Here is a 143,705-nt window from a genome sequence, read left to right on the forward strand (position 1 = left end):
AAGGGGGAATATGCATGTATATGCACATATAGGGGCCTGATGATGTTAACTGAATTATAGTGCACAGTTTTAAAGTCTAATTATTGAAAAATGATAGATCTAAAAGATCACTCCACACCACAATCACAGTAAACTAATTATAAAGCTAAACAATCAAGCCAAATTTACAGTAATTTATAATTAATGTAATTTATAAGTAATGATCAATATAATTAAGCTAGCAAAACCCACAGTCAATTCAAAACAACACTGATGAAGCCCTGACAATAAAGTGTCATTACCCCTGATTGCAGGAATTCCAGCTATCTCTGCGCCCGCGCTGTGAGAGCATCACGTCATTGCCAGCTTGGCCCAGCAGACAGCTTCCTCAGCAGAACATCAAATTAGAGTTCTCAGAACACTTTTAAAATAATCACTTTGTTTGTGGATCCTAAATTTTAGTAATCCACAATGACCCATTCCATAGCTTATTAGGTAACAGCCCCTTGTTATATATAAAAATTTATGGCATTGTGTAGAAATGTCATTTGCTCATAAGAATAGAAGCAAGGACTTGCATTTTGGGAGGGTTTGAGGCTCACTGAGGGAGTTCCCACAGTACTTTGGAGTCACTGCTCTGGAAATTTACTGTGATTTCCAGCAACTAACAGCTCCTCTTCTTCAGATCAAAATCTCCAAATCTCAAGGTGCAGATTCCAATTGGCCCAGCTTGAGCCAGGTGTCCACCCTGGACCAGTCATCCATGAGGTAGGAATGGGAGGAGAGGGAGCAGGACCTCTTAATGGAAAGACGATTTGTTTGTTAGGGCTGCCCTGTGTGTGTGGAGGGCCATTCCCACAGAAGAGGGGCTCCACAGATGACAGCATCCACTGATAACAACAACGACATGAAATACTGAGCTAGGGTCATAACACTTATACCATAGCCTGGACATCCAGAGGGAAGTGGAATCTTTGTCTCCAGCCTCTGAATAGCTGGAAGAAAAATCTAGATTCAGTTCAATCTAGGCAACAACGTAAACAATACCTCTGGGAACTATTCAATCACTGTGTGTAAAAACGCTCAGTCTCCCAGTTTCTAGAGTCTTCTGTCCACTCACCCTTACCCCGAGGCCTCCTTGGAATCATGTGGTGGCATCCTTGATCTCCAGGGCTCTATCTCCTGTCTCTAGGCCCGGTCTCTGCTTGTACCCCTAAAGCCAGCAGCGAGGGGGATTTGTGATTTGGTCCTTCTCAGCCTGGTCAGGGCCCTACCTCACCCCCTGGCCAACTCAGGCTTTCTTTAGCATTCCTGACTGGGTGGAGGTCCCTCTGAGTTTCCGTTGTGTCCCTCATGTGGCTCACCAACCTTGGTTGTCTTTTCATAGACCTCTCTAGACCCTCATTCTGCCTCACATGACTACTTGATCCTCATCGTCTATGCTTTGCCCAACACGTCTCTGTGTCCTTAGTGCTTTTCACTTTCTGGGTGTTTCAGGTCAGTCCCAGCAGTGGAGTGTGTGGTGGGGTGTGTATGTGGTGGGGTGTGAGGAGTGTGTGATGTGTGTGTGATGTCTGTATGTATGTGTTGCGTGGTATGTGTGTGTGTGATGAGAGAGGGGAAGCTTTCTCCTTTGTCTCTTCCTCACCTCCTCTCCCCATAATCCCTCAGGACTGAAAGGAAAGGCTTCCATCACTTTCTCTATGTAACATCCCTCATCTACTACAGAGAGAGCTTCACGGCTTCACTGGCACTTTAAGAGCTTGTTCTTAATACAATGAAGAGGAAGATAAAGAAATTTGGAAAGTGATAGCCTATGTTTATTGAATACTCATTACGTTCCAGATACTTTCCACCTGCTGCTAAGTGTTACGGTGCTTGATATCTAAAATCCAATTTGTTTTATGTGTATTAGCTTATTAAATTCTCATAATGATCTTCTGAGGAAGGTACAATAGTTACTCCCATTTTACAGATAAGGAGACTAAGCCATAGAGAAATTCAGTAGCTTTCTTAACGTCACACAACTGATAAATGGTAGAACCTGGATTTGAATCCAGACATTGGGCCTCTGAGTCTGTCATTTTAGCCAGTTGTCAATTCTCACTCTTTCAAGATAATAGCCTAGATCGAAAGATTAGTGTCTTGGTGAGAAATCTCATTTTAAATGTCTGTAGCAGAATATTAATTCTTTATTTCATTTTGTATTCTTCTGCAATGATTTAATCTCTCTCCAGGCAGATGGATGCTTGGGGCTAAGTAAAGGGAAGGTTATATCCTCTAAAAGGGAAAAGAGAATAATTTTAATAATTTTAATAATAATTTTTAAAATAATTGACTTCATCATCAAAAATAATTATGATAGAGAAGCATAGAAATAGGAATGTAATAGTGGCAAGTATGAATGATGCCCATCCAAACACTGTCTAGTGAAAGGAACTCTTGGCCAAGTAGACTTACTGCTAAGATCTTCTTGACAAGGCTGCTTCTGATGCCTTGAGAGGTCCTCAAGCTACTTAGCTGAGAGATATGTCCCAAAGTGATGAGATCTAGAACTGCTGGGGGTTCACTATTCACCAAGGGACTTTCTGGCCCTGCGGCCTCTCAAGTTTCTCGTCCACGGAGAGAAGAGGCCCTGACAAGGTTCACTCACATCTCTGGCCTGCTTTATAGTTACGTTTTGTATGGTAACTAAAGAGGTGGGTATCCTACCCTGGTGAGCTTGGGTAGCAAAATCTGGCCCTGGGAGAGAGCCCCTATTTGGTTCTGGAAAAATCAAATTTCTGAACCAAGAAGGCTGAGGATAAGACATGGAGGTTGATGAATTAACCAAGACCAGTGCCCTCTCCTGGGACTGACCTGGGTAGCCAGGCATTCCTTGGGGTCACCTTTTCTGTCTCTGTCTGAGTCTGAAGAGCCGAAGACAAAGGCTTACGTGTGAGATTTTCTTGGAGAGTGGAAACTAGAGAGCGTGAGCAAAAGTCAGAGGGCGCGCAGCAGGGACGGGGAGCGCTAATTCAAAGGCGTGTTGTCAAGTGGGCCACTTCCTGCTTGCCCGATTGTGAGGGACCTCCTGAGAAGCCCTACGACAGACATCTCAGAACTGTCTATCTGGAGGAAAGAAAGAGAAAGCATGTATCCATCAGTTCTCATCCGCTCTGGTTTTGTCCCTCCACCAACTGGCCAAAGGTTACCTCCCCAGCTCTTTCAGGGTCCCCTCCTTGTAGGCAGAGACATCCTACCTGAGGAGCAAGCACTGCTGTGATAACGGCTACCAGGCTTAACAGCAGGAAGGTGGTCTCTGCCTAGGGAGGCCTGATTACTGCATCAGGAGAGACAGGGAAGACCAGGAGTGTCTGCAGAGATGTATAGGCAGTGCCTTCAAACCACCACAACCAGCAGCGTGATCTCAGGTGGGTCATTTCAGCCCTCAGGGCTTTATTTCCCTTGTCTACGAGGTGGGGGGTAGGTGAAGGGAGATGGGGCAGTGAAATCAGTCATTGAGGCCCCTTTTGATTTTGACATTCCACATAGAACAAAACTTCCAAATGGGACCTGGGGGGAAAGGATGGGCCAGATACCAGACCAGCAGGAAGGAGCAGGCTTTGTGGGGAAGTTGTGTCTTGGGGGTCAGATGAAGGAAGTGTGGCTGAGGTAGAAGATGTGGAAAGGATACTGTGATATGGGGATAAACAAAGTACAGTTTGTGTAGAAGAGGAGGTGATTTGGGGACTGAGCAGAGATGAGGCTTTGAAGGTGTATGGTGTGACAGAAAGAGTGGACAGGGGTCTGGGGTCAGATTCCAGCTCTAACTCTGACCCTGAGCAAGTCAAGTGCCAGGTCCCAGTTCTTCTTCTGTAAAGCAAAGGTGGCATTTCAGGGCTCTCAGAGGCTTGTTTACTCACAGCAGATTGGGCCAAAGTGGAGGAGCCTCGCTAGGTGAAATTAGCATCTGGCAGCTGACCCAGTTATGGGGTGAGTGTGACCTTTTTATCTCCCCAAAATAGGGAGTGGGTATCTTTACCGATATGACCGGCAACATCTAGTTGTGAAACCCCTAATGAGATAGCAAGGTTTCTACAGATAGGAGAGACCCCGAGGGGAAGCTGGACTGAGTAACAGCTGGCACCAGAGAGGTGAGTCTGGGATGAGTGGGGCTCAATATCTGGCTGGGGCCATCATCTGGGTGCCATTCTGCTGGGAAGAGGACTTCTTTATGCAAGCAAGACAGGCTTTAGTCTGTCCTTCATGTGCCTCCTGTGACAGCTGTGGTAACCAATCACCAAAGATTCAGACTCCTTCCACAGTGCGGCAGTATTGTCAGGACGCAGCTGCCTAACGAGACACCACGAGCCTTAACCCATGTGTCTCCAACATCCTTGGGCCCATAGGATTAGCTCTGGCTGGAAGAACGGAAGTAGAAATGAAGAGTGTGATTTCCCAGCTGCAGAGACTGACTATCAGCCGTGCCTTCCCCCACTCCCGCCCCTTCCACCGCCGTCTTGGAGGCCGCCTGTCCAAGATGGCAGCATCGCCGCAGGGAAGGGGCCTAGATCCCCGAGTCACCGCTTGGAGGCCAGGTGCCCAGGAACGTTCTCATCGGACTTTGCATGAGCAGGAAATACACTTGTATTGTGTTAATCCAATTATATTTCAGGGTTGTTACCATGGCCATTAGCCTATCTTATCTAGTACAGCCATTCTAGAAACTTCCAATAAGCCCCAAAGCAGAAGCTCAGTTGTTTGAGTGTCTTCAACTTGAGGAACCTAAGGATGAGCCCACTGGGCAGTCTTGGATGGTATTTGTTTTAAAATATTTATGGGGTACTTACTATATGCCAGATCCTCTTTTCCGTCCGGGGAGTCAATGTCAGGATGACAAAGTCCACAGTCTTCTGAGGCTTACACATCAGCAGAGGGAGACAGATTACAAGCTGACACGCTTAAGTACATGACTTATAGGACCAAAGTGGTGGTGATCTTTTCCCGCAGTGCAAGTGTGGGCAGATCCCCTGATCTGTCCACTCCTAGGCTATAGACAATCCTTTGCTCAATTTCAGTTGTAAAAACAGCCTCAATTTAAAGATTTGATTGCCTGGTGCAAGATAATGATTAAATGCTCCAGTTTCACCCAAAGGTTGAATTAAAGCCTCGGAGTTTTGGCCTGTGGATGGCTTCCTGAGTCCAGAGGAAGGGATGTAGCCAGCTTCTCCTTGCTCTTATTTCATCTTCTTCCCCATCTCACCTACTCACCTCTTCGGGGCTAGCATTTTGCTTTTTTCAGGTGGGGACTGCATGTGTGAGGGGGAGAGGGTGTGTGTAGTAAGGGGGTGAGGCAGTTCTTACTGCCCTGGGAGAGTGTGTTCTTTGGGCCTGGCAGATACTTCAAGCTGACTCTTTCTTTGGAGATTCTAGTCACTGAAGTTCCTTTGGCCCAGGGAGATGCATCTTAATTGTGACACATTTCTTGGCTTTTCTTCCTTAGTCCCTAGAAACCTGGCCTTCTCTTCCAGCTTCTCATTGTTGGGATCACTGCTCTGGGGGTCCCCATCAGGCAGAACCCAAAATGACCCTTCTCTGATTTTCCTCACGTGATTCACATTGGTCCATAGGAAGTACTCTGGCATCTTGTATCCCAGCAGGCTCTGGAAGTGCAGACTGAACCCAGCACAGCACCCTCCAGTCTGTTTTCCCAGGCTAACCACTTTAGTTTTCTTAGGTGAGAATCAGGCATGAGTCCAATATCTCACCCTCCTCCTCCTCTCTTGCCAACCTGAGGAAACACACAGGAAGCTCTCTAAGTGGTCCTTCAGGCTCAAAGGAGGTGGAGCTCCCCATCTTAGCCCTCCCCCTTGGGTGGAAGGAGTTGGCTCTCTCAGGACAGCAACAATTCTGTCCAAAGAAATCCTCTATAAATCTCTCCTTCTTCATTTTCTTTTTTTTTTTTTCCAAAAAATATATTTATTTTTATAAATTTATTGGGGGGGAATAATTAGATTTGTTTATTTATTTATGTTTAGAGGAGGTACTGGGGATTGAACCCAAGATCTTGTACATGCCAAGCATGTGCTCTACTACTTGAGCTATTCCTACCCATTCACCTCCTTCTTCATTTTCTTACCTCTTTTGTATATACATAATCTGGCTGAGAGCGCCCACAATTATGGAAATGTGTTTGAACACTTCCTTTGTAGATTTTGTATATGGTTATATAGCTTTGAAATTTCATATCTATTGCCCTTGGTGTTTTGGTGGAAACTTTCTATTTTAATGTCCCGTTACACAGGTGAACAAACAAATTAACAAGATCGTTTCAGATAGGAATAAGCTGCATGGCATAATGAATATGGGGTGATGTGAAGAGCTCATTTAGAATGTGTGATCCAGGATAGCGTCCCTCTCTGAGGAGGTGGCCACCTGAACTGCGACCTGAAGGTCAAGGAGGCAGTTCTGCCAAGATCTGGGTGTGTGTGGTGAGGGAGGACACAGCATTTCAGGCAGTGGGAACAGCAAGCACAGAGTCCCAGGTGGGAGAGTTTGGTGTGTTCAAGGAAGGCCATTGGGGCAGCCAGTGATGAGAGAAGATTGGAGAGGCGGGCAGGGCCTGGACCATGCAGGGCCGTGGGCTTGGTGACGGTTTTAGATTTTATTCTAATGGCATGGGGAAATTGTTGGAGGGTTTTGAGCAGGAAATGACCTGATGTGGTTTATATTTGAAAGAGATCAATTAATGACACAGAGGGAAAGAAGAAGAGGGGATGATTATAGAATAAAAGAACCTTAAAGACAATGAAATACAATGTATAGACTGGCTTTGAATTCTTATTCAAACAAACAAATTGTGGAAAGAGAGCTATGAAATTTGAATACAGAATTGGCATCAGATGATGTTAAGTAATTCTTGTTTGTTTAAGTGAGTGTGCTAATGGCATGCTTCTTAGGTTAAAAGAAGTTCTGTGTTGGTTTGAGATGCACGAGGTGCAGGTGTTTATGGGTGATTTGCTTCGACATAGTCCACACACATGAAGACAGCAAAAATCTGGGCTTCATTCTACTGTGTTATCTACTTAGGTATCTTTTTTAAAAAATGCATATTAAAAGTCACAAAGAAAACATTTTGTCTGTTTTGTGGAGAACAAATTGCAGGGGGCAAGAGTGGAAGCGAAGAGACCAGTCAGGAGGCCTCTGCAGTAATCCAAAGAGAGGAGAGAGGCGATGGCGCCTTAGAGTAGGGTGGGAGGGGTGGGGGTAGACATGGAAATAAAGATAGAGCTTACTTTAGGGGCTGACCCAACAGAGCTTGCAGGCTGGGTGTGAGGGAAATGGTATCAACCCAGGGAAGACTAATAAGAATGACACTGGGGACAATGAGGGAGCCCGTTTTTCCACACCAGGGCTTGCATTCTCAAGCTAATCCCCACTAGATTGGGGATGGAGAAATGTGGAACTAAGTCTCTTGAAATTATTGATGTCACAGGTCAAGTTGATGTTCTTGGATATGCGGCTGGGCTGAGCCCAAGTTAGCAGTGCAACTGTGGGATGCTGGCAAAGGCAGGGGGAATGGAGGACCCGCTGGAAAGTTTGGAATAGTTGCAAATTCTGTAATTCTACAAGGTGGGCAATTGGAAGAAATCACTTCCCATTAGGAGCTGTAGTTCTAACCTTCAGGTAAAACCCTCGGTTTATCCTCTCCTGGAATAAATTGTTTTTTCCCCACACTAGGCCCTTCCATAGTACATTTCAGCAGTGAAAACCCAGAAGCACAGATCTTCAATTTCCTCTTGGTTAGATCAATTGTGCAAACATCCGCTTATCCACTAGAACCACTGTGTCAGCATTTAGGGAGCTTTAATTCAGCCGCGAGTACTGGTCCCAGCAAAGAAACTCCTGACTGCCTGTGATCTGCCCAGAGGCAAGCTATTTGTTGGTAGCTGTTTGTTTTCGGTGTCCCTCTTTTCTTTTTCCTTTCTGTACAACTGGTAAGACAAATGGAGATGTGCATCTGTCACTGTTTATCTATCAATGGCTTGGGTTTTCTGGATATAATCGTATTTAATGGAGCCAGGACCTCTTTTTCCCTGAGTTTTTTTCCTATGTGTAAAGCATTTTTGTTGTTGTTTTTGCTAAAGTGCTCTGATGTCCTAGCGCTAAAATACAAACACACACACACACACACACATACACACAGAATTCTCTTATTGATCATCAAGTGTGGAGGCTTCCATTATGGAAAACAGTATGGAGATGCCTCAAAAAACTAAAAAATAGACTTATCCTATGATCTAGGAATCCCACTCCTGGGCATATATTCGGAGGAAACTCTAATTCAGAAAGATACATGCACCCCAGTGTTCATAGCAGCACTATTTAAAATAACCAAGACATGGAAGCAACTTAAATGTCCATCAACAGATGAATGGATAAAGAAGATGTGGTGTATTTATACAGTGGAATACTACTTAGCCATAAGAAAGAATAAAATAATGTCATTTGCGGCAACATGGATGAACCTAGAGATTATCATATGATATCACTTATATGTGGAATCTAAAAAAAAAGATACAAATGAACTTATTTACAAACAGAAAAGAACTCACAGACATAGAAAACAAACTTATAGTTACCAGAGGGCTAGGCAGCAATGCCCAATGCAGTGTACAATCCCCAATAATATCAGAATATCTACACTGTATTATTGCCCTGCACAGAGAGCTATGTTTTCATTGCTGCTGTTCTGTTTCTTTAACTCCAGCAACCTTGGAATGTTAAAAATGACTATAATCGGGCTCCTCATTTATTGCTTTTTTAATCTGAGGATGTATTATTTGTTATTGTAACTTTCTAAAGAATCCTAAAGCAATTTTTTCCCAAGTAGTTTTTTGCCTCTTTATGATTGTCTGAACAAGGGTCTTCGAACTCCTAGCTCACAATTATTCATTCTCAAACACTGGGAACTAACCGTGTTAGTTAAGGCTAAGAAATGATAATAAAAATAATAATCATGGGAAGAGGGAAGTAAAGGGGAGAAAATAGACATGGAAGAGGAGGAGTGAACAAGATTGCACACTTACACTGCCAGGCATTGTAATGAGCATCTTAGGAACCGAGTGGCCAATCCTTTCCTCAAGCAAGTTAGAGACACTGGGAACTCTAACTGCGTTACCCACCCACATTCAGGACTGCTGCTTTCCCCTCAATGCCCCTATGAGTGCTTCATTTGATTGCACAAAATATTACTGACTATTTTCATCTACACAAATAGCTTTCATTTCTACCTAATCACCATGCAGCACAAAGATGATTATGTGTTGATTAACTTCGCTTTAAGATGAGTATCAACATTCAACTCTGCCCATTATTTTCAGGCTTCCTAGTTTATTGTTTGTACAGAATTGATTGTCTACTGAAACTTAAAAATAATTAGAGGAAACATCATGATGCTAGGCTGTGATATACATTACACACACACACACACACACACACACACACACACACAGGTCCTTCCCAAGCTGCAGAGAATAATTGGATATTTTGAAGAACTGATCTGAAGATATCTGGATATCCTTTTAGAAGTAAAAAGAATGTCATGGAGATATATAGTATGATCTAGTTACATTTTAAAGGTGTTAAAAAGAGAGGTGGGCCCTCACATCAGTCAGAATGGCCATCATTCAAAAGTCCACAAACAAGAAATGCTGGAGAGGGTGTGGAGAAAAGGTAACCCTCCTACACTGCTGGTGGGAATGTAGTTTGGTGCAGTCATTATGGAAAACAGTACGGAGATTCCTAAAAAAACTAAAAATAGACTTACCCTGTGATCCAGCAATCCCACTTCTGGACATATATCTGGAGGGAACTCTAATTTGAAAAGATACATGCACTCCAGTGTGCACAGCAGCACTATATACAATAGCCAAGACATGGAAGCAACCTAAGTGCCCACTGACAGGTGACTGGATAAAGAAGCTGTGGTATATTTATACAATGGAGTACTACTCAGCCGTTAATAAATAATAAAATAATGACATTTGCAGCAACATGGATGGACCTGGAGATCATCATTCTAAGTGAAGAAGACCAGAAAGAGAAAATAAAATATCATATGATATCACTTATAGGTGGAATCTAAAAAGACACAAATGAACTTATTTACAAAACAGAAACAGACTCACAGACATAGAAAACAAAATTGTGGTTACCAGTGGGGGAAAGGACGTGGGAAGGGATAAATTGGGAGTTTGAAATTTGTAGATACTAACTGCTATATATAAAATAGATAAAGAACAAGTTTCTACTGTATAGTGCAGGGAACTATATTTAATATCTTGTAGTAATCTGTGACAAAAAAGGATATGAAAAGGAATATATGTATGTATATGTATGACTGAAACATTATCCTGTATACCAGAAAGTGACACAACATTGTAAACTGACTAGACTTCAATAAATTTTTTTTTAAGCAAAAAAAAAGAAAAGAGTAGAGTCTTGGAATGGTGCTTAGAACATAGTTGGGACGGTGTCGTGTGAGATGGGCAGACCCCATCCTTCACAGGCAGCAGCTGCTTGGCCATCTTCCCTGGTCCTTGATTTCCTCCCTCTGCTTGGCCTACCCTGTAATGTTGTTCTCTAGAAAATCAGGTCACCCTGTACCTAACTTTCCCCGGTCAGTGATTTTTAGCCGCCTATTGAGCTTGTTGTGTTGGATCTAATCCTTGCTCAGCCCAGCCACATGTGCTGCCATTCAAAAACACTACAAATTATCACTTAAGGACCATAAGATCCACTCTAATGGTTGGAACACAAAGTTGCCCCCTCCCTCCGTGGCAGTTGTGAGTTCCTGCAATAGGTGTCTTGTTACCTTCTTAACAAATTCAGTATCTCCTGAGTTAGGGTCTCAAATCTCATTACTCATAATAGAGTTTTCTTTAGAACCTGCTCATTTATGTGCATTCTCTGCCACCAGAGTCTGGCACCTGCTCCCCAGCTGTCACCCAGTATGAACCATCCCTAACTACTTGCCATCAGGCAAGTCACTTAATATATTTGAATCATATTTCCTTTTTACGTAAGTAAAAGTAACATTCCTCCCTTCCTTCTTTCTTGGCTGGAGGGCTGGCTGGGATGATCCAATGAGACATGACTTGTGAATATCCTTTACAAAATATAAGACCCTGCACTAAAGCTAGCAATCGTAATAAGGTATAAGCCTCTGTAAGAAGCCTCTCTAGGCAGTGGGAGTTATAATAAACAGTAACAGGTAAGTGTGTCTTTTTCATTCAACAAACTTGTATTGAACATGTGCCAAGTACAATAATTAATATGACATAGTCCCTGTTGTTAAGAAATTTAAAGGGTTGTGTTGTTTACAGATTAGAAAAAAGGTGCTTACAATTCAGAGTGATAAGAACTTTAATGAAGCTAAGTACCTTGTGAGAGTGCACAGAAATCACTTCTAACCTAGACTATGACAGGTCAGAGAAGACCTCTTGGAAGAGGTGTTGGGCACATGCAAAGCTGAGCCCAAAAAGAGACTGGAAACTTGTGGCTTCAGTGGTTCAATATGGCTCTAAGAGTGAAGCTCAGCAGCATAAGGCTGGAGAGGTAGACAAAAGCTAGATTATGGAGAGTTTGAAACATTGGGGCACTACCGGAAGGTTTTAAGAGTGACGTGATCAGATTTGTCTAAAAGCCATATGGGGACTATTTTGGAAGGAGGAAAGACTGAATGAGGAAGATCTACAGGGATAAGCTAGTTACAAGATGAACATTATCTTAGATGGGCTGAAGAAAAGTAGAAGAATTCAAGAGACATTTGAGAGGTAAAATCAATAAAATCTGATGTTTTAAATCTCAGCAATGTTCTCCTAGGGCAATCTACCCAAGCAATAGAAATAAAAGCAAAAATTAACAAATGAGACCCAATTAAACTTATAAGCTTTTGCATAGCAAAGGAAACCATAAGCAAAACAAAATGGCAACCTACAGAATTGGAGAAAATATTTGTAAAAGATGAGACTGACAAGGGCTTAATCTCCAGGATATATAAACAGCTCATACAACTTAATAAGAAAAAAACAAACAACCCAATCCAAAAATGGGCAGAAGATCTAAACAAGCAATTCTCCAATGAAGACATACAAATGGCCAATAGGAATATGAAAACATGCTCAATATTGCTAATTATCAGGGAAATGCAAATCAAAACTATAATGAGGTATCACCTCACACCAGTTGAATGGCAATCATTCAAAAGTCCACGAACAATAAATGCTGGAAAGGGTGTGAAGAAAAGGGAACCCTCCTACACTGCTGGTGGGAATGCAGTTTGATATAGCCGTTATGGAATCCAGTATGGAAATTCCTCAAAAAACTTAAAATAGACTTACCATATGATCCAGCAATCCCACTCCTAGGCATATATCCAGGGTGAAATTTAATTCAAAAAGACACATGCACCCCAATGTTCATAGCAGCAAAATTTACAATAGCCAAGACATGGAAACAACATGAATGTCCATACAGATGACTGGATAAAGAAGCTGTGGTGTATTTATACAATGGAGTACTACTCAGCTGTAAAAAAAATAATAAAATAATGCCATTTGCAGCAACATGGATTGATCTAGAGATCATCATTCTAAGTGAAGTAAGCCAGAAAGAGAAAGAAAAATACCATATGATATCACTTATCTGTGGAATTAAAAAAAAAAGACCAACGACCTTATTTACAAAACAGAAACAGACTCACAGACATAGAAAACAAACTTATGGTTACCAGGGGGGAAGGGGGTGGAAAGAGGTAAATCAAAATCTGATTGGCGTAATTCATTTGTTTGAGCCAGCCACTGGGCCACATGAAAGTTGCTGAGATGCAGTGAATTGGTCCCTCATTGTCTGCTTGAAAGGTCTGAAAAGATGGGATAGACACAGATTAATGAAAAACCAGGTGACCATGTCACCAACCCTGAAAGAGACAGAGACTGAGAAGTTGCCTGGTTCACTTTCTAATTTTTACTTTCAGTTTCCTGGCTGTCCTTGTTCTTTCTCTCCCGCAGTCTCTCCCCTACCCTCTTTCTCTGTGTGTGTGTGTGTATACATATATATACATACACATATGTATAAGTGTTCAATATATTTAAAATTTTTTACTTTAATTCTTTTAAGTGTGCAACCAGAAAAGTTGTAGTCAGGATGGAAATTGGTACCAGGAGTAGGGTTTCAATTGTTAGAGCCTTAAGACATGAGACTAGCTATGGTATTATATTGGAAAGAGATATAATAAAAATGTTTTCATTACAGGAGAAGAAGTTTGCAGTCTGTGAGTTTGGGTGGAAAAGCAACTAATTAAGTTGTCACCTGCTATCCCTTGAGACCCAAACTGTAGGCACACCAAAGGTGAAGCTTTGGGAGGCTTGATGTCTGAATGTAAGGATAATGAAGCAGACTATTTATTGCTTATAACCTGAGACAAGGGCCGGCAACAAAGAGGCAGGTTTCTGTCCAGAATGCCTGTCTATGAGCACATAAGAAAAGCAGAATGAGGTGGGGAGGGTATAGCTCAGTGGCAGAGTGTGTGCTTAGCACGCACAAGGTCCTGGGTTCAATTCCTAGTATCTCCACTAAAGACAAACAAACAAAAACCTAATTACCAACCCCCGAAAAACAAACAAAAAAATTTAAAAAGAAAGAAAGAAAGAAAGGAAAGCAGGGTTATTATATAACTGGTGCAGGAAGCCCATTTTGCCTGTAGCTGGAGCTCTCTGATTACTTAGGGCCAAGTCCAGAAACTAATGGGCCCTGCCAAACTTTGGTCTGGTCCTAATTTTCTGTTTCATTGAGTTTCTGGTGCCAAAGTTAAAAGTTATGATTGACAAAGATGGATGTTCAGGCCATTGGGAAAGAATTCTTTGGGAGGAGAAGGGGTTGCCAGAGAAGATGACACCCTCACAAGCTCTTTGTAGGCATTTCTCACTCTGCTTTCCCCAAGAGGAACCCTCCCACCACCGAGAGGCAAGTCCCACAGCTAGGGCTGGAACATGGATAAGGAAAGATAGATCAGGAAAGGCATACCTCGTGTTTCCCAGCTACCTCCCTTCTGCACCATGTGCAATCAGCCATTAAGAGAAGGGCAGTCAGATTGAAGGAGCTAATCCTGGGTTCTAAACAACAGAAGATTTGTGACCTGGTCCTCAGGATTCATTTGGGTTCTTAAGCATGGGCAATCTCCCAAGGACACTGGCCCTATCATGCCAGCTAGGGGTCCCCTGTTCCTTCAGGATTTGATATATGCTTGGACCAGGAGCCACTGTATGATTCTTGTCCTAGAGATTTCTTGCTTGCCTCCATTTTTCTAAGGAAATGATTTTTCCCCTGCTGTCATCCTGTTTTGGGTGCACTGTTTGGTACTAGGGGAATGGCAGAGTTATATTTACCACTTAGGTCGTAGGTTGTAGAAAGTGGGTGGTCTAATCTGGACAATATCTCACAGAGACAGAAGAGGAGTAGACAGAAACTGAATATTGTGGATTCTGGGGCAAGCAAGTGACCTCTGAGATGGCCTTGTGATACTCACTGACTCTGAAAGAGGAGGTGAATGGGACATCATGTTGTTTCTGTTGGGGAGATGTATGATTTGTAGCCATAAATATGATCAACTTAGATAAGAGCATCTTTGGAAAGGTCTGAAGGGGGAAAAGGTTATGTGTACCAGGCAGGCAAGCAGAAGAATGAAGTGGACAGTCTTTCATTGTTGGTCCTGTCCAGTGATGCTGGAAGGGACAGCTCTATCGATCACATGACCCCTCTCCCTCCACAGTGCTGCAGCTCTTGGACCTGCGATGGACACCTAACCCCAGGCGGCCAATCCTAGGACTTCTGTTGTATGGATTGAGACATGGAATCCCTTGCCATTTAGAGTGGGCTCTGGAGTTGGGGGATAATGAGCAGGCAGGGGAAGGTGTGAGGTATGAGATGAGAACAGAGCAGACCCTAGAGAGGGACAGACAGATCTGCTGCTTCTTTTCTCAGTGGGTTTCTCCTGATTTCAATTCCAGATCCTCTCATATCTGGCAATGTTTTATTTTCTCTCCTTGGAGTTCATTGGATTTCTGCTTTCTTAAAAAAAAAAAAAATCCCAAAATATAGCAGAAATCCAGAGTTCAGGAGAGAGATCTGGGTGAAGATATGGTTTGGGGGCCCATCCACATTTCCATAGAACAAAGACCCTGAATGTAGATGGAATCACCTAAAGGAGGGATAGAAGGAAACAGAAAATGGTGCTATTTTGATCATTATAAATACTTTACATGTTTTGAAAGATACTAAGTGCTTATGTATATTTTAGTTCCCCTTCTAATCAACTCTGTGAGGGAGCTATTATTATTAACCTACTTTTACAAATAAGGATGGGTGATAATGAGGGTTGAATCACTTTGCCCAGGTCACACAGCCTCTAGCAATTACAGTGATGTGCCCTGTCTTTTGACTGATGCATTTTTAATCTCCCACTGGGGACAGATAGGGATTCACAGGGCCAAACTATTTGCTCTGGATTGCAATCTGGGGGAACAGTTCTCCTCTTGAGGTGGGTAGTGCTTTGTAACTCTAAGGACTGGCATTGCCTGGTATTTGCAGAGAAGTTGGCAAGAAAATAAATGGAGTGAGGGAGTTTGTCGCCGGAGCCCCTTGTTTCCCTTTGTAGGTTTCCAACTCCCTAGTTCCCATGCCCAGCCACTCCAGACCTTTGGGGGAGACCACTGATGCCCCATCAGAGCAGGGAGGGGCCATGCTCCAGTTATCCCTCCCAAGGTCAAGTCCCAGGCCCTTGGAACTGTTTAATGCCCCCAGATTTGACTGGTTGGGGTGGGTAGTGGGAGAGATGGTAAATGGTATTTTGTGGACAAAGGGTTAGTTTGGGAAATGCTGAGTTAAATAAACATGAAGAGATTTCTCGACCACGGTTCTCTCAGAGCATTAAATGTGTTAATGTGCATCTCCCCGAGGGGCATATTACGGGAAGAATTTCCCAAACCTACTTGACCACAGAGCATTTCCGAACGTGGAGGTGTTTAAAGCAGTGATGGGGAGCGGGAGAAAGATAATGTGGAGGTGGGGGGCCGGAAGCGGACAAGGATGCCTCAAATCCACCTCAGGTGTAAGCAACCACCTACCCCCCTGTGCGCCGCGCACTTGGCCTTGACTGGAAGTCTTTTGCCTGCTAAGTGTGTCTGTGTGTTGAGCAAGCGTACCGGGCAGGTAGGCAGAATTCCTTGCTCTCAGCTCAAAGGCAGGAACCAGATTGATAGGTAGCACTTAGCTCTTAAGGTCTTTCATCCTCTAATACTTGCTCAGGTCCCTCTGAGGACTCCCTGTTAGGTAAGGCATCACCTGCCTGGCACGGTTGAGGGGGTGTGTGTCTCTGGCTGGTTGGAGCAGGATGGAGCGGGGCGGTGAGGGAGCTCATTATCATTCTTAAAAGTCTAGGCAGGGAAACAAGTCAGGTTAAGAGGACACTTGGGCCCTTGCTGCTGGCCCTGACCCCTCGGGGTCTCTCTCTTGGGCCTGCCCTACCTACTGAGGACAGGTTGGAGGAGTTTGCAGAGAACTTCTCTCAAATTGACACTCTCTGTTTATTTTCGCACCCCTAATTACCCTTACAATTCGCCCTGGTTTATTTTTAGAGGTTTCTCATCCACCTCATTAACAATTCGTAAAAGCTCCTGTCTCATATTTCTACCATTTATACCCTTAATTAAACACCGTGGCCTTTGTTATCTCTGAATACCGGCCTTGTTAGGATTTAAATGGGATGACTCGCAGCTCTTGCCTTCCTGATTTTAAGCCTTCCTTAGCCTTCCTACAACCCTTTTGTGTGCCACAGGGTTGTCCAGAGCCCTGTCTCCCAGGGTTCTCTCTGTTCCCTTGTGGTTATTCTTTTTTCGTAATCAAGGGCTGCGCTTGTAAAAGAAGGTGTGAGATTCTGGCTGCTCTGTTTTGTGTTTTGGTTTTGTTTTTTTCGTTTTTTGTTTTTTGGCACCCTCCTTCCTCTACCCCAACCCGGAATTATGAGAAGAGGTTGGTTGGGATTTTTTCAAGCTTGACCCTCCAGTGTGTGAACAGAGGCGATGCTTAATTAAATGCACACCAGGACTCAGATCCCTGATCTTACACCTGCTGATCCTCCCATCTCATCAGGAAAGTGCTGCCTAATTACCTTTTCCTGCTGGCCCAGTTTGTATTCAAACCTTCTCGGTGGGACTGGCCAAAGTACTGAAAGCATCTATCATCAGAGGCATCGATCCCAGACACCACTTTGCAGAGGAAGGAAGGCTGGTGTCGGGCAGAAGCAGCCCTTTCAGTCTGGTGACATTCAGTGGCCTGGGTCCAGGTTTCTAGGGCAGAAAGGAAGATGCTTCCTGTGCAGTGTTTGGGGCCTGTGGAGAAACCTGCACTTTGGGCAGAGCAAAGAGCCAGTGGGCTGCCCTTCGTGGCTTGTCCAATTTGCCTTGTGGAGCTCAGAGCTTCCCTGGCAAGAGATAAATCTGTTGACTGTGCTATTGTCCCTGATGGCTCAAGGGTGCACGAGGGGGCCCAGCCCTCTAGCGACAGGATAGGGTTGGACTTACCTAGGTTTTATTCTCAGCTCCCCACCTTGGCCTTGGGCAAGTGGCTTGACTTCTTTACTTGTTTCCTCATCTGTATGAGATAATACTAATAGTAACTACCTCATTGGATTGATGTCAGAATTGACCGGGTAATGCATGTAAAGAACCTGGCATGAGACAGGCACGGCATAATCATTTAACAGATAATAGCTGCTTTTACTAGTATTACTGGAAGATAGTGGCCAGTGTGGTCCTAAGTGGCCACTCTAGACCACAGGGGCAGTAGAAACACTTAGAGAACCTTCCAAAGATGTATTCTTTCTGGTCTATTTCTATTGGATGTTGTAGGATAATTCTGGGTCATTGTGATGATGTTAATCTTAGTCTAGAGGAGAAGTCATCTCATTCATTCACGTTCCAACTTATCCAACAAGCAATTATTAAGCACCTACTATGCAAAGTGCAGTGGGGACATCAGCGCTCAAGCAGCCTCTGCTCTGACAGGGAAGATCGTAACTATGATGTACATCAGAATGAAATGTGTTCTAGGAAGGAGATATAAACGTTGGACTTAGAGGGACAAAGAAGGAGCTGTTAATCTTGATGTGGGAGGTGCAGAACTCAGGGAAGATGAAGGAGGGAAATGTGAGCAGCAAGATGAAGGACAAGAAAGGTTTCAAGGCAAAGGGGGAGTGTAAGAACAGTCCAGGATGAGGGAACAGTGTTGGCAAAGTCATGGAGAAGTGGAAATGCATAGGTTTTTGGGAAATGCAGCCTGTGTGGAGAGAGGCTAACATGGCGCTGGACTTGAATGCCCTCGAGGGAATCTGAAGGAATGGGGGAGGGTGGCCAGAGAAGTGACATTAGACCATTGTTTCAGAGAGATGGCTAACTGGGACTGTGAAGACAGGTTGGGTCCACAACGTTTCATCACCAGGAAATCCCTTTCATTAATTACCTCCATAGATCTCAGTTTGATTTCTGCCAGTTAACGTATTATATTTATTAATAATCCATGAGGCTTTATTGATATAAGTGAACAGTTTCTAGTAGTGCTTTTAAATATTGAGGATCTCTAGATAATCTGCGTGCCAGGTGGGGAATTAAGAGGGTAGAGAGGTCAAAAAGCAGAGATTAGCAGACCCCTTAGTAAATGCCCACAGTCAGCTGGGCCAGAAGTGATGGGGGCCTGAGCTAAGGTAGGAGTGTGGTTTCTGAAAGGTGGGGACAAGTGTGAGACTGTAGGTGCAATGGACAGGACTTGTGAGTGATTGGGGCCCAGGAGAGGGAGGAATAGAGAGACTGTGATTCAGAAGCCCTGGGGCCTGGGATGAGAATATCGATGGTGTGTTGACCATGGGACGGGACACAGGAGGACTGGAGGCTGGGAGGGAGGAGAGTCAGCAGCGAGAGAAATGCACTGAATTCAAGGTCCCTACAGTCATCTACGTGGGGGTCCCCAACAGGAGGTTGGGAGCTTGGGAGGCATCTCAAGACACTTTCTCATGGGCAAAAAAACAGGCTCAGTTGACCTCCCATCCTCAGACTCAATTCATAGGGCCAGTGGGTGGGAATGGCACCCTCCCAGACCTCCATCTGACTCTTACCTTCTGCTTCAATCAGTCCTTGATCACAGAGTCCACCTCCTAGAATTCTCTGGGATCTGTCCCTTGGAGCCTGGCCAGTGCTTATTGGCTGTAAGCAGGAAAAGATTGGGTTAGGAAGTGGGGTGGGGGGAGGGGCTCTGGGCAGCACTCCACCACCACCTCTTGCCCTGCCTGTGCCCAGCCTGCGGTCAGCCCGGCTTAGAGCAGATGCTCTCTGTCATGATCAACCTGTCTGCCTCTGCTTTTGCTCTGTGGCGACAGAACAAGGGTGTGGGGATGGGAAGCAGATGGCTTGCCCTGCTGTAGCTGGGACTGAACTGCAGTATCATTGATGGGGGGTGACCTTTGGGGTACAAGGCAGTTTCCAGACTGGGCTCCTTTGCTGCTAACACCCCCTCATGTTTAGGTCAACAGTGTGCTGCTTGTGGGGCTGCCAGACAGATACCTGGTGGGGGGTATAATCCCACCCCAAGACTGTCCACGAATGCAGCCCTCTGTGACGGCCTCACATGTGGAATTCAGGAATTCAGAGCACAGTCACCCTGTGAGCTGGCTCTGGGTCAGGGTCTTCTTGATTAGGAACAGCTGTTCCACTCCAGGTAAAGCCAATCTCTAATTCTGGGACCAAATGGTCCTCAATGCGCGGGCCTAGATTTCACTGGCATCAGAATCACCTGCTAGTTTGTTGAAATACAGATTCCTAGGCCCCACCCTCTGTCTAGTGCATCTGACTCTCTGTGGCAGTGACTGACAGTTTTAACATGGTGTCCAGGTGGCTCAAATGCACAGTAAAGTTTGACAGCCACTGCTGGAGACCATCCTCATTACCATTATGCTTGGTTTTCTAGAAACTGTTTCCTGAACCACACATTTGTGTTCTGAATCTGGGTACTTGACTCTGGTCTTGGCTCATGTGTGCACTCCCTTCTGGCTGTAGGTGCTTCCTTTCTCACAGACCCATCCCGATGGGGCACCTGGACACACAAGGCAGTGGGCAGGGGGCACAGAGCTAGACAAGAAAAAGGCTCCAAGCCTGGTCACTGATGGTGGGAGAGTTGGGAGTTGAGGATCAAACTAACGGGACAATGCTGAGGTTCACAGACAGCCGAGGGAGTTGGCTTGGAGAGAAGTCTGCTTGGGAAATAGTGGGTTTTGTCTGCAGCAGGATGTCTGAGGGCCTCGTCTGTGACAGATGGCAGTTTGGGCCTGGTACGTGGAGGGTCGTGGAAGCTGGGTTATGGATCAACATCAGCACAGGGGTGGTAGGTTATGTGGGGGATGGGGGTGATGAGTGAAATTGTCCAGGCATGGCATGGAGAGTTGGGGGGAAGACCCAGCACTGGGCCTGGGGGCCATCTCACTTCTAGGGGTGTGTATATAAGAGTTGGGGTGACTGCAAAATGGGATCGCATGAGGGAAACCAGAGTCAGGTAAGGACAGGACCTCAAGGAAGGACGGCTGATCATGCAGGAGGCGCTCCATCCGGGAGCCACAGAGATGGAGTGGGAACACTTACTTTAATAAGCCATTGGCTTTGCGTGCTGGTGAGGAGACAGTGGAGGCGAGCACTCATGTGCTTGGGCGCTGCTCTAAGTGGGGGTACACTTGGGCGGGGGAGCACCTGTGTGTTTGGCTTCCCTGAGCGGCTGGCATGGACTCTGCACAAGCAGGTGACGACTGGGCAGTGAAAAAGTAGCCTCTCCCCTGTCAGGTCACTGTGGGCTCCCTGTGCAGCTTGGCTTGGCCAAGGCTGAGTAGCTACTGTTTGTCCTGAGCTGGCTCCCCATGCCCGGCTCCCCAGGCAGCCTGGAACACCGTGGCCCTTCTCTGCTTCACTGGCCAGAAGATGCCCTCTGCTAAATGAGCTGGAGTTGCTGGAACTTTCCCGTCTGCCTAGGCCACTTAAACTTCCAGGTTGGTTGAACACCAGCCAGTTTTCCACTTGGGTTTGCGTGGCTCTGTCTCCTGGTACCTCGACACCCGGTGAGGTTGAAGAGACTGGCCGCTCAGCTGTGGCTGGAAGTGGGGGAGCTCATGCTGGGGGGTAGGGCTGGGGTTGGGGATGAAAACTGATCCGTGCTGCCTGGCTTCACGTTTTCTCCCCAAAGTGAAAATCCAGCTGGCTTGTTCCCCTGGTTTGTCTCGGAAGCAGTATCTGGTATTTATAGAGGACTGAACCAAGGGCCAATCAGCTCGGAATGGAAATTCCTGAGCCTGGAGTTCTCTGGTGCAACCGGCTCTTGGCTTTCTCTCTCCCCGGAGTTCAGCTAAGGTTTTCTCTTGAAAACTCTCGAGCTCTGAGAAGTTTGAAGAGGCACAAATGGGGGATGGACACGAAAACACACTGTCTTCCTCTTGGTGCGGATACCTTGTGTGTTTTTTGCACTTGCTGGCCAGAGGTGGTTGAAGGGCCAGGAGAATGGGTCAGTGGGTGCCCCCAAGAAGCAGCTGCAGTGCCCCCCTCTCTGGGGGAGTGGCATTGTCTCTTGTTCCTGCAGCCTCTAGGACCTCCGGCTTCTGAAATTATGTGCCCGTGCTAACCTACCGGGCATCAACCAGAGGTGGTGGCGGTTGTTAGCACAAGCCTTCCAGCTGCAAAGGAAAGGGATTGTGAGAAATGTGACATTTAAAAAGACAGCTGGAATGAGTGAGATATCGGCTGACACATTCACTAAATGTCACCACTTTTGTTTCTTTTCAATGTTCAGTGCTTGAGTTATTCCAAATTAATTACACAGCCACTTGATTTATTCTTTACCTTCCCTGCTCCCTCCCACCTCTTCAGACTTAAGAGTTGCGTGCTGGCTTATCCCCTTTGCTCTCAAGTTACCCAGTTGTGAAAGTGACAGGCCTTCTAGGAAAAAGTAGGTGGTCCAGGCAGCTAGGCTGCAATGTGCTCTCAGGGAGCAGTTCCGAGGCGAAGCCTGATTACCACCATCAAAGCAATGACACACCTGTCCTACAGGTGAGGGCAATGAGGCTCAGAAATGTTAGTGATGTGCCCAGGGTAGACTGGGGGAGCTTGAAGAGCTAGGACTTAACTCAGATCTTCTGGCTCTAGGCTCTTGCATTTTCCAAATGTATTGGGGTCAAAAAGATGAATCCATCCTCAAATGGCAAATCTGGAAGGAAACAGGCAGCTGCTGGGATGAAAAGACTGGAGAGTACAGTTCCACCCCTCCTCCTTCATTACCAGGGAGAGGGCCCCTGGGAGCATCAGGGCAGCTCCAGGTTCAAGACCAGGTGGTATAGGAAGAACTTCTCTGCATAGTAAATCACGCATATTTGGATCATCTGGGAAAGAAAGTTCCTGGTAATTGAAGGAAGACGGTGTCTGACACTTGTCTGGCCCTTTGATTTCACAATCCATTTTAACTACACTATGTCATTGTCAGTAATTTCTCCTGGGAGATGAAAGACCATGGTATAAAGGGCCATGGCCCTTTCAACCTTGATTAACAAATCCTCTGTCAACTCAGGGACTCACATTTCCAAAAACACTTGGAATTTCTAGCCATGGGTTTTCATTCCTTATTGCTCCAGCCTGAAGCATCCCCACAAACCTGACTCAGGCACAGACTGTGAGGTGAAGCCACAGAGAAAAGAATTGCTCCATGTCTCAGAATGCCCGAGGCACCTGCCCACATTGGTGCTCTGTGTCTTGCTGGATAATCCCTGATGTGTCATCCCAATCTGTGCAGGAAAAAGAGTCACCTGAGGGAAAAGAGTCACATATCTCCCCACTCCTCCCCCCAGCACTAATTTACTGCAAGTTAGTCGTCCTCAGCTGAGTTCCCTGCAGGAGGAGGCTCACCACTGTTTCTGAAAGGAAAGAGAAGCAGGGAGGCAGGAGGTTGAGCTTGCCTGTGTGAGTTCCTGAGTTCGCACAATTCCTCTGAACCCTCTGAATTCATCTGTCCTCTCCCACAGCAGCTCGTCATCAATTTCCCTTTCCATCCAGTCTAATGGCATAGGCTTTGTTTGGAGCTCTACACTGTAGAGTGATGAGCCCCTTACTGAGCTCAACACCACTTTCCAGTAGAGCTGCTAAGTTACAGCGAAACTTCACTCTTTCCTGCCTTGTCCAACATGGAACACATCTGTGGGCTGACTGGCTGGGGTTGGGTTGATGGGCAGGCTCTACACCTCTTTAGTTTTCCCTGGAGGAGTAACAGATGTAGGGGATTAAATTAATATGCATGACTGAGGGTTCACAGAGTGGCCATTGTGGGCCTCTCTCCAGGAAGGGATGAGGCTGAGGTCTCAGAAGGGACATTTAGGGGAGCACCATGAAGGGGTATGCATTGACGGCTGGGTTAGGCCATCCTTCTCTAGGATGCCTTAAATTTCTGGTATATCTCTAGCTTTGCCCTTACCACATCGTAGAATAATGTCTTCTCTTTATGTACCTGTTTCCTCTGAAATGTGAGCTCCTTGAAGAGCTATGTTTTGTTAGAAGGCAGTTTTGCATTGTGTTTAAGCATGTGAGCTCTGGGATTTGTTATCTGGGTTCAGTTGTGTCACCCTTGGACAAGTTTTTAACCTCTTAGGGCTAGAGGGAGAATTAAATGATGTAATGGATGTAAAGAACTTAGAACAGTGCCTGGCATATAGGAAATGCTTAGTGTTTATTAGTTATTATTGTTATCATTAATTTGCATGCCTCTAGTCCTAGCATGTTACCTGATATATACTAGGTACTCAACACATGTTTGTTGACTGAATACCTATGTGCATTCAGGAAAAGATGAGCCTGCATTTGTGAAAATAAGTCCAGCTGAAGTTCTTGAGTGTTCTGGAACTGAGTAGGGCAGGAAATAGATGTTGGGCTGTAGGGTTGAGTTTGGTCCACAGGTTGGGAGTTGGGCCAGAACATTTGCAGTGGTGGGAGATGACTTCTACAGAAAATGGCAAGAGTTGAGCTTAGTATAAAAGGTCTGGTTAGCTTGTTTGACCTCCCTGACTTGGTCTTGCATCAAGGATCACAATATGTATTTATTAGTAGGAACCCCAAAGGTGAGGATGCATTTGTGGGCAGAATGTCAGCAAATGGCACTTCAGGTGATTACAGTGTTCTTAAGAGTTGGATCCCTGTCAATACTACCCAAAGCAACCTACACATTCAATGCAATCCTTATCAAAGTCCCAATGGTTTTTTTTTTTCTGCAGAATAGATTCACCCTGAAATTCACATGGCATCTTAAGGGACCCTGAAAAGCCAAAACAATTTTGAAAAAGAACAAATTTGGAGAATTTACACATCCTGATTTCAAAACTTACAAAGCTATAGTAATCAAAATAGTGTGGTACTGGCATAAAGACAGACATATAGACCAATGAAACAGAACAGAGAGCCCAGAAATAAAACCTTACATATATGGTCAAATGATTTTCAACAAGGGTGCCAAGATCATTCAATGGGGAAAAGACAGTCTTTGCAACAAACAAGGTAGGAAAAACTGGATATCCATGTGATAAAAGAACGAATTTGGACCCTTACCTCACAGCCTATATGAAATTTAACTCAAAATGGATCAAAGACTTAAATTTAAGAGCTAAAACTATAAAACTACCAGAAGACGACACTGGGGGAAAACATCATAGCATTGGATTTGGCAATGATTTCTTGGATATGACACCAAAAACCCAGGTAACAAAATTAAAAATAGACATATTGGACTATGTCAAAATTGAAAACTTTTGTTCATCAAACGACATAATCAAGAGTAAAAATGAGAGCAGCCCACAGAATGAGAGACAACATCTACAAATCAAAAATCTGATAAGGGATTAATATCTAGGCTATATAAAGAACTCCTAAAACTTACCAACAACAAAATGAAGTAAAAAATAAGCAAAGACATTTTTCCAATGGGGATATACAGATGGCCAATAAGCACAAGAAAAGATACTCAACATCACTAATCATTAGGAAAATGCAGATCAAAACCACAATGAGATACCACTTCATGCCTACCATCAAAAACAGAAAATAGCAAATACTGGTGAGGATGTAGGGAAATTGGAACCTTTGTGCACTGCTTGTGGGAATATAAAATGCAGCTACTATGGAAAACAGCATTATGGTTCCTCAAAATATTAAGAATAGGATTACCATATGATCCAGAAATTCCACTTCTAGGTATATACCTCCCAAAATTGAAATCAGAGACACGAAGAGAAACTTGAACACCTATGTTCATGGCAGCATTATTCACAATAGCCAAAAGTGAAATGTCCATTGATGGGGGAATGGAAAACAAAATGTGGTACATGCATACAATGAACTATTACTCAGCCATAAAAAGGAAGGAAATTCTGATACGTATTATAACATGGATGAACCCTGAGGCTATTATACTACGTGAAATCATACAGACACAAAAGAACAAACATAATATGATTCTACTCTTACGAGGTTCCTAGAGTAGTTAAATTTATGTAAAGATAGCAGAATTATGGCGCTGGAGGCGGGAGAGAGGCAGGATGGGAAGGCTGCTGAATAATGGGTATAGAGTTTCAGTTTTGAAAGATGAAAAAAGTTCTGTGGATGGATAGTGGTGATAGTTGCACCAAAATGTGGAAATATTTAAAGCCACTGAGCTGTACATTTAAAGATAGCTAAAATGGGGGCGGGTATAGCTCAGTGGTAGAGCACATGCTTAGCGTGCATGAGGTACTGGGTACTGGGTTCAATCCCCAGTACCTCCATCAAAAAAAAAAAAGATAGCTAAAATGGTAAATTTTATGCTATGTATATTTTACCAAAATGGAAAAAAAAAAAAAAAAAAGGCAAGAGCATAGCTGAGGTGGAAAAAAATGAGGTGGGTCCCTGCAAATGTAGGTGAAAATAGACTTGTGAGTCAAGTTACATTTAAGCACCTTGGATTAACTTGTTATAAAGAATCATTTTATGTAGCCCTTGATTGATCTGTTTTTGTTCATCAGCATTTTCATCAATCAGCCTCGCTTGGGCACACCTCCATTATTATTCACATCACTTCCCATCAGCTTGACCTCTAAATGTTGATGGTTCCCGAAGAACATCTCTTTGAGACCCTCCTTGTCTACTGTTACTGGCGTGGCAACGCCAGCCTCCTGTCTTCACATCTCATTTTGGTGTGTAAGCTTTCTATCAGTTAATATCTCATGTCTCACCTCTCTGCCAAGCTGCGTGTTGGACTGCAGCTTTCTGCTCGACATCGCTCCAGCATCTCAAACTCAGTTTGGCCCAAACTGGACCCATCAGTATTTTCCTTGTTCTGCTGAGTTCCTGGTTTCCATGGAAGGCACCATCATTGTTTTGGTGCCTCAAGTGTGAAAACACAACAACTTTGAATCCCATTTCCCTCTCCTTTCTTCCAGATCTGCTCAGCTGTCAGCTCTGTTGTGTTTTCCATCTGTCATCACCACATCCTGTGCTGGTGTCCTTGTTTGCCTGTGTTTGCCTGTGCACTGCCTATGCTAGCTCAGACCTCGATCCACTCTTCAGTTTTTTAATATTTCTTAAATTTTTTTTTATCTTTTAAGTTGAACCTTAAATTACTTTTTTAAAGCTTTTGGTGGGGTAGGTAATTAAGTTTATTTATTAAATTAATTTTTTAAATGGAGGTACTGGGGATTGAACCCAGGACCTTCAGCATGCTAAGCACATGCTCTCCCACTAAGCTATACCCTCCCCTGCTGCCCTTGGTTCATTCTTAAGTAGACCGCTGCAACTGCCTCTTTGCCTCCAGTCTCTCCCTGTGGGCTTGCCACAGCCATGCCAGAAGTGCAGCTGTGAATCAGCCAGAGGAAAGCCAGGGAGACACCAGTCCTGTTCCCTGTACTAGAAAATCGAGCATCTGGGTAGAGTTCACTGGGAAGAGGAGCAGAGCAGGACACAGGACAAATCATGAAGTTCTGAGGGTCTTGTGGCTGAGAAATAGCCCAAGGAGGTGAGGCTGGGTCAGTGGATGAGGTGTGGCAGCTAAACTGAGTCTCACGTTCAAATAAGTCTTGTGGTTCCAAGTGATCAGCCCTTTTGGGAGCAGAAGCCAAACCTGCAATGGAGGGGGCAGGGGCAGCAGGTCTGTTTTCCAGGGGAGGCAGCTGGCAAGAACTAGGCAGGGCCCAGGGAAGGGGCAAGATGCACTCCTTGGGCAGAAAGCCAGCACTCTGCCTGGGCTGACCAGTGCAAGCAAGGGGGCTGTGTTGCTCAGGGGGCTCCTTGTCTCCCCGGGATGTAGGGTGCTTAGCAGCCCTGGGAATTCCTCGGCTCTGGGTCTTCACCTGTATGGAGCACTTAGCCTGGGACGTGCATACACCTCACAACTTCCACATCCTCCAATCCCACCCATCCTTCAAAAGTCTAGACCAGTTGCCCCTTCTTCCTTGAAGCTAACGCTCCACCTGCAGAGCAATGACATTCTTTCCTGGACTCCGGTAGCCTTTTATCTCACCTCCCTTTCTGCACTTACCATTTTCTACCTTAGACTATCATGACTTAAGCTGCCAGCTTTCTAGACTAACAAGCTTTTTGTGGGCAAGATTCAAGCCTGAGGCTAGCACAGTAGTATGGCCCCATGTATAGCCACGTGGCTCAATGCACAGTCCTTGATTTCACTCAACAATGAACACACTAGTTTCCCTTTGTTAGTTTCTCTGAATCAGCCCTTCGGGAGCTGTCACCCTTCATGGGTTTGTTAAGTTCACCGGGGTCTTCCCAAGTGCTGATGACCAAACATTCCTAGTTCTTCTTCCTCTGAACACTGAACCTCTTATGTTTTGGAGGCCACAGGAGTAGTTCTAGGCAATGGACTGTGAAGGAAAGTGACATATGTTCCTTCTGGCCAGAGCATTGACCGGGATGCGACCCTTCCCAGTGCTCCTTACCCTTGGGTGTGGCCATCAGCAACATCTGAGATGTTGGCTGCTCTCATATCCTGAGTTCCCCTGAATCAGTCAGAGGAGCGGAGCCCCCCTCTTGCTGACCCGCGATGAAGGTCTAGTGTGAGTGAGAAATAAGCCTTTGTTGTTTTCAGCCACTAACATCTGAAGGTTGTTACTGCTGCATAACCCAGCCCAGCTAGCCAGATGTATTCAGCCCGGTTGATCTGGTCTAGATGTGACTAGCACATCACCAGATCCTGGTGGCTGATGGGTGACCTGATGGGAAGGCAGAAGCCAGGGGAAGCTGCATCTTCGGGCAGCAAGTGCTTCTCTCAGCAGTTCAGCTTCCTTGGTGGCAGTGGCGGTGGCGGCTCACTGGGGAGTGCCAGTAATTTAGATGCAGATGTGCAAGAAGGGATGGTATCTCCCACTCTCCCCTCTAGGGGCTGCCTTCTAAATTAATTAAAAGCTGGGGGTGAGCAGAGAGGATATTCTATTAAGTTAGAATGTTCTCTTAAAATTTTTGAGCCTGCAATAGGATTTTCTCATCAAGTATGTTTTACGAGAGTTAGCAGGATTCTGCTCCTGGTAGGCAAAAGCATCTCACTTTCCACATATAAGTGTGTGACCCATTTCCCTAGAGAGCCTTTGGCATCTGGAGGGGCTGCTTGTTGAGCTGAACAGCTGAGGAAACAGCAGAGCCCCGTGTATCAAATGCTCTGTGAGCTACAAGCCTGACAAAACACAGGTAGATCCCAGCTCTCCAGGGCACACAGGTATTCCTTGGGCAGAACAAAAAACAAACAAGCCCTTCTGCTGTACTTCTGATTGAAAGGAAGTGGTTATCTATGTGAAAAAAAGATTTAAAAAAAGCTTTGTAGTGTCCTGTGTATGTGTATGCAGACTGCTAAACCTCAGGAACATTTACAATGACAAGAGAAATGGGCAAGAGACAGAGATTTAATTGAATAAAAACTCCAGGCTGTGACAGGGGCCGGAAGACACGAAGCAGTAATTAACAACATAATTTTTTAAATGATGATGCAATTAATTAACATCCTGAGTATGGGGAGGAGGGAGGAGGAGAGAGACATTCTTCAGCCTAGAAATGCTGCTAAATAAAGGAGAAGGGGACTTTGCATTTAAAAAAAAAATCTACGTGCAAAAGACCTTGGTTATCATGACTTCAGCAAAGCTCACATCACCAACCTGAGAAAGAGGTTTCTCATGGCAGAGGAAGCTGACAAATGAATCAACCTTGTATTTCATTTTATTCTGCAACTTGTAATCATTTTATTCTCATCTGTGCCAGGGAGAGATTGGGGTACATAATGAAGCTGGCAGAAATTCAGGTTCCATTCATGCTTTGGGTTGAGGACTAGTCTCCCCTGAGGGTACTGGGGATGGGGCCCCAGGAGCTGAGAGCCTGAAGACATTTACCAAGACTGCTGTAGCGGCAGTGGAAGCAGTGGGTCAGGGTGGTGTGGAGGCTGACCGTAATCTGCTCAGGAAATGACTTTCCAAAGCCACCGGGAGCCTCACCTGAGTGAGATGGCTGCTTGGACATAAGAGGAATGTCTAAGAGCAGTAACTTCCATGATTCTCGCTGATCACATTCCCTTCTCTAAAAGGTCAGAGTGATTGTCCTTATCTGTCTACAGGTTTGAAGATGACGGCTGGACATGCATTTTAAGCTCACTTTTGGAAGGACCCCCTCAATCTAATTTGTAGGCTCCTTATGACCCAGGAAACTCAGTTGTCCCCTTCATGGTTGTAGGACCCACAACAGCTACCCAATGATTGAGATGGCCACTGGGGTCATTCTAGTGTCAAGAAACAAAATGAAGTTCCTGGCCTGTTGGAAGTCTTGTCATGACCTTGGGTTTTTTCCTACTCTCAAGAGAACATCCAGCTGCAGGACCACTTGGCTGGGAAGGCTGATCAATCACAGGACATTTGGGGAGAAAACTTTATCTTTATACCAATGACACATTAGCTCCTAGCCTAAGGCTCAGTACAGGGGTCTGGGTTTATCTACATTTACTTTCTTTAAAGCAGAAAACCTCTTTTGTCACAATATCCTGTTACCTCCTGCCCAATCTGGTCATTTTTAGGACCAGTAGACACTACCCAAAGTTATATCAGCACAGAAACCTGATAACTTGGCTTAAAACGAGGGTTACTTTATTGAATTGCTGCTCTTGAAGAATAAAGAGTAAGTAAGGAAAGAGTAAGACACAAGGTGTGTGAACGGTTTTATGTTCTTGGGCCTCCATTGTTGAGAGAAGCAGTTCTTCAGCAGACTTGCCTCTTGCAAGTCACACACACGGCTCTGGAAACTGGCATTTCACAGCCACAAACTGAAGTGAGAACCCACCCCCACGCATCTACTCCTAGGGCTGTACAGACTGAGATGGGGCAAATCAACCTACTTACAAGGGGTTGGTGGGAAGGCCACTCTTAACAGAAACGTACGATTACAACACAGAATAGTTCAAACATTCTTTTTTCCTAATCTGAATTTGGCCTATGGTAGAGATCTAAAGGGAAAAGAACAAAAAACAAACAAACTTCTTCACTACCACTGAAACAAACACTTAAGTACTTAGTAATTTATAGAAATAAAGTTTAAGATGAACATTATCCCAGAGTCAAGGGGGCTGAAATAGACTTAAGCTGACTTGGTTTCAATCAGGAAGATACTCTTCCTAGAAAGATAGACTCCGCCCATCACTTGGGATTTCAAAACTCTCCATTCAGAAAAGAACATTTTATGCAGGTTTTTCTTTTTGATCTGTTCAGGCATTTTAAACAGCTTGCTTGATACTTCATGGAATTATAAAGCTATATATAATGCAGAAATCATTCTGGAACATATGTGCGTCCTCTTTTTTTTTTTTTTTTTCTTTCTCACAATGAAGGTTATTTTCAAGAACAAATATCCTGTTTTCAAACAAACGTGGTCATTAACCATGGTGTGTCAGAAAATATACGGCATGTTTCGTGTCAGTAGAATCATTCCTAAAGAAAGTAACTCAGTTTCCGTGAGGAATCGAGATATGGTCAATTCAGGGGGAAAGTCTGAGAGGAAGGGGAGCCCGGAGCCCTGCACGACCAGCTGAAGGTTAAGAGACACCTCGGAGCCTCATGGTTTCAACACGGGACCGGGAGTCAGCATCTCAGTTTATAGCACATCAGCAAAGAACTTCTGAGTCACAAGTAGCCTTTGTAAAAGCTCTTCACTAGACCTGCGCCTTCCCCACTGGCTCCTAGGAAAAGCAGCTGTAGCTCCGTCCCACTCCCTTCTGCTTGGGGGTAGAGGGGCTCGGTGGAGACACAAAATTTCAGAAACTCAAACCACCTCCCCCCAAAAGACTATTTTACATTGTATTTAATAGAACCCAGTGTCTGGGCTCTTCCCCTTTGTCTTTCTCTACTTTTTTTTTTTTTTCTTCTTCTTCTTGACAGCAGATCCATAAAAAGTGAAAAGACCACAAAAAACATCACCTTGGGAGACAGAAAAGACTAAGACAGCTCGGACCACAGGACAAGTGTCTTGGCCTTGACCTACACAGGGGCAGCTAAGTTTCTGGAGTGAGAGGCGTGCTGCCCCCGCCGCCGCACAACACTGTGTTTAGACGTTGAACAAGTGCAAAAAGAGCACTGCTGAGTCTGGTTTGTGTCGCCCGGCCGTGCAGCTCACGGTGTCGGAGGTGGTTTCGGAGACGGGCACGAGCTCTCGCTGTCGAAGCTGGCCGCCTGGCCCTGCCACTGCGGAGAGGAGAAAAAGCTGCTTATCCATTGCCAAGGGACCGGACATTTCAACTCTCCAGACTCATCCGGCCCATGCACTGAGTTCACCCTTTCCCGGCTTTTCATAAGCTTTCTTGAATTTTGCTGTTAGCCATGCAAAAACAAAAGGAAAACAGCTTCTGAGCTTCTGGTTTGGAAGACCTGATTTTTAAAAAAGACCTACTGCAGAGATAAGGGAAGCTTTCTTGCACGTGTGGAGTGCATGCGTGCGTGCGTGTTAATCAGGTGCTCTGGCTGGACCATTTCTGAGTGCTTCAGCCATTTTTCACACTGAAAATCAGAGGATGTTAACAGCAAAAGAGGCCGTCTGCAGAGTATGCCCTGACTGCCAAGAACCTGCGATCATGAATTATTAGCAATTTGTCTGGGAGCTGTTAGTACAGCTAAAACCCCGATATTGCTTCGGTGTTGGGCTCTCTTCTTCAGTCTCAGTGCTTCTTGAGGTCTTCACACCCAACTTGTGAAGGGGTGGGAGGTGCAAGGAGATGGAAACCCCCCTGCCATCCCCATGGGATGTCTCCACCCTTTTTCTCCTCACTCTCCTGTCTCACAGGCTGCTTCCCCCAGGCTGACTCTAACCCCTCAGTGAAGATGGTGATGTAATGAGGCGTAATGGGATGAGGAGAGGGCAGAGGATGGATGACCCTTCTTTAGGTTGAAAGGCATAGCTGGAGCAGTGTTTTCTGGGCAACGATCTGACCCTGTGAAAATTTCTGACCTGTCTAGGGGCTGTGTAACTTCAAAGCGAGTCAGTGTCCACTGCTCACTCTACCCTTTCTGTGAGCAGAGGAGACAGTATGCCCCTAGGTGCCTGCAGGACATGGCTCCGGGGAGAGAAGTTAAGTAGAGAGATAAGATGGCCTTTCTGACCCTGAAGTACAGGCCTTTCTATTTCTCGGCCTTTCTGACCCTGAAGTACAGGCCTTTCTATTTCTCGTGGGCTTTCAGGGTCTCCATGGGGGGTGATGGGGCTGAGGAGAAGCCTACTACGCATTTGGGCATATACAGGGTGGGGGGGGCACAGTCTCTCCCTCCTCCTCCCCCGCAACACAGCCTTTTCTAGACAGAGCCAAGCCATTTAAGGGTTAGACCATCCCATCCAGCCTATGGGAACCCACAACGCCGAGGAGAGACCCAGACCTACTGATTGCCTTCACCTTCCCGGATCTAAGGAAAGCCTCTATTACCCCTCCCCAGGCTCAGTTCTTCATGGTACATTAGTACCCCCTGAACAGGCCAACCCGCAGATCTTTACAGCCAAGCAAAGGCTGGACAATCAGGTAGTGATGACCACCATCACATGACCTAGGCCTGTGCAGTCTTAAAACGGAGACCCAGAGGCAGCCCTGGGCATCATCCAGGCTAGCTCTTGTTCTTGCAGATTGGAAAACAAAGATGCAGAGAAGTCAACGCACAGCTAGCTAGGAGCAGAGTTAGGATCTCAAACCAAGTCTCCTAACTCCATGCTCAGTGCTTCCTCCACTCTGTCCTGCTGCCACCTTCACACCTGGCCACACCAGGGGAAGGAGGAAGCACACAGTGGAGTCAGAAACCTAAGCTCTTTGGGTCCATACCAGGTACTTACTCCTAACTCCGGGTGGCAGTCTCTCTGCTTGCAGCATCCACGTGAATGAAATCACAACCGAGGGTTTCCCTGGTGAAATATTTTAGATAAATAAATGCCTGGTTGTTGAGCCCACTGTGACTTCTGACTCAAGTGTTGCTTAACCAGAAGGTGACATAAGGTGATTACTAATGCTTTCATTTAACAGATCTTTATTTTCGAAGTTCAACTTTTTCTCTTACAACCTTTAACGTCAGTGAAAGGTACATTGTAATGATTGGCTTCTCCCCTGGGTAAGCATGCCACTTAAACAGGCTTGACTGATAGGCCAATTCAGAGGAGAAAAAACGAAATGGCTACACAGAGCCCCCTCTTTTTTCTTTACATAATGGCTCAAAAAGAAGTCACATAGAGCATAATTGTTTATCCAGGACAAATGAGGAAGGCACGCTGGCTCCCCTGCTAGCCCCTGATTTTCCCTATGAAGATACACAAAGGGAGGAGATGGGGTTTGTGGACAGTGGGAAGGTGAATGACTCCTGCAGGCTTATCATGGAGGCTCTGAAATAGCAGAGAATTGGTCTCCAGCACACCAAGGAAGATGATTGTTCTGGGGTGGCTGTGTTCCATTGAGATCTTTTATTGTTCTGAAATGGGTCATTTTCCAACAGAGATCTAAAATCTATGGCAGATTTTCTGAATTTGGCCCTTCATAATAAAATGCCTTGGAGAAGATCGCTGGTCAACCTGGGCTGTGTGTGTGTGTGTGTGTGTGTGTGTGTGTGTGTGTGTTGACAGCCACGACATGCAGCACTGAGCAGGAGTGCTGAGAGGGAAGGGGCCACGGCTGCTACCGGGGAAGGATGCTCACTATGGCTTAATCAATTTTTATTCATGAAAAAAATCCCAGCAGGGAAAAATACCTTTTCAGTTAATTTGTTCTCTCAACCTGATTGTAAAACCCCAAACAAGCGAGCAAGTATGGTGTTTTCTGTTCTCATTAATAAAAAAGAAATGATTACAGCACTTGAAACTCCTCTAAAAAGGTACAATATAAATGCAGTGTGTTATAGATTCGATGCTGTTTCTCTTCCCGGGAGCAGGAGAAGAGATTTCCTTATGTCTCATACAAATAGGGGAAACAAATTCCCGGAGCAAAGCTCTTGCTCAACGTTCAGAACAGTACCAAAAAGAAGGCAGGATGTGAGCTCTAAGGACGACTGAGATGGTAAATATTCAAGTACGAGGCACCACATGAACACAAAGAGGGGTTACTTATTATTAGCCTGGTGGGTTTTTAGATGCATTTTTATAAAGGTGCTTAAACTGTGGTTGCTAAAAAGTGTAGGCACAAATTTTTACGAATTTGTACTGATGAAACGCTAAGTTGCCCAGATGAATGTCATTTTCAGCTTCTTCATACAGAGAAATGCCATCAGCTGAGCAGAAAATGGAAGGATACGGAGTGGGGGAGGGGCAGTCTCAGGAACTTGTGTGCAAGGTCGAGAAAAAAGTAAACCCAAAGGATATGAATCAATTTATTCTCTTTTCGTTTTCCATATGCTGTTACTTTCCCTTTTCTGTCTCATCAAATATTCATTTTCCAGGGCTTGATTCTACTTCATCTTCCTTTTGTAGTCTGGACTAGTGAGTTGGAGTTCTCAAAGAAACAGGCCTTGGAATCAATTATTTTGCTGAATTAGGTTGTATTTATCACGGAGAGCGATGCTGGGCCAAGTCTGGCCCCTCCGTGCTACTCTGCACCCCACCTCCAACTCCAGCCGCTGCCGATGGGTGACTCCAGTTTGCGTGGACAGGCTAGCCCGATCAGGGTGATGAGGTATTGCAGCTTCAAGATTAGAAAAGCGATGCAAGATGCGGGCTCACCTGCCACCCCTTGTCTGTCATTTAGGGTCAGTTTCCTAGAAGTGCAGAGATGGGAGGAGCCCACCCCCTCGTTTACCAACCAGGTGACTGAAGACCTGGTGGGGCGGTGAGTTGTCTGCGGCCCCGCAGCCCGTCACAGGCCTCTTAGCTCCCATTCCTTGCCCCTTTCTCATGCCATCCTGAACATTTAGTATACTTATCGTATTCTTAAGTATCTCCAAAGGTTTAAAAGGGGGGGAGGGGCCGTGCCCCTCCCTAGTTTGAATCTGCTGCGCAGTCGCTGAGGTGCTCGACGCTGCCTCTGCCCCCTAGCGGCCTCCTGTGTAGGTGGAGGCTGGCTGCGGTACCTCACCCACACCCTGCAGAGAGGGCCTTCCGGAAAAGAAGGGGCAGAGGCTCCCCTGGGGGAGGAGGGCCCAGGAGCTGAGGGACTGGCCTCGCTCATTAAAGATCCACAGCTGTGGTCAAATCAAGGCAACCACTAGACAGAAGCATGAGGCCTCAGACGAACAGCAGCTTTCTGTCTGGGCCTTACTCCTCCATGCTGGCCTCACTGGCCACAGGCAGGAACGTCACCCAGCACATGCCTACCTGGGGAGGCAGTTCTATAAGCCTGGACCCCCAGAGGCCTCTCTCCCACAGGATCCCCTGTGTCCACTGCCCTCAGCTGTCTCTCTTGAGACACCTGGCACTGCTGGAAACAGGTGGAAACAGGCTTGTCCACCCAGAGAAAGAAAAAGAGCCAGCAGGTCCTCTGGGTTTGCTGCCCACACCTTTTCCATGTCGCAGAACACGGGGAAGAGAAAGGGATTACTATTTTTAAGGTGACTCTGCTTTAAAGCTGAGGGGCCATGCAGTGTAAGGGTTAAAGCTTTATTTTTTTTTTTATTAGTACATTTTCCAAGTTAATACAATTCTCTGGACTTTCTGGCTTGAAGCCTATTAAAGTGAGTGAATGATCACTTGGCTTTCTAAGATGCAGACTGGGGTCTGAGATACTCAAAATGAGGTTAAAACTTGCCTGGCTACCCCTATGTCCCAACCCATTTGAGACAAAGCAGGCGGGTGGAGGGGGACCACCAAGGTGATAAATGGCTGGATGTTACACTGGCGGAGTTTGGTGGAGGCGGGGCAGTCTGTAAGTCTCACTGAAGGGAACATTTTCTTTGCAGCTGAGAGAGCAATAACTAGCTCAAGATTATACGGCAAGTGAGAAAGGGACAGTATTGGAGCCCAAGTCTCGGGACTCCCGGGCAGGGCTGCATCCAGTATGTCTCTGTCAGGATGCGGCCAGACGAACGTGTCACCTTGAAGCCACATTCTCTTCCCCAGCAATGGGGAGAACCAACATTCACCAGAGGAGGGTCCTGTCTCTGACCAGCTCTGTCCACGCAGTGAAAACTTCCGCAGGACAATCTGGCTAGAGCCTCAGGGAACATACTGCTTGGACAGGGGTAGAATTTCTTGCCAAGTTCTGATCTCATCCTCTTGGGGCTTTCTCCAAAAAGACTGACTTGGCCCAGGGGCTTTGTGAAAGCATTCTGGGCCTGGCACTGTGGCTGCTCGGAAGGCTTCCTCCAAGTTTTAATTTTCCATTTAGAACTCAGTGTTGGTTTCAATATACTCAGCATCAGAGGCTTTTGGTTGGGCAGCTTCCCACCGTCTTCCTCCATTTCTTTCCTGCCTGTTACACCCTGAGTGACAAGTGTGTGCCCCCAAACCCCTCCCAGCCCCCGGAAGGACCCCCGAAGGTGAGGTCTCGCAGCAGCCGACTGCCATTCTCCAGCCCACGCTGCCATGCTGCAAACATGCCAAGGGCCAAGCGCGACCTCACCCACCTCTTTGAAGGATTTCTTTACCTCCACCAAGGAGTGCCAGTGTGCGATGGGCTTCCGTGGGTACGCCAGCATCTCATTCCAGTGGTCCCTGCCCAGGCCCTCGGCGCTGATCCCCACACGACAGACTCCGATGATCTCGTTGTGGCCCACACTAAGGGAGAAACGAAGCACCTGGCACTGGTGACCAGACATACTCTCAGAAGGGGAGGTCCCAGAGGCTGGGCCTCAGCCCCACAGGTCTAACTCAGAAGGCTGAGCTCTGTACAGAGGTGCTGGACAGGGCCTTGGGGTGACAGTGGCAGTGAAACTTTGCCCAGCCTCTTTGGGTGGATATTGGACCCAGACAGATGAGCAACATGTTCTAAACTTGTTTGGAATCTCAGGAACTGTGGCAGACGGCCTGACTTTGGGGAGTGGGAGAGGGTAAATCTCTTCTTTTATTGGACTCAGTGAGCGCCTAAGACATCAGTGCTGTTTGGAAATAAATCAACCTGCTCTGAGTACGGTTTCTCCAAAACCAGCGGCTGTGATGTGATCTATTCACACAGCAAGAACATCAATCATCACTCACATTTGTTCACTGAGTGCCTACTATGCCTGAGAACTTGTGCTAAAGATGCTGGATTGAGGCTTTACTGCATGTTTTTTCCCCTCCTTCAGCTAAAGTGACAACTGGAGAGAGGGAGGAACAGTGGCTGGAGTAGTTGGAAAATGTGTTTGAGAGCCAACCTTGATGGGGTTTGGAAAGTGGAAGAGAAGAAGCATATCCAGGGAGGGGAAATCAAGTTGGACGGATCTGCTGAGGCCGGGTCTGGAAGTCCTTGAGCGTCCAGGAGATGAGCGTGGACAACAGGAGCCGTTGATTCTTGGGAAGGCCAGGTCCAGGAACAGAGTGGTCTTTTGGGAAAGTGTGCCTTTGGCATGTTTGCTGGGTTGGGGCAGGACTGATAAAGGCAGGGGTCAGCTAGGAGGCTGCACAGCCATCCCTACATGGGAGTGATAGCAGCAGTACAAATGGAGAGAATAGAGGGATTCTTAAGGACAGAGGCTAAGACTTGGGCCAGACAGAGGAATGGGAATAGTTGAGGGTGAATTCAGGGAAACTGATAGGGGTGGGGCAGCCCCTGATGGAAACGGGCCCGCTGGGAAGCAAGTTTGAGCTTCTGCTTTGGGGAAACCTGTGCTCCTCCTTGGGTAGAGCCAGATTCAAGGCCAGTGAGTGGCTGAGTCGTGAACCACAAGGTCCAAGGTCAAGGAGCCCTGTGCTGTATTGGAGTTGGGGTGAGGGGCAGGGAATTTTGGCCTCTGGTACCTGTACCTACCGATCGTAATCCATAACCGAGATAAGCAGGCTGACTTGATCCATATTCTCTGGGGGAATGTCAAAGATGATGGCCTCATTGTAGACGGGGTTAAGGGTGTTCTTCTTTATGGTGGTTTTCTTTTTCTTCAGTCTCCGCCCGTCACAAAGCAGGGACACTTTGACGTATGGATCTGTGCCAAGGGGGGCAGTGGGAAGGGAAGGGAGTGTGTTAAACAGGTGTCCTCAAACATCATGTGCCGCAGAGGCATGGAAGCCCCAGACCTACTGTTGTTCATCAGATGGTATCAGTGGGTTGTTAAAATAATTAAACCACCTTGTACTTACATTGCACACCTGTCTCTGAGGATGCTCCGTGCTTAATAAACACAGAGTCTTTAGGGACCTCAGGCTTCTTAGGAGAGTGCTTAATGGACTTTCACTATTGGGGAAGCTGGCCCAAATCAGACAGGACACCTGCCCATGAGTGTGCAGTTCACAGCCCTCAATCTCAGCTCCCCGGTGACCGGCTGGCTCCAAAGGGTGGCAAAGCTGGACAAGGGCACTCTCTTCCTTCCTTCCTTTCTTTCACCTACTTGGAGCATTTTCTCTGCAGGGGCCTTGTCAGCCTTATTAACAAAAGGATAAGGAAAGTAAAAATAGAATCGTTGACACCCAAGGAGTAGCAATGTGACAAAGTAAATGAACAGTGACAATCACGACGCTTTTTGGGTCCTCCCCACCTGACAACAGGATTATGGGTCTCCTTGTCCCATGAAGCTCACTCCATCTGGCATCAGGAAGGGGAGCATCTCTGCTTCCCCAGAAGCCATTTCCTGCCCACTCTGGGCAGCGGAGGAGGAGAGGGCTGTGGCCGGGGCAGTGAGTGTGGTGGCCTCCTGAGACTCAGGGTGGCCGGTTGGCATTTCATTACTCGGTGAGATCTTGGACTCCCTCCATCCCTCGAGGAGATGTCTTTTTAACTGAAGCTCGACGTGCCTCCCATTTCTGGTCTTTCTTTAGTTTTCTGAACGAGTAATTTCATGGTCATCTTTCTAGCCTGAAATTTTCTACTCATCCAAGTGAAGTGACACCTATTGTGTCTCATAGCACAGGTGTCTCGGTCACCACCATAATTGTTATTTATGGTGCACAGCTCAAGAAATGGGAGGGCTACTTGTAGGTAATAACAGCTTTTGAGACACTGATGTGCTGAGACACCTTCTTGCCCAGAAGCCAGGGCTCCTGTGAATCTGTCAGGAGGTGCGGGCCAAGCAGCAGCTCCCGGCTCCCCAAGGCACTGGCGTATGGTTCTATCTCCTGGGCACCCAAGTGCCCACTAGGCCCTTGTGCTCCCGGGAGACTTGTTCAGATGGCAGATGAGGCGCACAACCTTGGGGTAGCTACAGAGAACTGTGACACTTGATGAGAAGCTCAAGCCTTAAAGGCATTTCTGTAGACACCCAAGTGAGCCACTGACTAACCAATGTGACAGCTGCAGCTGTGCCTTAGCCAAGGGGGCATCGGGTTTATGGGAGGCCAGGAGAGACCATGAGGTGTGCAATCACCCTGCTGTCTCTGACTACCCATTTGCAAGGGCTCTCTCTTGGGGGGACGTTCAGTAAGAAGGAAGGAGTCCCCACAACTTCTCCCCAGTTTCCGCAGGCTCCATTCTCTATAGCTACGCCCTAGACAGTGTTCAAGTCCAAGATCTCCCATTAGCATGGCAACCTCTACACTCCTTAAGAGTGAACATTGCCTTGGAAAGTGTCTTCAGACTCCAAAGTTTACATCTGTAACTACTAGACTCAAAGCAGGACAGAGCAGATGTGGCAGAGAGGGTGGGTTTATGCACTCACCACCCCTTTGGGGTGTACTGATCCTTGTTATTATCTTGTATTATTTTTGTTGTCATGGTTCCAGTGGCTAGACTTAGAGAATTGATTCACAGCTAGTTTAGATCAAGGAGAACAGGAAGACCATTGGTTTTAGAAGTCAAGGTCATATAAATCAGAAACAGGCAATTAATGAGCTCCATTCACCCCCTAGGTTAGTCCAACATCAAAGGAGGCTGAGCTGGAGGCAACCTTAAACTTACCCTCCAAAACAGGAGATTTAGTTTAAAAGGCCCCTAGCATCATGCTATGACAAGGTTCCTTATGCTATAAATCCATTCATTCATTCATCATTCAATACATATTTATTCAATGCTGATTGCGTTCCATGCACTGTTCCATACACTTGCTTATATCAGCGAACAAAATAGACAGAAATCCCTGACAAAGAGAGGACCACTGAATCTACAGAATCTAGCTGAGATTTAATATCAGATTCGCAGGTAGAAAAGAGAGGCAATTGTGAGAGGGAGGTAAGACCTTAGAATGAGAAAACTCTCTCACCCTCAACCCTCTGATTTACTATTACCTCCATGACTTTGCCACAAGCTCTCTCTAGCATCAATTTAATTACACCAGAGAAGATAGTGTGGGGACTTGGGCACAAAATCCTATTTCCTCCAGCAGTCTGGAGAGTCCTCAGTGAATTTCCGTCCCTGCATACACTTATTTTAATATTAAAATGAAATCTACATCAGTTGTATTTTTGGAGGAAGCCAGCTTGCTGCTGCCTAAGTGCTTTGCACGTGTCGGAAGAGGTTCTTTAAGCTCCTCACCATGTCCCAATGTGTGATGGCAGCTCCAGTGGAAGGAGAGGCATGAGGACAGGTGTTTTCTGGGGCAGCTTTTGGCCTGGAAGGCGTGAGTGCTGCAGAGAGACCATGGGGACTGGGAGCAGAGGCTCTGAGTGATTCAAAGCCACCACAAATACACCTTACTTCAGCGTTTCTTGACCACCCTTCCCTGAAACCTCATTTTTCGAGGCCTAATATCTGATCTTCTTCCAATTGTACTTGGCCTGGGCCCAAGATGTTTTCAGCTGGACTGTCACCTTTTTATGGCAACTGTGATTATACCAAGGAGTCTTCTGGGAAAGAATTAATGAATAAAAGGAAAAATCTTACATATACTCCCAGCCAAGTTCAGAGGCACCTCTGGAGTGGATTTACATTGGTCATCGGAATCTTCAGAAGAGCCTCTTGGGTAGGGGTCTAGGGAAACAAACCTAGCCTTTCCCTGCCTTTGCTACCCCGAGTGAAGCCCAGGCTGTTCAGCGTGTCTGGCTTTGGGATGCCTTCCACCCCAGTTCACTTCTTGGGCTATGAGAAAGGGGGCTCCTGGGACTCCTCTGTTACAGCAAAACTCAAAAACCTTCTCTGACAACGACTTGCAAAATCGTGGAAAATGATCAAACCTCTCATGCTGTATCCAGCCTGCAGGCTCTGAGGCTGCGTGCAAGCCAGTGTCTCCCCAGTTGCTAGAACAGGATTTGTTGCTTCCACTGTATATAGCGGCTCTCCTAGTGCTGACGCAGAGGCCCAGAGCCCTGCAGGAAAACCTCAGATACAAATGCACTTTGCTTTTCAGTGGCTCTGTTCCTTTGACTTCGTCTGCAGGGCTGCCGCAGGGCTGCATGGACTTACAAACACTAGACACTCCAACTTGACCTGACCCTTAGAAGTCCTGAGGCTTCACATAAACTAGAAAGATTTCCCTTAATTTTCTTCTGTTTATTCTTCTTCTCTCCCTCCTCGAAGAGAAAGAACGATAGTATCAGCTAATATCTTAAGAGAGCTCATCATGTTTTTTGCATATTTTTAAACACTGATACGAATTAACTCATTTATTTTTAAAACAACCTGTGTAAATAATTTTTTTTCCGATCAGGAAACCAAAGCATTATACAGTAAGGATGTGGCAAAACTGGGATTCAAAGCCAGGCCGTTTGCTTGCAGGGCTGGTGCCCCTATTCTAAGAATACCAGCAATTGTTCCCCCTTCTCTCTGAACATCTCTGTAGATGCTAATGTCTGGGCTGCTGGGAGGCCACGTGGCAGGCACTTGGGTGGGAGAGGTACCTGAATAGCCTGTGATGTCCATCGCCTTAAGGTTCCGACATTTGATCACGGTGAGGGTGAGCCTGCCTGCCGTGGGCAGGTAGCAGAGAGAGAACATGATCTCTCCCAAATCCACACTTTCCTGCAAAGAAGCAGAGAAGAGGGCAGATGAGGGATACGCAACTCCTGGGCAGCTGCAGGGCCACTCCGGGGCCCAGGAGAAGGCCCTTCGTGTCAGAGTGCCATGTCTGTAAGACCTCAGGGTCTGGCCTCCGTGCTAGGAGTAACTGGGTATAAAAGGCAAGGAAACAATTTCAGCTCTTCAGTAGAATCTGTCCCCTTCAGTATTCCATCTCAGTTCTGATCAGACTCTGGTCCAATCCTCACCCTCCTGCTTTGACCTCACCTGCCCTACCTACGCCTCTTGGCTGCAGCCTCCAGACCCTGTGTGGCCCAGTCCTATTCTCCTCCAACTCATCCTTCTCAGTCACTGGCCCTCTGGACATCCTGTCCTGCCTGGCCTGTGGTCATGACAGTGTTGTGTACAAGAGGCTCTCGGTCATCAGGGGGTCGCCTCTCCCTGCAGATCTGCTTCTAGCCCTCCGCTCAGTCATTCATCACCAGTCCCTCTGCCCTGGCAGTTTCCTTGCCTCTCCTGAAACACACCTAGCACTCCAATTCCCAGCCTTCAGCTAAAAGCACAGGGAATCAGGACCTACCCAGGACATGCTGCCGACCAAGGAGATGTATGCTCGCCACTCCACGTTTGTGCCAGGTCTTGGAACCACTTTGTCCTTAAATGTGGTCATCCTTCAAAAATGAACCCAGCATGGAGCACACACTCTGCCGCCTCTCCTGCCCCCAGAAGCATCAAGGACAGGGATCCCAATTCTAGGGAGTTTCTGAGCAGCAGGAAATAAGAAAACTTCAGAGGTGGTAAGCACGTCCGGCTGTTGAATGAAACAGCACACTGCTGGCCGCCTCCTCTTCCCGCTCCCCACCTGATGGAGGAGGGTGCTTTCACTGCAAAACCTCTCCTTCAGGCTCTGAGACTGATGTGGGACGTCAAGACATGGAGATGTTTCCTCCCTTAAAGCCCACAGCCCCAGGGTGGAAGAGGAGGAGGTCAGGATTTGGGTGGCTCTGCTTTCAGATGGGGACATGTGTTCATTTATTCATTCATTCAGTCAACAAATATTAATTGAGCCCCTGCTATGTGCTGAGTGTTGCTGTGTATGCTGGAGATACAGAAAAGAACAAAATAGACAAAAATCGCTGCCCTCATGGAGCTTACATTTTACGAGGACAAAGGATGAGAGAGAAAGTAAGTCAGTTAGATAGTAAAAAGGATCAAGGAGAAAAAAAGGCATGGAAAGAGGCTAGGAAATGCTGGGGAAGGCCATGGTTGTTGAAATTTTAGACAGGCTGGCTGGGGAGGCCTCCCCGAAGAGGTGACTTCTGAGAAAGAGAGAAGTCAAGGGTGACACCAAGGTGTTTGTCCCTTCTCCTCAAAGAACCTCCCTCAACTGGGGACTCTCAGAGAAACGTCATACTTAGCCCCACCTGGAGAATAATCCCCCCACCCTTTCCAGAGCATGTGGTCCCAACAGCCTCCTCTAGATGGCACTGATACCCACCCTTTCCCTAGCCCAAGACTGATCCTTTTCTTACCCACCCCTCCAATCAAATCCCAGGACTAGGAGAAGAGGAATCCTCTCAGTTCCCTGGGCGTGGGAAGTGGGGTGTAGGGGTATGGCGGAATGCCATCTGGCTGGGGCAGAGCTGGACACACCGCAGACAAAGCCACCCCCCCACTCCCCCACCCCCAGCTCACAGAGCCAGCGAGCGGAGACCAACACCCACGAGCTCCTGTGCCCCGCAAAGCTCTCCCATTTCCACCTTGGGGGGTCGCAGCAACTGTGAGAGGCAGGGAATATCGTCATTAGTCCCTCCACCTCACAGACAAGAACTCAGGGTTGAAACTCCAGGGTAAAGCTCAGGGGTAAAGCTCAGGGGTAAAGCCCCGCCCAGGCTTGCGCAGTTGGTGGGAGGCGCAGTGGGTGGGAGGCGCAGCCGGAGTCTGACCCTTAGGAGAGCAACGCCCTCCACGCTCACCTCAGGAGCTTCTCAAGGTAACCCTGGGGCCTCTAAACTTTAGATCACAATTTCACCTTTCCTTGTGTTTGTATTTACTGAGACCTGCTAGAAGTTCCATGTTTTGCGGGGTGTGTGCTGTCCCCCTGTCGACGCGCACGCAGCCTGGGGTTGGGGTGGGGGGTAACCAGTTAAAAGAAAGTGCCAGAACCCCCATTTCCCTCAGGCGCGTCTCCTGTCTTCCGAGCCCCTGGTCCAGGGAGAGAGACACAGGAAAAGGCCCCTGACGTGCTGTCGTGGGAGCCGGACTGTCCCCTCACGCGGCGGGGGTCCGTCCGCGGTGCACTGGCTGAATGTTGCGTTCCCGGCGGAGGCATCGAGGCCCAAGAAAGCCCCCAGCTCCCTTTATTTAGTTGTAACCCTCCAAGGTTACATCCTGCCCAAAGTTAAAGAAACCCTTTCAGACTCAACAACAGCAATAAGAACTAACGTTACTGCGGGCACACCAGGTGCCAAGTCCTTTGCTAAATTATCTCAAGTCTCACCTCAGCCTGGAGAGGTAGGTGCACACAGGAGGAAGTGACTGCTTCATGAAGTCAAGCAACCTGCCCAGGGTTGCGCAACTCTCAAGGGCTCTGGTGCCAGACTTTCATAGACCAGTGCTGCTGCTCCAGTGCTCTCAGTGGCTCCCTCTGTTTGGCTTCCGGAATCAAGGCTCATCTTCCTAGTTTGCATTCAGGACCCTAAACAATCGGGCCCTCTCTTACCTCCTCACCTGTGTATTTCTCTCTATTCCTCCATGCCAACCCCCTGCTCCACATGGCCCGTGTATCTTTGGTCCCTTTGGCCAAAAGGCTTCCTCCTCTTATCCTTCCTTGGACAACCCCAGGCATCTTGTAGGGCCCAGGGTCATGTTCCCCACAGGGATCCTCGTCCAGGATCCAGACCACAGAGAGCATCTCTCCCCTACATTCTTGCAACACTTTTTGCCCCTGAGCTGCTCACAGATATTACCAAATCCTCGCTTTGCTGTAGTTGTGCCTTCCTGTAGCATCCAGGGACTGGAGGCCCCTCTGGGGCAGGGGCTTTGCTCTACACCACTGTGCGTCAGAGGTACCCAGTAGCACAAGAGGAGACACACAGATGCTGGAGAAACAGAGGGTTACATTTTAGTCAGAAGAACCCTTGAGAGGGTCATTCTCCATATCAGTGTTAGGATCAAGTTAGGGCCCTGGGAAGGAATTTAGAAGCTCCTACAGCCCCTCTGAGAGGGAGGGAACAAAAGGCTGCTGTCACTGGGTCCCTACATGGGGCTTCCCACGTGGCCACCTGGCAGATGCAGAGACGAGCCTTCAGAGGCTGTCTTATTTCAGGAAGTCTAAGTTGATTTGTTTGTGACCTTGGGAGACTTGCCTGGGGATGTGGGCAATCCTTTAAGGCAAACAGAATCACCTGTGGCTCCATGAGGTGCTCTCAAGGATGTCTTCCTCCAGGGAGAGCACCCACCTAACGGTACCCCTTCTTTTCTCGATAGAACTATGGCAACTGTGGGCATGCTCAGTGCTGAGTCTGCAGTGTGGTTTGGAACCCCCACCCTCATCCTGGTCCCTGCTTTCAACAGTGAGCTCCATCCTCCATCACTGGGCCTGAACAGGCCAGGGAGTGGGCCAAGATCCCACTATGACTTGGAGGCAGAGAGGAAACAGGGGTTGGGGGGCCGGAAGCCCAGTCCCAGGACCTTGTGCTGTGGGTGATTGGGTCTCTTTGGACCTGACAGAGAGATGGCTGCTCTTGGTTCAGTGGCTCAAGGGGGATATTAACTCCCCTGCACGCGTAGGCAGCAGAAGACTGGGTTATTTGATAAAGGAAAATAAATAGGTTCCTTTTGAGTAAATAGAGAGATGGGGCTAAGCAAACAGAGAGTTGACATCTCCTGGTAGCCACCTTCCTCTCTCGAAAGCCAGGCCCAGCTCAGCCCCACAGGCAGCCTGGCCAGGTCCTCTCTGCACCATTGCCTATCTGAGGAGGTTCCAGCCTCAGATCTTGTGCATCTTGCCTGCCTTTTATCCTCACTAGGGATGTCTGAGACTTTGGCTTTAATAAAACCAGGGGTGACCAGAGGCTGCGGAACAGCCAGCGTGTTATTGCTTTCATCTTCACCCTCCATCTGGGGAGGCCGCCGTAGGGCCCCTGGCTGGTAATGAGCTCTCTGGTGCTGGAGAGGTCACTGCTGGCCAGAAAGCTGCAGAATCCAACGTGGCCCTCTCTGCTGCTAACCGGGGGGCTGATGGGGGAATACGAGCACAGTAGTAGCTGGTAAAAGTCTTGGCTAGTGCTTGAAGGGAGTGGGTCTGCAGCCAGGGAGTGGGCTCCTAGAGAAGTCAGTCCTTAAGTACATGCAGCTTGTCCACCTGACATTGCTGCCTGTCATGGTAGCACTCTCCCCTGGCCACAGGGCCCAGGTGTCCGGGCAGTAAGATTCGTAAAGGCCCATCTGTTGCGCAGCATTGCTCTTGCTAGTTTCCCATCAGCCCATCTGCAATAGCTCATTAAAGCACTTCTCTCTCCTTAATGCATGCACACAGCCCTGGGCATAGGAAAAAATTCCTATCCGTGGACTGCCCAGGAAAGAGCAGTGAACCACACGTCAGGAGACTTGGGCCTTAGTCCCTCCACTACTAACTAGCCGAGAGCCATTGGGCTTATTTCACAGTTCTGGGCTTCAGTCTGTAAAATGAGAGCATCTCACTAGATGTTGTAGCCTTAAGGTCCTTGCTAGCCATAACAACCATTCAAACTGGAAAAGTCTATCTTCAGCCATCGCCAATTGAGATGGCCCAAGAATGCCTAGCTGGTGTCTGTCTATTACCCGCTGCAAGGAATCTAGCAACTTTGTTTTGAAATCCAAATGCTCTCATTCCTTCTGTTCCCACTGCCCCCGAGTGCTTTGTTCTTCTCCAGGGCTAGCCTTCCTCCTCCTAAATAGGCAGTGAGTGGCGTCAAAGCCTCTGCGTCTGTCTTGGGAATCCAGGCTGAGCAAAGCAAGAACGATGTTCCCCTGTCTCTTAGAGAACACTTCTAGTCTCTTAATCATTAAGTGGCTTGTCTGAATCTCTCATCATCAGCAGAGAAGCATCCGCTACACTTTTGGGAAAGCCACAGGAGACCTAAAAGAATCTCTGAAGCACTGGGCAGGAAGTGCTGTTAAGTTACCCTGGGGCTGGGGGCCTGGAAGAGAGACGGGGTGGAAGCCAATTTGGCCCCAGTGGGTAAAGAAACAGCCAGTGAGCAATCCCTTCGTGTGGGCCTGGGGCTTGGAATTGGGGGTAGAGTTGAGTCAGATGTGGGGGCCGGCCGCCGAGACTGGGCTGACTGCTCTGACACCCGCCCCCACAGCACCACAGACCTCTCCAGATCCCCCGCCACAGCCCCAACTTTCATGTTGATTGTGGGGATTCTGTGATGAGTTCTCATTAGATCATGGGCTCTTGGGGTGCAGGGATGGGGCTGGCTTCACTCATCATCATACCCCTCGTGTCTAACCCAGGGCCGGACACACAGTAACTGCTCAGGAAACACTGGCTGATGAAGGAATGGTTGAGCATACAGACTGGGGGCCAGGCAGCTCTGGGTCCAGGTTCTAGCTCTGCCGTTTATGAGTGTGACTTACTTTAATCCTTTCATTGTCTGGGTTTTCTAATCTGTGAAATGGGTACCTACCTCTTAGGATTGTTAAGTAGAGATTAAGTGAAGTAATCTGTGCAAAGTGCTTAGCACAGTGCCTGGCACCGAGTACACGCTCAGGAAGCGTCAGCTGCTATTCCTATTACAGCAATTACCCTCATAACGACTGCTACTCTCAGGAGCTCAGCCCTGGGGCAAGGGCAGGAGAGAGAAAGGCCCATAGGAAAGCAGTGGTTTCTGGCTTGATCAGTGCTGCCAGAGAGGTGTGGACAAGACGTGGGAGGTAGAGGGGGGATTTCAAGGGAGGCTTCGCAGACGGGGTAATATTCGATAGGATCTGGCAAGGTGAGTAAAAGGAGTTTACAGCAGAGGAAACAAGTGCATTCCAGGCAGGGGGTCAGCAGGCACATAAGGACACAGAGAGGAGGCCATGCAGGTTCCACGTGCCTAGAGGGCCACGCGGAGGTGGGTGCTGAGAGCAGCCCAGATGAGGTTGGCAGTTTGCCTTTGACCCTGCAGGTGACAGGAGATGTCTCTACACCTGCTCTTTAGCCCCTATTTCCCACTCAGTCCACAGTGTCGCCTTCCACCCAGACGCCCACACCAGAGACCATCTCCAGGTGTGTCACTCATTCATTATCCGCCTACTTAACATTCGCAAATACGGAGAGACAGTAGTGGTGAGACAAAGACCCAGCACTCCAGGAGCCTGTATTCTGGGGGAGGGAGGAGACAAAAATAAAGCAGGAGAGGCTCTGAGGGTGCTGAGTGAACCGGGCTTGTGACAGAGGGGAGCGAGTAGGGGCGGGGCAGGGACAGGGGAGAAGTGCAGGTGGGGGAGCATCAGACCTGAGAGAGGGAGGAGATGACCTGCCAGGAGGGAGGAGGGCATTGGCAGAGGGGACAGCAGGGCACAGCATGGGCCTGGCATGGAGAGGTGAGAGGCAGCTGCTGAGCTGGGATACAGCGGGGAAGGGAGGCAGGACCAGGTCTCAGAGATCCTGAAAGATGTTTGGATTTTATTCCCTGAGAAAAGCAGGACCTCAGCAGGCTTGCAGAGAATGGATGGCCTGGGCTGGGGTGGGAGTGGAAACCGGAAGGATCCCAGCTTCCTCCCCTCGGGGAGCCTCCACACACAGTAACAGTCAGTTACCCAGCCATACTGTTCTGCCTGCTAAGAGTCCCCAGACCCAGGCCCGCTCTGCTTCTCCCCTCAGAGCTCCCTTAGCTCAACCGCACCATCTCTTGCCTGGACCTCCCAGCTTTCTGACTCCCTCCACCCACCCCTCCGATCTATCCTCCTGAACAGGGAAATAGATGTGAACAGGGGGTTGTTCGTCTGCTCAAAATCCTTCAATGGCTCTGCATTCCAAACTTAACTTGTAGTTGGAGAACTCTTCTTCAGATGAAGGATTACTAGAAGTCCAACTATATACGAGATGAAAAGTGGCTCAGAGATGGGACACCCAGAGCCATCTTCCATCCCTCAGCGGGCCTCTTGGAGCTTCCAGGAGCCAGCTTGAATATCACTTAGCCACGGAATCGAGTGTTCAAGTCTCTCCATGATTTGGCCCTTGCCCTTCTTACCAACCATTCTGGTCCAGGCGCCCTATATGGGCCATCCAGTCCTACGTGCTCATGTGTATCAAGCTCTTCACCAAAGCCTTATGAAATGGTGCAATTATTGTCTCCATTTTCTACGTGGAGACACTGGAGTACAGAGAGGCTGAGCCACTGGCCCAACACACAGCTACTAAGTGGCAGAGCTAGGATGTGACCCCAGGCAGCCAGGCTCCAGAACTCACAGTTTTAGCCACTGCCCCGGCCTACCTCTCTATGACTCCCTTTCCCCAAACCCTGCAGGTTCTTTCACATCTCATGCCTTCATCCTGTTCTTTCCACCACCTGAAATAACCTTTCCCTACTTCTGACTACCGGTCAACACTCATCTTTCCAGGCCAGCTGTCCATTCCCTCCTCTTGGGTAACCTCCCCTCACTCCTCTGGTCTGGCTTGGGGCGCGTCCCTGGGTCTCATGGCCTAGGGACAGGTGTTACAAATGCCCTGAAGCAAGGCAAGTCACATCTGATTAAAAAATCAGGATCTGGTGGCCCAGTGGCTGGGGCGGGGGGCCTGCAGTGGAGGAGAGTGGAGACTGACACCCCACCCGCCCTGCGCCCCCACGGCTGCTCAACTCTCTGCTGGGAGAGGGGAGTCAAGGGGGTGGATGCTCCTTCCTGGGGTGCTGAGAGGGGGCTCCTGCTGTGAGCAGCCGGGCCTGGCTGATGTGGGCTGTTCCCCGCTCCTCCTCAGGCCTGGGCTTCCAGGGCACGAGGACGATGCCGGGGGTGGCCGGGGTGGGAGGGCCAGCTGTGTCTGACGTGGGCTCCCTGCTGGGAGTTGGGGCAGGTTCTGTTTGTTCTGACTTCCATGCCTGCTTTTTCTCTCAAGTGCGTTCTGCCCCAAGGGCTTTGCAGCATTATGAATAAGTGATCTAGCAGAATTGAAGCTTCTTTAACGAACTCCAAAGACTCCAGCTGCAGCCCGTGGTGTGGACACTGAGAGCCTGGGACCGGTCCGTGGAGAAGAGGGGGGCCCTCCAGCTCTCAGGGAGTGTGGAGATGCAGGAGGAAGTGGGTGAGGTCCTCGAGGTGGGTTTGGTCCCAGAGGACCCCTTGAGAGACTACAGCATGTCAGTGGGAGGCTGATGTTTCTCTATCTGAGCATCTTCAGGGAAACAGACAGTTTTATTTAGAAAACTTTTTCACAACCTCTCCTTCATGAACCTGCTCTTGAAAACAGGCTTAGTGTTTCACACGCACCATTACTTTTGGGCAAATATCTGTGAGTCAGAATCACACTGGGAGGTGCAGATTTCTTCGTAATGACTTTTTAAAAGGTGGGTGGAGAGGGAGAGGGGCTATGAGGGGGTGGAAGGAGTTTGAGGAGAGCAGAGTTTGGAGAAGTTCTAGAAGAGATGGAGGCAACGCCTGGTCAAGCTGGCAAGTCTGCACCAGGGGTGCTTGTCTGTGAGAGGCCAGGCCCGAGGACCTCACCTCCACTCTGGGCCATCCACTGGCATCCTCACTAATGAGAGGAGTAAATGGCACATTAATGGCGTTAATGATGAGAATCTGTCTTCATTTCTTGCCTCAAGTGGTCCTGCCGTGCGCCTGTCAAACAGCTGTCAGTTTCCCCTGGAGAGAGCGGGCAGCTCAGTGGAGGGTAGTCTGCTCTCTGGAGGGCCTCTTCTGCAAACAGGTGCCTTAGGGGTCCCAACAGGCAGGGCTTTGGTCCCAGCCCAGGACACGTGCTTGAACCCTGGGGGCTTTCACTGCTCTGTGTCTTTGCTGACCCGAAGTTTAGGTCTTCACCCGCGCCCCTGCTCCAGATGCGCCAGACCTCTGGGTCTTGCTGTGGTGAGGCTGCTCTGAGAAGAACCTCTTTGTGGCCTTTCAGAGAGTTGCCCATCCTACTCTTGAAGCATCCTCTTCTTTCAGTTCTCCTCCCACCTCTCCCCTTACTCCTTCCCAGTCTCTGCTGGACCCTCCTCACATCCCTGCCTCTATGCAGTGGGTTCTAACACTCCTCTCCTCCCCTAAGCATAATGCTAATGCCCATCTCCATGCTCCTGACCCCCGAATTCATGGCCCCTTCACAGACCTCTCCTCTAGACTCCGGACTCCTTTGTCCAACATGACAGCCCAGTCTGGCGTCTCCCAGAAATCGCAACTTCTCAGATGCTCAAGATGAACCTGGAGCTTCCGTTGACATTTTTGTCTTGCTTTCCCTTACTCAGGAAATGGCCCCATCCAGTTTCTCCAGGCGGGAACAAGACCTCATTGCTAATGCCTGCCTTCCTCTCTCCTTTGCATTCAGTTCATCACCAAGCCCTGTCAATTCTACCTCCAGATTCAATCTTGAGTCTACCCACCTCTCTCTGTCTCCAGTGCCGCACAGAGGGCAAAGTCACCTCTCACTTGCCCACAGGCCACAGCCTCCTAACGGCCTCCCCCCACCTTGCTTCCCTCTGTCCTCCTGTCCCCACTTTCCACACAGCAGCCAGAAAGCTCTTCCAAAACTGTAAGATGGATCATGTCACTTCTCTGTTTAAAACCTTCCAGTGGCTTCCCCTTGCGGTAGAAGAAAAGCCAAAACCCTTATCGAGACCTACAGGGCCCTGCATGACCAGGGCTCAACCCTTTGCCCCCTCGCTACGCATTAGTCCCTCAGGCTCTTTCAGCTCAAGGTTCCAGGTTCTTTCTGCCCCCGGGGAATTTACACATTCTGCTCCCTCTGCTTGATCATTCTTTGCCCAACTCTTCACAGGACAGGTGTTCATCCATCCTTCAGGCCACTTCTTCCAAAGCCACACCGCCTGCTCCGGACTGTGTGCTCCTGAAGGACAGGGACTGAGTCTGTTTTACCAGGTTCAGGACTTGGGCAGAGCCAACCAGGTGCCCAGGGTACAAAAGCAAAGGTGGTGGAGGCCCTCACATTTAGGTTCATGTGTGCCTCCGGGAGCGAATGCCTCCTTAAATTCTGCCCCATGGGGCCTTGCTTACCTTACCCTGGTCCCTGCCCTGTATTTTACTCACAGCTGTATTTTCAGGATTGAGCACAGTGCCAGGTAAATAACACATGCATAACACATGCCCAGCATTATTTGTTGAATTAATGAGCAATGTCGTTTTGTGGGGTACACCTGGTTAGAAGGCGGTGAAAAGGATTGGTGTGGGTCCTTGCTTAACTTCAGCCTCGGGTCTGTCCAGTACGGTCCCTGTGGGTAATAAGATGTGGGTAACAGCTCATGGTGGCATCTAATAAGGTGTTCCTCAGTGTGAGGGCTGGACATCTCCTGCATTAGAATCACACGGGGAGGTGGGGGCTTGACTCTTGAGCTGGGCCCAAGGTCTGTAGAGTCAGAATCTCTGACAGTGGGGCCTGGATGTGAATGATTGACAGGCTTCCCAGGTGATTCTTATGTATCCTCAGTTTGTAACATAAGGCAAACAAGGAGATTCCGAGGTTGTCCTGGACCATACTTTTTTAGAGTCTCTCTGACCAAAGTCGCTCAATATCAGTGTTGCCAGGCAAAAGTTAGGCTCGTAGAAAAGCCCCCTCTCCTTTGTTAGGTGCAAACAAGATTCCAGTGGGTCAAAGCCAAGCTGAGCACCTGGAGCACAGGCACGCTCTCGCCCTTCACCTTTGCTCTACACACCTCAGGCACGCTGCATAGCTAAGTTTTAGCAGAAGGTGCCTCACCCACATTTAGAGGGTTTAAGAAAACTAGACAGTGTTTTAAAGATACCCGCCACCATTCTGTAAATATGCCTTATTGCGGTGGTCCTCCAAGTGTGATTCTCTGACCAGTAGAGTCAGCGTCACCTGGAACTTGTTAGAAATACAAATTAATGGGCCCACCCTTACCGGGCGTGGGGCCCAACACTGCGTTTTAACAAGCCCTCCAGGGAAGTCTTAGGAACTGAGAACCACAGCCTTATGGAGTTAGAAGAATCAGTTGAGCAACCACACTCTGGTTAGGGTTTTGAAGTTTCTTCTGATTATTTTTTTGTGATCAAAGCCAAAGTCAAGAGTGAAGGGGACTACTTGTTTGTACAGGCCAGGCTGGGTATTTAACATACTCTACTTAATTCATTTCGTTCATACAGCATTCCTCCGAGAAACCCACAATTATTGCCATGTTGAGGTTCACAGAGGTTAAGTGATCGCCTAGGGTCCCACAGTGATCAACCACTTCTGGACTTGGACTCCCGTCTGCTGACTCTGAAAGTCTCGCTCTTCTCCATCGTGTCACCCAGCCTCCTCTCCACTCCACCCACCTTCTGCCCCTGTTTATGGAGGCTCATGCGGGCGAAGGACCTGTGTGGGTTTTGAAAGCAAAATTTCTCCATGTTCTGGAAGCGAGAAGCACTAAAGAGGACATCTCTGAGGCTTAGAGTCTTTGCTTCCCTCTGCCTGCCCCAGTCTGATTCCTCTTGAAAAGGGACAAGTGCATGATGTCAGCCCATGTTACAGACTGCGAGGGGACCCACCTCCTGCTCACTGCAACCCCCGGTGCCGGCATCCTGGCCTGGGCCAGCCGTTCCTTGTGAAGGGCACCTGGACATCATCGCCTCACCAAGTGCTGAGTTGCTCCAGGGGACACTGCCTCATGGAAGAAGGTTGGAGGAGGAGTCCAGCAGGGGAAGGAGATGGGCTCTCTCTGCACAGACCTTCCTACCTGGGCTTCTCTGGGGTGCAGACACCAGGACTGGGAGGAGGAAACCCTTCATGAAGAAGTTTTGGGCAGGTAAAGTGTCTCCCGCTGTCTCCTGCAGAGTTGGAGTTATTTCCCTCACTTTGGTTTTCTTGCTTCCTTAGTTCTTGAGCTGGGGCGATGGTTTGCAGTCCCCATGGGCCTCTGGGGAGAGTTGCAGGTGTCGAGGTATCTCAGGATTCACTCCTTTGGTGTGGGGTCCTTGTGGATCAGAGCAAGACAACCCCAGTCATTTGTCCAGAGGTCACATGTCCAATCCCTGCTCTACTGCTTTCAAGCTGCGTAACCGTGAGCATTGTTGAACTTGCCTGACCCTCTCTGACAGCATCAGCTATCCTCGAGGTGGCTGGACAGCTGCTGAGCCCCTGATTTGGAGGTTTATGAGGAAACCACAAGGAAGACTTTGCCAGGTGCTAGTGGAAAAAATCAAGATTCATGTGCAGCAAACATATAATCTGTTTGTAAACCTCTTATTCTTCTGCCATATTGGGGCAGGCAGTGGCCCTGCACCCACTGGCTGTCCCATCCAAAGGCCACCTGGTGGGCAGAGGGGCCAGTGTGCCCTGCAGATGTTGCAGTCAGCAAGAGGAGAAGGAGGGGCAGGAGTGTTCCTGAACAGAGGGTGGGAGCGAGGACCTCTTCCAGGCTGGGTTTCAGAGGCCACAGCTCCTGGCTTCAAGGCCCATGGGAAGCATGCTGGCTTGCAGGCTGCCTCTTTCTTTCCTCCCAGCCCTGGGCCTCCTCACCCAGCAGTGTCTTCAACAAGTGGGTTTCAGGAAGGCACCTGTGGGTCTTCTCGGGCTCCAAGCTCCAGCTCAGGTGTTCCCAGCAAAAGGATAAACTTAGAGGTGACACTGAACTCAGAGCCAGGAGGCCTAGGTTCAAATCCTAGCTCTACTGCCAACTGGTGGTGTGGTCTCGGGTGCATCCCGGGGCCTCCTTGAGCTGCGGTTTCCTCCACTGTCAAATGAAGGTGTTGTTCCCATGGCCTCACTTTCTCATCTGTAAAATGGGGTTAACCGAAGGTGAACGAGTGTGTGTGCTTAAGCCCCATTGCCTGGTGTTGAGGGCAGAGCAGGCTCTTTATCCATGTCCTAAAACTCTCAGGCCCCTTCCTGCGTTGTCCTGCTGTGGAGCTGCATTGGCAGCTGGCCAAGCCTGGCCTCAGCCGTCTCCATGCTGCATTCTGACCATCCATCTCTGGAAGGAAGAGCTACTGGTGGGAGAGGAGGGCCCGGGAGTGGGGAGCATGGCTCCAGGACCCCTAAAGATGCCCGTGGAAGTACAAAGCTCTGTGCTGGAAGGTGGTTCTGAACCAGGCCCTGGGCCTCCCTTCCCCCTCTGCTCACCCAGGAGCGTGATGATGAAACACCAAATTAGCTCCATTATTGTAACTCCTCCAAAAATTGTAGGCTGCGTGTTCTGCCAGAGCCAGCTAATGTCTCCCGCTGGTGAGCAGGTGACACTAATGGTTATTCCCTCTCCCAGGCACCAAGTGCAGAGTGGCAGACACAAAGAGGGAGGCTCGGGCTGGGAGGCAGCCCCAGGGGTGGAGAGGAGAGGGCGGTGGAGCCGAAGCTTCTGCCTGCCCCTGTGCCAGGGCCACGGCTGTGCTGCCTGAGCTCCTGGCAGGAGTTCTTTCAAGTCTTTCCCTCTCTCTCCAAGAGGAACTGCCTCTGGGCACTGGATGAGCCTGGACAGCCCCCAGGCTCAGGGAAAGGCCAGCCTGGCACCAAGGCAAGGCCACACCCCTGGCCCAGCCCAGCCTCAGCCCCCCAGGCTGGACATTCCCAGGGTTCCTACTATTCCTGGTGTGGCTGCTGCTACTCCCTGGACCTCCCTACCTCTCAGGTGCCAAGTCACAGCCCAGCTTTTCCTGGCCTCCCACACTGTGGCCAGCATTTCCTCTCTCCCCTCTTCCTCCCTCCCCCACCCCCATCTGCCTCCCCTCTCACACCAGACCTCAGCATCTCCTGTCTGTGTCAGCTGAGGCCACTCTTCCTCAGGGAGGTAGGCTGTTCCCAGGCCAACCCAGGCCCATTCCCACTAGGCCAGGCAATGGGAAATCACACATTCCAGGACTTGGGATGGCTCCTAAAAACCAGCATTCATTACCATCCATCCACACCCCCCATGGCTCTGCAAAGCACCCGCAACTGTGTTCTAGTCCACCCTCTTCTTAGAGACTAAGATGGGAACTGGGTCTCTTTATAGAATTCCTAGCCAAGTACCTTCTGCCATTTCTGCAATTAGTAGTTTGAAAGTTACGACCTCTCGGTGATAATCGACATAAGAGCTCAAGGGTCCTTGGATATGACAAAGATCCCTTCTCGTTTTATAGATCAGAAAATGGAGGCTTGGAAAGGCTGTGAGGCCCAGTTGATGTTAGATGGAGTTTTTCCAACTCCTAGGTCACTTTGGAATCCCTTTCTCTCACTTTCCAGTTTCATTCCACCTGGAAAAATTGAGTACCTACTAGATGGAGCCCAGGGTTAAGGGCTACAGGGGACAAGCACATCAGTAAGACCGATGGTGGCGGTGGAAAGTCGAGAGCCCTGGATTCCAGAGACTCCTGCGTCTCCCTCAGTGAGGACGAGGACCAGGAGGAGCCTGCAAGATACAGCTCGTGGCTCGCCTTCACTGAGCGCTTGCTGTGTGCCGGGCACTTGGCTAAGAGCTCTGTGTTTACAGAGTAGGGAGTATTCTCGCCCACACTTTACAGATGAAGAAGCAAGCGCAGAGATATTCACAAAGATGTTAACCAGTCCACTTTGCTAAAGAGGAGGGAGATGTGGCTCAAACCCACGCAGCCAGACCCCAGGGCCCACCCTCTCAACCACCGTGCCAAACCAGCTTGGTTTTCTGAAAGCCTGTCATTGGGAATCATATCCGCTACCCTCATTACCCAACGTTTTGGTTTCCTCTACTGCTTCTGGAGTCCTGGTTAAGTAGTGTGTGACAGGGCTTTATGTCTGTTATCTCAGTTACTCGTTTTTAGAAATCTTTTTAAAAAGAACCTCATTTATGTGTCACAACAAACTTATGAACGAGGTCTTAGGGTTACCCTCACTTTGCAGACAAAGAAACGGAAGCTGAGAGGTGTTCATGAGGTTTTGGAATTCAAAGACCATGCTCTGAGCTGCCCCCGTGATGTTGTGCATGATCCCCCCCGTCCTAGGAGCAGGACTAGCTTTGTTTTTCCCAAGCATTTGGTTTGTGTTTATTTCATGGACACAGAATTCTGTGACGAGGCTTCCCTTCTCACAGAGCTGCTGGAATGTTTTGAGGCAAGTGTGAATCTGCTCCAGGCAGCATTTGGGTGGCAGGGCCTACGTGCTGGGTAACAGCCTCTCTGGACTCCATTTGACTTTCTTTCATTCCTCCTTTTGCCACATTTGTCTGATGTTGTACATTTATTTTTAATCATGTTATAGGTTTTGTGAGCTAACTAAATCCTTTTTGGGCCTACCCAAAGTGACAGACAAAAATAAATGAAAGTTTTTAGTACTTGCTGTGCAACCTTCAGGCAATTCACTCTGTCTTGGCTTAATTTTCTCTGCAGAATTGGGATAATGTCCCTACAAAGACTTGCTGAGGATTGAATGAGACAGTGTGTGCAAAAGGGTTCTGTAGGTTCAGTAGTGCTATATGAGGGCAATGTGGGCTTGTTAGTAATATTCTTACAATGACAAGACGAGGTCCCTGCCCCTGGGGCACTCGCACCATGAGCAGTCTGGACCCAGGGATCGGTGAGGAGGGCCTGACTGGCTGGGACGTAGTCCTGCACGTTGGGGAGACACTCAGAGCTGCTGATGGGTTTCTCAGAGTGGCCCAGTGCTGCCCTGGTAGGGTTAGAGCCATGCCAGACCACACTTCCCACACCTGAGGCAGGGCGTTAGTTGAAGCTGTCCCTGCTGCTCTGCCCACTGGGAAGCCAACTGGCTAAAGAGGGACAGGTGATATCCCCAGAGTCACCCCAGTCCCCCAGGGATAGGTCTGCTGGTCACTGTGAGGTTATAGGGCTCCCCAAAGGGTCTTCCAGGATGTCAGCCTCATCGGCTAGGAAGAAGAGGCCACTCCTCCTGACTCAGGGAACTCAGGGATCCACTGATAATGGATGAGCCGTGACTGTGGTCCCCAGTGAGAAGGCAAGCCTGGGGTGCACCAGATTCCTGAGCTTGTCCTCACTACCCCACCTCTGAGCCTCGGCCCTGCTCGCCCAGCAGTCTCCTCCCTCCTGTTCTCCACATCACACCCTTCCCTTCCTTTCAGCATTCTTCCAGAATCACTTAATCCCAGAAACTTGCAGGCCTAACCTAGCCAATCCATCAACCATCTCAGTCTCCAGAGCACTCCTGCCCCTCACTGCATTGTGTGATTCTTCTAAGTAATAGGAAGATTCTGGATTTCATCAAAATGTTACTGGGGGTTATCTCAGGATAATGGGCTTATAGTGAATTGTATTTCTTTCTCTTTCTCTCTTTTTTTTTTTTTTTGTGGTTTTCTGTATTTTCCAAAATATCTAAAACAAGAATATAATGCTTTTCCTTAAGGCAAGGAAGGGTAAAATATAATAGAGTTGTACAGCTTTTAAAGAAAAATGATCTGAGTTTTGGTTCTCCGTTCTATTGCTTTCAAACTGACTCCAGGGAATTTCCTCAGTTTGCCTCATGTATAAAATTGAAATGCTGATTTCTTATGGTGTCACGAGGGTTAAATGAGATAATGTACTTGGAGCATGCTCTGTAAACGTGCCAGGTATTACTGTTGCTAGAATCAGGAGCAAAAAACTGTAATAAGAACCTCTGGAGGCACTTTCTCATTGATATTTCACCTCAACCTTGTGAAATACATTTTATTTTCTGTATTTTACTAATGAGGAAACAGAGAGGTGATGTGATTTGTCTAGGGTCACACAGCAGAGGCAGGATTCAAACTCTGGTCTTCTGAACCCAAGTCCAGCTTACTTGCAGGTTCTTGTGGGCTGCCAGGTGTCTGCTAAATGCCTTGCAGAGGCCTCATGGACCCTGACTGACAGCCCAGAACTGCCTATGTGACCTTGAACAGTCCTACTCCCTCATCAGTGCCTCAGCTTCCCCACGAGTGAAGAGATAATTCTCACCCTCCCTTGGCAACATGTCAGGGACAGATTGAACTGGAAGAGTGAGGGCGCATGACAGTCACCAATGTAGGGATGTAAGATTTTTCTCTTCCAAATGCAGTTTCTTAGGGCAAGCAAGAGGTGTCCCTCTCTGGGGGACTGGAGTCCTCTGGGAGGGGAAGTGACAAAGCCAATCAAGCAAGATTGAGTGGGAACAAGCTCCTCGCCAGGTCCCCAGTGCCTGAGGGATGCAGTGTGTGTGTGTGTGTGTGTGTGTGTGTGTGTGCACGCCCACACGTGCATGTGTAGGGCTGCTGAGGTCTGGCCCAGGGAGGCCCAGGCTGGCTCCAGCTGGCCAGGCCCAAGATGACCAGGGGACCCTGCTGAGATTCTCCCTTCCTCTCTCACGCAATAGAAAACAGTTGCTCAGCCAGAGCTTCTCTGGTAAACATGGCCCCAGTTGTGTTGGGGGAATATTTTTCCTTAGGGAACACTCACTCCCTGAAGAGAGCTGGGTGTCTGCCCAGGCTTGGATAGGATTTACTAATACAAAAAGAAAAAAAAAATGGTCCTGTCAGCAAGAATTGGAATTACAAACGCACTCATTGCCTGCCTTTTCCTCTGGCCCCCTTTTCTTCCCAAATCTACCAAAAATGGCCCAGAAGCAAGAAGAAAGTTTGGTCCCATGTTTTTCCCCTTAAAAGCCACTTCAGAGTCCTAACTCCCACCTTCAAAATACCTATGCAGGGTCTGCCTCCCAGGATAGCTTGCCAGCTCCAGAATTTTCCCTAATGACACTGCCCGTTCCCCACTGCCCTCTGGGCACTCAGAACTTGTCTGTTCTGTTTGCTTTCTTCCTGCTTCTTCACTTTCCAGCTAACTCTCAGCTAGTCTGATGTGCTGGTTTTGGGAGATGGTGGGGAGGGCCCCTCAGAGTGTCATGCTAGCAGGGCCCTTGGGGAGTGACTCAGCTGGGGATGATTTCTGACAATGTAGGGGAGGCATTTTCAAGCGGGCGCCCCAAGTCACAAAGCCAGCCTGCCCCCAACTTCTCAAGAAGGGAAATGCTTATCATGTTTTCATGGTACACTGCTAGAGCTGTTTTTCTCCCTCTGGAAGCTGGGCTGTTCCGAGCACATGGTCTAATGTGTCACTACAGAGATGTGGATCAACCAGAGGCTCTCAGAGGAAGTGGACGCACTCAGCCCCGTGGGGAAGGAGCCCCAGGCCAGTGCTGTTCTAGGCTGGGATGGGGAACAGTCTCTCCCCATCCCTCCCCGCAAGGGCTCTGGAGGGCTCTGGGGAGGGCTAGCCTGTGGGGGAGGGGCTGAAGCAGCACCTCTCTTGTCCCTCACCCCGAGCTGCCCCATCTTCTCTTCTGGGTTTTCTCTTGGGTTCAAGCTGCCCCATCATATTCTACATTCTCTTTAAAGCTCCAACCCAAGTGTAGACCCAAGCCTGGTCTTCTGGTTCCTACAGCATCCCTGAAATTGTCTGGCAACGTGAAAAAGAACTGCTCCAAAAACTAAGGGTGAGCGAAGGAAACCCCAGTGGAGTGCCTTCGGAGTCTTCAGGTCCTGGGCTCCAGGCCTGCTGGGCTGGGACGACTTCAGAGGCCCCTCCCTGGCAGCTCTCCACCCATTTCTGGGGAGTGGCTCCTCATCTTTTCTGGACACTCATCTGTGGTCTCCTTCCTGGCCAAAACCTCATCCAATCCTTCTGCTGGCTGGAGCCTCCCTTTAGGCCTCATTTTGGTGGACCAGGCAGTTTCCTTCTCAGCCCACTGGCAGAACTGGGAGGGCTGGGATGGAAAGTGATTCCGCTTTCCTGGCTCAGGTAGCAACTTCACCTGTCCCTCTAAGGAGGGGTTTCTCCTGCATATACAGGGACAACCCTACATGTCCCTTTATGACTCAGAGAATGCCAATGGCCAGAGTGGGTTTTAGGTATCAACGGAAAACAAATGTTATTTAAAACCACAACTGCCTTCTATGGAGGGTGGTGCCCAGCAAAGGCAATAGACCAGTCTCGGGGTCCCACTGCTGTTGGATAAGATGGTCTGCCATTCAACTAAGTACCTTCTTGGGTTTTGTATGTTTGAAAATGGGGCTGGAACTGAGCCTAGGCTTCAGGGCTGGTGAGAACTAAATTTCCCAGGGCAGTTTAAAGAGGGGTGTAGTGTGTCTGTGTTTGAGACATGGAACCTGGGGCAGGTGGACAGGAGCCAACAGGATGATGGGAGCTGGCATTCAGTGGGAGGCATGGTGGGGAGAACCTCTGGGACCAATGCCCCCAGCTGCCTTCCCTGCCACGTGAAGCTGCGCACTGGGCAGCAGGGTATAAACACCCAACTCCCATGAGAACAAACCTCCAGTTGGAGTGCTGACACTCATTTTGTGTGGCTTGGAGTGGGATGGAGCTGGGGCTTGTGTCTCGTGACTGGGATCAATGAAAGAAGAGCCACCAGAGGCCAAGAGGAGGACACTTCAGAAGAGGCAGAGAATTAGAGCTGGAGGGGACAAGAGAACATTTGCTGTCCCCGGCTCAGAAGAGGCAAGCTGTTGGGGAGAGCCCCTGGGAGCCAGCTCCTGAGACAGCAGAGAGTTAGGAGCCCATACAGTGCAGCCAACTCACCCGGCTTGACTCCGGGCTCTGCTTTCTGCTGGCTTTGTGACCTTGAGCAGGTTGCCTGAGTTCCCTGTCTGGAAGCCAGATAATCACAGTACCCACCCTGCAGGGTGGCGGAGAGGATTAAATGTAAGCTTGTCAAGCTTGGCGACATGGAGGCAGAGAGGCCCCAGCTGCTGGCCTGCTCACCCCTGCAGTCGCAGCTCTGTGTGCAGATGGTGATCTGAGGCCTGTTCTCTCATCCGCTCCCATCTCACCTCCATTCCCTCCCACCCCTCATGCACTCAGACACACGATTTCTGATCACAGTATAAACCAGCTCCTGGAGAAACCAGTTTCATCAACATTGGTGCCCTCCCTGAACTCCAAGCTGTGCCAAGTCCAGACTATCAGCAGGAAAACATGGAAGTCTTCTGAAGCAATCACTGATGCTTCTCAGGCCACGACGACCCAGGGCAATGCCGGCCTCCACTGCCCAGAGAGAAGTGAGCAGTAAACATCTTGCCCTGGCCTCTCCCATCCCAGGGGCTGTCTCCCTATTCTAATTCCACATCTCAAGGCCAGTGGCTTCCATGGAAAACTTCATCCCAAGTTTTGCCACAGCCCTAAAGAGACCTGCAAGGTCTCAGAGAATTTGTCTAGAAAGGAAGGCATTAAATATTCATGGAGAATGAGTAGGTGTCAATTCAGACCTGAGAGGAGAAGATGGCTCCAGGGGACAACTGATGAGGATGAATGAGGACCAGATGGGCACAGGGCTGGCAGGGGAGCGGGGTGGAGGGAGGCCCCATCTTTCTACATTGTTGCTGACATTGAAACACCATAAAAATATGCTAACCCTTGGACAAGGTTGACCCAGACTCTACAGCTAGCTTTGTCTCCTTCCCCCTCCAAGGCATAAATAAGTATGTACGACGGGAGGCTTGAAAGTCAGGGGTTAGTTGCCTTAGGGTCCCAGGCATTTTGATATGTGGCTTCTCTTTCCTTCTCGGTTTTCTTGCTGTGTTGCTTGTTGGTTTGCCTATTTCCACTCCCAGTAGAGACTGGAAGTCTCTTGCATGGAAGAGACTATGGCAGAGAAAATGTCGTCTTTGCTCTGTACCTTTGACACGCTGTGCCTTAGACTCCAAGTCTTGGCCCTCTTCCCTACAGGACAGAGAGGCTCACAGGCACAGAATGGAGATAGTGAGTGGGCAGAGGCCTCGGAAGGGAAGAGGGGAGGGAGTGATTAAAAAAAACCAGGGCGAGAATTCCCTATAAAAAGCTGGAGATAAGGAGGCACAGGACTGGGTCTCATGAGATCGGGGCTGGGGTCCAGATTTGCATGGACTCAGCGAGCCACCCCAGACAAGTTGTGTGACTTCTCTGGTCTTAATTTGCTCATCTGTGGCCGGAGGACATTGGGCCAGATCATCTCTGAGGCTCTTTCAGGTTTGACTTTTCCCAAGTCCATGAGTACATGGAGTCAGAACACCATGGTCTGCAGCAATTAGAAATCCCTCAGGGACTGCCCCAGTACTTCCGAGTTGGTTGCCATTCTGGTCATAGTTATACCCGGTGACCCCAGTCTCTCTGGACTGCTGCTAGTCCAGGGGACCCACTGCAACCCCTTCCTCCCAAATAAATCCTGGAGTTCGGGTGTCCTTGACGGTGTCCAGAGGGGATGTTTGGCTGTGGCTTCCCTTTTGACCAAATAATTTCTCTCCAGGAGAGAATGTCTGTCACTGTGGGTTATCAGGTGGTAGAAGCAACAGGACAAGCGCGGGTGCTCTGCACAGCAAGGTGGGGGAAGCACGTAAAATGCACTAGCGTTGGAGGAATAGATTTTTCTTGATGCATGAGCCTGTTGCCTAATGATTTCCCATTCATTCTCTTGTAAGGGAAAGATTAGATATTTATGCCACTGAGATGTGCCACATACTAATGTGGGCACGTGGGGCTGGGGCAGGGCAGGGTCGGCTGGCCCAGCCAGCTCGAGCAGAGGAGGGAGGCAGAACCAGGCTGTGCTCTGGAGGCCAGTGGGAGCTGGCTTCTGCGGGAAGCTGGCCAGAGTGGGCAGTGGGGCTGTCTGGATGCTAGGAATTTATCAACAGTGAGAAGGGAACTGTCTCCAGTGTTCTGAGCCTCTGGCAGCCTCTTAAGGCCACTTCCTCTGAAGCTGCAGGGAAGGACCTATTGTGAAAGGCCGAGTTTAGAAATGACTTAAAAGAGAACAGCACCCAAGGCCAGTGGAGCAGTTATTGAGCAACTCTGCTTACAGCTGGGTCAGAACCCTGTCTGGATGAATTAGCTTTCTTTTCCAGCACCGCCTGGAAAACCTTTAACCCCGTGTACCCAAGAACAGCTACTGGTCCCAGTTGGCCCAACTGATGGGGTGTAGAAGGTTGGTGTACATCCATCACCTCTGCTGAAGGGACAACTCACGGACCTGGACTTCTCACCTGTGGTGCAGGGACCCCGCTGACATTCTGGAGTTGTGTCCCCTCTCTCCCATCAGACATACTGCCTGTGGGGTGGAGCTCGGACCCCACACCCTACCTCTTCCCCTTTCTAGGTGGGTTCTTGATGGATTTTCAGTGACCCTTTGCTAGAGGAGCCTTGGCCATTGGGGTTGTCCCACAAAATTCAAGGTTACATTGGCTTCAGAAACTGGGGCCTGGCAGGGTGAGCCACACTCTAAGGACCTGAGCTTTGAGCATGGACCGACCCCTGGTGCACCCCCTCCCAACTCCCTCCCTGTCATTATAGGACATGAGCTCGGAGGGCAGGGCTGTAGTTCTTACTCTGGAGCAGGAAAAGCTGCTCCTGGCTTCATCAGCCCTATCTGACCAAAGCATCCTTGTGGGGAGGTAACCAACCAGGCCCTTCCCCTCCTCCCCTCTTCAGGGAGGAGAGCAAAGGAATGATCTGAGCTGCCCTCTGCATTGTCAGGGGCTGAAGGAATAAACTGGGTCGGGTTATGGACTGGACATTTCTGCACACACAGCCCCACCACCACCGGCCTGAGGGTGGGGGTGCAGGAGGAGAGCTCAGTGTTCCAGAGAATGAGGATAATGAGGCCAGGCCTGAGGGCTGTGGGGGTAAGTGAACATTAGCAGAGACACCAGCTCCAGCTGAGCAGCAAGTAAACAGGGAAGCCTGTAGCCCCACAGCGACCCAGGGGCTTCTGACTCAGACAGTGGGGCCGGGCGGCCGGGAGGGCACAGCCAGGGCTCACTGCAGCCAGTCCACTCAGAGAGCCAACAGGGCCGGCCGTCTTCATACCTTCATACGTTATTCAGAGCAGCTCTAGCCGAAGGACTTGGGGAACAATCTTCATGGGTTTGGGCAGCCTTACTCCCTTCACACCTCCTGGGGCCTCCAGGTAACCCTGATCTGCCCTTTCGGGCCTCTTTCAGAAAGCTCTTGCTGCTCCTCTCCTGGCTTGGTCCTGCCACAAGAATCCAGACACTCAGGAATTTAAGGCAGAATTCTAGGGACACCTAGTCTGGCTGCAGATTCCTGATGTAATGTGCTGTCTTGGCCTGCTGTGCTCTGAGGGACCAGGGCTGCTCACTCACTCCCCCCATTCCCACCCCAACTTTTCCCCAAGGAACGGCCCACACATGGATCTAGCCTGCTGGCACCCAGCAAAACCAGCCTTTGGAGTCCTTAAAATCTCATTTCCCTAAATGATACATAAATGATAAACAAGAGTTCTCCTGAAATGATACAGCCCATGTCCCAGTCTTCCGCAAATGATCTCTTCTCCAATCAGCCTCCACTGAAATGGCTCTTAAGGCCGATGCTGAGCAAAATCTTACTGGAGCCATCACAGCATCTGATACAGCCTCTGTTTCCCAGGACACTGAGCTTTCCTGGTTTTCCTGTTTCACTGGCTGCTGGTTGTCAATCTTATTTTGCTGATTTTTCCTCGCAGTTCCCATGTCTAAACATTAAAGTGTCCTAAGGTTCAGTCTTGGATCCTTCTCTAAACTTGGGATCTCAACTAGTCTCATGGCTTTTAACACCATTTATATGCTGACATCTCCTAAATGCATTTCTTTAGCTGAGTCCTCTCTTTTGGATGCTACACTCTTTACCCAAGTTCCTGACCAACGTCTCCACTTGGATGTCCAGTGGTATCTCAGCTATGACATTTCCAGATCTGAGTTCTTGATCTTCCTCCCCATGGGTTGTCCCTCCAGGATTCCCCAACTCAGTCAATGGCAGTTCCACCCTGAGATGCTCAGGCTGATTTTTCTGTTTCTCTAGACCCTAGGCCCTATACTCAATCTGTCAGCCAATACTGCTAGTTCTACTTTCAAAATATATCCAGAGTCAAGCCACATCTTGCATCTCTAGCCCCATCCTCATCCAATAGCCTCCCAACTGATTCCTCTGTCTTTCCCTAGTTGTATAGTCTGTTCCCAACCTGACAGCTACAGCAGTGTTTTTCAGCTTTTGACTGTGGAACTCCATGAACCTTTCCTGCCCCTTTACTCTCCCGCTTCATCTCTTATTCTCTCTCCTCCCCAGCCACACGTCTGCTTCAGCCACACTGGGCCCTTACTTGAACAAGCCAGGCATCGTCCCACCTCAGAGTCTTTGCATTCTCCATTCTCTCTGCCTGGACCTCTCTCCTTCTGGATACCTGCCTGGCTCTCTCCCTCTTGTCTTCCAGGCCTACTCAGATGGCCCTGTCTCAGGGATGTGTCCCCGGACCGCCCTGTTTTACCCTGTAATCTCTCCAAGCCACCGTCTCGACCCCAACAACCCCCACCACACTCCCCGGCTTTATTTTCTCCATGCCACTTCCCACTCTCAGACACCCTATTTACCTCGCTTATCCATTTCTCTCCCCCTACCAGAGTGTAAGCACCATGAGAACAGGGACTTCATTTATTCCTGCATCCCCAGTGCCTAGGGCTGCACTTGGTACCCCGCAGATGCTCGAACAGATCACTGCTGGATGCACATTTCCCGAACTGTCCCTCCTTTACCTTCCTCAGTTCTCTTGTCTCTTGGCTCTCCCTGCTCTGTACCCTTTGCTGGCCCCACTCCTCCTTCTTCTTGACTGTGGGTGTTCCCCCAAACTCAGTTCTTGTTCTCAAATTCTCCTTCTGCCATCTGCATCCCCTATTCCACTTCCTCATTCTCCCAGTTTCAATAATCACTTCTCTTCCCCTTTTCCCTTTTAATACAACTTAAAACATTGTGTTCTTTTGATGACATTTTTATTTGCTCTGAAATCTCCAGCCAACTGTAAGCTCCTTGAAAGTAAAGACTATGTTTGTTCCTTCAACACCCAGTGTTCTTGGACCCAAATAAATTCTTTGAGGGATCACTGAAGACATGTTGAGTGGATGAAGGTTCATTACGCTGCCCTCTTGCTCCTTCCCACCCACCACCTGACCAGCATAGACCTGGAAGCCTGAGACCCACGGGGGGCACTCTGAAGGCGTTGCGTCAGGCTGCTGGTCAACGAGCCTCCGGGAGACTTCATCCCAGGGTGATTTAATAAGTCACCGTGAATCAATTTTTTGGATTCTTTGGCTCTACTTGAAAAGGTCTTCTGTAAGCTACCCTTGGATCTCACTGGACTCAAGGATAGGGGTGTGAGAAAAGGATGCAACTAAATCTTTTCTGGCAGGAAAGACAGTTTCATTCTAGGAGGCCAGCCCTTCCTCAGTGTGCCGGGACTTGCGTGTCCCCCGGATCAACAAAGCTGCTTCCCTGCCTCCCCCATTAGACTGAGGCTTTGAGGACAGGACTAAGTTGAAGTTATTGTATTCCCAGTGCTAGCCTGGTGCCTGGTATACAAGAATTACACCGCAAGGAGTTACTGCACAAAGATAAGGAACACATCATATATGAGAGAAGTTCTTTCTAGATCTTCCCCACAATCCAAAGAAAATAGAGAAACACTCTCTTCTCCCTCTGACCCGTCCTCTTTTAGCACTCTCTACCTTCACTGCCATCAAAGCCTGGCCGAAAACTTTCCCTTTCTGACTCTGATTTCTTTTCTGCATTTCTCCTCAACACTTCTGCATGTGCCTTGAAGTAGAGTGGTTTGCATGATGTTGCGGTGAGCATCCTAAACAGGTCTGTTTCCAAATGTGTGCCCTGTGTGTGAGGGGGTGGGGGGCTTGGGGGTCACTGGGCAGGCCCTACACTTCCCATTAGCCCGGGCTCTTGGAGGTGGGGGCTCTTTCTTTGCCAGCCTTTCCACAGCTCAGCTTGTTTCCAACACGTGCTGAGAGACTGAATTGACATCGCAGAGCTGACACTCAATCCATGTCTGTGGAATGAAAGAGGAATGAATGTCAAACTGCGTGCCCACAGGAAGCACACTGGGGACATGGTAACAGAATCCCAGTGTCAGCACAAGAGCTGCCCCTGAAACGAGAGGAATGGACCAGGCCTGACAGAGAAAACAAACCAAACACTCTTCTGGATCTCTTGACAAGCTGCACGATTTCAGGATCTGTCTTCCATCCAAGGAGCAATGGAATCACACTCCCCTCAGGGCATGCAAGGACATGGGCTCTGCTGAAGACGTGGATTTGAATCCTGGCTCTCTACCACTTTCTGCCTGGGTGACACTGGGTCTCCCTTAACCTGGAACCTTCCCTCCTTTACTTACATATAAGGGACAATAATAAGGCTTATGGTGAGGATGAACTGTGATAAAGTTGGTTGTGCTCTTGGCTTCTGGTAGGAGCTCAGGTAATAACCTGCATATTAATAGCCAGTAAATAGGGGACCTGAGAGGTGGGGGGGGGGTCTGAGCCCTGGTGAGGAACTGTGCATTGTGGGAAAAGGAGGGAGACAGCTTGTTGGTGGGGGTCTTCCATGTGGAAGGAACCCCCTAGAGGACATTTCCCAGCGACTTGAAGAGAGGACTGATTTTTAACTGACATTGAAGGGCGGAGGGTAGGTCTGGAAATTCTGCCCAGGGGCCTATCAACCTGGGGTTGAGGCCTCTACTAGGGAGACGGCTGTCCCAGGGACTGGATAGCTCTGCTTTGAAAGCTAGAGAGCCAAGCACTTCTCTATAGGAGAAGCCAAGAATCTCAGAATCTTAGACCTTTGCAGCTGATTTCTGAGGAAACCGCAGCCCAGAGAGGGCAAGTCACTTTTCCAGGGTCACACAGAGAACACAAGTTAGGACAAGAGATAAAATAAAGAAACAAATAAAATAGGAATAATAATAACCAACAACTTGTTGGAATAGGTGGTCTGGATCAAAGTGGGGGAGGGGGTCAGGCCTGGAAGGGGTACTAATTGTGAGCTACAGGCTGAGTCAGAAGGAAGGTGCTGTTAGAATGGGGCTCAGGAGGCTGCTCTGTGATGGTGCTGTCTAGGCATCTTGTGTATTTTGTTTAATTTACTACATATAATACCACTATGATCTGTGTTTCATTACCATGCCCATTTTACTGATGTAGAAACTGAGGTACGGTTTAGATAATGGCCCCAAGGTCTCAAAGTTAGAAAGTGCAGAAGATAGAATGCTTTGTTTGGCACCAAAGCCTGAGCTCTTTGTATGCAGCTCTGCTCATTCTCAGGCTAGAGAAGAGACTGTTCTACCATGTAAGGCCTCCCTTCCTCCCTGCAGACTCTGAGTCTAGGCCCCCTGGAAGTATACAGAGCACGCCGTCACCCCAAAAGAAGACACACACATACACATGCACACACACACACTCACTCTGACCTGGCAGGGACCCCGTAAGGCAGGAAGATGGCCAAGTCCATTAACGCCACCAAACACAACACATATTTATGGCCCCAATTACAGCCTTCACCTCCCTCCGCCATGCAGGATTGGGAATGGCGACGGGAGCGATTGTGTGCACTGGGGTCTGAGGCCTCTGTAGCAATAACGACAAGATTACAGAGATGTTGGCAAACCCTGGTGACGGCAGCTCTATTATAATGATAAATCTACAGCTTTATATAGAAATAATGAGACTGGGGGCTGGAGAGGGGGGAAGGGAAGAGCAGGATGATTTCAGCCAATGGAAGTTCTTGGAGGAGGGGAAATGGCCAGCCTCTGGGAATGCCCAGGAGAGCACCAGGGGACCTCAGTCAAGCAAGGCAAGAGTGGGGCAGCCCCGCCCGGGCTGGGCTACATTTGATGAACTCCCACAATTTCCTTCCCACACCTGAGCTTCTGGATTCCGTGGAACGGTAGAGGCCTCCGACTGTCCTGCAGGTCTGGTTTGCCTGTTTCTCATCCTCCAGCGAGAGGTATGTTAGCTCTGTTACTGCCTCGGCTTCCCTCCCAAACAACCTGGGGGCACCAAGGTGAGTATCCCTCAGGGCTGAAGATTTGCAGTTAACAAAGGGCTAGCCCCTGCCTCACAACTCCCAAGCGCACCTCCCCTTCACTAGCCATGAAGCTCCACGTTCAGTGGTTGTGAGAAAACAACACAAATACTCCAGGCTTAGCTGCTTCAAACCATCTCGAGCACTGGGGCACGGGCCAAAACAAGGAACCTGCCTGGTTCCACCTGCCAGGGCTGCATCTGATTCTCTCATACAAGGATGAGGAGCGAAAGAGGACAGCATTCATGGACTATCGTGACCTCAGAGCAGCCTCCTGAACATCCTTCTCACGGAACCTCTTCTTCTACCCACACTGTGGGTCACGGACCCTCCACTTCAGTCCAGACTACCTGATCTGGCTGTTTAATCTCTTTGCTACTCTGGACATAAACCAGCTACCCGAACCATACCTCTGAAGGAATGTGTAGCTGGAGTCTCCCCACCATGCCTAGCTCTATCCATTTTCAAAATGCTACTTGACTTTCTCCTCCAGGAAGCCTTCCCAGGTTAGCTACATCCAAATCTCATTGCCTCTTTACTAATCCTTTCCTTGTGCGCCAATACATAGTTTTATTTGAATTAAGTAAACCATTGGTCATTCATCAAGAATGTGCTGAGTTCTTACGATTACATAAAATGACATACTCAGCCCTGAGGAGAAAATACAAGAGAAAGTCAAATGTGGGACACAAGCCATTCCTGAGCCATTGGGAGGACTTTGCAAGACAGAATAAGGCTCGGCGTATAACTGAGGGACCCAGAGATTAATCTGGAGGAGTGATTGCCATGAGAGCAGAAAGGCTTCAGGGAAGCTTTGAAAGGTGGATTGATTTGGGCCAAGCAAGCAGAGAGGTGGGGGAGAGGCCTGTCTGCCAGAGGGAACCTTGGCCTTGGGAACAAAGGCAAAAGGCAGGAATGCCAGGCGTGTTCAGAGACCAGCCTTCGGGGCAGAGGAACTCGGGGCCAAAATGCAGCTCTAGGAACGGAATCTGGCCCCCCACGGCACTGGCTGCAGGATTTCATATACACTCAGTGCTCAATCATTCCTCAGGACTGGGGCTTGGGCCTCCCTGGCTTCCAAATAATTACAGTTTGAGTCAACACCAAAAAACAGGTAAAAGCACCAGCCTTCGTAGTTCTCTTTCCCTTCTTTTGCTTGACTCTTCGCCCCCCCCCCCCTTAACCAGGATAAAGAGCCTGATCCTGAGAGCCTGCCTGCTGGACAGGCTGCAGAGGGGAGGGCCCTAGGGGCCTCCACAGGCAGAACATTAAGCACAGACAGACTGCGCGCAAAACACGGTGTGTGAGCAGGTCACCTGCTCTCCAGCTTTGGGAACTCCTGGGCCTGGACTCCCCGTGCATCACTAGCTATTGCATGAACATTTCTTGCCTCTGTAATTAAAGTTCTGTGGGCCAAAGAGACTGTCTTCTATCTCAGCCCCCTGGCTCCCCAGGGTCTGGCCCAGTGTCCTGCTTAGGAGGTGATGGAGGAGGGCTATGATGGAACTGGCTGAGGCTGATGAGGATGGTGACGACTTATTCAGCTCCTTTGAGATGGTCTGCCTTTTTCTGAAGCTGGGCTGGGGAAGAGGGGGTGCGAGGAGGGCAGGGACGGCCACAGGTGCTAGGAGGCAGGAAGTTAGCATTCAGATGAGGGGCCTGCTTGAGCACGGACTGCTACTCCAGGACTAGGGCTTCCATCATGCCCGGAGCTGAAATCCCGGGAAAGGAAGGTCTCTGGGGTGGAGAAGGGAGGCTTCTCTCAGGGCTGAATTGAGCCCTGCTTTCCCCAGCCCCTGGCCCCCAGCCCTCCCTCTCTCTGAGCCCCTCAGCCTCAGCCTCAGTGTGGGGAGGATGGGGCTGCTTTTCTCTACCTATATAGTCACCATAATGAAGCTGCTGCCTTACGAGACCACAGGGGAAGAGCTGCACCAGATGTAAACTTCAGAGTGATTTATAGAGCAGAGCTCCTGGGCTTGGGGCTGGTGCACAGCTGCTGTTCCGGCCCGCCCCGTCTGCCCGCCTTATCTGCCGGCTCCGCTGCTTATGCTGTTCTTGGGGATGACATTTCAGGAGAGGAAAGGTGGGCGAGGCACTGGGACATCAGACTGGACTGGTCGAAGTCAGCACCAGCTATGAGGATGGGGTGTCCCAGTGACCCTCCCTGGGGCAAGAAATGGAGCCCAGCAAGCTTTCTCTCTTTGAACAAATCAAGAGTCTTACCCTTTTCCCACCAGCGTGGGGCTGACTTCCCCAGCCCCCCTCCTTACAAATTCAGCACATAGATATTGAGTATTAACTATCCAAATGGAGGGTCTGCAGACTGAGTGGGGTCACCCCCACACCCAGAGAAATAGTGCAAGAAATATCCCAGGAGACACTCAACCAGCTAGCGCTCAAGACGCCAGACACAAGGCCACTGGTGCTTGATGGCAATGCCCCTGTAGGGCTCTCAGCAGCCTGGCTGGGCTTAGAGGCATGCCACCTACACCTGCGGGATGCTATGACCCAGCTTCGTCAACACACACCCAGTGGACCAGAGAACACTGCCTATACTGGACCAAAGGACTCTGGAGATTCCCTCTTAATTCTCTGTGCCAAACCTATCTTCCCTCTTAAAACCCAACTTGAGCCCCAGCTCCTTGAAACCCTCCTGGTTAATTCCAGTTGACCGTGAGCAGCCAACCACCCCCTCTCCCATGTGCAGATTAGCCAGGTCTCCCCTCCCCCACCTGGGTAGGCAGTGCCTAAGAGCAGAGGCTCTGCTGCATGGTAGTCATTAGTGCTGGTCATTAAATACCTCAGGTCCCCGTTCTGGACACGTAGTTGGACTGCTTTGCCCTGCCCCCTTGATATTAGGAGTTGCCATGTGTCTTGCTTTGGCTAATGAAATATGAGTGGAAGTGACATGTGTCACTTGTACAGGGAAGCTTTCAGAAACAGTGCATGATTGGCCATATCCTCTTCCTCCTGATGTGGCAACTGTGGGAGCACAGGTCAAAATGCAGCCTCTGTCCACTTGGATCCTGGGTAACAAGGTGGACTAGAACCCCAGGCAAGCTGCAAAGCACGTGTAACATGAACAAGAACTAAACCTTGGCTGCTTTAGGTTACCAAATCCTAGGATTGTTTGTTGCTGCTGCACAACCTGGTTCATCCTGATTAATACAGCCTGTTCTTGGTTGCCTGTTCCAGGCTTCTAGTACACGTCAGTGCCCTTGGCAGATGCTGCTGTCTGATCCAGTCCATGGCCCTGGCCCAATCCTTACCCACAATTAAAGAGATACATTATTTTGTAGGTGGTAGACCTGAGGCCCAGCAGGGAGAGAGACTCACCCCAGAACATGCCATTGGAAGCAACAGACTCAAATTCCCTTCTCTTCCCACTGGGCTGCCCCCACCCCAATGTGGGGCACAGTGCAAGCACTTTCCCAGGGTGGATTGCACATTTAGTCAGAATCCCCTTCACATCCTGAAGGACAAAGTCCCATTTGTCTCTCGGAGTGAAGGGGGTGGGGGACATGTCCCACTCAAATCCAGAACTACAAATCTTCAAGAAGCCTGGGGGCAGGGCTGTACTCACACTTGTGGCATACTGGATGTCCTTCCAGATGGAGGTTTCCCGGGACAGGTCGGAGGCCTCAAAGAGGTTGTCCAGGATGACCTCCCCAATCATGTCATGGCGGGAGAAGCGGTCAAAATCAAAAACACTGAGATGCAGCTTGCGGTCGGCCAGCTCCTCGTAGGGCACAGGGAAGTGGAAGTTCTCATCGAAGATGGGGTTCAGGGTCTTGCGGTGCACCCGGGTCTGCAGTTTGCATTTGCGGTCGGGCAGGAGGTAGATCTTGACGTAAGGGTCAGAGCTGCCACAAAAGTCCTTGGCAGGGAGGTCGAAGGCCTTCAGGATGCGCACGATCAGGGTCTCGTTCTCGTAGTCATAGCGCAGGCTGAAGTTGATCTTCCCGCAGCTCTTGGCGGCCTCGGATTTGGCATCGTCCCCATCCACTGACTTCTGCTTGTAGAGCTCGGGCTTGATGCGGCCAATGCTGGTGGGCTGCTCTGCCGCAGGGGGCAGCTCATTGCCATAGTCCACACTGGAGACGTGCATCTGCCGCGGCAGGTGTCGCTTGAAGGACGTGTGCCTGGTGGAGGGTGGGAGGGGGTGAGTGAGGTCAGACATCCAGAGGTTGGGGGTCAGGGTGCAGAGAGACATGGAGGTTGGGGGGGGGTGCAGGCAGACACGCCCTGCGGCCCTGGTGCATCCTACCCCTTGTGGGGCCCCCTTTTCCTCCTGCTAGTTGACCCACTTTCCTTGTGCACACGCTTTGTGTGCATGACAATATATGTAAAGTAGTTGGAATGGGGCCTGGTATAAAATAAGCTTTAGTAAGTGGTAGCCATTGTGATCATTATCACTTTCCCTACTTTTCTACCATCTGCTTTCTAGGTTTCTTTCCTAGTAGACATGACTCCGGTTCCCCCATTATACCATGAGCTCCCTTATTGAGAAGGACCAGCCTTTCTCACCTTCAGTGTGGCTTCCCTTCATCACCCCCACTACCATCACCATCACATAGTTAACGTGGATTGTGCTTTGGAGCCAGACAGACCTCATAGGTGAATTTTAGCTCTGCCACTTTCTAGCTGTGTGACCTGGGACAAGTTATTAAACCTCTCCGTGCTATAAAATGAGAATAATAAAAGTAGCAAGTGCATAGGATTGCCTGGGGATGAATGCACATAAAGTGCTTAGAACAGGGCTGGGTGTATGAGCGATCTATCGCTAGTGCTGATTATCACGTGGATTCTTTCACTGGCTCCTCACAGCAACCGTATGAGGGTCATTAGCCCTATTACACAGTTGGGAAAAGTGAGGCTTAGGAACGGTGAGCAACACGCCTGAGGTCAAACAATAAACTCTGTAAATGTGACCCAGCACTTTCATCATTTCTGGCTTTCAAGCTGAAGAGAAATCCTGCTTCCCTTTGGCTGGTCCCTGGGAGCCTTTAGGGACCCAGGAAGCCACAAGAGCCCCAAGTTTTTGATAAATATAACACTTCATACCTGCATGTACCACATCTTTTGTAAGTGTGTTTCTAAATTTAGAGTAGGTTTTTGTCATTAAGAGGCAGTGGGTTTTTTTTTTTTTTGTCGTTTTATTATTTCAGTTAAAGAATGCCATGTATATAATAGCTGTCATGCAAGGAACACTGTCAAAGACTATCCTCGTTCTCAAAGTACTAGGAGTCTCTTGCTTTATCTCCTGGCACTGCAGACTTCATCTGGGAGGCTTTATCAACATACCCCTAGACGCATCATGAACTTTTATGCCTCTGCACCTTGCATATTCTCTTCTCTCCACTTGAAGTCTTTCCTTCCCACCAAACAAGGCAACACCTCCTACTCACACACATCCCAGCACTTACCCCATGCACAGCACCCCACCTCAAAGTTTGCACTCTCAGGAAGTCCTTCCTGGTGCCACCTCCTAGTTGATCACCTACCATGGAGCATGTCATCTGATACAGTCTCCACGCAAAGTACCCATGTGATTATTTCTAGTCTCTGATCCTCATGGGCTGCAATCTCATTAATGTATTGGATCTGGAAATGTGGAGGGAGGGAAGGGAGGGTTCGTTCCACCCCTCACCTGGTGGATGACGCTGGCTCTGTGGTCTGTCGCTGCAGCCGCGTGTGACGCATGATATGCTCCTTGACTGACATCTGCACCTCGGCTGGGATATCTGGGGACGTGTGGCTGATCTTCACAGCCGCCTCTAGGAAGCCCAGGGTGTTGGGGTCCTTCAGCTTGTCCGCCATGTTGCCTCTGGAGCTGGGGCTCTGCAGGGCCTCCGGGGAGGGGTTAGCAGAGGAGGGACTGGAGGCCTCCTTGGTCCTCCAGGGCATCCAGCACAGCTTCCAAAAGAGAAAGAGAAAAACTGCCACCAGGGCCACGCCACACACAATAACTACCACTGCGAGGAGGCTGACAGAGGCGCCTGCCCTCAGCCAGGCAGGGAGGGACAGAGACAGACAGAGGCGGGGAGAAGCGGGGAGGGGTGTTCCAAGAGGGGCCACACAGAAGGGACAGAGACGGAAGAAGAGAAAAGAATGGTCATGAGAAATCTGCCCAGGCAGAGGAGAGAGAGATGGTTGCAGGGCTGGTGCTCCATAGTCCACCTCGTGAAAGATCAGCAGCCTCGTCTTCCCCTCCGTCTGATTCCCCCCAGCCCAGCCCCTCCCACCTCCGCTAGCTTGGGGAGCACCTGGGCTGCCTCCCCTACTCCCTGCTGGCCTGTGCACGGGGAGGGGAAAGTAATTTAAACAGCAGCCTAAGCAAATGTGCAAATTCCTGAAGCATTCACATTTGGATGCTGTTTGAATTTCTATGAGAGCTGTTACTATGGCCAGACTTGGAGCAGAGTCGTTTTTGTACCCAGCTCTCTTCCTCCACAGGCTGTGAGGCCTTGGGGACGGGAGGCCATACTACCTTCTTCTCTTCCCTTATCCCATGCCCGCCAAGCCCACAGCAGGAGCTAACATATAGTTATTGAGTTGACTTGAAGCAAATGAGATTGGGCATAATCTTGAGGGCATGGGCGAGGTCTAACCCTTTTTCTGTACTCCCAGAACTCTGCACATAGTAGGTTCAATACAATCTCGTATTAAGTTGGAATCTAATCCACACGGTTTACTTCAGAGCTAAATACAAATGATTCCTATAGCTGTCTTTTTCCATTCCTGTGGCTATCTGAGAACTTTGCTGTGAAACTGGTATTTTTATTTATTTTTTTTAATGGAGATACTGGGGATTGAACCCAGGACCTTGCGCATGCTAAGCATAAGCTCTACGGCTGAACTGTACCCTCCCCACTAGACTGGTATCTTTGAATATCGTGGTTGGTTCAGAGGTAGGCATTCATTGTCACACCCCCAGCCCACCTCTGCCCCCAGCAGGATGCCCATTACCCAAGAAGAGCTGTGAGCAAGGCCTCCTTCTGGGAGAAATCATTAAGCAGGCCTCCCACCCCACCTTTAGGAAATGAACCTTTGAGCCCAAGGCCTCTTCTTTCCCTGAGAGGTCAGAAGGCTCTGAACCAATGGGTTTGCACCAAGGTCACTTGAGGACAAGCCATCAGACGAGTCTTGTTTGGCTTGAAAGATGATTGAAAAATTGAGTAATTCCATCATCACCATCTCATCATCACACTAGATTTCTGGCTTCTCTGGAAAAGGCCTGAGGACTTGAGAGCTGGACCTGTGCTCCTGCATGGTTGGAATTGGTGATTCCCTTCAGAAGGGTGTGTTCTCACCAGCTCCATTCCCTGTTACCTGTCTGGCCCCTGCAGCCCCTGGATTATCCTGTCCCCATGCCTTAAGAATCTTGGGATTTAAGGGGAGAAATGACCCTGTAAGTACCAAGGCCAGGCTGTGCTTTTGCAGATGGGAGCAGTGGTCCAGAGAAGGATTTGCCTGGGCTCACAGGTCAGACGCAAGGCCTGGACCATGGTCCAGGTGTCCACTGTCCAGCCTGGGGCTCGTTCCACTGCCCCAGACTCTTTGTCCCTGATTAAACTGTAGGTTACTATAATCCTGTGTTTTCTTTTATTTGTCTGACTGAGGGCTCAGCATAGAAACTGGCACATGAGAATGAATGAATGAGTGATTCAATGGCACATAAAATAGCTGTCATTATCTCTCAACCAACATTTACTGACCACGTGCCATATTCCAAGTGCTAAGCTACTCTTGGAGTACAGAGATACCAGATCCCTCTTGGGGTTTTGGGGGGGGGTGTCAAGAGTACTCTCACAGCACATGGGCCCCAGGGAAAGCTGTCCCTGGTCCAGAGGGATCTGAGAAGGAGGCAAGAGCATCAGCCATCCTCTCTGGGGAGCTAGCGCTGCCTCCTGACTCCCTGGGTGTAGGATACTGGCCTTGATCAGCTACCACCGTCAGGAATAAGGAATAAGAGCAGAGAATTCTCAAGTCCTTAGCCACCTACCTGTGCCCCCTGGCCCCCGCACAGAGACATCAGAGCCTTTCCCCAGCATAGGAACTGAGATTAGTCCACCAGACACTATCAGAGACCAGAGAAGCTGATTCTAAGTTAACTTCTAGACTAAAGATCTCCAATTAGGTGAGCATGCATCCTGGGAGCACAAGGGAAAAAACATCGGATTGCTTTAATATTTATTCATTATAGTAAAAATAAGAAATCAAAATTATTATATACAGGTTGATAGTAATAGGAATGATAGCGTTTTATTACTGGATTTAGTCAAGTTATTAAGCATGACTATGTCCAAGGTACAAAGTGCTTTTTATATATTCACTCATTTAACACTCTCCAGTGAAAATAGGGATGATTATGATCCTCATTTTGCAGATGAGGAAACTGAGGCACAGAAGGTTAGATAGATTGTCCAGCATCACACAGCTCATAGTGTTTGGACTGAGATACAACCCAGGCAGCCCAGCTCTACAATATCCCTTGTGTACATGTGTATGGAACGTGGGAACAAATAAACGCATACTGGAGATACTAAATCAAAATAATGTTTGCTGTTATGAGTTCATGATCTAAATGGTTTGGAGACTGTGTCTTTCAGCCCCTTTCCCCCTGGGGTTCACCAGGATATCACAGATCCATGCGTTCTTATTCTGTGTTATTGGGCCATCTCTAGGCCCTTTACATCTGTTCTCTTTTCCAGCTGTTCCGGGGACATTCTCTGTAATATGAGTCACCTTAAAACAAAAGGTATTTCTAGGGTTTTGCTTTCCTTTGATCATACATCTGACTTGCTCTGGGAATAATTAGAATTTTAATGAGCAAGGGGAGAAATGGCGGTGGAGGGGAATCCAGAGAGCAGAGAGTGCATTTAAATGTTCAGCCTGATGGAAAAAAAACCCTGAATTCATAAATGAAAAGAGAGGTGGAGGAATCAATTTTGCCTCGGTGTGGTTGCTATTTTGAATGCGTCTCCACGTGACCCCCGCTGTTGTTCCCTGGGAGCTGTGATTAGGGAGGGAAGAGGTATGGATTATCGGGAATCAGCACCCAGTGCCCAATACCGGTTCTGTAAGACCCGGAGGCCCTTCCGCTGCCTGGAGAATCTTCTTCCAGGATATATCACAGGCAGGCAATGCAAGGAGAATTAGGTCCTGATGCCGAGTGGGTTCATCCCCAGGGGGGAACAAGGTGGTGAGTGAGGCCAGTAAGACCAGAATTAGGCCAGGGCGGTTGTGATTATTGTACAGGATTTAGCCCCTTTAAAGTCACTACATGTGGCCCTGAACTCAGCCAGCCCACATAGCCTGGTGGAAGGTGCATTGAGTCTGGAAGGGGAGGCTCCTGTATGGCCCAAGGGCTGTGCAAAACCCCAGATGACCTAAGATATGTGCTTTCCTACCCTAGGCCCACTGGGGCCAATCTACCAGGGTGTGTTGCCATCTAGTAAATCACAGGTGCACAAGCAGCCTTCAGAGCCTTTTCCTCACTCATGTCTTGTTTGAACCTCAACCCTGTGAGGCAGGTAGGATTTTGATGGGCAACTTACCCACCTTTTGAGTCCTGACCCAATGTTCTTCATATTTATCCCATACATGAGGTTCATGGTAAGAGGTAAGCCTCCTGTAAGGGAGGAAGCCCTTAGCACAGCACTAAAAAAGAGAAAGGACTTCCTAAATGTTTGTATTTGTATCCTTCCTTCCTCTCTTTTTCCTTCTTTATTTCCCCTTCAGCCTGGAGAGAAAGAAGTATTGCCCTGGAGTCAGACTGGGCTCATTCAATGTCCATCTCTACTGGTTTTTAAATTGTGACTTTTTCTCTCTTAGCCTCTGTCTCCTCATCTGTAAAATGGGTATAGTAATAGTATCTACCTGATAGGGTCACAATGAGGTTTAAATGAGATCAGTGTATCAAAAGTGCTAAGGACAGTGTCTCGAATGTAATAAGCCATATAATGAGTATTATCTGTTTGTTTTAGAATTACCTAGTTCTGCCCAATCTGGTTTTGAACACTGTTTTGAAATTTGTTCAGTGGGCAGAGCACATACAAATCAGAATACTAATAAACAGAGATAGTTTTAAACTTATCACAAATCAGGAACAATCTTACTAGTAGAAATAATACAACTATGTCATATATAGCTAGGTCTCTGTATCTCAAGACAAAATATGTACTGTGTTAAATATCTCACATCTACAAGTTTTTCTGTCAATACTCATTTATGTGCTACTTGTTCAGTTGTTTTGTCATTACTGTCACCAGCCAGCTGGTGAACAGGAGTGAGCTCCAAAGGAATAAGAAGAAATTCATGGAAGAAAAATGTACAATTGAGAACATGTTATGCTTTTGCAAAGTTTTCCTGGAAACTGGGGAAGTCCATTGCTCAATATTAGGTGTAAAACATCTTCATTTAGGTATCAGAGGAGGCCAGGAATCCATGGACACCTGGTTTGGGAATCCATATTGGCCAATTACCCAGCAGCCTCTGGGAGAGCAAAGAGCTATGGAACTTGGCTTTGGAAACACACCCAGTGACTTGGTGCTCTGCAGGGCACATGGTTTCTAGCCCTGGCTGGGGAAGTAGACTTCACTGGGTGCTCAGACATGGGGCAGACATCTCAGCTGAGCATCAGCACCAGAATGACCACAGAGCACATCCATCCATATTTATAATTGTGTAACCTTAAACAAGTTACTTAACTTCTCCAAACCTTGGTCTCCTCTTTTATGTAATGCGGATTCTAATAATCCCTATTTCACAGAATCATTGTGAATATTACATAAACTAAGGATTTGAGCAGTGTCCAATACAACGTGAATGCTCCCCAAAGTAAGCTGCTTTTATTTCTTCCTATTGTTTTTTGTTTGTTTGTTTTGCTGTAGTTTACTGGGTACAGAACAGACCCAAAGCATGGCCATCTGAAGCAGGAAAGAGGGACACAGGACCAGACAGCAAATCATCTGAGAGACCTCAGGCCCCTTCTCTCCTGGGAAGTTAAGATCCCTCTGAAGGCCATCAGAGCAGGACCTGCTTGTCACCTTAAGTGAGACTGTCTGGCAGGGTGATGGCTCATGGCCTTCCTCTCTGGAAAATGTTATGCTATTAATTAGCAAGCCAGAGCTTTCTTATCTCCCCACTGACACTTTCTCCAGAGACAGCGCCTGGTGCCCCAGTGCCCCCTCCCCTTCTCTCCACCCATACTGTTAGGATTCATCAGCCATCCTTATCATTTGCTATTGTTCCCATTTTTCTAATGGGCTTTCATGTCAGGAAGATCCATTTTGTAATATTAACAGACATTTTCACTAACAGATAGTAATTGGAAAGATAAACTAGGGAGAGGAAGTGAAAAGAAAGGACCATTTTCCCTGCTCCCCCAAAGCCAGAGAAGGCTGGCTTCAGGGCCCGGGACTGCTGCTGGACCCTCAGAACCAGTAAAGGCTGAGCTCTGCAGAGCAGGAGCTGCCTCAGCCATGGAGCTCCCATTTGAACGCAGACAGAGGCACAGACTAGTGCAACCCAGAGACCAGCCAGTGAGAAACTCAGAGGCCCCAGAGCCTAGAAGGAACAGTGTCTAGTCTGGAAAGGGAAAAGACTCTGGGCAGAACCATTAACATCACCAATACTAGTAATATTATTTGTTATTTACTTCTACATGGTAAGCACAGTGCCCCTTACATGATCTCATTTAATCTTTACATCCTCCCCAAGAAATCAGTATTCACCTTGCAAAGACAAATTAACTAAGTTTAGAAATGTTACTGAAGTAACTTGTTCAAGGGTACCTCAATTAGATGGAAGAGCTGGGATTTGAACCTGGGACTTTCTGATGTCAAAAGGTCAAAGTCCAGAATCTTGAGCCAAGCCTCTGCAGGTTGAGCTGAAGAACTGCAAAATTGAAGGCTGGGCAATCATTTCTTCACTAGAATCAGGAGAGGGTTGAGGGGCATCGTCTGCTCTTTGGCCTGACCCTCTGAACCTGGGCAAAACCATGGGGGGACTAGGATTATGACCAGCCTCCTCATTCCCCATCTTTCTTCTTCCCTGGAAAGTGCGGACACTGCAGCCACCAGGCGAGTAACCAGTAGTCCCCGGAAAAGTCTCATCCAGAAATGTACTTGAGAAATACCTGAGTGGGTGTGTATGTGTTGGGGAAACAGGCTATTCTGTTCTGAAACACACAGACGTCCTCCATTACTAATAAGCTCAGCTGTAGCTTGTAAATTTATTAGGAGAACCTGGTGTAATTAAAATTCAGGGTTGGGGTAGGGGAGCAGAGAGCCTTTGCCTCCTTTCCTTCTTTCAGAGATCCAGGCTGAGCTACCAATGGGGATAATTAGCAAAGTCCAAACAGAGAAGGAATTAATGCTCTTGGAAAAGCTATGATGAGGAGAGACAATGCTGGGCTAATTACGGCCGCACCAAGCTTTATGACTGGGCGCCTGCTTCCACCATCATTAGGGGATTCAGGGATAAATCGGAGACTAATGTGAAGTGTTACAGCTCGCAGAGCTTTGGCATTAATTTAGCAATTATTAGTATTATGATTTTGGCAGATGGTAACTATACCTTTCTGCCTAATTGGTCAGAGCATGTGGCCCCTCTGAATGGGGCAATCAAGGCTCAGGTGATGGGGGAGAGGCAGACAGAAAGCCAGAAAGATTCATTTTCCTCTACCTCCCTCTCCCTGTTTATACCTGCAACTGATGAGAAGAGAGATCTGCCTGGGTCTTCGTTGGAGCAAGAAAAACAGCTCAGTGCCCCCAACAGAGAGAAGGGAGGGATGAGATGGTGTCACAACCTGGACCATCCAGAGCTGGATGCTCTGCTCACCCTTACTTTCAGCCCCTTGGCTTCCAGTTCCTAAGTGTGGCTTCAGTCCTTCAAGGCTTCTTTTCCTAAGCGTGCCCGGCGAGGATACTGACTGGCTTGGTTAAGACTTTCTCTTATCCTGATTCCCCACACTCCAGACAGCCCTCTGCAGACCTAAAGAAACCTGGCCTGATCCAGATGCCTCAGTTTTAGTCCTAATTATTTGCAGTCACACATGATACCCCAACTCTATGGACAGAGGGGACGGAGTAACGGTAGAACAGTTAGAAGGGAACACATCTTTTGTACAGAGCTTGGAGGGATGGAGCATTCCGAATCTACCATGCCAACTCTTGACGTCCCCTCAGTCAGTGAGAGAAGAGAACTTCTAGAACTGTAAACCCAAGGGCTCTACAACTCCTAGATACTGAACCCTGGTTCTAGAATCCTACAGCTCAAGACACACCACAGAGTCCGAGTATCATCACCATCGATTCTAAATGATTGAGCATTGCACCTTGCCCCAAAGAAGGAAAAATCTGCAGAATTCCTTCCCTCCAGCAAGGAGTGAGGGAGTGATTGATGATTCAGTTATAGAAGCAGGACTTTTGTGTTTTGATGAAATGCTGTGCATTTAATTTGGCATCAGAAGCAAGAAAAATACTATCTGTGCTGCAAAAGGCCAACTTCAAAGCCAGGTGGCTGAATCACAGAATATCTCCAGAGTCATTAGAAAAGTGAACAAACATCACATACATCTCATGGCCATAGGTAAGCCGGAGAATAACCATTCTTGACTGCCAGCCTGGGAGGGGCAGGCCAGCTCAGGCTCTCCCATCAGATTCCTGCATTTTTTGGAACAGCTCTGTACCTCTGTTTACTACCTTGAGAACCATGCTACCAGAACCCACACTACTCACACCTTACACTCTGCAACTTGGCCTATGGAAAAAATTTATTCACCTCCATTAGGCAAATGACACACAGAAAGGTGGAGAATTGCCTGTCAGTGTCCACTGGACAAGGAGGGTGGATATTAAGAAGGAATCCTTTGCCTTTAGAGTTTTAAATAAAAGCAGGGACTTGCTTTTAGCTCAAATAGTTTGTGTAGCGATTTTTCCAAGTCAGGGTCTGACTAAGATTTCCTGTGCAATTCCTAGCACAGACCTTGGCATATTGGAGTGTCCCAGTAAGTGACAGTGGAATCTGAATCTCAGTTGTTGAATCTCAGAGTGTTACTAGAAATCCCATGAGCTAGAGACATGGAGAAGTAGGAAGGCAGGGGAAAATATACAGTGGTAAAGGGATTTGGGCATGCTCTAGTCACTTGCATTTTTCATGAAAGTGCAAATGAAAAGATGAAGCATTTCTCTTGACTGGAGAATCTGGACCCAGATAGTGGCTCCGGGATACAGGGAGTAGTCCGGGAGGGGGAATACCTGGGGGCCTGGTCCTGAATTCCACAGCGTCTCCCCAGACCCCATCCTCACTAAACCCCCAAGATCCACAAGCCACGCTCAACTATTTTCTTTTTTCTGCTATGATCAAGGGGCTCTTTCTGCCTCCCCCATCCCTTTCAGCCCCCTAGCTTGGCCCCTAGGCTTCCCAAGGCTTGTGACTCAGCAGCCAAAGTTAAAGTTCCCCAGGGCTGACAACTCAAGCTCACTTTCTGAAGCAGCCTGCGGGGAAGGCATACTGATTCATCTGGGCCTGCTGGCTATCACTCCTCAGCCTTCTCTCACCCCCAGCCTGGCCTTCCAGGTACCTGTCATTCCAGACTACGGAGTATCCCTCTGGAGTCAGAACACCAGTGCCTCCCCATGTCAGGATGTGCTACACACATATACTAGCCGTCCCCCACCCCCCAGCATTTCTGCTCTAAACAGACCTAAACAGACGGGAGGAACAACCTCCATCCCAGGTGGAACTCGACAGGTGTGTTCCCACCCTTTAGAGTATGACCAGGATCAGGACCAGCATTAAGAGCCCCCCTGGAGATGGATCATTGGAGGAAAAGATGGAAAGGAGCTGGGGAAGCAGGCAGGAGAGACTCCCTAACTTGGGGAAAATTGTGTGTCTGGTGGGTATTGGGAGTTGGGTAGTGTAGGAGGTGATGGAACCAGAGAACCAAAGCCTAATAGTACTTGCTGAGCCTAATCTATCCTGAGATTCTTCAAGAAGAATCAACCTCTCCAATCTCCATCACTGTACCACCCTTTAGAAGTTCTTCGTGTCTAACCTCAGTCCCTTCTGCTGCAGTAATCAACCCATTGATTAAACATTGCCAGTATCAGAGAAAGAAAGAGAGCGAGCAGCGCCCCCTACAACCCACACAGGGCCGTTGTGGGCTCCACCCACCCCTGGGCTGGACACAGCCCCCTCAGGCATACAAGCCTCCCCTTGGCCTCACTAGCCTTCTCCCTCTCCCCTATCCTCCAGCGACCCTGTTCCTAACCCAGGACCTACCTATATCTCTGACCTTTAACCTCAAGTGAAAACAGGGCCCTGAAACCTGCGGCCTCTTACCCCACCTGTACCTCCTCCCAGAACCGCGTCTCGAGTCCCAGCTTCTGGTCCCAGGAGAAGCGCGTGGAGACGAAATTCCCGCCTCTCGCAGCCCCCTCCTCGCTTTCCCGCGTTGCTGGTGCGCAGTCGCGGGGCGACCCCAGCTTACCTCTAGGCCCGGAGCCCCTGGGGTCAGGGTCGGGGTACAAGGAGGGTTGGAGTCTGCGGAGCCCATGGTACCCCGGCGCTTTGGTCCCTGCAGGATCTCCCCACCCCCACTCCGCATTCTCTCGAGGCTTCGCACTGCCCCCAGCTTCTCCCCGCCAGAGGGAACACTACCCGGTACTCTCTCCCGCCCAGGACCCTCCAGACGTCGGGATCGGGACAAAGAAGCCCGGCTGCAGCAAGGGAGCGCAGCCGCGCTGCGAGGGTGCGGCAGGTAAATAGCCGGGGCTGGCCGGCCGCTACGCTGCCCACCCTCCCGCGGCTCCGGCCGCCGGGGCGCGACACGCCATTCCCACTGTCGCGACTCCCGGGAGACGCTGCAGCTGTGCGCCGGGCCCCGGCCCCGCGGGGCTCGGGCTCCGGACTCACCGGCTCCGGCGAGCTCGACTCGGCTTGGGCTCCCGCCTGGGCTCGGCGGCCGCCTGGGGCTGCGTCCGGCGCAGGGTCCGCGCGGATCGGGCAGGAGGCGCCCTCTTGGCAAAGTCGGCAAGAGGCACCGGCTCAGTTGCGAACCGGCCCCGAGTCCGAGTGAGTCAGAGAGAGACCGAGGGAGCGTTATAGGGGCGGGGGGTGGGGGGAGAGGATGCCGCGACACCCTCCCCCACCCCGCCCCCCGCCCCCCAGTGGAGACGCAGAAAGCCACTCGCAGTCGGAGACTCCCGGACACAAAGACCTCGTGCCAGCCTTGCCAGCCGCAGACCCAAGTTTCTCCCTGATAGACCCCGGGGCCTGGGATCGCGTTCCCCGAGAGAACAGATAAACGGACAGATCGACAGACGGCCCCATGGATCTCTACACCTCCAAAGAGACGAGTTACTTTTTTGGCCGAGATGTCCCTGATCGTCCCACGGACCCCTCCCCTGGCAGATCGCCCGCAGGGCGAGCAGAGAGACGCGAGGGAAACTGAGTCCCCGAGGAGCGTCGCGTTCCGGGAGCCCAGATTTCTGTGGGGACCCCACAGAGTAACATGGGAGGGGGCAGCGGCATTCTCTCCCTCCAGGGTCCCTTCACGTCTCTCTGCTTGCCCTACGGGCGATGGGCCAGGGCACTGGCCGAGGCAGGTTCCGAATTCAGAATCCTGAGCTGGAGTTCTCCATCTAGATTCCGGGGTTCCGCGGCCAGGGCTTTGGGGAGCGGGGATAGCGAGGGCGAGAATCCAGGAAGGAAAAGGGCCTCGGCTTTCCTGTTACCTGCGTGGGCTGCGCTCGGACTCCTCTCTGGGGGCTCTAGCTCGAAGCTCCGACAAGTCTCCACGTCCAGCCCGAGAGGGGGCGGCCGGGCCCGGCACAACGAGGCCAGGACCGCGAGCGCCGCCTGGCACCGAGGCTCCCCGGTCCCCCACACCCCGCTCATGCCCCGGACACCTTGGCCCTCCAAGCAGCAGCCCGAACCCGTGCCGCAGCCGGACTAGGGCGGGGCAAGGCGGCCCCAAGAAGACCCTCCCCGCAGCGTTCCCCTCCGGCTCCGTTCGGTTTTTAATCACTTCCCCTCAGGGTCTCCGCCCCTCACGTGGCATCCCGCGGCAGCTGGCAAGTCTAGCGCCTTACGGCCGCCCCCTCTACACTCAGCGACCGGTCTGAGTCCAGGAGGTTCAAGGCGGGGGAGCCGGGTTGTCCCGCATCCTGGAGGGTGCAAGACTCAGGCGAGAGTCTGGGATGTGGCTCCGCATTCACTGCCTGATGTGACCTTGGGCCTCTCTGAGCCTCAATTTTTCCTCTCTGTAAAAGGGGTGTGATGATTACGAGTGCTTCACGGGCTGCCTAGGGTTGTAAAGACAGTGTTTGTGAAAACACTGAGTAAATTGCCACATTCCACACAAGCGGCAATGAAATAGATAAACGTATTTCAAAAAGAAGGATGACCCCACTGGGGGTGGGAGGACCTTGGCCAAGGTTCCTGATGCGAGAAGTTAGTCAGGCTTGCCCCAGGTTCCAGCTTCGAAGGCAAAAGACCCTAAGACTGCGGGGCGATGCGAACTGCAAAAAGACTTTGAGCCCCGCAATCCTGCGGTCCGCGGTACCCGCACGTTACTATGGCGACGGGAGGCAGCGGCCGTCTCTCTCCATGGCAACGGGAGGGGAAAGTTTCTGGCGAATAGGAACGGTGGGCGTTTCAAGAGGGCGCTCAGTTCCCGCCAGACCCATCTCACCGCATCGGTGCAACACCACCGGAGATAATGTATGTTGCTATTAAGTGTAGCAAGGGCCAGAAAGGAAGAACTAAGCGGGAGAACTGAGGCTAGACAGGGCAGAACTCCCCTCCAGGAATTGTGGCAGGCAGTCCTGGAGCAGATTGACTGAGGGCGCCTCACTCAGCTCTGGAGGTCTGTGGATAGCTATCGGATCGCGACCTTGTGGGGTCCCTGTCACGGAGGTCGTACGTCCTCGGCTGGAACGCAGGTGGACTCCTTCCTGTGTGGGGTTCATCCAAAACTCCAGACTCAAGTCCCTTTGCCTTCCCCGAAACTGGGAAGGAAACTTTATCTGGAGCCTCTGGAAGCCGCGAGGTTTGTGTGTATCAGGGTGGCGGGTGGAGGAGGAGGGTCTTTCCTCCTAATTAACACGCTAATTGGAAGTGGCTCGGGTGGTGACTCACGTTCCGAAGGGAGGAGATTCGGAGCCTTAGCTCCTGGCGGTCTCCATCGTGCACCATCTGCGCCAGACGCGCTAGCCCGCCCTTGACAGCCCCGGGCCGCTAGTGCCCCCGGTACGGAGGGTCAAGCCGAGGCCTAAGAGGGCCCTGGCCTAACTATGCTATTTTTCCTCTCGGCGGGCGCTTCCTACCTCTGTCCACGGTGCTGAAATCCCATTTGGTGCGACACTTGCGTGGGCACCGTGTTAAGGAAGGGGGGTGGGGTAGGCAATTGCGGCAGGTTCGAAGCTTCCACCCTGACTTCAGGAGCTTGCAATAGGGAAGGGCTAGGAACTCAGGCGGGAAGACAGAGCAGGCATGGTCCCGGCCACGCAATGCAATCCAGGCCGCCGTTCTGTGGGAGGCACTCGGTTGTGGTTCCTAGAACAAGTGAGTCTGTGGAGTCCCCGTTCTCCTGCCAGTGATTTTAGAACACACCCGAGGAGCCATCACTTTTCCCTCTACCACTGGATGCAGAGCTCAGTACCTGGGAGAGATTGGCGCTCAGAGGCCCCTTGTCACACGCATTAGCCGTTTCTGAGGGCGGTAGGTTTGTGTTTATGTAAAATAACAAGTGGAGAAGAACTGCTCTCTGCCCATGTTTATGGCAACGCTGTCACTCCGCGGCAATTTGTCCCTCCTCCTCTCGAGTTCCCGAGGAAATTTGCAGAACAAAGCGCCTTGTTTTGCCTTTGCAGAGAATGAAAAAGGTCCATTCCAAGGGCCCAGGCCTGTGATGCAGGGAAATCAATATTTTACTTTACAACGAGTGGGGGAATTTCCATCCTAACTGAAGGCAAAGGAGCCTGTTCGGAGCAGAGCAGGTGGCAGGAACCGAGAATTAACAGATAATTTCTCATTGTTCCCGGATTCAGCCTCCACACTCGGCAGGCGGTTCTGCAGCGTCTCTGGCACCCCGGACCTGGTATTTCTCAACCGAACAGGGAGAAAAAGGTTCTGCTCTGACAGGGCTGCGGGAAGGGGCTGGAACTCCTGGGTCAGTCGATAACTATTGAATTTGGAATGCGTAAGGGAGTGTGTGTGAGAGATAGAAGAGAGAGACAGAGATAGAGATAAGAGAAAGACAGGAGACACATGGAGAGGCAGAGGACAAGAGAGACATATAGAGAGACAGATATAGGAAATACAAAGAGAGATACAAAGGTGGGAGGGTATAGCTCAGTGGTAGAGCATGTGCTCAGCATGCACAGGGTCTTGGGTTCAATCCCCAGTACCTCTTTAAAAAATAAACAAATAAATAAATAAGCCTAATTACCCCCCCAAAAGAGATGCAGAGAACAGAGACACAGAACTGACACCCATATAAAGGACCATACAAAGGGGCACTCATTCAGAAAGAGAGATAAAAGAGAAATGTAGTTTTTTCTTACAGTAAGAAAAGAGTCATACCCTAATCGTCATCTTCCGGCCCTCTCCCCAACAGTTAATTGCTGATACCTGCGGTCACGTAACCACACACAAAGCAGAAAAAAATAAATCCTCTTGTAAAGATGGGACCCTTTCCTCTCCAGAACCCTTTGGCCCTACAAGCCCACTCCCAAAACACATCTGTGTTTCTTCCCATATGAAGAGACCAAATTCAGACTCCAAGGATCCTACTCAGACCCTGGGAGGGAAGGAGAGGGAAGAAGTGATAATGTGGCCCTTCAACACTGTCTCTCAGAGGAAGACCATTCTGAGGTTTGGTATAGGGGTGGGGATGAGAAGGAGGAACAGAGGCAGCCAGCGTGGCATAGGCAGACAAGGGCACTGGGCAGTGCCCCCAGGAGGCTGGGTTCCAGGACTGTTGCACCAGACTAGCCCTGGAGCAGTCATGTCCCCTGTCAGGGCGTTGGTTTCCTTATCTGCAAAACAGTGAAATGGGATGAGGAACCCTTACAGGCTCCTTCCAGCAACAACACTAGGATTTTACAGGAGGGGAAAGGAGAAACTGAGCAGGGAAAGGGAGAAGGGACTGAGGAGCAGTTTTTCCTGGCTCTGAAGAAGAGGGTGTGTCACAGATGTCCAGACTTACTTTGGGCTTCCCCCCCCTCATTACTCTCATCTCCTGTACAGCCATGGATAGACTATCCTGGGTCTGGGGCCCACCAGGCCAGACTGCTCAGAAGCAGGAAGAGGGGCTGGAGGTGGGGCAAGAGGCAGATGAGAGGAGGTTTGAGGCAAAAACCAGCCTCCCACTCCTATGGCCTCCTCTTCTCAGTAATAGCCCAAGTACACTTCCTTTGCCGCCCACCCCAAGTCTCTTAGGCAGTGACCTGACTACCCTTGGACAGTTTCCGACCCTGCTCTGAGCAGCAATGTCCTGTTGAGTTATGCTACAAATAAAATAAATTAAAACAAAATAATAATTTCTAAAAAAATATTAAACCTCAGTAGGAAATTGCTAATGCTGTAGGCGGGAAGGATGAGCTCTTTTGACATGAGCCAATGTGTCATATTGTCTTTCCATCTCAATGCAATTTCTAAATAGGGAGCCCTTTCCCCATTCCCTCCTCCCCTTCAAACCCCCAGCAGAGAGGTAAAGGGAGTAATCTGACATTCATAGCTGGATTGTCTGACACACAGGGAGAGATACAGAGAAATAGATACAAGCAGACCCATTGCTTTCCCAAGCAAATTGGAGTCAAGAGGGCTCTGACTCAACCTTGAGGACCACTGATCTCCTGTGCCCACCTCTCCCATCTCCTACTTACTGAGGCATCTGGCCACTTTCTGCAAAAGTTTTAAATTTACTCTAGGAAAACAGATGTCAGTTGAACTTGTTCTACTGCTGGTGGAGAATTAAGTTGATGTTCCTGAATTGGGGAGTGGGAGTAACTTTATACCATTATTTGGAACAAACTCTTCTATGGAATCTCCATGGGATTTCAGCCAGAACATCTTTATCAGTATTTCCAGCAGATGTCACCTTGTGTCCCCCCCGACCCCCCACACCAGCATAGCAACTCTAGCCAAAGCTGGGGTACTTCTGCAAACCATGTCCTTTCAAGCCATTATACGAGTTTCTGGGAATTCCTCTTTGCCTGAAAGATACAGAAGACTTTGCAGAGCCCTGAGTCAATGCCCAGTGTTTTTGAGAGTCCAGTCTTGCTTTTGTTCTAGGGAAGGTCCTTGACAATGCAAACCTCCTGAGCTGAGGGTATATTTGCCTCTTTCTCATTCCTTCCCCATTTCAGAGGCTGCATCTCTGTTCTGTGCTTTCTGCTCAAGCACACAACATTCCAGATCAGACTTGGAAAGACTGGATAGGTTTTGCTGCTTCCAGCCTGGCTTTGTGGGCTAAAGCAGGCTGGGGACCAGGAAAGCAGATACAGGTTCAAGGGCAGAAGGCAACATCATCCCTAAAACATTTTTAGAGCTGGACCTAACCATGGTGGGTTCAGGGCTTTCCTGTATTACTTGAGAAGTGAGCCTGATATTAGAGGGGAGAGTCTAGGAAGGAAGCCAAGCACGCTTCTCTTCACATTCACCTTGTGTAGAAGAAAAGCATAGATTTTGGAGTTAGACAAACCTGTGTGCAAATCCCGGTTCTGTCACTTAGCAACGGTATCACTTCCAGCACTGTACTGTAGCTCTCTGAACCTCAGCTTCCTCATCTATAAAATGAGACATAAAAGTCCTGCTTTATAGTACACAAGGATTATATGTGTTCAGTTAAATGTCTACTATACTGTGACTGATTCATGGCAGGTGTTCAAACAAGTAACAGTTCCTGTCCCTTCCTTCTTGCTCTCAGATCGTAGAGGGAAGGCCAGCAGACACACTGTCCAGCGGTTAATCCATAGACTGCAGATTGCCAAGAGTGAAATTATCTCATTTAATCTTATAATAACTCTAAGAGACAGAATGGGTAGAAGCTAGTAGCCCATTTGGTAAGTGAGGGGATTAAGTGACTGGTCCCTGGTCACACAAGCTAGGAGGTAGCAGATAACTGGAATCTACACATTCCGATCCCTGGTGCGTGTCCCTTCTTTCTACCAGGAAGGATGAGGAGGGTATGAATAATTTTTTTCTTTTACAAAAAAAAGTTATATTTTTAAATTGACTTCATAATAAATAAGAAATATTTGGAAAGAAATTGCAGAGCAGTGAAAGATTCACTCCTGTGTCTCTTTGCAAAGGTCTTGGCCCTCTGACCTTAGCCATCCAATTACCCCTTGGACTCAGATGCTGGTGTAGAGGAAAGACAGTGTCATTGATGAAACACAGGGCTGGGGCCAGATAGCTTCATGGCTCAAGACATGCTTGGCTGCTTCACTCTTGACAGAGGGAGCACTTCTTAGAGGGCAGCTTGGGGAGTCCCTGCTGCAGCTGGGTTGTGTCCTGAGGTCATAACACAGCTTCCAGGAAAGGGCCAAGCCAAGATTCTTGTAAGACCAGGACCCCAAAGACTGAAATTTTCTCCAAGGAGCCTGGAAAGAGTTTGTAATCCCAGGACTCTGGCTGTTCCACTAATGAAAAGAAACCAGATAAAATGCCAAGACTAATTAAAATGACATATCCAAAAAGGCCCTGTCAAAACTAGGAAGTCTTAATCCTTGATTTCAATGAAACCCAAGCAGGAAGAATCAACAGAGCATGCTTGGGGTCAAGGGCCTATAGCCCCCCCGTGCAACTGAGGGACTGGAGCCCCTGAGGGAACAAATCTGTTCCCTAAATTTTAGCCTCCATCCACTCAGTAGGAAAAAAAAAAAAAAAAAAAAAAACAAAAAACCTTTTCCATCCTAGCCTTCAAGCCATATTTACATGTCTGCTTTTTGATAGAGGTACAGTAAATGGTCTTACTGATGCAGGCCCCACCTTCCTTACTACTCCTGTACATTTGTAAACGGTACAGTTCACACAGCACTCACATATGTTGTCTCATTTCATACTCACAAGAGCCCTAGAAAGTGGGTATTATTATCCCTAGTAAGGACTCAAAAGAGGCTAAAAGTAACTAACCTGGGATCACAGCTAGCAAGTGGCAGAGCCAGAACTTGAACCTGTCTTTTCACATCATTCATTCATTCATTCAGCATTTACTGAGGTCCTACTAAGACTCAGTTCTATACTGGGCACATGAGACATAGTTCTGTGTTATTTTCCATAAGCATCGGCCTCCAGTCACACACAGCGTGCAGGGCCCTGAGTACATGGGCTCTGTCCTGGGGGAGTGCGCATAATTGGTTGTGGAGAGAGGCCACATGTGAGATTGGTTTAAAATGAGTTCTTTGACCTCTGCTGCAGAGGTGCCCATGTCCACATCAACTGTGAAATTCTCTTCTGTGATATGACTTTCTCTGGATTTCCTTTCTTTCCCTGATTCTCTCACTCTCTCCTCTACCTCCTCCCAACCCTTCCATTTTCTCCAGGGCTCAGCTCTCATCCCTTCTTTCTTCTGTCCCTGCACACTCTCTCTGAGTGATCTCATCCACTCCGAGTGCTTCATCAAATACTAAATAACACTAATAGGAATAGTACTAAACACTTACCAAGACTTATCCTGTTTCAGGATCTGTGTTTCTTGCTTCATATGGATTATATCATTTAATTCTTACAACAACCCTATTATTATCATCTGCAGTTCATAGGTATCAAGCGATGGAGGCAGAATTTGAACCTAGGCAGTCTCACTCCAGAGCCCAGACCCTAAGGATTCCCAATTCCGTATCTCTGACTCCTCTCTCACCTGTTGGTTCTACACATGCATTTCTGAATTCCTCTTCTGAGTATTTTTACCCCAGACCTCCTGAAGCGGACATGTCCAAGACAGAATTCATATTTTCCTTCCCAAACCTGCTCTACCTCCTAAAAGCAGGACATAACTAAACCAAACTAAACTCCAAATCTCCTTGTTGATTCTTCCCTCTCCCTTCTCCACCCACATTCAGTCTATCACTGAATCCTCTTGTTTTTATCTTTAAAATGACTGACCCCTGTCCTCCCCACCACTGTCACTGCCCTAGCTTAGGCATTCAACATCCCTCTTCTGGATCTCAGCGGTCACCCTAAGGGCTACTATGATTATGACACCCTCATGCTTAAAACCCTTAGAGACTTCCTGGTACCTTCAGGATGAGGCTGACACTCTGTAGCATGGCATACAAGGCCCATCAGACCTGGCCTCCTTCCGCCCATGTAGCCGCTTCTCCAGACACTCCAGGCATCCCTGTAGGCTGCCTGTGCTGTGGTCACAGAGTGAGAATTCCTGTCTCTCATCCTCACACCCCACCCAACTTCCATGATGTTACTGATGGTTCCTGCAGGTCCTTTCTCCTCTACTTGTGCCCTCTCTATATTCTGAAACTTTGCAATTGCTTGTCCCTTTGCTTTGGACACGTTTCCTCTTTTCCTCATCGCCCAGCTGGTTCCTACAGGACTTTGTGAGGCACTGAGGTTAAGATTGTGGGCTTTGGAGGCAGGTTGTCTGGGTTCAAATCTTAGATCTGCCTTGTTGTAGCTGTGTGGCCTTGGGCAAGTTACTAAACCATTCTGTGCTTCAGTTTTCTTGTCCATACAATGGTGGCGATAATAGCAGTCCCTCTCTCATCAGTTTACGGAGAGAGGTTTAAATGAGTTGATATACACTAAGAACTCAGAACAGCCCCTTCCATGACTTCTAAAGCTGTCTCAGATGTCCCCTTTCCCGTCATCCCAATGCTCACTTTTCACAGAGTTCAGCAACAGCACATCATTGACTTGTTACTAGATTGTGAGCTCCATGAGCTGGGGTCTGTATCTCATTCATCTTGACTTCCTCAGTGCCTCACACCTAATCCACGTTCGGTGAGTGACTATTGCTTTGAAGAGGGGTAGACATGTGAAAGTAATACAGTGCAGAGCGAGTGTGAGTGCTGGAAGAATCACAGAGTAACATTAAATGGGACAATTTAGGGAAGGCTTCCTGGAGGAGTCAAGTTTTGAGTTTCTTAGGCAGGTGAGACTGGAAGGAATTGGGGAACACATCTATTCCAAGCTGCAGGAACAGCATGACAAGGCTTTCAGGCAAAAATAAGCATTCCACGTGAATGGGGAGTGAGCAGATTTTCTTGGCTGGAGCCCAGGTGAGGGACAAGGTGGGAGAGAGGACCATCAGCCCTCACGCATTCCCACATTCACTGCTGGGAAGCTCAATCTCACTTGGCTGGAATTTTACGAAGAGCCCAGGTTTGTTTCAGCCACTTAAGAGACCAGCCGAGGAAGACCCCATCCCTGCCCTCAGGGAGACTGATGAAGCTTCAGGAGCCTGGGAGAACCAGCTCCAACCTCCTCTGTGAACACCTGGGTTTGGGGCATGAAAAGTTTCTTCATGAGAAGAAATTGCTCATTTTCCCAAGTGTCAAGCCAACTCTGTGAAGCAAGTATGTGTCTGCTGGGACAGCTGACTGTTTTCCAGGATAGATTTCTGAAGATAACACAGAGTCATTACTGTGCAATTAGCACTGCTAATGGGGACCAAAAAGCAGCCCCCCTCACCACCACCCCACCCCCCACCAGCCTCCCGCCCTTTCTACCCTCCCGCCTCCTTCTCACCCTTGCACACTCGGTCTCCTCTCGTCTCTCCCTCCCATCCACTCCGCTAGCTGTGGGAGAAGGGCGGACCCAGGATGGGGCTGTCAGAGATTGGATTTTGGCTCTCAGGCCCCCCAGATTAGCGAAATGCAGGTGGAGCTAGGAGAAGGGCGGAGAACAAAGAAAAGAGGATGAAGGGAAGGTGGAGAATGACCTTAGATGAGAACACCTGTAAAATTAGAGAGGGAGGCACCCCGCAGCCCGTGGGGACAATCTGTTCAGGGTATTCAGCAGCTATCTGCCACCCTAGGACCGGGTCTGGTGCCCTGGTACTAGGAGGGTTTGCCCCAGGGGTGCGTAGACAGCCCAAGGCTGAAGCCAGGTGATACATTTTGTTTGTTTAGGCTTCTGGTAGGGACAGCAGCTAAGCTTGTTGGGGACATATTTTGCTTCATTCTGAGAAATTCTTTCACACACACACACACAGAGTCTGCATGGGCTACGTTCAGACATGCCCCCAGGGATTTTCTCAGCCTTGCCCCTGAAAGCACCTGACAGTTTCTCTGACTTGTTCTCCCTCCGGGAGGCTATTGAGTTTTTAAGAAATCTCAGCAATCTTTGTAGGATTGAAGGGGACAAGTTTTGAAACTGCTGAGAAAATCGCGGAGGGGAGACCCAGAGCCCAGAGCTCTCCATTTCTGAGTGGGCTTCTCCTCGGTTGCCCACTGACCCGGCAAGCAGAAACCAACCCCACCGCCCAGGGGAAAAGTGTGCGCAGAGGGCAAACAACACTGCAGGAGGAAGAAATGGTTAAGCCTAGGGTTTAAGGAGGAGAGATTTGGGGCAGGAGGCTGCTGAAGTGGGGCCAGGAAGCTGGGAGAACTTCCAGGTAGAGCAGGCATTGGGGTGGCAGCCGGGCCATAGCTCCGCAGCCCCGGGGGAAGCCGCATAGAGTGAGCGTGAGTGCCTCCAACCCCAGCAGGAGGAGTGGATGGCCTGGCTTTTCTCATTTCCAATTCTTTATGATTCTTGTGCATGAAAATTGCCGAAAACCAATAATTTTCCTCACAGCTGTGCTAACCTGGGGTGGAAGGTGGCAGGGGGCTTTCCATTATTCATTGGATTAAATTGTTAGAACCAAACAGCAGGACAAAGGGAAGTCAGTTGCTCTCCCTCAAAGCCATTCAGATTTTCCTGGAGGCTGCCTTTGGGTTTGTGAGCAGAACTTGGGCTCCACTTTCCTCAGTCCCCTCTGGCTACCCCTCAAACCCTGCTCAGACAGTTCCTAGGCCAAGAAAGCAACTCCCATGAACTTGCCTCAATTCCAACTGCTCTCTCATTCCCAACAAGGCCCAGAGATGCAAATGCTGAGCCTTTCCTTGTTTTGAGCATCTGCTTTCGGAGGAGGGTCCCATCTTCCTGTCTTCCTATCTGGGTGACCACCCCCCACCCACAGAGCCCTTGATAGACCCTGTATTTCTGCTGCTTTAACTGCCCTCAGATTTCATGGTAATGACTTAATGATCTGTCTCCTAGACCAGATAGATAGGGACCAGACCATCGGCAGTGTGAGGGTGTTACTAAGTCCAAACTCATTCTGTTTGCTGCACGACAGGCCAATAAATCGGGAGATGAGGTGTTAGAGCAAGGAATAGCGACTTTATTCAGAGAGCCAGCAGACCGAGAAGATGGCAGGCTAATGTCATGGCAGAACCATCTTCCCCAATCATAATTCAGGCTCCTTTTATACTAAAAAGGGGAGAGGTTGTGCTTGTTGCAAACTTCTTGGTGTGAGAATCCTTTGTTCTTGCAGCTGTCCACTTGGGTCAAGTCATGGTGTCTCTGTAAACTTCCAGCAAAACAAATGTTATTTTCTATTCTGCAACTTTTTATTTTTATATGAATGGGAAAGTGTTAATACCCTTAAAGATCAGAGCCTTGAGAATAGGCTATCCTGTATATTTCAGGCTCGAGGCAACATGCTTTTACAAAAGGGGCAGAACTAGCCCAGGAAACAGAGCACAGGGTTAAAGCCAAAGGAAAAGATCTAATGTGGAGTTAGATTTGTTCTTTTCTGTTACAAGGGCAAGTTCTGCATCTGTTTTGTTTGCCTTGATTTTCCTGGCTCTTGTTTAATGTCTATTACCTGGTAGGTGCTCAATCAATTTTAATCGAAGGAATTAACTGAGATAAGAGTTTCAAAATTGGCACTGGTGATGGGGGAACTGTTTTTAATTGGATCAGTTTCTCCTTGCCAGTAAGGGAGGGAAGAACCATGAAGTGTGTAAAAGCAAAGGATAAGTTTGCAGACCACCTAACGGGAAAGGGACGCGTCCTCAACCTGGAATTTCTAAAATCAGCTGCATGGTGAGAGCAACTGCTTTGAAGATCTACCAGGTAAAGCTTTGAGATCTCAGCTCAGTCACCTGGACCAGAGCCAGGGCCAATCCTCCAAGGAGGCCTTTGCTTCCCTTCTCTGGTCTCCTTGGCTCTGATGCTCAGTGCCCCCAGAGATGTAGTCCAGGACAGGTGTTGCCTGACTGGCTTCACACTCTGGAAATCCTCTTCCTTGAACCCCGTGCCTCATTTCTTCTGTTCAGTTTCGCCTGGGAACTATTGCTGATTCCTGCCACCACTTCCATGTTCTGATTCCAGGAGGAGCTCTCCGTCTCTTAATACTCCCACCCAAGTGAAGACAGAATCCTCCTCTTGGGGTCTTCTCAGGGTGTGAAGACAGGCTGGCAGTTTGAAAGAGGACCTCATGAATAACTCAGGAAGGGATCTGAGATCATATAAAAATGCTTGGGGTCGTTAGATTTCCAAAGCACAGCCTCTAATCAGAGTCACCACACTCAAGCCAGAAAGAGCAGGTGCAGTCCCGGGGGCCTCACTGGGGTCCTGGCCCCCTGAGGTTGAGCCAGCAGGGCTGCACTGGAGCTGAGTTCTTAGAGATCACCAGCTCAGTGGCAGGAATGAGTGGGCCCTGATATTCACCATCAGCTCTGCAGCAGCAGCCATTTGGTTGCTTGTGTAATACCAGAGGCCCAAGCTTAAGGCCACCAGGACCAGAGGTGAGAGCTAGGGTCTCAACCGCAGACCCAGAGTGTCAGAGGCCAGCAGGGGTGAGGTCAGCACAAAGCAGGCCGAGCCCCAGGGTAAGTGCCACCAAACACTTGTGAAAGTTCACTGTTTGCCTTCATGGGGAGGTGCGGGTATGCTGTGGGGTTGAATGGCTTGAAGAAGATGAAAGAACTTAGGGCAGAGCAGAAAGCTTCCTTTCCTTGCAGTCACTGCCAGCTTTCAGATGACCTCTCTGATCAAAACATGAACTCGGACCATAGTAAACTCACCCGGAGAGTTGGATGACCTTCATCTTCAGTCCAGGACAGTTGTCCATAAGCAAGACCCAGCAGAGGCTGAACATGGGCCTTGGAGTCAGAGATGGACATGAATCCTGGGGACCTGATTCATTCCATGTACGTAACCCCCTCCCAGCCTCCATTTCTTCATCTGTAAAAGGGGTTAGTATGACACCTGTTACAGGTGTCAAGAGGACTGAATGTGGCAATATCTGAAAAAGACTTAGTTCACAGTAAGTGCTAAATAAACAGCAGCTCTGTGGTTATTGTTCAGACTTGGTAAGTGATTACCGAGTTACCTCAAATATAAGGGGGTGGCCTTGACAAAGTCCTCTATTACAGGCCCCCAACTGAACACCTTAACCACATGAGAACAGTCGTGCTCCAACCTCACCCACCGACTTGCTCCAGAAATTGTCCTCAGCCCCGGCAGAAGCATTCTGCCCCCAGGTAATGTAGGTGGGTGTCCTCACCAGCATGGAAATCTTCAGGTGGCCCCTTTCCCTCAACACTGAGGTGGGCACCAGTGGAGGAGGGGACTGCTGGTTAAATCGAGCCATTTAGACATAAATTATGAATCGATGACCTTTCCTAGCTTAATTACGCCCACTGCTGGGGGGCCTGGGCTCTGGTGCTAGGCTCCGGGGGGGCAAATTCTGCTCACAGTCAGCAAAGCCCAGGGCCTAGAGCTTCTGCTTTCATCCACTCTGGTTTGTGTGACTATTTCTGTGGGAGGAGAATGCTCTCACTGTGATGAAGTTCACGCCCTAGGTCAGGGGCTGGCCCCCTTTGGGTTCTCCTAATCACTTGACCTTTGCAAAATCACCTTATCATTCTTTAAAGCTTGATACCATTGCCAGCTCTTTTTCTTAAGTTGCACCTGAGGGTTGTTAATGAAGCTGTGATACTAATAGATCTGTGAGTTCTTGAACTGGTACACAGAAACAAATGCGTTCATACAAAAAAATGCACAGGGCACTCCATGAAGGGGTGACCCCCTGGAACCTGGGGGCGATTCTGTTAGTTTGCAGTCTCCAGAGGGGAGAAACCAAGAGACTGACCTTTTTCTAATAGGAAATTTCAAACAGATGTTAAGAGGGTAAAATGATCCTACCTACCTACCTCCCGGCTTCAAAAATTATCAACATCCTCCCAACTTAGTTCATCCTTTATTTTCCTGAAGTATTTTAAAGCAAATTACAGATATTATATCATTTCACCCATCAATCAATTCTTCTGAATGTGCTTCTAACCGATAAAAACCATAGGTATTATATATATATACATAATGAATCTAACAAAATAATAATTCTCTAGTATTACCCAGCCCATATTCAAATTACCCTGTTGCCTAAACAGTGTCTTTTTATAGTTGCCTTGTTTCAATTAGGATCCAAAGTGGTTGGTTTTTAATGGCTTTCTCTATTCAAATTTGGTGACCCAGTGGAATGACCTAGAGAAAAGGCTGGTAGTCATTAGCATAGGGTGGGGATGGGGACATGGGGAGAAAATCTACATTGTCTAGAGACGAAGCCGGCACCCCAGAAAATTGTTTTAAGCTTGAGCTTTTGGGGAATGTGTCTTGGAGCCTTGGTGACAGAGATATCCCTTTGTCATGTATAATAGCCATCCTCTGGGACAGGTCTCACGTGGTCACTACAGACTGGGCTGGAGTCTTTGCAGAGCCTTTGTGCTGCTCAGAAGCTGTGGCTTCCATTCCTGATTGAAAGGATGGTTATTGGGCATCTGTTCTGAGCTGAGAGCTGGGGGAACAGACAAGGAGCAGACACAGGCTGGATGCTACAGGCGCTTAAGCCCCTTATCAGTTGTGTGCAAAGAGCAGCAGAAGCCTGAGGATGGAGTCACTGAGTCTGCTGGGCGTCAGGGAAGACTTCCAGAGGGAGCCACATTTTGAACTGATTCTAGAGGTTTGGGGGTTTCAGAGGGGACCAGTAAGTCCAGTCTTTAGTTTTTAGTTATTAATTTATTTGGGGCATTGGTAATTAGGTTTATTTATTTAATGAGGGGACTGGGGATTGAACCCCAGACCCTGTGCATGCTAAGCATGCATTCTACCCACTGAGCTATATCCTCCCCTACAAATCTTCCATTTTTAAATCAGAAACAGACACAGAAATCAGAGAGAGATCAAATATCTGCTTTATTATTGGTGATGCTGAATTGGAGAAAACAGCTTAGATCCAAGGCCCAAAGGGACTACCTGCTCCTCATCCTGGGTGATTTTAAGTTGCATGCAATAGGGAAGCATAGAGGTTGCAGACAACAGAATGCAACATTAGAGAAATGCCAGGCCATTTGTAAAATGTTACTGTGAATAGATCAGAGCTGCATTAGCGTGGACCCTGGAGAGTGACACTGAGAGGCTTGTCTTAGTCACACGGGCCAAGAGAAGCTGCGGGTAAGTCCAGGGAGGTCTCACACATGAAGAGAGAGGAAGGCTTCCAGTCCAGTCTGTGACCTCCAAGTCCTTGCTCAAGGTGCTCTCCCACCTAGGGACCCTCCCCAAATCCTCTCAGCCATATCATGCCCTGCACACACCCTTCTTCAGGAAATCTCTTGCATTGTTTGTTGCTCTCCACGTCAATCTTTGCAGACCTGCCTACCCACAAGGCACTCAAAGGCTGCTGTGGAGGCCCCAGCACTTCCCACAGGCTCTTCCACATTGTACAAGTACTTGTTGCCAACGCTAAGTCATCTCCCATGGAAATCTGCATGTAGGTGGTTAGGTTCAGATGAGGTCATGGGGGTGAAGCCCCTGAGATGGGATTAGTGTCCTCATAAGAAAAAGAAAAGTCAAGAGCTCTCTCTCTCTTCACCATATGAGGATACATCAAAAAGGCGGCCCTCTGCAAGCCAGGAAGGGAGCCTTTACCCAGAACACTTACCCAGCCAGCACCTCAGTCTCAGACTTGCCAGCCTCTAGAACTTTGAGAAATGAAGCTGCTCAGTCTATGGTATTTTCTAAAATAGCAGCCTGAGCTGACTGAGACAAGTGGAGACCTTGACAATGGCTCTATGGGTGGAGTGGTTGGGAGAAAAACATGATGGGGGAGCATGCAAGAGAGAATAATTGGTGAGGTTGTGGAAATAATGAGTACAGTCAAATTTTTCAAGGAGTTTTGATTTAAGGAGGCACAGAGCAATGAGGCACTTGCTGGAGAAGACTGCAGTGCTAAAGAATAGCTTTTTTTTTTTTTAATGTTTTTAAATTTTTTTTTAAAACTTTTTATAGGGGGGAGGTAATTAGGTTTATTTATTTATTTATTTATTTATTTAATGGCCAGTACTGGGGACTGCACACAGGACCTCATACATGCTAGACACGCAAGCTACCACTGAGCTATGTGCCCTACCCCCAGGATAGCTTTATTTATTTATCTATCTATGTATCTATGTATCTATGTATCTATCTATCTATCTATCTATCTATTTATTTATTTTAACATTTTTTATTGAGTTATAGTCATTTTACAATGTTGTGTCAAATTCCAGTGTAGAGCACAATTTTTCAGTTATACATGAACATATGTACATTCATTGTCACATTTTTTTTTGCTGTGAGCTACCACAAGATCTAGTATATATTTCCCTGTGCTATACAGTATAATCTAGTTTATCTGTTCTACAGGATAGCTTTATTTTTAAGATGAGAGATATTACAGATGTTTGTATGCTGATAAGGATGACCCAGCAGGGAGGAGAAAGTGATGATGCAACAGAAAGAAGAGTTTGTGCAAGAGTGATGCCCTCGAGTGGGAGAGGCGGAGATCCAGTACTGAGGGAGAATATGTGGCCTTTGACGGCAGCACAGGCACTTCATTCCTGGTAACAGGAGGAAGGTGGACTCTACGCATTCACTGTGCAGGCGGGTAGATGGACACAGCAGTGGGACTTTCTATTCTTTCAGTGATGCTAGGGCATCAGCTGAGAGTGAGGATGAGATCACAGGTATAAGGGGTTAGTATGAAAGAGTCCTCTTGAAGAGCAGGAGCGTAAATCAACTACATGCATGTAGGAGCCCTACCTGGCAGCACTGAGGGTTCACTTGAGGTTTGTGGTCATGAATTTAAAATGAGAGAAATCAATATGGGTGTGTGTGTGTGTTTTTAGCTACAATTGCAGGGGAGGAGTAGGAAGAGTTGGATTTAATCAGGGTTGGAATTTTGCCAAACAAATACCAAGAATGAGACAAAGCAAGATAGTTTATTACAATGACGCAAGGTGCTGATTCTAAGGATGGATGTGGGAATCTAAACTGGGTAAGGAGGAGGCAATAGAAATAAAAGCAAAAATAAACAAATGGGGCCTAATTAAACTTATAAGCTTTTGCACAGCAAAGGAAACGATAAGCAAAACAAAAAGACAACCTACCGAATGAGAGAAAATATTTGCAAATGATGCGACTGACAAGGGCTTAAATTCCAGAATATATAATCAGCTCATACAGCTTAATAACAAAAAGCAAACAACCCAATCCAAAAATGGGCAGAAAACCTAAACAAGCAAGTCTCCAGTGAAGACATACAAATGGCCAATAGGCACATGAAAAAATGCTCAATTATCAGAGAAATGCAAATCAAAACTGCAATGAGGTATCATATAACACCAATCAGAAAAGACATCATTCAAAAGTCCACAAACAATAAATGCTAGAGAGGGTGTGGAGAAAAGGGAACCCTCCTACATTGTTGGTGGAAATGTAATTTGGCACAGACACTGTGGAAAACAGTATGGAGATTCCTCAAAAGACTAAAAATAGACTTACCATATGATCCAGCAATCCCACTCCTGGGCATATATCCAGAAGCAGCTTTAATTTGAAAAGATACATGTACCCCAATGTTCATAGCAGCACTATTTACAATAGCCAAGACATGGCATATCTATATCTGTATCTATATCTATATCTATATATCTAAATAGATATGAATACTACTCAGCTATGAAAAAGAATAAAATAATGCCATTTGCTGCAACGTGGGTGGACTTGGAGATCGTCATTTTAAGTGAAGCCAGAAAGAGAAAGACACCACATGATATCATAACTCATATGTGGAATCTTAAAAAAAAAAAAAGACCCAAATGAACTTATTTACAAAACAAAAACAGACTCACAGACATAGAAAACAAACTTATAGTTACCAGAGGGGAAAGGGGGTGGGAAGGGATAAATTGGGAGTTTGGGATTTGCAGATACTAACTACTTATATAAAATAGATTAACAACAAGTTTCTATTGTATAGCACAGGGAACTATATTCAATATCTTGTAGTAACCTATAATGAAAAAGAATATGGAAACAAATATATGTAGGTGTATTTATGACTGAATCACTATGCTGCACACCAGAAATTGACACAACATTGTAAACTGACTATACTTCAGTAATAATAATAATAATAATAAAAAGAATAAACTGGGTAAGGAGTGGGGGCAGTAACAAGCAGGGAAGTGAAGGATGAGGGGTGCTGGAGTCAGAGTGACATTATAGGTAAAGACGAATGGGAGGAAGTGGCTAAGGAGGGAAACAGGACTGGGGCAGAGAGCAAGCCAAGGAACTGAAAGGCCTGGGACTTTAATATGGCTATGGAAGCCACCAGGAATTGTGACAGACAGAGAAGGTGAGTAAAGCAAGTCATAAATAGTCCGTGAATGGGGGAGTCTTTAGGAAGGACACTAGATAATTACAAAAAGGGAGGATATTGGGTGGCATCATCTGATGGCCTATGCACCAAAGCAGCTGAGGAATTCTAGGAAGGAAAGAGAGAAAACCGTCTGAAAGTGGCAGAGGTGTGAGAGCACCGCCCTAAGTCTGGGTCCAAGGACGGGTCCATGGTGTTGGACTCTTGGTGCTGGGAATGTGCTATGGACCAGACAGGCATGGATTTTATGGCAATTATATTTCAATTAAGGAAGACAGATAATATATGAGTACATAAATAAAGATGCAAGATAATATCAGAAAATGAGAAGTGTTACGATGAAAATGAAAAGGGTGATGTTATTGATGGTATCTGGCTATTGGGAGCAGGTGGAGCTGCTTTGCTGTTAGGGTGGCCTCAGTGAGTTGGGGATCAGACATTTCAGGAAGAGGGAAAAGCAAGTGCAAAGACAAGTCAAAAACAAGATGTGCTTGAAGCAAGGTCAGAAAAGATCAGGATTCCTCCAGACTCAGGGGACTGGGCTCCACATCTGAATGAGGAACTCAGCTGAACAGAGCCCCCCAAGAAACAAGGATCTGAACTGAGCTTATTTGTCCACAATGCCTCAGGATGTATTAAAAGTAAAAGGAACATTCTTGAATCCCTGTGTGGCTCAGAAAAGTTACAGTATTCCCAATACCCGCTTTTTATAAAGTTCTACAATTGATTTTGCCCTTAACTAAATTCTTCTTTGTCAAAAATTGAAGAACATTTTTATTCTGTTTGCATTGTTGGTGGAACATTGCATCGTTGGTCTTCTCATTTGCTCTCATTTTTTATTTTATTGTTATTCAGTACAAAACAAAAAGCTGTGATCATGAAAAGACAATAGAGGGATGGCGGGAGGAAATTTGTCCAAATAACCTTCTGGTTTAGAAGTTTTGCTTATGCGCATCCCTATGACTTTCATATGCATAAAAAGGCTAGAAATTGATCACAAATGGCAGAAAATTGCATTCCGTTCATTTTAAAGCCTTTGGCTCAAACAGCTCACTCTTCAAGAGCAGTTGCTTCTAGGATGTTCAAGAAAACAGCACATTGGAACAAAAGCTATTTTGCTTATCTGTTTCATAGTTTAGATTAATATATTTCAGTATATTTTCCAGAGGGATTTTGCTCAGAATCTCCTCAGTTTATTTAGTGTCAGCTTGCCTGCACAAGCCCTTGACTTCAACTTGAAGACAAGAGCTTAGATATTGTGGGTAAGGCTGGTGAGAGAATCTCTTACAGGAACCAAATTAAGGAAAGTGAAATGCCTTTCAGAATGAACAGAATTACTTGAGAAGCAGAGACTGGAAAAAAAACTCAGCGCCTTAGAATCAATACCCTCCCCCCACCACCACCACCACTGTATCCTGCATGTTTGTTCATTCAACCTTTGCTTGCATTTCTCTAGCGACAAGGAACTCACTACCTGTGAAAACAGACTATTCCATTTTTAAGCAGTTTTAACTGGGAGAAGTTTCTTTCCCTGTGAGGACTTAACAGTCACATTCACCTATTGACTGGGTTCTACCTTCCAGAGCCTCCCACACACAGCAATTTTTCATACATCACAAGGCAGCCTTTCCATCTCCTTTGTGTTCAGCATCTCTGATCACTTCTCTTTGGGACTGCCATTTTCTAAGGTCTCTTCTGCCCACAGCCTTCTAAAATCCCAAATGGCAAAACTCCAAGATTAGAACTCAAATTGAGACATGTGTTTATCTCATTGTGTTTGGGAAACACTGGGTCGAGGGACACATGATCTGCAGAGGTTAAGGGCCTGGAAGGGACTGTCTACCACTCAGTATCTCCAGCAGATGGCTGGTGCTGCCCTACAAAACCAGAACTCACTCCCATCCCCACCTTCTCCACTATGGTCAAGGCCAAAGATTACATAAGCACATGAATTCTGTATGCTTTTTGCGGTCATGAACCATTTTGAAAAGCTGGTAAAAAAGCTATAGGCACCCTCTCCAGAACAATGAACATGCACATAAAATACTATATTCAATTTCATCAAATTTACCCACCCTAGCCTGAATCCCATGCATGAACTGCACCCCCTCGCATGGAGTACAAAGACTCCAGGTTAAGGAGCCCTGCTTTAAACAAAGCTGACACAGCATAGCACTAGGTCCTCCAGGGTATTTCAAAAGGGTTTTCAATAGAGACTTAGGAATGAGTCACCCCATCCACCCCTCCTTTCAATCAAATATGTCAAGCATGTGTTACGTGTCACACACCAGGGGATGGCACTGAATAGGATGCAGTCTCCACTCTCGGGGAGCTCCTAGTCCAATGGGCAGAGAACAAGCAAGCAATCATGCTTACACAATTATGCTTTTCTAAAGACAGCACTGGAACAGGTACAAGGTCATGGCATGCACCATGGCAAGGCACGTAACCCAGTCCAGGGTGTTTCCAGAAGAACTTTTCAGAAGACACTGCTAAGTCCTCCAAAAATTTCATATTTAGGTACATTTCTTTAAATCCCAGCTTTGGTACAAATTCAGTAGGCCAAACTGGCCATACTCTTGGCACAACACAATTGCTCACAGCCAAGACTCCCTTGTTCATCTGCTGGCCAGGCTGCCAGCCCCTAGCCTCACAGTAAATACCCCCCAAAACCACTTTTCCTTGCCTGTCATGCTGTCTCCTCCCTGAGGAGCAGCTGCTGTCCCTTCCAAACATCACTGGCCCCCAGGCAGGTAAAATTGGGACACAATTCTAGTTGCTAATGAAGAGATGATGTTCCTCTAATGAACACAATGGTGCTGGGATCCCACTATGGATGAGTAATTACATCCTAATTAAACACTGCCTTTTGTTTCCCACTCATTTACTCGGTATTAAATGTGAATGAAGTTTGCTTCATGTGAGACTCAGCTCTGACACATTTCTATGGAGCCACCAAGAACTTATTTCTTCAGTGATGCTTATTAGACCACTTGGTGCTGTGCTCTTTTTAAAAATCAGGATGTATATATAACCTCTGTAGGTGGAAAATGTTCCCTAGTAACTCTGGATTCTCTTCGGACATATGATCTGTACTGGGATTTACTTTTTCCTTGCTTCTGGGTTCTCCTTGGCACGATCGCCTCCACTGGTGAAACCCATTCTTCAATGCGATATTGACCAACTTTACTTACTCTTCATGCCACTGAAGCCAGGAAGGGAAGGGTGAGAAAAGATCTCTTTGGCTCAGTTCTTTGTGTAAAGCTAAGAAGGGAGGCAGTCATTTCCCGGCACAGAATAGGGCTGACTTGGGAGAGTTAGACAAGTTTTCTAGGGGTTTTCTTCATGGTTTGATGGTATCATCTGTTCAGAAGCTCTGCAGTTTCTCCAAACATAAGACATCTTCATATTCAAATGCATTTCAAAGCCCAGGCAGGATTTTTTCTGAGCTAAACAGGCCTACCTGGACAGCTTTCTCTGGCACAGAGCGTCCAGATTTGTCTGTGTTTTGCAACCATCATGACCCCAGGTGGGCAGGAGATAGTGCGACTGGTGAAGAAAAGGGAATCAGGAATCAGGTCCCTCGTCCTGTTTGCCAGGATGGCGCTTCCGGGTCTCCTTGTGTTTGGACCCACATAGTTGGTTTGGGCCAATGAGTTGGAAACAAAGGAAACACATGACGCTTTCACACGGGAGCACTTAATCGCTGGTGTGAAAGCCTGCAGAGCATTTGAACTGGAGGCAGCTCCATCAGCAAGGGCCCCTGGGTCCCTGCAATGAGCAGACCTGCTCTTCCTAAGTATGTGTGAATTATACACATGCACCACCATAACTCACTAATGCCTCAAAGTCCCAAGGGTGACATTCATCCCTAATAAAAATGAATGTGAACCCACATTTCAAAAAGTGTTTGATAATTTCTTTGCTTTTCTTTTCTTTTGGCTAATGTCTTGTCAGATCTTATTAGATCATCGTTGTTTTACTGCAGAATGTGGCAGATGCAGAACTCGTATCGGGAGCAGAAATGTCAGTTTTGCGTCTTTCTTACGACTCACTCAGGCTTATATTATTGGTGTTAACTTCAAACCACAGGAATCCTTTCAGACCACTTGTCTATTTTATGAGGGCTATTTTGGCTAACACTGGATAACCTAATCTCTAACTCAATAAAAAATAAAATTATGGGAAAACAAAGAAAAGCACACTGACAAGCAAGCATACCACATTAAACCCTCTGGATGTGCGGTCCCCCACTGTTGCTTCTGAGTCTCTCTGGACCATACAGTGTCTGTGTAGTAGGCCGAATAATAGCCCCCCAAAGATGTGCATGTCCTAATCCCCAGAATTTGTAAATAAATTATGCTGTGTTACTAACAACTGACCTCGAGATGGGAAGATTATCCTGGGTTATCTGCATGGATTGAATATCATCACAAGGTTCTTACAAATCCAGGAGAGAGGCAGGAGAGTCTGAGCGATACCAGGTGAGAAAGACTCCATCAGAGCTGATGGGAGGAGCCACGGGCCATGGAATGTGGCAACCTGTAGAAGCTAGAAAAGGCAAGAAAACGAGTACTCCCTGAGTCTCCAGAAGGGAACACAGCCCTGCCAACATCTTGATTTTCGTGAGACTGATTTATGAGACTCATTTTAAATTTCTGACCTCCAGAACTGTAATATACACTTGAGTTGTTTTAAATAACTAAGTTTGTGGCAATGTGGGTGTTACAGCAGACATAGAAAACCAGTAGTCTGTCTTTCCCTGTAGATCCATGGTTCTCACTCCAGCTACACGTTAGAATCATGAAAAATATTTAAAAATTACACATGTTCATTTCATCATGGACAACACATTAGGTTCTTTAAAATAATATTAACAGGAAAATAGTTGATTTACAGTGTTACATTAGTTTCTGGTATACAGATAATGATTCAGTTATACACACACATATATATACACATATTCTTTTTTATTATGGGTTACTACAAACCACTGAATATAGTTCCCTGTGCTATACAAGAGGACCTTGTTGTTTGTCTATTCTGTACATAATAGTTTGTATCTGCTGATCCCAAACTCCCGATTTATCCAATTATCCTAATTTATCCCAGTTTATCCCGATTTAAAGACAAATATCATATGATATCACTTATATGTAGAATCTAAAAAATGACACAAACGAATTTATTTACGAAACAGAAAGAGATTCACAGACATAGAAAACAAACTTATGGTTACTTGGTGGGGGAAGAGGGAGGAATAAACACAGTAGGATTTTTAAAAGCATCCCGAAGTTCATGAGCTCCTGATTTCATCATCTGAGAACTTGTTAGAAATGCAGAATTTCAGGCCCTAACTCAGATCTACAGAATTAAAATCTACATTTTAAAAGATCCCCAGAAGACTCGTGTGAACATTAAATATGAGGAGCATGACTCTAGCTCATGAGCATTTTGAGGACAGAGGCTGTGTTTCCTCACCTGATATCAGGGCCTGACACAGAGCAGGCACTAAGTAAATATTAAATGAATGGTTAACTGAGTTCTGAGCAAACAGAAAGCTTGACGGCTCTAGAGCGATACACCAAAATAAACTGATGGCTTCAGAAAGATCTAAGATAATGATTTTCAAACATTTTTTTTTTTTTAAGTAGAGAAGCTTTTTCCTTTTAACTGAAGTCTTAAGTAGAACTTGAATCTATGAGATGAAAGTGTCACCAAGAGATTTCTCACTCAGCCTCTCCGCTGGCCTCTGGGACCCCTCCCTAGGTGGTACCCTGAAGCTTGGAGAACACAGCAAGGCACTCTGGTTAGAGGAGGGGACAGGGAGGGCCTGGACAGGATGCTGGGTCCAGAAGTTCCAGAGCAAGAACAGGCCAGGTGGCTGCGTGACCCACAGCAAATGTACGAATAGGACGCTTATATAGATAAAAAGCAGTGCAAGTTCCCTGGAGGCCAAGGTGTCAGGCCTGGTCAGACACAATAGGCCCAGTGTGAAGCCATCTAAGGTCAAGGCATGGAGGTGATGACTGGGTGGGGGAGGAAAGCAGACGTGGAGTCCCCGCACCCAGACGGGGATAAGACCAGGCAAGAGGGAACAGACAGTCCTGCCACCCATTGCTGTTTCCATTCCTGTGGCACTCTGTTCCAAATTCAGAGTCTCAGAAAACAGAGTCCAGCTGGTCTAACTTGGAGTCTGTGCCCTGCCTGGCTTTTATAATCCTGTCAAAACTGTCCCCAGCTGGAAACAGTTAACCCCCCCACCCGCCCCAAAGGAAATCAGCGTGATGATAGGAATGAGCAGTGAAAACCAGCGCATGCCCTTTACAGGCAGGCAGCATTATCTGTGTTTTAGGAGCCCCCTTCTTGATGCCAGGAGGGAATTACTGGCTGATGTTCACTCCCCCTTGACTCCAGGCAGGACTGTACAGACCCAGGGCATATTATTCCCAGAAGCTTTTGGAACATCTACCGTGTACCTAGCAGTGAATTCCAGCTCTCACAGAACTCACAGGCTGGTGAAGGAGAAAAATCTTGTCAGTGGACTATTCTACAAGGCTTTTGTTGGCATAGTACATGCAGTTTAACAGTGGTTCAGAGCCCAGATTCTGCAGCCAGATTGTACTGGCATTCTGGCCCTGCCACTTACATGCTGGGTGACCTTGAGCAGATTGTGCAGGTTTTCTGTGCCTTTCTTTTCTGATCGATAAAATGGCATAATATCAGTAACTACCTTCTTTCTTTTTCTTTTTTTTATTGTAGTATAGTCAGTTTACAATGTTGCATCAGTTTCTTGTGTACAGCGTAATGTTTCAGTCATCCATATATGTACATACATATTTCCTTTTCATATTCTTTTTCATTATAGATTACTACAAGATATTGAATATAGTCCCCTGTGCTATGTGGTATAAACTTGTTTATCTGTTGTATATGTAGTAGTTAGTATCAGCAAAACTCAGACTCCCAATTTATCCCCTCCCACCCCAGTAACTAACTTCTTGGTTGTTATGAATGTTCAATGAGTAAATGTTCCTGAAAGTGCTTAGCAAGTATTATGTAAGTGATTGTAAAATTACGCCATTAAAAGTGAACCCAGGGCGCCAAGGAAACGCAGAGGAGAGATACCTAACCTGCTTAGAAGCTTGAGGGTCAGTCAGGGATGCTCCCTGGAGTCAGGCAGTTAGAAGTTCACAGAGGCTGCTGAGGAGCACAAAAGGCCAGGGTCCTCCAGGGAGCATTTATGGGATGTCATTAGAGGAGGTGAGGTGATGGGGTGGGGGCTTCGGCTCCTCTGGAATGTGTCCCCGACTCTTCCTGCAAGCACAGTGGCAGGGAGTACGGGCCAACTCAGCCATAGTGGATTCTTGGAAGGGGAAAGATCAACAGAAAAGACACAGCCCAGTCATAGCCCCTGTGAAGCCTTCTTATTGCCTGGAATAGGGTGGGTCTCTCTCCTGTTGACACGTCAGTTGTAAGATTTTAATCCACGTCCAGCTCCCTCGGGTTGCCACGTGTAACCTCTGAGTCTGGGTACATCCAAGGGATTAAATAATTAACAAGCTAAGTCTGATTAGAAACCCAAGTCTTCTTAACCCTATCCCAGTGTGACTCCCACCACCCAAATTGTTTTAATCATCTCCCAGGCCTTCCACAGCCATCCTGTCATGTCCAGATAAACTACAGTTTAAAAATCTGTCCATGCCCCAAGGACCCCACTGCCAAGGGCATGGATAATTAAAGCAACCTGATTCCTACAAATTTTAACAAGAGCCACCTTGAAATGAGCCTCACAAACACTAATGAGCTTCTTCGCCGAAGAAGGTGGAGAGAGGACCACAGACGTGGAGTCAGAGGCACTGCCTGCAAAAAGGCAGGGAGCAGATGCCAGTTACAAAGCTTCTCTCTGGGGTGTGCAGTCAGAGATCGAAGCTGGGGCTCTCATCTGACCAGGCCACTCCTGAATCTCTTGGTCCATGCGGAGCCATGGTCCCCTCTGTCTTCATAAGTGCTCTCCGGAGTATCGATCCGATGAGATCTCTCATTATTTCCATTTCTTAGCTTGTTGAGAATTTGTTTCTTCGTTGTGCAGTGAGTGAAACTAGGGAGAAGGCGACGTGCGGAGAAAGGCCTCCCAGCCTGGGGTGGTTTGCTTTTGAGATGTCACATGTCCTACAGGCCTTAATGAGGCCGATGCACAGTGAATGAGAAAATTAGTTTCTTGGCACGTGTTGTTATTGGTGAACGCTTAGTCTATCGATGCGTTGAAACTGCCACAGAGCAGGCCACTAAATGGCTTAGATCGGGAGGTAAACACACTCTGGAGTGAAGTGGAGGTGAGATGGGGGAGCGTTTGTGTGGAAATTAGGTTGGCTGGCCAGCTGGAATCCCCACTGGCCATCCATCCCAGACAGGAGCAGGCCACGGACCAGAGAGCGAAATGGAATTGCATTAAAGCAAAGATGCAAGAAATGATTGAGCTTAGCATTCCTTCTGTCCTTTGCTGGAAGCTTCTTAAGAGCCAGAGGTGTGTCTTTTATTTATTCCAAAGCCAGCCTTCCACCTGATGCCCTGCCCACCTCTGTTCTCACCCAAGTGGATTCAGGGCTGGGCAGATACTTCTGCAACGGAAGAGGAGAGGGGAGAGCTTCAGCCAAGGTCACACATGGCCACGGAGGGTGGAGGGTGAGAGGTGTAAAGATGGCCGTGACTGGGGTAATGTGGTCTCTTCCTTTTGTTTGCTGAGCCTTACTCGGGGGTAGGCGGTGTGTAAAGCTCAGCCCCCTGGGGAGTGCGGTGCTTCCAGAATCCCAGCCGCCAGGGTCTTTCTCCTCTGGTGGGGAAGCTGGACAAGCCGGGTGGCAAGGCCCAGAGGCCCCGACGCAGGCTGCCCGGAGCCGTGTGCCCCACGCATTTGTGTTGTTCCAATACACATACGTTAGGACGTTTTAGTTTAATCGTCACAGCAACCCTTGGGGGGCAGGAGCTACTACTCCCGATTTGCACATGAGGAAACTGAGAAAAGTCAAGGGGTTTGATGGGCAGGTGGTGAACAGTGGAGCTTGGATTCAAACCAAGCCCTGCCTCTCCCCACAGCTAGTGCGCTCATCTGTCCCCCTACACATCCACTTAGTGGAGGTTCAAACACCCAAAGGGTCTGGTCAACAGGGTGCGGAAAAACGTACCTGTCAGATGGCTGGAGCGCCCTAACTTCCTCTGGTGGTCAGGAAGCTAATCATAATGCAGTTGTGTGAGAGCCAGGCTGCTGTATCTGTTCCATTCGAAAAGGAAATAATGCCCCCAAACTGAGTGCTTTAAGCATGTTTAGTAACAAATTATTTGCAACACCCTGCACAACCGGTTATAACATATGCCTCAGGGTTCTTGAAGGACTTGGTGTCTCAGAAGCAGATTCCTGGTCCCCACTGATGCTGGTCTAGTGGGTCTGGGGTAGGCCTCAGAGAGCTGCATTTTTAAGCAAGTTTCCAAGGCCATTCTGAAGCCAATTGGTTCTTGGTCCCCACTCAGGGGTTGGGGGGGAGAACCCCATTTATGAGTGTGCTGGGTCTTCACTCGCAGGTTGTGGGTTGGGAGAGAAGGGCACTAAGACTGGGATCAGTCCTAGGTTGTGACCTCAGCCAGCTACTCCTGGTGGTGTGGCCTTAGGCTGGCCCCTCTGGCCTCAGTTTCTTCCCGGGGCCCTAGACGGGGTGATCCCTGAGTTCCCTTCAGCTCTAAGAGGGAAGGATTCTTTTCCGTGTGTGTGTGTGTTTCCTCATTTTATCACTACTGGTTACATAGGTTAAAACCCAAGTCCCTTCCCTCCCCAATTAAGAGATCTTAATTAGGTTGATTATCAACATATGACAGTGTTTAAAGCCATGTTATGATTTCAGTTAAATTTCAAAATCAAGATGTACAGAAGTTATTAGTATACAGTGTCCCTATCTCTTTGCAAAGAGTCATGGCTCAGGTTTAGAACTCTGGGGCCACCTCTTACCATTCTGATGAGAGTTAACTAGGGCTCCCAGCTCTGGTCTTCCAGAATTCAAGAGGGAAGGCTTCTGAGGCAGAGCTCCAGTCCAGCCCATCAGGAGTAGAGCTGTGTGCTTTCTTTAAGAGGGAAGGGAGCAGAGGGAGGGGTAGTGGACGGATGTGGTCCTGCCATCCAGTGAGCAGGGCCCCAGCACCAAGATGCTACAGAGCAGTTGAGTCACCCAGACCTGGATTTCTGGAAGCTCAGTGCAGTCCAGCCCAAGGAGGAGCCGACTTACTGGAGTCCCATCCCATCTACAGAGTCCAGGGGGAAATATTCTGGACCATACAGGTCCTTAGAAGGGAGTCTATGCAGCGGGAAGCACTTAGGTGAGAGTGGGGAGCCCTGGGTTCTTCTTGCTCCAGCACGAACCCTGAGTCCTTTCCCAAGTTCCTCTACCTCTTCACTTTAGGAGCCAGCTCCACCCTAAAACAAGGCTCTGGGATTAGATCGTGTCATGGCTCCTTCCCAGTCTGTGGTCTGATGACTCTGAGACATCCTTCCCGCCCTGCAGAACACTGTGTCTCGTAGATCCTGTCACGGCTGCCAAGCTGCTGAGGACAGCCCTGCGCTGCTCCACAAACCAAAGTGAATGAACATGGATGGCGGGCGGAAGCTGTCACAGCCTTAACTCTATACGAATACAATGTCTACACTCAATTGCCACTCGTACCTCTGCACACGTTCAAAATTAATGTGCCGTTACTGCTTGACAGCCTGTTCCTAAAACTGCAGCCGAAATCACTTTGCTCCCGAAGCAACGTTAGGAGTGGGTAAAGCACAGAACCAGCTGTGCCTGGGAAAATGGCTTCATGTTGGAAGGGAGAGTCCCTTGATGCTGACAACTGTTAATCCGGGCTGCAGAGAAATCAACGGACAGAGGCAGTGCCTGGAGAGAGGGGAAGGCAGGGGCAGCCCTTGCAACTAGCTTCAGCGTTCTTGCCTCAGCCTGAGCTTAGCCAGCTGTGCAGGGGGTGGAGGGGACAGTGGAAGCTATGTCTTGCAGGTGCCCATGTCCTGAGCCCTGGGGGCAAGAGCCATGAGGAAGCAGGGGGTGCTTCTGGCCCCCCTGTAACTCTGACTGAGGAGTTACAGAAGGGTCAAGCCCTGTGCTAAGTGTAAGAGATGCCGAAAAGAATCAGGTGCCCATCCCTCTGAAAAGCAGCCTTGAAGCACATCTCAGTCCAGTTCCTGCCACCAGGAGCTGCCTGCCAGGCCCAGCTGGAGGAAGCCAGGCCCACGGCCCCCACCACCCCCGCAGTGCAGGCCAGCCAGCCAGGCAAGTTGATGCGGGGAGCTCATTCCATGTGATCAGGGGCTGCTGTCCCTGCTCCCCCATTTCTCCTAAAGCCGCCTGAATTCAGGTCCTTTTGCATCCTCACCTGGAGGTTTCAATGGCTGCCTCACAGTGGCAAAGCCGTGTCCTAACAGCAGGATGGAGACATGGGGATGGGGGCCCATGCTGTAAATTGATGGGTCAGTGTTTAAGAGTCTCGCACTCCAAAGTTCTCTTTTTTTTTTAAAATCAAAGTCTTAAGAGCAGCCTTGTTAACATACTTCTTCAAATTATGGAAGAGGCAGCACACTGAGGAGCTGTGCTGGGAAGGGATGCCACCCCCTCCCTGCTCCCTCTTTCTTCCTCCTGATCTCCAGGCCCTGTCCCTCTCTGGTCCTCCTTAGCTCTGCCAGGTAGACCTCTCCCAAACCCATGGGATAGGTTGCTGTGCTACTCACAGACTGCTCAGATTCAGGCTCAATTACAACAGTGTGTACAAGGACAATGTCACTCTCACTGTCAACTCTCTGCTAAGTTTCAGAAGCTGTTCTGGATACTTTGAGTGCATGACCTCATGTAATCTTCACCCCAACATATTAGGCCAATATTATTACTAATCCTATTTTACAGATGGGAAAACCGAGCTTCAGAAATGGCATGAAAGTGGCAGAGCCCGGATTTGAACCCTCAGCCCACACTTGCCCCTGCACTTCAGTGTTTCTCTGTCCTTCCATGTGTCTGCCAGGTAATATCATAAACAGGTCCATGCTGACAGGCAAAGGCCAGAGTTCAGAATCATAAACAGCTAACTTCTAAGGCAGAATTTCCTGCGGTGTGTCCTGGGACTAGTGGACTAGTCCTTGAGATGCTGGGCAGAGAAGGAGGTCTCAGGTCAGATGCACGTAGGAGAGGTTTTCCATCTGCCTCCTGAGAGGTTCTCTGAGAAGGGGCCAGTCTCTGCTTGACAGGGCAATTTATTGAGATAATACTTGGCATTTTGTTCTCACTCTCTTTTTCCTCCCTTAACCCCATCTCCGTGCAGAAGTAACCAGCCTTTTGTTCCCTGTGATGAGAGGAGATTGGTTCTGTAGATTTTAATAACCACTTGTTAACACATCCTTTTCCACCTTTGGGAGAAAGTCTGCTAGATTCTCCCAGAGAGAGCAAAAGCAGAGACAGGTGCTAGACATTCTTTATGATGAAAGTGGAGTAGAGACTGGGGGCTTCTGGGAGAAGCTGGTACTGGGGCCGGACAGGAGCTGCCTGTGGGGAAGCCTTGCGCAGGCACAGCAGAGCTGCTCCCTGTCATGTGGCCATGGGGCCTGCACCAAGAGCCCTTTGATGATGTCACTCCTTCCTGAGCCCCAAGGGTCCAGCTGTGTGTCAAACCCCAGGACATTGTCATAACCCTGGAGGGGGAGGCCCACTCAGTGACGATAAGGTGAATTTTCTGCTAGCCCCGTGGATTGGAGACTCAGGTTGAGTCAAACTGATTTGAAGAAAATGAGATTATATGACAGTTCTTACATAAATTCTTACCTGTTAAATTTGATAACTCTTTATTTGTCCACAGAAATCTTTTAAAACGCATGAAGTCTATATTAACAACTGTTGGAATTGTTGATCATTGGATGGTTTTTGGGGAAAGTCTGACTTCAGAACATTAGCCTCCACAGCTAGGACTTAACCTCCCAGGAATAACAGGCCCACCAGACCAGACAAGAAGGATGAAGGGTGCAGGGAGAAGGCGGGGAGAGTGGCAGAGGGAGAAGGCAAGGGAGTCAAGGGCAGGTAGAGAGGGCTTGAGCTAGAGAACTACGGTGAGAAAGGGGCAGAGAGGAGAGCCGGGGGGCCTGGGGGAGCACGGACGTCGGGGGGAGAGTCCCCTGCAGGAGCAGGTGGGGACTTGGCTCTGCTGCTTGGAGCACCTGGATCAGGGCAGCACCCCACCTTATCTGGGAGTGAAGCAGGGAGTTGCAACACCAGATGGGTGCCCTGGGAGAGTGAAGACAGAGCTGGACACGTGACTGGGAAGAGGCCCAGCTCGGTTTTATAGGCAGAATACTTTCCGAGAACTGAAAATCAGGAGACTTGATATAGGCATGCCTTGGCCAGTTGACTGGAGGAAGGGGCTGGCCATCAACCCAGTGCTCCTCTTCTGTCCACAGGGGGTGTCCAGTCCAGACATTTCCTCCCATAGGGTGCCTCCCAGCTGTAACATTCATGGTTCCATAAATCAACTTTAATGTAAAAATCAAGTAAAAAACAAACTATGGTTACCAAAGGGGAAAGAGGTAGAGGAGAAGGATAAGTCAGGAGTTTGGGATTAACATAAACACTACTATATATAAAACAGATAAACAGCAAGGACTGCTGTATAGCACAGAGGACTATATTCAATATCTTGTAATAACCTATAATGGAAAAGAAGCAGAAAAAGAATATATGTGTATGTATAAATGAATCACATTGCTGTACACCTGAAACTAACACAACATTGTGAATCAACTATACTTCAATTAAAAAAAAAAAGAAAAAAATTAAGTAAAACTTACGACCAAACCAACCCAGTATAGATATGGGGTGGCCATAGTTGTTACTGAACTACAGAAGTAAATGGTCAGCAGTTCATTCAAAGAGCTTACTTAGCAGTACTTTTCCCTCCGGGACACGTGTTGCTGGGGTCACATGCACAATGATGGAGCAAGGAGTGGGGGAAAGGGAGTCTGTGGGCTCTGCCCTGCCACACACACATACGGAAGGAAGAGTTCTCTGGCCTCTATTAGTCTTAGGGCTACTGACTGAGGCCCAGCTGGCCTCAGCCTTGTCCTGGGGGAGGAAGATGTGACGCCATGGCCCTGTCTTAAATCCTTTCACAGACATTATTCCCACGACACCCTTCAAATAGTATACTGGTCAAGATTTCTGGTTATGGATGTCAGGAACCCAACTCCAACTAGTCTAAACACAAAAGGGAATTGACTGACTTGAGGGTGCATGTGCTTTCAGACATAGCGGGAACTGGAAGTCAAATGATTTCATTAGGGCTCTCTCTTTTTTTAACCTCTGCTGTTTCTATTCAGCTTCATTCTTTGGACAGCCTATTCCCACACAGTAGGATCGTTTGCCTACCACACCCCATTCTCCATCCTCCTGGTGAGCAGCTCCAGCAGGAAAAACAAATCTATCTTTCTCACTAGCCCCACCAGAAAAATCTGGTTGACCAGTTGAGTCATATGCTACTCGCGGCATCAAATTCGTGGCCAGGGGATAAAAGTCTCTTGAGTGGACAGACCTGGGTCATACGCCTCCCCTGTGACGGGGGGGATGAAGTAGGAGAGGGTCAACCCCATTTGAACCCTGGAGCTTGGATTACCTACAGGGGAAAATGGGTAAGAAGGGATTCTAAACAGATGAAAACATCAGATTTCCTCAAATAGTTTTTTTTTTTTTTTTTAAGTGGAGGTACTGGGGATTAAACCCAGGACCTTGTCCATGTTAAGCATACGCTCTACCACCACCCCCCACAAATAGATTGTTTTAAAATCCATTATGCAGATGAGAAAATGGAAGATCAGATTGGTTAAATAACTCATCTAAGTTCACAGAACTAGGAAGTTGCAGAGCTTGGACTTGTCTGCATCCAAAATGGATGTTTTAACCTCTAAACTGTCTACTATCTAAACTGTCCTGGCATCTGTGGGAGCTCCGTCATCCCAGCTCCAAATTCTTCAGGCTTGTCATTCAGGACTCCCCAAATAACTGAAGTTGCAGGGAACCTGAGAGTCAGTTCAAGACCCCTGGACCCTCAAGGAACTTGCTGCTCTGCTCTGTTCCTCTTCCCCTGCCTTTCTCCAGCTGGAAGGAGGGAACTGGGTGGCCAGAAATGCACCCCTCACTATCCCTTCCAATGCTGAACACTCAAGGCACGGAGTAGGCCAAGTATCACCATTTAAGGTGAAAGTTCTCAATCACGGTGTGTTCACACTGGTGTGGTGACTCATTTGTTTTATTAATAGTTAAAATACTGGAGTTTGCAAATGATTTACAGAGAAAATTCAAAGTTATCCCTATAACAACATGCAGTGCGTTTGCTTGTATGTTGTGCTCTCTTGAGTGGGAGAGAGGCGATGTTAAAGCCAGCAGGCACGACTTCATTACCCTGGCTTTGGTTGGGGGAGATTTTCTTGCTTGTGTGCTCTACTGGAGAAGGGGCTGGGAATTACTGATTTAAGGGAGGACTTCTGCCCACAAATACCTTCTCACTACTTACTTTCAATCTCACCAGGTAAAGGTTATATTGGTTTTAAAAGCTAAAGCTTGCAGGGAGTTAGGGAGAGGCGGTGGGTATAGTTTAGCACTAGCGCACACACTTAGCATGCACGAAGTCCTGGGTTCAATCCCCAGTATGTCTATTTTAAAAAAGAAAGGAAGGTAAGGAAGGAAGGAAGGAAGGAAGGAAGGAGAGCTAAAGGTGGGCAGGGAGAGCACTCAGCATTCACTTGCATGTCAGTGTAAATTATAGGACACTCTTGTTCTAGAATAAGGTATTCTAGAGATCCTGGATGAATGGAGGCATTCCTAAGTACTTTCAGATAATAAAAACTTCTGAAGAGCTTTAAAAAAAAAGTCAAACTTTAAAGTGGAGCTTTAAATAGAGCTGAAAGCTTTGAGTTAATAGATAATTTTATGCAAAATAACTTTCACTCTAGCAAGCAGCTTCTAGAATGAGTGACAAAGTCGGCAGCCGATTTTTTTTTTTTTTTTTTTTTGCCATTATGGCAAAGTGGAGCTTTTTATCCTTTCAGTTCTTTTTTGCTTTCTGGATATTTTTAATGTACTTGTAGTCTAAGACAGAACCAGATCACACACCCTTGTTCATTGCAGCATCATTCACAATAGCTACGAGGTAGAAGCAACCCAACATCCAACGATAGATGGATGGATAAAGAAAATGTGATGTGTATATACAACGGAATATTATTCAGCCTTAAAAAGGATATTCTGACACATGTTACAGCATGGATGTTTACAGAATGTTATGTTACATTATAATGTCCTCCAGTGGAATGTCCTTGAGGACATGATACTAAGTGGAAGTATTAGTATTTTGTCACTGAAAGACAAACATTGCATGATTCCACCTATCTGAGGTAAAGTGGCCAAACTCCTAGAAACAGAAAGTAGAATGAGAGTTGCTGGGGCTGGAAGGAGGGGAAGTGGGGAGTCTAGGGGGTATAGAGTCTCGGTGTTACAAGATGAGAAAGTTCTAAGAGCTGTTGCACAACAATGTGAATATAGTTGGCACTGCTGGACTATAGTTGGCACTATATTAACAATGGTTAAAATGATAAATTTTATGTTATGCATTTTCTACCCAATTTTAAAATGTTTTCTTTTTTTAAAGAAAGAGAAAACTAGGGCTGAGCTATTCAGTCACTTGAAACAAACAAACAAAACAGGGACAGGGAGGCAGTAATTGGTCCCAGAATCAAATTCCAGTAATCTTTGGAAGTCAAAAGTGACAATGAGCCCCCTTCTCTGGCAGAATAAATGTCAAAAGAACACAGAATAATTTATTTCAAAAAAGGAACACCCAGAAGTAGAAAGAAGAGGGGAGAGGAAGGGAAGAAGAAGTCGTGAGAAGCGAGCTGCAGTTGCCGTCTTAAGAAAGGATTATTTTCAGTAACACACTCACACAAACCCAACGAGTGCAGTGGTGCCGTAGCCGGCATTGTACGAAGCATAAAAGTGTTGCCACAGCTATCACAGAAGCCCTTCATGCTGCTGGCAGGGAAAGAGTGCTTATGACTAATTAGAATAACTCTCACCAATCACAGAGGTGAGCGTTTTGGAGTTTAATCAGATTGCTTTCCCCATACCTAGCCTCACGTGTACCTAACAAGAAAATGAAGAGAAAGAATAATTTGAAGGCATAGAACCCTACGATGCTAAACAGGCCAAGGCCAGAGGTTCTGGGTTGTCAAAAGGTAGTTTGCGGAGATGAGTGTGAAAGGCGGTGTTACTGGCCGACTGGAGGAGGTGGGGGAGGGCCCTGAGAGGAGGGTGAGAAGGTAGATAAAGACAAATCTTACCAGTAGGAAAAAAAATGTTGGCATGTACGTTGGTTCTGCCTTCTCCCACCCTGGAAACAAATTAGTTCTTACTTAAATTTTATTAGTCCCTGCTTTCTTCCCACCCTAACCCCCACAGCTTCCACAGGGTTGAGACAAGGCCAAGACAGACCGGCCCTGGGGAGCTGGCTCGTGGCAACGCCGGTGCTCCCAGGGATGGCCCCAGGCCAGCCGCAAGGCACAAGCAGGAATGTGCTGGGTTATTGATGCCAGGAGGTGCTGTACACAGAGGCAGCCGTCACACAGATGGCCACATGAAAGCCAGCCTGGCCGGCAGCCACACGTCGTGTCATTGTAACGTGCGGCCCTTTGGAACTGGGGGCGAGCTGGCTGAGGCAGCATTCCCTGAGGGAGGCTGCGTTCCTTGCCCTGCCCGCTCTGGACACTAGGATCCTAGCAGCAGTGGTTAGCGGGGGTCTCTTCCCCAAGTCTGATTCCATCTATGAGGATGCTTGGAAATGTTCTTTCATTTAGACTTCAACAGAGATAAAACCAAGGTGAATTGAGAATGGCCGAGTCTCACATCCTGTAAAGAGAACTACCTAAAGTTTACTGTCCTGTTAACTTGGGAAAACTGTAGCTGGGTTCCGATGGTGACTTTCACTCCTTCCAAAGGAAGGAACTGATGAGTTTGCTTATTTTACATTCGTTATTCAGATCCTGCTGATCTGCTTCTTCAGTCTCACCTAATTCTTGACTTGTACTGGTCCAGGTTCTGGTGACTGTTTCTGGTATCAAGGTTCTGGTTATTAATTTCATCAAATTCTCGATCTCTATAGTCTTTCAAAGTTCAGATTTTAAATGACAAAGGGCATATCAATTGTAGGGTTGTTGCCATTTCCAATGTGACCTGCAAAATGCCAACAATCACTTGTTTATAAGCCACAAGGGTCTCTTTCTCTACTTGTGATGTGCCCTTCTGCTCTACCATCACCACCTGCTTTCCTCTGCTCCGCTGCCTCTATGGTGGGCTGGGCTGGGAACTGGAATTCTTGGTATTAAGCATTACTCCCAGACTGGATCTGATCTTCCTCCTATAGATTCTAGGACACGTCTTTTTAATAAAAAAATTTTTTAATTAAAGTATATTCAGTTTACAATGTGTTAACTTCTAGTGTATAGCATGCTATTTCAGTTATACATGTATTCTTTTTCATATTCTTTTTCATTATAGGTTATTACAAGGCATTGAATATAGTTCCCTGTGCTATACAGTAGGACCTTGTTGTTTATCTATGTTATATATAGTAGTTAGTATCTTGCAAATCCAGAACTCCCAATTTATCTCTCCATCCTGCCCTTTTCCCTCCCTGGTAACCATAAGTTTGTTTTCTATGTCTGTGAGCCTGTTTCTGTTTTGTAAATAAGTTCATTTGTGTCATTTTTTTAGATTCTACCTAAGTGATCACATGGTATTTCTTTCTCTGTCTGGCTTACTTCACTTTGTATGGCAATCACCAGGTCTGTCCATGTTGCTGCAAGTGGCATTATTTCATCTTTGTTTGGTAGAGTAGTATTCCTTTGTATAAATATACCACAACTTCTTTCTCCAGTCATCTGTTGATGGACATTTAGGTTGCTCCCATGTCTTGGCTATTGTAAATAGTGCTGCTATGGACATTAGGGTGCATGTATCTTTTTGAGTTAGAATTTTCTCTGGATATGTGCCCAGGAGTGGGATTGATAGATCGTGTGGTAAGTTTTGTTACCAAAGGCAAGTTCTTCTGTCCAATACACCGTGAGGCCAAACACACCAAAATGTTGGAGTTTGGAGCAGAGAAAGGTTTATTGCAGGGCCAAGCAAGGAGGACAGGGTGTCTCATGCCCCCCAAAAACCCAAACTCCCTAAAGGGTTTCAGCAAAGCATATTTAAAGGCCAGGTAAGGGAGGGGGGTCTCAGGGTACGTGATCAGCTCGTGCACAATCCTCTGATTGGTTGATGTTGAGTCAACAGTGCGGTCAACACTATCAACCCCTAGGTGCCAGAAGGTCTGGGGACCACGTGCTCTAGATCATCAAGTAGTTAATTTCTTCCCTTTGGTAGTGGGTTTTTAGTATCTGAAAAACTCAGGAAATATACATGAGATACTATTACCTGGGTACTTCAGAGAGGACCTACAGCAGAGGATATGGGGGAGGAGTCTGACCGTGGAAGGCCCCATAGGGTCCTGCTTAGTTACATTTTTAGTTTTTTGAGGAATCTCCATACTGTTTTTCATAATGGCTGCACCAAACTACATTCCCACCACCAGTGTAGGAGGGTTTCTAGGACACTAACAACTTCATTCAACATCCCTGTTTGGCTTCAGATAGTCTAGAGTTTTACTCTTTAAGTACTTCCCGTTTGTAGGTGAGGGCAAGAGAGAACTTGAAAACTGGGCCAGTGTGTGGATGAGGTGCCCAGCCACGGAGGCAGGTAGGGCCGAATTCCAGTCCTGCAGGAAGGGGTGCCTTTTTTTCCCCCACAGAGAGCAGTTTTCCACAAAGCCATATGCTGGTGGAGTGTGTCCATATAGAAGGGGTATCCTTTTAGAATTTACATACTTTACAGGCTGGCAGCAGCCTATCCTGAAACAGATGCTGTGGAATGAGAAAATTAGCTTTCTAAGGAGCCTGAAGAAAAGTTTAGCAGGATTGTGAATGGAGGAAGTTCGGCATGATCATCTCTCAAGTGGAAGCCAATGACGTTCAGTCAAAAGGATTAAGTAAGAGTCTGAAACTCTGCTCCCTGGAGGTCCCTCCATGGGGACATGCTTCATTTTCCCCATCAAATTCCTTTCCCCCATCCCCCAACACTATTTCAAAAAAGTAAGTGCTGATTTTTCTAGGTAAAATTGGGAGGAAGGGAGCTTACATAATGAACAGATACCACAGAGCATAGCAGCCAGTTCAAAGATGCATTAGATGCCCCAACCTGACGTACACACCCACACACCCAGTGGAGTAGTAGCTCTTAGGACTGATTACATTCAGCCACAGCGAAAGTGGTGTGGGGGCCCAATGTGCCAGGCCGACGCGCAGCAAAGGAGAGCTTTGCTCAGTGTGCTGAGCTCTGCCCTCAAATCTTGCTTCTCCAGACTTTCATTTCCTCCCCCTTTGCACATCTTCTCTTGCTGCTCGTGTTCTCTGTTCTGGAATTCTCACTGCCTCCCAGACACTGTGGTTTGCTTTGATGGATGCTCTTTGTTCTCTGTGGAAGTGGAGTGCTGCTGAACAGAATAACAGAACCTCCAGCCAACTCTAGTCATCCCTTTTGTTCCTACCTTCCTGGCTCAGGCATGGCAGTAAGTGTGGGAACATATTTTTGAGCACCTACTAGAAGCAGGTGTGATACCTGCTTCTAGGCACTGGAAATATAGTGGCGATTTAAATGGTCAGAAATCCCTGTTCATGTGGAATCTACATTCTGGAGCTGGTAGAATGGGGGAGAGATAGGTAATAAACAAAATAAGCAAGCAAAGTGTATAGTGTGTCAGATGATGGTGAGGAAGCAGGAGAGCATGGAGGTGGGGGTACCATTTTCTAAAGGATGCTCAAGAAGGCCTCAATGAGAAGATGACACTTGGCTAAAGGTCTGAGGGAGGTGAGTGAGCTGTGAGGGAAGAACTCACAGTGATTCTTTGTTATTCTCATGCTTCTTATTGGTTATACTGAGTTTATACTTTACTAACTCATACCAAGTGTATTAGTTATCAGTTGCTATGTAACAAATTACCCTACAACTTAGTCACCTAATACAACCAAGTTTTATTATCTCACAGTTGCTGTGGGTCAGGAATCTGAGTGTGGTTTGGCTGGGTCCCTCTGGCTTAGGGTCCCACACAGGGTTCATTTCAAGGTGTTGACCAGGGCTGTAGTCATCCCAAGGCTCAGTTGGAAGAGGACCCACTTCCAAGATCACTCAGGTAGCTGTTGGCAGGTCCTCACTGGAGATATCAGCTCCTTGCCCCTTGGAGCTCACAACAAACAAGCCAGCAAGAATGTGAGCATGACGGAAGTCAGTCTTTTTATACCTTAATCTTAGAAGTGACATCTCATCATCTTTGCCATATGATGGAAATGAGTCATTAGGTCCAGCCCACATTCAAGGGGAGGAGGTTACAGAAGGATGTGAATACCAGGATGTGTGGGGGTCACTGAAGGCATCTGAGAGGTTGCCTACCACTCCAAGAATAGAACAAAGACATGCACATCCTTGAACAGTCACCTGGACAACACCTCCCAGTCAGTTTCCCCTGTAGCAGCCAGAATGGTCCTTATAAAGAGTAGGCAAGAGCTATTACTAGTCTGTGCAAACCCTCCATCACATCTTAGAGCAGCATCCCCATTTCACGTTCTGACCTCTGCCTACCTCCCCACACGTTACCCCCACCCCCACCCCCCTGACTCAGGCTGCCACAGGAGACGTCTTGCTCTTGCTCAGATACGCCAAACCCATTCCTGCACTTTGCGCTAGCTATTCCTCCTGCCCTTAACACTTCCCATGTGGTCCTGTCTCCATCATTTGGGTCTCTGATCAGCTGTGGGGGCTTTTCATGACCATCTCCATCAAAAACATCCCCTTTATTCTACTTTATTTTTCTCAGACCACTTGTCACTTTCTGAAATTGTATATATTTTTGTTTGTCTATTGTCCATCTCTCTCCCTGTCTAGAAGGTCAGATCCATGAGGGCAGGGATATTTGTCTATTTTGTTCACTGCTGTATTCCCAGGACCTGGGATTTAGAGGATTCTCAGTAAATGTTGCCAGAATAAATGAATGGATGGCATTTAAATGTATATAAAGATAAAATCATCTCTAACACAGTAATAATAATATTTTCCATTTGGAGGGTACAATATCCTAGGAAATTTACAGATATAATTTTATTTACTCTTTATGAAGATCCCACGAGGTAGATACTTTCTTTATCCTCCTTTTCACAGAGAAAAAAACGTACCAGAAGTCACACAGTAAAAGCAAGAGCTGAGCTGTGAGCCCAGGGCCGTCTGACTCCACAGCCCATATTCACCCCCTGAGGGTTATTGTCTACCCATTAACAGTGCAGTGACCCCGCACAAGAGCACCTGCAGGGCATGCGCCCCTCCCTCATAGGACCATAGTCACTGTTAGACCATTTCCAAAGCTGCTCCCTTGGAAATCCTAATGAACAGCCTGGGTTAAGAACCTTTTCTCTAAAGAATTCTATCTTCAGGACCTAGAGATGATCATCCTAAGTGAAGTAAGTCAGACAGAGAAAGACAAATATCACATGATATGTGGAATCTAAAAAAATGACACAAGTGAACTTACAAAACAGAAACAGACTCACAGACACAGAAAACAAACTTATGGTTACCAAAGGGGAAAGTGTGGGGGGTGGGAGGGATAAATTAGGGGCTGGGGATTAACAGACACACATTACTATGTATAAAATAGATTAAACAACAAGGTCCTAATGTGTAGCACAGGGAACTACATTCAATATCTTGTAAAAGCCTCTAATGAAAAAGAATATATATATTATATATTCATATATAAATATTAATATAAATATATAAATATATTATATATTTATATATAATATAAAATATACAAAATAATAACTGAATCACTATGCTGTACACCAGAAACTAACCCAACATTGTAAATCAACTATACTTCAATTGGAAAAAAAAAAGAATCCTATCTTATTCTTTGATATCCAGTGAAAAATATTAATGCAGTGCCTACCTCAGTTTCTGCTTTAACAGAACATTTATTTACTCTCAAGCCAGTTTGGGACAAAACTGTGACATTTAGCTTGGGACTCCCCAGAGGCCCAGCTGAGACTTGGGCAGCCTGGGGTCTGTGCCTTCCTCACCCACACTTACCGCTGTGCCTCTTCCCTCAGGGTTCTGTGCTGTCCGTCAGGGACGACGAGAGGACAAGCATCCCCCAAAGCTGAGAGCTCAGCCTCCGCTGCTGCCGCTGGCTGCAGGCTTATGGATACACGAGGCTCCCACCCCTCAGTTTATCCTTACCTCCCTTCTTGGTGCAGTCAACAGCGTGGGGAGCACCTGCCGCCCATCCTTTCTTGCTCCTGCCTCATTGAATTTCTTTCAACCCCTGAACTTGTCATGCTTTCTCACCTACTGGCTTAGGTCATGCTTGTGACTCTACCAAGAACCATCTTTCCCTCTTATCACCTGATTAAAGCCTACTCATGCCTCTGGTCTCAGTGCAAATACTACTTCTTCCAGGAAGACCTTCCTAAACACCTCACTCCCCATCTGGGCTAGGTATCCCTGCTCTATTTACACCCAGGGTTTCCTCCACAACAGGGAGCTACCACCTTGGATTCATAATCACTCGGTATTTCTACAGGGGCTCCTGCCTGTTGGGCATCTGTTTGCAGCCTGGTATTTATTCACTCTCCTTTGAGAAACAGTTTCTCAACTTTCCTTTGGGAAACCTCCTCCCTCCTCATTCCAGCCCATGTGCCTGGTGTGTGATTGACACCAAAGCCCAGCCCCAGTGTGGAACTTAAGTTAACCAGCATCCCTTATCTCCGCTCTTCCCGTCACAGTGATTGGCTCAGGGTTGACACGTGACTTAGCCAGGTCCAATTAGATTGAACCTCAGGGCTCCCCCTGGAAATGATGCACCCCTGTCCTCTCTCCCCTACTGTACATGGAGCCTCCTACGATACTGGAAGCCACCCAGGACCAATGAGGGTGAGCCTTAGGGTGGGTGAGTCTGGCCAACAATGGAGCCAGGCAGAGCTAAGAAATGGAAAGAAAGGAACAAAGTCCTGGTCACATTATTTGAGCCCCTGGATCAAGCATTGCCTGAAACTAGACTTGTCAGTTGCATGGACAAATACGTTCCCTTTCTGTTTCAACCAGCTTGAGGGTTTGTTTTCTTTTTGTTGCTACTTACAACTAAGGAACATCCTAATTTCAGATTCTGCCGTGTTACCACCATATCCACAGGCCTCAGCACTGTGCCTCATACTTCGTTGTGGGTAAATAAAGTTTCTTTGTTCTGGGTGAGAAATCTGGGGACTGGCAACCATGAGGGCTGGCACAGTGCAGGCCCTGGAAGCACTCAGCTCTCTCTGGTACCTGGAAAATCTGGTTCTGTTTCTTTATCCCTTATTCCTACTGGAGGGCTGATCAGGCATCCCTCCCTTAGCTTCCCTGAGCCCTGCAGACCAGGAACGCTTCTATCTGGCAAAGATACAATCCCCAACTCCTGGTCCCACGTACAGAATCATCCCTGACTAGCTTCATTCAAGCCCCTAACCTGCCTTAGCAGTTCTGATAACTCAGAGCTGGTTAATGACCATGGGCCACTCAAAACACAGATTTAGGGCACTGTCTACTTGCCTTTTTAAAAAACATCCAAGCTATGATTGCTTCCTCTGCTCAGACTCTGAATGAATTCTGTGCCCTGTTGGTGTCAACAATCTGTTTCTATACCTGTTGCTGGAATCACAGAATTTGAGAATGAAACATAGAGGTCATCTAGTTCCACCCCTTCCCAGGGTAGGTGCTGTCACTTCCACATCTCGGACTGGGGTCTAGTCTGCCTTGGCTTGAAAACGACCAGGGACCGGCTGCTCCGTCCTTTGCGAAGCAGGCATATTGTCAGACAGCTCAGATTGTTAGAAAGTTCTTCCTGAAACTGAGCTGGAATCGGCTTCCTTGTCATTCCACCTAGTCCTGGAATTGCCATCTGGAGTCGCTGGCATCAGCCTGATCCCTCCCCCATGTGGCAGCCATTGGGATATCTGAGGACAGCTCACGTGTCCCTGAAGTCTGCTTGACTCCAGGCAGAGCATCCCTTGTGCCCTCGCCCAGTCCTCCTGTGATTCAGTCTCCTGATATTGCACTAGTGCATCATCCTCTGGACTTGCTTCAACTTGTGGTTGTCCCTCTCAAAGAGATCTCAACAGTTTGGATCTGGCCTGTCCAGCACTAAGTACAGCAGAACCATCCAGTCCCTTGTTCTGGACTCACCACACCTATCGATGATGATGTTAAGTTTCCAGTGTCGTTTTGACAGCCTCGTGGTACTCTTGGTTCGATAGAATGTAATCAAGGAAAAATTCATTGGATTTTCTATATTTGAACACTTGGTGTATGGAACTCGACATTGATTTCTCCTTAATCTTGTCAGTTTTAGGTTGGGCAGAATCACTAAGGGGACCGTCTAATTTATCATCGAAATCTGGAAATTTTTGAGAGTGAAAGGGGTGGTATTATTGCTATTAATAATCTCACTGAGACAGCAGGCATAACCAGGACTGTCCCAGACAAACCTGGACACGAGGCCACCCTTAGCACAGTGGTTTGGACCACAGAGCCCAGGTTCAAGTCCCAGTGCTCTCATTTAACAGCTCTGCGCTTAATCTCTCAACGTTTCTGTTTTCCCATCTCGGAAAGGGAGATAATAGTCCTACATCACAGGGTTATCATAAGCATCAAGCAAGATCATTTACAGAAAGCATTTAACCCAGAGCCTGGCTTACATTAAGTGCTTAGAAAATAACCACCTGTTATTTTTAGCTTCTTGAGATCTTTTTGAATTTGACCAGCTATCCCTCTCAATATTGTGTCATCTTTAAATCTGATAAGCATGACTTCCACCGCACTGTCTGAATTATTGCTTAAAATAACCTGCATCAGCCTCCAAGACGGAGCCCTGTGGTCTGTCTTTTGTATTCTCCTTCCAAGTTCATGTGGATGCAATGGTCACTGTTTTTCGGACAGGACTGTCAAACCAGCCAACCCAGTGCATTTCTGGTCCCAACAATGAAGAGACTTAGATGTACCAGTTCATTTCTCTCTCATGTAACAGTCTGGGGAGGCACCACTTGGGCAGGAAGCTGTCCTCCCACCATCAGCCAGAACCCAGGGTGAGGGTAATTCTTCTGTCTTTAGTGCATGGCTTCTATTGCTCAGCTGGTCACCGTTCCAGTCAGCAAGAAGAGGAAGAACCTGGAGGAGGGAGTGAGAGAGGTTTATGGGCCAGGCCTGGAAGTGGTAGGCATCAGTCCTTTTCACATGCTAGCGGGGAGAACATAGACACAGGGGCCCCCGACTGCATGGAAGGTGGGAGATGCAACACAGCTGAGCAGCCAGGGGCCAGCTCCATGCCCCTTCCTACGGTGAGGGAGAGATGGGAACTTGGTGGAGAGCCAGCGGTCTCCACTTCAACCATGCACCCACTGCATTATTGTTCAGCCCACGGTTTCTGCCTCGTCCTTGAGGAAATTAAGTCAGACGCTACCAAACACCCTATGAAATCAAAGACCTCCATCGTTCTGCTCTGCCACTGGCCTGGTATCCTATCACCAGAGGAAATCATTTCTGGTTCCTTCTTAGAAGAGGGCACACAAGTGGCCTATGCTGTCTCCATAAAATGGTTTCATATTTTGGGCAGTGAGATTCGTTTCATCTTTCTGTTGATCTGTGTAGGGAAGATGCAAAAAGGAGAACACAGGAACCCCGTGAAGATTAAAAAATGAGATCAGATGAAATTCCAAGACTAGGAACTTTAAGGAAGAGTCAAGCAAAAAGGGAATTCTACATACAAGTTAAAGTAGCATGATGGATTGTTCAACAGCCCTCTTTGAGCAGTTCTGAGCTCCTTGAAATAGGCTGTAGGACACAGATTTCTGAGGCATGTAACATAAACATTATGTTCGGCTCTGAAACTCTAGCCTGGAGCTATTAAAATCAAGCACTGTGGATAAGTAACCTCCCTTGAGATAACTCAGTTGTTCATTCAACAAACATGTGTTTCGAAGCTACTTGGCACCAAACAGTGTGCAGGGAATAAAGAAAGAAGCAAGCAGTGGTCCCTGCTCTTGCAGTTTTTTCAGATGAAAAGGTCAAAGTTCCTAGTTGCAAAAATCAGAAACAACTCTGGCTACTTTAAGCTGAAAATGAATTTAGTAAAGAGTATTAGTTAGATGACAAAATCTCTGGGAAGCTACGCAGCGAGGAACCACACCCCAAAACCCTTTGCAGAACTAGTCTAGAGGAGACACCACTGGTCCCCCTGTCAGCACAGACATGCAGCCTGAACTGGTGACATTGCTGAGCCAGGACCTCAGAAACTCTCACCAGAATCTTCTGCCACTACCTCTGAGACTGCAGTAGACACAGCCACCTTTGCCAGAATGCATCCCTTCCAGCGCCCGCTGCCTTACAGCACTAGCTTCTGATTCAGGGTCCTGAAAGGGCATATGTGGTTGGTGGTCCAGGTCACATGCTGCACCTTAGCTGCAAGGGAGGCTGAGAAAGTGAGTATGTGCCTTCCATGATGTGATGTGGGGATTCATGAAACAGAATTCCCCAAACACAGGAAGAATGTGAAAGGTCCTGGGTGGCAAAAAAAAAAAAAAAAAAAAAAAAAAAAAAATTTGGTAAATGTCTGTGATGAGGTGAAGAAAGCATGTAAATGCATACATTAAAATGGAGTAAATGTCTTATGAACTTTATGAAAAAAGAGTTTGTTACAACCTTGTGAACTTGATGAAACAGAGGACAGAGAAATAAAATTTGACAGAGTAGGACAGCAAAACTTCACCAAGGCAATCTCCACTTTTTCCATCCATCCAATGCATTGTCATTCTGCCCCTGTTTTCTAGCTTGTCCTCTGGGTCATAAAGGATGAGTAAGAGATTTCTGGGGAAGGACTGTGAGTCGGGGCACTGCCCATAGAGGAAAAGCTTGTGGAAGGGCACAAAAGTGGAAGGCTTGGGATGTCTGCTGAGAGGTTCCACGTGGCAAGGTAAAGGTTGTATGTCAGCAGCAAGGGGTGGATGGGCTGACCGGTTAAGATCAGATCATGAAAAGCCTTGAAAAGCTTTGTATGGAAGGTAGGGAGTATGGACTTCATTTTGAGGAAAAGGGATTCCTTGGGTGTCATTTAAGGATGCGAGCTGATAAGATCTGCTTGTCTTTAAGAAGCAAATGGCTACAACACAGAGGGTAGATTGGATAGGAAGGAAAAGGAACATGAAGAAAGAGACCAGAGGCTGGTACAGAAGGTAAGTGAGAGTGATGCAAACCTGAACGAAGGCCGTGGCAGCAGGAATGGAGGGAGAGCTGGAGCTGAAAAATGCTTCCCAAGTGGGCATGTCCAATGGAGAACCCAGACTCTGAGTCTGGAGACACAGCTTGGGGATCATCATTAGCATTCAGATGGTTGTTGATACAAGAAGAGAGGTCACAGGGAGCAAACAGAAGGTGACTGGGAACTCTCACACTCAAACATTAGAATCCTCTAGTTAGGTTTCCAATCCCAGCACCAAGCCAAGGGCAGAGTGTTCCCACACTGGGTATCAGCGGAAAGAGGGAGATCTTGAGCCAAGCTTCCTGGAGCTCATTGTCTGGTTGAAGAACACAGAGGCATGTGGGTTTTGGGCTATCCAGCATCAGTTTCCTCTTCTCATTGCAATGGCACCTGGTTTCTTTGGGGGAAATATCTCTCACCCATTGTGTGCAGTCTTGGGAGTGTCAGTCATGGTACCCTCTCCAGCCCTGGGCTAAGAGGTGGGCATGGGGCCCAAGGACGATCAGACTCTTTTCAAGAACTTTGTATCTTGAGCTGAGTGAATCAAGGCTGGAAAGAAGAGTTTGGAGTTGGTTCAACCTGGTACCATCTCCCTCAGGAGACTGTCCTGGAATCCTGAGCTGCCCTTGCTCGGTCCTTTTGTAAGCCTGCCTTTCCAGCTTTCCTTTCAATTCTGTGAACTCAGTGAGCCTTTTCAGCTGGATTTCTCTTCTGCTTAGAAGGTAGAATCTGTGACTTGCAATCAAAGAACCCCAACCAACTCACAGAATAATAAACACTCGTGGGAACTCTATGTAGGAATCCTTACAAACCAATCTCCGAACAGAGACCAAGTCATTATGAAAAAGGAGTAGGGCTTTCATGTGCATCAGAACCAGGGCTACGAGGCTTGGATTCCAGCTGTGATTCTGTCCTCACTTGTCAGAAGACCTTGAATAGATCCCTTTACCTCTCTGGGCCTAAATGCTCTCATCTGCGAATCACAGTGTGGGGCTAGTTGATACTCGGTGTTCAGTGATGTGCTGGTAAACTGATTCTCAGAAAAAGGGGGGTGATTTTAAACTACCAATGGTTTGACAATCAGCTTACAAATGTCCTGAAAATGTTGCTCTTGCCATGATGTTCAGGCCAGCTTTGTCACATCACTGTTGGTGTCCCTTCTAGAGCTGGCTTCCGGTCTGTTCCTCTCTAAACTGCAAAGCTGCACTGGGGCAGGAGGGTATAGCTCAGTGGGAAAGTGTGTGCTTACCATGTACGAGGTCCTGGGATCAATCACCAGTACCTCCATTAAAAAGAAAAAAGTTTTTAAATAAATAAACCTAATTAACCCCCCCCCCAATTTTTTTAAATTAAAAAAAAACTGGGAAGCTGGAAAACTCTTAAGTATTTGGCTCTTGTTGGAAGCAGAGAGTGTGGGGCAGCATTTCTCAAATTCTGGTATAAGAGAGTCACAAATACAAATGAACGTGGACCACCATCAGACACTCTGAGCATGGTAGGGGGAAAGAGGGGCTCTCAGATCTACACACACTCCCCAGATGCTTCTGATGCCAGAGGTATGAGGTCCATACTTTGAGAGACACCGGCTTGGAAAGTGGAAGGGAGTAAGAAGAAGAAACAGAGTAAGTGTGGTGGTGGGAAATACAGAGGCAAGGGGAGAGGGGAAGATTGCAGAGGAAATAATAACCCAGACCACAAACACCACTGGGATGTGGAGGCTGAGAGAGGGGAGGGAGGTAGAAAATATTCTCAACTAAACATCCAGAGGTGGCATGCTCTGCAGAACGCTAGGTACCAGAGGGCTTCTAATAAGATTTGATGATGATGGTGATGACAGTGGCGCTGGTGGTGATGGAGGGCAGTAGGCTTTGTGAACCAGCCTTACAGGGCTGGTAGGAAGCAGAGCCATCTGGTGCATATTCGGCACATTACAGAATCTATTCTGCTTTCCCTAGTGCTGCTCAGCCAAATTTATATCTGTTTCTGGCTGCAAAACTTGCCTGGTATTGGACTAAGCCCTGAGCTCTAAGCAGGAAGAATCCCATGCCAAGGACGTGATCAGTTTTCCCGAGCCCAGGGCAAGCCTACATCTCTGAGCCTTCCTAGAATTTGAGCCCTTATTCCGCGAGTGGGAACCCAGGAATGTCTCCAAATGAATGATTAAAAGCCCTGAAGGATTCTGTGCTCATGTAGCCAACCCTCCATCCTTTCCACAGGAGAGGGCAGCTTTGGCCTCAACCTCACTGATTTTTCACATACTCATTTCTCTTAGCATGTGGCTTCTGGGTGCAGGGATGGGGTTTTGCTCATCTTTTCAGGATGGCCTGTTCCAGGGCAGCTACATGATGAGTGTCTGCTGGGTGGATGGAAGGATGATGCAGGCAGGAGATGGCCACATGCCATTAGCGCCAGCTTGACTGAGACAGATACAGACAGAAGAAGAGTAATTGACCAGTGGGAGCAGATGGCTAAAGACTCAGGGTCCAAATACCCCGAAATTTACCCTTCAAGGAAGGGAAATGAATCTGCTTAAAATTACACAGTGAATTAATAATAATACATTTTTTAAAAACTGACTTATGATCCTCCCTGCCATGATCAGTCCCAAAAGCAAAACAGAGGAAAACAAGACAACTGGCAGGAAAGCAATGTCTGAGAGGTATGGGCTGGTAAAAGGGGTTCTTGGGAGCGATAGAGTATTTGTCTTATTCCAGGGCATACAGGCAGAATTTCTGTTCCGCAGGCTGGGTCATAGGACATCACTAAACCTCTTCTGGATCTTGGAATGATGCCTTAAGTTTCACGCACCTGACTTTCCCCATTTAAAATTCCTTGTCAGAAATCCTTCCTTCCACCCTGACATCTGAGACATTGCACTCAGCTCTTCGGCCCTGCTTGCCTTATGTTCCCACAGCTCAACGCAGACAGATGAAATGCTGGAGAAAACCTCTTGGTGCACGGGGCAGGGACCCTGTCTTTATGTCTCATAAAATGCCGTGTACACCTGCAGTGCTTTGTAAATAATAAGTGGCCATAATAAAGAAACTGCCTTTTTGGGGTCAGGGCCACATGTTTGCAGAAGAACACCCCCCTCCCCCTTCTCAGGTCTGGCTGATGTAGCTGTCGCTGAAGATGTACCACACATGCTTGCTGAAGGGCCATGTGACCCCCAAACTTAGGGCTCCAAACAGGAGAAAATGCCTGATGCCAGGATTTCTTGGCCAAGGGAGGTCAGGGAGTAGCTTGCTGACGTACTATGTACTTGAAAAATAAATGCACCATGGCAATGCAAGATGTCATTGTTACTACTTTAAGTTTTATTGTTCTGCTTAATCTGGCCTTTACAAATTACAACAGCACAGGCCTTTTTAGCCAAGTACATAATAATAATTTACTATTGAAAGAGAGATTGACTGGTAATCACAGGTATTATTACTATAATAATGACTTGCCAACTTAGTACAAAGCAGAAGGGAGGCCTCTTTCCAGACGGGTGGACAAGCTGAAATGGGTCTCAGCAGGAGAACTGTGGGAAGGGCAGGGACACGGTTCCCACGTGGTCACTCACTGTGATGACCCCAGGCCACTGATGCTAGGAACAGGCAGAGGAAAACACAGGTACCTCCCCGCTGATCTCTCACTACCACTAAGGAATGACAGTTCATCTTTTTGAAAATGTGCAGCTAAAACCTCCTCTCCTTGTTTTCCTGTTTCAGGGCATTATCAGGGCGAGAAAAGCTCTAGCATGAGGTGCCCATCTATGAGATATTTTGGCCGCAGAAACTTAGAGCATATCCTAGTAAAAGTAGCTACCATTTATTGCAGCATTGCTGGTGCCAGGCACTGGGCACTGCCTCATTTAACCCTGTCCACCTACCCTGTGAAGTAAATATTTTTACTAACCATTAGGCTCAGGGTCTAGGGCCCAGTGTGGTTTGGATTCAGATAGTCTTACCTTTGAATCCAAAGTTCAGGGTCTCAACCACAACGATCTTGACTGCCGTTGGTGGAAATCATTTCCTGAGCATAAGTGACTCAACCTGGACACCTCTAGTCAAGAGGGAATAATTTCCAATCATCCAAACTGATGGGAGGACAGAGCAGTGGCGTGGATAATCCCAATACACAGATACTCAGGACATCGTTTAGGTGCTCTGGACTGCCTAACTGGGATGGTTTGTAGCAGATTGCTTTCTGAATGATGTTTTCCCAAGGCAGGTATTAAAAATAGCCCGTGGTCTCTGAGAAGACTCTGGCGAAGTGGGAGAGGGGAGTAATTCTAAAGGAGGAGTGGGAAGGGAGGAACTGCTGAGCCATGAAAATGTTACCAGCGATAATCCTTAAAGCTGATAATCAAAGTTGATTAGATTTGCTCTTTCTAATTAGCAGAGCGACATGGTTGGAGTTCCTTCATACCTCTGAGACTTTATTCTTTAAAATTTCTTTATCTTGAAATGAGGAGAGTAGAGGAGAATTAGAAGGGTGGATGCCTCAAGGCTTTTATCATCTCAGCCTGACCATCTGCCCTAGACTCGATTTATTCCAGATTGCAAGTTCCATGAGCCATATTAATGAGTAAGAAGGGAGACGGTCTCAGTCCAGGGCTTGCTCTGGACTGTAGTTACTGCTTCACAAACGACTCACTAATTTCTAAATAATCCTCTGATCCATCCCAGAGCCCTGGCTGGAGCCTACTGTGCCCCTGCCCCACCCTCCTCCTGAACAGGGAGTAAGATGAAATGCGGGCCAGGCAGCACACGTCCCTTTCATCCCCATGGATGTCATGGAGCAAGGGTTTTAAAATCTCAAGGGTGGAGGGCTGGATGGGAGGAATTATGGAGGGAGAAGGGACATGTGTATGTGTGCAGGGGCTTTGGATGTGGTGGTAGCTATGGTGGTGGGGTGTATGTGGTGTGTGTGTGTTCATGTGCAGTGCAGTGTATAGTCTGATGTCGTGTGTGTTGTGTAGGTCAAGTGTGTGTATGGTGTGTGTGAGTGTGGTGTGATGTGCATGATGTGCTATGAGTGTGGTAGGGAACAGATGTAGTGGTAGTAATGTGTGTGTGTGTTTGTGTGTGTAGAGAGAGAGTGAAAGTGAAGCCGTCTCTAACAAAATAATCTGTTTGAAAAGGGAGTTTTTCTATTCCCTAGAAATTTACCAGGATAACTTCTTTATCGGCTAAAGCTTCTGTTCAGAGGGGTCTCTGATGCTTAGAATAAAAAAAGGACCAGATGAATCTGAACCAACTAAAATGACTGTTAAAGACATTTTAGGGAGAAGCATTAAAAAAAAAAAAAAAACAGTGCTATTAATGCAGCGGTTTCAGTTTCCTCCCATCAGGTGAGAAAGAATATTTAATTTTAAAACAAGTCTCTGACGCTACACCCGGAGCAGTAGAAGCAAGCATGCCGCCCTCTTTGTAGATTCATCCCCGCTCCTGTGATGGCTCCTGTTTGCCAGGTCAGGGATGAAATTCTCTCTTCGTGGAATATTAAAAAGGACTTTGGGTCCCCTAGGATTTGGAAGGAATCCTGCAGCAACCGCTAAAGTCACCCCAGTGTGGAGATGCCATTCAGGGACAGGAAGGGGCTGGAGGACTGTGTCCCTCACGCAGCTTCCTGGAGCTGGGGTCCTCGTCCAGGGAAACGTCACAGAAAGGGATCAGCCTGGACCACTCCAGTGGCTTCAAAAGTATTTCCACTGAGAGGCTTTTCTTCAAGCCAAACTCCCCTGCACAGAGGCATTCCAGAGAAATGCAAATCAAGTAAACATATGAATAAGTCATCAAAGAAATGCAAATTAAAACAATAAATCAATACCAACTTGGCAAAGGTTTTAAAAATGATCATGCCAGGGCACTTTCATATGTTGCTGGAAGAAATGAAAATTAGTGTAAACTTTCTGGAAGGCGGTTTGTCAATACATATCAGGAGGCTTAAAAATGTTCCTACCCTTTGACTCAATAATTCCATTACTAAGAGTTTACTCAAGAACTCATCAGAGCATAAGGATCTCTCTGCAAAGATGTCCATTGCAGTGTTAGTTATAGATCAAAAAATTGATATTAACTTTAGTGTCCAAAATAGGGAAGTTTTAAGATAAATGGTGGAACAAGCACATAATGGAATGCTGCATAGCCATTAAAAATCATATTTTTAGACACTACCAAATGACATGAAAAAGTAGTGAAACAGAATGTGAAGTGGGAAAAGATGCATACAAAAAAATACAGAGATAATGCATAACCAGGGAAAAGGGGGCTGAAAGGATATATGTTAAACTATTAATAGCTGTTTTGTCTGAGGAACGATTGTGATTTTTTTCCTTTATATTTTTTGCATTTTCCATAATTTTCTATATTGAACATGATGTACTACTCTAATAAGAAAACCAATATGTGTGCTTAAAAAATAAAATGCTGTGAACAACAATCACAACACAGTAGAGGAACTCCTTTCCGTTCGAGGGAAAGACATTGATATTTACAAGCATCTCCTATGTGCCAGGCCCTGTGCTGTGTTATCTCAGTTAATCTGCATAACAGACTTGGAATGGATGTCTCCTCTCACACATCCAACACCTCTCCCCTCTCCTCACTTTGAGCCCATGGTTTTGCTTCCTATTTCACTGAGAAAACTGAAGCCATCAGAGAACATCCAGAATCTCCCACCACCTTCTCACCTCCTGCCGGCATCCATGCCCACGCATTCGCGTTCCTCCTCTGTTACAAAGGACTCACCTGTGCTTCTGTCTGAGGCCAGCCCCTACACCTGTACTTGGAACCGCATCCTTCCACCTGCTCAAGGACTTTTCTCCAGCAATTCCTCTCTACCTCACATCATCAGTTTTCCCTCCAAAGAACTGGATGATCTCATCAACTTATAAACGTGCTATAACTTCTCCCACATTAGGAAATAAAAAATAAAACCTCTCAAAAAAATAAAAAATAAAAAAATAAAACCTCTCTGGACTCACAGCCGCCTCCAACCACACTCTCTCTACACCCCATTTTGCATCCAACTCCTCAAAAGAGCATCTGTCTACATCTGCTTGTTACATTCTTCATTGGTTTCTCCTAAATCCTGAAAGTCAAGCTATTGGTCACCCCACCCCATTCCATTGACATCAGTGTCACTAAATCTAATGCTCAATTCTCAGTCCTCACCCTGCTCAATCTGTCAGCAGCCTTCGACACAGTTGAAACCATTGCTGCCTCTTCAAACAGTCTCTTCACTCGACTCTAGGAGTCTCCACTCTCCTGGTTCCCTCCTGCTTCACAGACCAGTCGTTCTCCGTTCCTCTCTGTGGATTCCATCCTGCTCAAATCCCCAGGGTTCAATTCTCTGACCCCTTTCTTCTCTAAATACTCTGTTGGGAAATGTTTTCAGTACCATCTATGTGCTATGACTTCCAAATTTATATTTCAAACATGATCCTCTCCCTTGAAATTCAGATACCAGGTATATCAGACTTAATCCCATCAAAACCAAACTTGGGATTTCCTTCCCCAAACCCACATTCTCTCCATTGCCTTCCTCATATCAGTGAATAGTTAATGGCAACTGTATCCTTAACCATTGTTCAGGTTCAAAACCTTGGCATCACGTTTGATAAATCTCTTTCCCTTCCACTCTGCATCTAATCTGTTACCAAATCTTGTCTCTTCCACCCTCATAATATATCCAAAATCCAACCACTTCTCACCACCTCCACTGCCCCCACCACGGCCCAGGCCACCATCATCTCTCTCCTAGATTTTCTGCAGAATCTCCTAGCTGGTCTCCTTAATCCCACCCTTGACTCCCTACTTTCATTGTCAACACAGTAGCCAGAAAAACCTGTTGAAATGCAAGTCAGATCATTACTTGGGATGAAACTCCAAGTCCCTTCAGCAGCCTGTACAGTCCTGTGTAACCTGGGCTCCTAATTCCCCCTCCAGCCTCACCCTACCTTGCTGACTCTGCTTTGCACAATGCTCTCCTAGCTGCTTCGTGAACATACCAGGCATGCTTTCCCTCAGACACCTGTCTGACTTGCTCCCTTATATCCTCCAGCTTTGCTGAAATATCACTTTCTCAGTGAGGCTTTCCCTAAGCCTGTTTAAAATTGCAAGTTTTCTCCCATGTCGGCTTCCCCCGCCTCCCTATCTCTGTAGCGCTTATCACCATCTAATGTGCTCTGCAGTTCACATTTTCACTTCTTTGTCGTCTAGAATGTAGGCTCCATACGGCAGAATCTTTGTAGGTCTTTTTTGTTCCTTCCTTCTTCTTTTGTTCTCCTCTCTTGTGACTTGATAAGTATCTTTAGCATTAAATTTGGATTTCTTTTTCTTTTGTGTGTGTGCGCATCTACTAGAGACTTTCAGTTTATGGTTAACATGAGGTATTTATATATAGCTATATATATGTGATTGTTTTAAGTTTCTGATCTCTCAATTTCAAATGCATTTTAACAGACCTGCATTTGTACTCTCCTCCCCTCACAATTACTGTTTTTGATATCATATTTTAAATCGAATTGTTCTGTATATCCCTTAACTGCCTATTGTGGATATAGACGATCTTAAAACTTCTGTCTTTTAACCTTCCTACTAGCTTTGTGTGTGGTTGATTTCCCACCTTTACTGTATGTTTGCCTTTACCGATGAGCTTTTTCTCTTTTTTTTTTTCCATTTCACAATTTTCACGTTTCTAGTTGTGACTTTTACTTTGTAGTCTAGATAAGTTCTTTTTAACATTTCTTATAAAGCAGGTTTGGTGGTGCTGAGCTCTTCCAGCTTTTGTTTGTTTCTAAAGCTTTTGATCTCTCTGTCAAATCTCAACAAGAGCCTTGCTGGGCAGAGTGTTCTTGGTTGTAGGTTTTTCCCTTTCATCACGTTAATTATGTCAGGCCACTTCCTTCTGGCCTGCAGAGTTTCTGCTGAAAAGCCAGCTGATGGTCTTTTGAGAGTTCCCTTGTACATAACTTGTTTCTTTTCCCTTGCTGCGTTTAATATTCTCTCTTTATCTTTAATTTTTGTCATTTTGATCACAGTGTATCTTGGTGTGTTCCTCTTTGAGTTAATCCTGTATGGGACTCTCTGTACTTCCTGGAGTTGGATTTCTATTTCCTTTCCCAGGTTAGGGAAGTTTTCAGCTACTATTTCTTCAGATATTTTCCTAGCCCTTTCTGTCTTTCTTCTCCTTCTGGGACCCCTAGAATGGGAATATTAGTGCACTTAATGTTTTCTGTACTCATTTCTCTTCATTCTTTTTCCTTTTTTCTGTTCATCTTCAGTGATTTGCACTACTGTCTCTTGCAGCTCACTGATCCATCCCTCTGTATCATTTAGTCTACTGTCGATTCCTTCTAGTGTATTTATTTTTCATCTCAATTATTACATTATGCATCTTTGTTTTATTGTTTTTATATTTTCTAACTGTTTGTTTAAAACTTCTTGCTCTGTGCATCCATTCTTCTCCCGAGTTCTTTGATCATCTTTGTGATCACTACCCTGAGCTCTGTCTCGGGTAGATTGCCTATCTCTGCTTCATTTAGTTCTTCTTCTGGGATTTTATCTTGTCCCTTCATCTAGAACATGTTCCTCTGTTGTCCCATTTTGCCTAAGTTGCTCTTTGTATTTTTATGTATCTGGTAAGTTGGTTACATCTCCTGACCTTGGAGAAGCAGCCTCTGTAGGAGACGTCCTATGTGTCCCAGCAGCACACTCTCCTCTCATCACCTGAGCTGTATGCCCTAGGGGCTCCCCTGTAAGGGCCGTGTGAGTCCTTCTGTTGTGGCGGGCTGACTGTGGGAGGTCTGGTAGGCCTGGTTGGCCCCCACCCCCATCCAGTTGGTTGCCAGGCCCTGGCTTGTATGGAGGCTCCTGGCTGCTGGTTGGTGGAGCCGGGTCACAGGGCAGCTGACTGCAGAACCCCCGGGGACCCCAGGGCTAGTGCTAGCTCACTGGTGGGTGGAGTCAGGGTCTAGAATACT

General features: G+C 47.8%; 1 protein-coding gene across 8 annotated transcripts; it reads right to left on the minus strand.

Annotated features, from left to right (window-relative positions):
- Positions 1–30,227: 30,227 nt before the first annotated feature.
- SYT6 (synaptotagmin 6) lies at positions 30,228–87,735 on the minus strand. Of its 8 annotated transcripts, none has more exons than XR_012509188.1 (8): positions 87,255–87,390; positions 76,160–76,425; positions 74,093–74,651; positions 42,435–42,555; positions 38,485–38,656; positions 37,184–37,313; positions 33,459–33,527; positions 30,228–31,831 (listed from the first exon to the last, which is right to left on the minus strand). XR_012509188.1 is itself a non-coding variant. In XM_045506166.2 (7 exons), exons 1-7 carry the CDS (start codon positions 87,415–87,417, stop codon positions 31,760–31,762), a joined length of 1,587 nt encoding a protein of 528 aa, XP_045362122.2. In that variant the 5' UTR covers positions 87,418–87,735; the 3' UTR covers positions 30,228–31,759. The 8 variants fall into 8 exon arrangements, 5 of the variants coding, with proteins under 5 accessions (XP_045362122.2, XP_074226331.1, XP_074226329.1 ...); XR_012509187.1 differs by having other exon boundaries at positions 37,163–37,313; XR_012509189.1 differs by lacking the exon at positions 87,255–87,390 and having other exon boundaries at positions 76,160–76,970.
- Positions 87,736–143,705: the final 55,970 nt, after the last annotated feature.

Source organism: Camelus bactrianus, chromosome 9, assembly GCF_048773025.1.
Source record: "Camelus bactrianus isolate YW-2024 breed Bactrian camel chromosome 9, ASM4877302v1, whole genome shotgun sequence".
Lineage (NCBI taxonomy): Eukaryota > Metazoa > Chordata > Mammalia > Artiodactyla > Camelidae > Camelus > Camelus bactrianus.

Bases quoted from the DNA above. Each gene is read 5' to 3' on its own strand.
- SYT6 (XM_045506166.2), bottom strand. From the start codon at position 87,417: ATGAGCGGGGTGTGGGGGACCGGGGAGCCTCGGTGCCAGGCGGCGCTC. The intron at 74,652-76,159 runs GTGAGGGGTGGA...ACCCTCCACCAG, and splicing joins GAGCCAGCGTCATCCACCAG to GCACACGTCCTTCAAGCGAC. The intron at 42,556-74,092 runs GTGAGTACAGCC...GCTTCTTTGCAG, and splicing joins ACATCCAGTATGCCACAAGT to GAAAGTGTGGATTTGGGAGA.